The 144,179-nt window shown below is 40.4% G+C and overlaps 1 protein-coding gene across 1 annotated transcript; it reads left to right on the top strand.

The window, feature by feature from the left end:
* Nucleotides 1–49,909: 49,909 nt before the first annotated feature.
* Nucleotides 49,910–107,593, top strand: LOC111229063 (vertebrate ancient opsin-like). The gene is made up of 4 exons (XM_022755224.1): nucleotides 49,910–50,282; nucleotides 58,562–58,890; nucleotides 88,984–89,217; nucleotides 107,312–107,593. The coding sequence occupies exons 1-4, from the start codon at nucleotides 49,910–49,912 to the stop codon at nucleotides 107,591–107,593; spliced, it is 1,218 nt and encodes a 405-aa protein (XP_022610945.1).
* Nucleotides 107,594–144,179: the final 36,586 nt, after the last annotated feature.

Genomic DNA, 144,179 nt, shown 5'->3' with positions numbered 1-144,179 from the left:
GTATCTTGTCCCGCTAAACCACGGTGACTTCAGGCTGAATCAGAAACACGTTTGGCTAGCGGGCTTGACTCCGGCACAGAAACCGCTAGCGTAGCGTTGTAAACCTCCACTCTCCTCAGTCAACAAGAGGGATGAATCAGAAGAAGACTGACTCTTGCCAAACAAATCTGAGTTATAAAATGAAAGAGATGAAAAACAACAAATTGTTGCTCAGATAACTTTTTAATGTTAGTATTAATCAGCTCATTCCTCCCTATTGACTTTTGTGTAATTGCACCAAGTGTGATACTGATACTTTGATACTGTTCAAAAAGTAAACTACAAGAATCACGTATTGTAAAATGTACAATTCATGCATATAAAAGTGATTAAGTGCATGTTATCTTATTTTGATTTCATACTGCATGATACTGGAAACGGTTCACGTAGCCGTCTAACTGTACGTTCAGACTGAAAGCGTCGAGAACATCAAAGAGACCGCAAGTCATTCTTTTTGTATATGAGCCAGCATATCTTGGGGGCAATATTATGGTAATGAGCTGTGATGCAGTTTGACGGCAACCAATCAGAAGTGGTCCGCTCTGGAGAACAGCAAAACTGTTGCTTGACAACAACGAATCAGTCGGTAACGTTTAACGGCGCTAATTTAAAAGATTTCCCGCAGTTAACTTTTACCCTATTTGTGGTCAGTTGGCACAAAGGTAGCGGCTGACATGTCTGTTTGCTTTGAATACAGTTTCACCAAGCTTTCCAAACAGACGCTGTAGCCGTCTGTTTCATCTACGTCACACATACAAACTTCAACAGTGTCCTTGCCAGCCGCTTTCGTTCTGGGCATACAGTAAGAGATTTTATATTCTTGATGTGGGAATTTTTACCCACGCTTCCTGCAGAAGACTTCAGGTTCGGAGGTACTGAGGCTGTCTTGCACACACAGCATGTTCAAGATCGACACATTAACTGTATGAAAGTGGTAATGGTCCTGTTTAATAAACATAGATATCAAAAGATTTGATTGGGAATAAAGATTCTATTACTAGATAATTGGACAATATTCTCCAATCACAAGCCTTACCAGAGCCGAGCCCACTAACCAAAGGTCACAGTGCTGTCAGGGACATTTTCTCTTTATTATTGACTTTTTTATTGACTTTTCTGAGATTGCATAACAGCGAGCATAACACAGTGAAAATAAACCAAGGGGAGCTCATCATCAAAACCATTAATGTAAGCCCTCGAAAAAGCGAACGTTGATCCCTGAAGGCCATCATAAGATTGTCTCATCAATTCACTGCTTTCAATTCCTCTGAGCATCTCTGACAGAAGCTCAAAGAATGAAGTTTAGTTATTGTGACCCCCAGACTGTTAATATGGTCTGATTACTTGGAAGATGCCTGCACAATGGGCTGCCATAAGGGACATTGGCTCAGGTACTGTATGTGCAGAAGTGTTCCTTGGTGGCTCAGCTGAAGTCTGTGTTTAATGCACAGCTCCCATGATAAACCATTATTGTGTCTGCTGTTAAGACACAGCTCCCACCCTGGGGAGAGCTGCAACCAATTAAAAGACACCTTGAATGGGAGCTGCTCTTGGGGAGGAGTACCCAGCAGCCTGTGACAGGTGGACATGGGTGCTGTGTTGGGTTTTAGCACATATGTGTGTATTTCCTGAAGAGAGCTTTAAAGAGAGATTATTGTGTCAGAGTGTGTGCACATGGGATCTTTTGCTACATCTGTGCCAGCTGTTCAGAGAAAAGCAGCGTGATCAGGGTGGGGGCAGAGAGAGGGGCGGCGGGGGGGGCACACATCAACATCAAGCTCTTTTTTATAAATAGCTCGCTGTGTGCATTTTCAGGGCTGATGTACCTGTCGCTTGCTGTGTGACAGTGAGTAATGAGCTCCACTCACCTCTGCATTTCATTTATTGAACAGACCCTCGCTCCCATTTGAAGTTTCATGGTTGGTTTGTGTTGGTTTTGTTAATGCTAATGTTTCTACACAGCATTAGTGACCACAGGTCTTAGCCACATTTGTGCACATTCCTTTTTGACTAGAGACTGGCTTTCTCCACATGCTGAAGTGGTGTGCTTGGGGCTGTGGTAAGAATGACACTCAGCATTTAAAGACTTTAAAGGGTCATATCTTTTCTTTCCAAAACCAAAAACACCAGGGCAATATTGTAAAGAATGGATTAAATGGTGTGTTTATCTATCTTTATGTAAGTAACTATTTAGTAATTTAGGGTTAAAGGTTATGGAAAATAAAAGAAACATTCATGACAACACATCCACTGTTTGCCAAACACATTGTTCGTCCTCACCCTAAAAGCCTTTTCTCTTGCAAACGTTAACAGTGAAGTGTTTTAAATACTAACTACTATGTAAAAAATCTTACATTTTCCTTGTAGTGTTAACTAGAACTACACTGAACTACACAAGAACAATGCTCGTTTATCATCAACTGGCGATGAACCTGTCAGATTTAGCCTCAGTGTTTTAGCACAGTGTCACATTCGTAGCCATCAAGTGCATATTACAGATCCCCTTTACAGAGTTCTTGTTTTAAAATGAGACAGCTAGAAACTTGAAATCACCTGAAGACAGCATTTTAAACCAACTCATTGAGCTAGAGGTTAATTCAGTAGCTGGGTAAAGCTGGATTCTGAAACTCAACCTTTGTCCACTAGAAATTGTAAACCTGCTTTTTCCTGCCTTTTTTGTTTTAAACCAAGAGCCGATTGTTTCAAAAATAACCACAGATTCTGAGTTGTAACTCTGCCCCCATTTGCAGTGTAAACTGTATGTGTTCAGAGCAAGAATGGAAAGATTGACAGGCGTTGCAACAGTAACTAAGTAAGGTGGAGAATGGTCAATTCTATACTTATTCTAAATCTAAGCAGGGTTTGAGTTTGTAATGTATTCACAGTGGAAAAGTGACTAAGCTATATTCAAAGATGTTAATATGCTAATCAGTGCAGCTGATTCTTGAGCTTGGTGTTGATGGACAATTATGTCCCATAATGCTATGCATTTATGAGAAATAGAGAAGCTACCAGCACCTGGGAAAATTAATAATTTTATAAAACTGGCATCAGTGAAGAGAGAGCTCCAGTAATTCATCTATTTTTAAAAAAAAAATTATAAACAAATTCATAAATAGGACACTATGAAGAATAGTGCAGATTTTGTAGTTTTAGCTGTATTAGTATATAATGTGAAAATGGGACACAGCTACAATCTGTGCAGTACAAAGTGCTCCTGATTCCCAGCATGCACATGGTCACCATGTCAGAATAAAGGTAGGGCGGAGTGGACTAAATCAGTTGGTCCCCCTGGAGGCTGCTATCAGCACAAGCATACATCTGAAATATATTATCTGACTTCTCATTCCCTGCAGCACACATGCACCACACATCAAATCCCCTCATGAACATCAGCAACTGCTCCCTTTAAGTGAAACATTTGATTTTTTTTTCTTATCCAGATGGCTTGTATTGGTGGATTGCTGGGAGGTGATCAATATCAGCTGATATCAATATACTGTATGGACAGCAACATTAGCAACAAAATGAAAAACATGCACACTCTGATGATTCATTGGTTTATGTTGCCTGGTGATGGCATGATGGTATTGTAGGGTCATGCTTCTGTTCATTTATCAAAACAAAAACAAAACATCCATATTGACATACTCTCGAGTCAGATGATCAATTTCATTCTAAAGGCCTAACATGTTGCAGGTTTTCTAATATGCCACATGCAAAACCTATTGATTTCAACCTAGTAGGTTTTCTTAATCTTTAGCATTAGGCTCATGATAAAGTAACAGTTATCATGTTGGTGATACAGTTAAAAAGATATGGTAGCTCCGTAAAGCACATGTCATGAATACCTGGTATGTTTTATTCTGAGGGACGAATATGAACCAGAAAATAAACAAGAAAGAAAAATATTTTTGATATTTGATCATTGATATTTGTAAAACTCCAAAACTAATATCTTATTTGAAATGGAAAAAAAAGTTCTATCATCTCAAATTACCAGACACACTACTTATACACTGACAGCCTGATGGATGCATTGTCTGGGGTCAACCAAAAAAATATCAGCGTACAAGTCTCAAATAATATCCTAGCTATTCAATGTCTTTCTAGTAATGGGTTTAATTGCTTTCACAAGCAGGGAATATTCTGAGAGACGCATTACTCCAGCAAGGACAACCTCCACTTGCAACTAAGCGACCATATACACTCAATCTTAAACATCCAATAACATGCCAATCAGCAAATCATGTGTCAGCAGTACATCGGACAGAATCATGCTATTACAGGTGAGAAGCCTCAGTTAATGTTCACATCAAACAACAGAATGGGGAAAAATGTGATCTCAGTGACACTACAGCATGACTGATGGTGTAAGACGAGCTGCTTTGAGTATTTCTGAAACTGCTGATCTCCTGAGATTTTCACGCGCAACAGTCTCTCAAGTTTACACAGAACAAAAAACATCCGGTGAGCAGCAGTTCAGCAGAGGGGAATGCGTTGTTAATAGGAGAGGTCAGAGGGGAATGGCCAGACTGGTTGGAGATGACAGAAAGGTTACGGTAACCGAACCTTGAGGCGGATGTGCTACAGCAGCAGAAGGCTTCCACTCTTGTCACCGAGAACAGAAACCCGAGGCGGCCGTGAGCACAGAATCAGCAAAACTGGAAACACAACCGGGTCTGATGAATCTGGATTTCGTTCAGAATTTGGCATCGACAGCATGAATCCATCGACCCAACTTACTTTGTGTCAGCAGTGCAGGGGATTATTTTCTTGACACACTTTGGGCCCCTTAATACAATCAGTCATGGTTTGAATGTCACAGACTACCTGAGTATTGTTGCTGACCATGTGCATCCCTTTAAGGCCACAGTTTACCTTCTTCTAATGGAGCAGAATCTCAAAGGAGGATTTTCGACATACTGTGGAATCCATGCCACAAAGAATCGAGGCTGTTTTGAGAGCAAAGGAAGGCCCTGCCCAGTATTCGTATAGTGTTCCTAATCAAGTTCTCTATGAGGGTTATTGCTGGTATATTGCAGTGTAAAGAAGTAAAGAAGTATCTTTTGTACCCCTGTGAAGAGAAGTGCAGACTTTATAGTTTTAGCTGTATTAGTACATAGTGTGAAAATGGGACACAGCTACAATCTGTGCAGTACAAAGTGCTCCTGATTCCCAGCATGCACATGGTCACCATGTCAGAATAAAGGTAGGGCGGAGTGGACTAAATCAGTTGGTCCCCCTGGAGGCTGCTATCAGCACAAGCATACATCTGAAATATATTATCTGACTTCTCATTCCCTGCAGCACACATGCACCACACATCAAATCCCCTCATGAACATCAGTAACTGCTCCCTTTAAGTGAAACATGGAGGTGATCAATATCAGTTGATATCAATACACTGTAGATGGATGGTCAGCAACATGAAACACATAGCCTACATTTACACACTTTGATGATTCATTTGGGTTATGTTGCCTGTACCAAAACATGGATGTGTATCCAGTGATATCAAACACTGCTCTGGAGATGAAGAGAGGCTGGTCTGATGAGACAAAGAGTAGCACCTCACCCCTGCCAGTTCTCCAGCTCTGCACAAGAGGAGACTCAAGAGACCAGATTCATGAAGACTGTGGGTGTATTGTTTGGAACAAGCTGCCTGTGACCCAAAAACAGGAAAGTACTATAAAGATCATCTGTCTGTCTGTACTCTCCTCTTTGTCTGTGTCCCTCTCACAACTATTTCTGTTACAGACCATCGATTTCCCAAATCCACTTGAAACTGGGTCAAAAAAGCATCTATCTATCTGTCTATCTATCTATCTATCTATCTATCTATCTATCTATCTATCTATCTATCTATTGATCAATCCACAGTCTGGTTGCCTTCTTCTAATCTTTCAGGTCATTATCTTGCTGTGGGATGAACGCCTGTCTTCCTTTGTTACTTGCCTTTTTTCTCACCATTCTCAGCAAGAGCAATATACAGACTGAAGAACAGTATTGTCCTAATAATGCATCAGAGAGTGTAGTAACACTGCCTTTGTACAGACAGAGGGTTTTGGAGGTAATCGACAGAACCTGTAGGAATTGTTTGAATTCACTTTCAAGGCTTCATTTACTCCCATTGCTGCAGGGAAGCTGCGGTTTTTCAGTTTTGGGTGACCTAACTTTTTTGTTTTCTTTTTTTTTTTACTTTGACCTTACCCACTGCATGTCCACGAACACACACATATATACAGTATTTCTATGTTAATCACACAGAAGTACAACATACCTGGATTCTCTAGTAAACATGAGCACAACAAACTGAAGGTACATAGATTCATACTCTGCTGCAGAGTATTAACTGTTCAGTAGTGGTGTCTTTTGTGGAAATCCTGCCTCGCCCCTGGAGAATACTTAGATCTGACTGACCAGAGGGCACAAATTATTTTCAGATACAGCTCAGTTTTGACAGACATACATACTTTACCTCATCGCTGTACAAACAACTTCGACAACTTGTTTCTATCTATCATATTGTATAAGTTGATTTGGCTATGGCATGGTGTAATACACCCTGAGCTGTGTGTTTACTGTAAAATAATTAAGTTATTCAAGTTTTCAACATTTGACTGATAAAACAACACTGCATTTTAAAGGCTACCTCTCTTGGTTGTTTGCTTCTATTCTGATGTGTGAACTTGTTCTATTACACATTAGAAGGAATGAAAAAAATGCTTATTCCTTTAGTTTTGTTATCTGCGAGGCGCACAAGAGCCATCCATCAATGTAGTGTGTCAGTGTGTGATGACTGTTATGTGGAACCGACTTGTCCGGTTGTGAACTTGTATACATGCAGTTTATTCTCAGGTCTGTCCAACAACATCAACAACACCTCACTGAGACTTGAGCACTTGTTTCTTTTGTGGTTTTGCAGCTTAAAATGACAGAATTTAAAGGGCTGTTTATTAGAACTGTGACTTAAATGATTTAAATAATATTATTAATTGCCAGAAAACTGTATTATTATTATTATTATCGTTATTATTATTATTATTATACGTAGTAGGCAGGCAATCTGTAAGGAACAGGTGATATCTAGCTCCATAAACCAAATGGTTTATTTTAAGATCTTAAATTAGAGATGATGTAACCATCCAAACATCGTCCAACACAAAGTCTGGAGGCAAGTGTCGCCTATGAAAAAGGATTTCTGTGAAATTATCAAGTAATCTTCTAGTCTGACCATTTTTTATTTATTTTTTTTTAACTTGAGGATTTGAAAAACTGTGATTGGTTAAACATGCACTTGTTGATATCTCATGGCTGCAAATTCCTGCAGGAAGGACTTAAGCGGTGGGGAAGAGTTCTGTGAAGAAGTGAACTCTAATCAGGACAATGTATACAAAGTACAACTGCAAAATGGAAACAGGTGACACCCTCATTTCACAGATGAAAGAACAGAAGAACAGAGTGTTTAAATCCTGGTGTTCGGTAAGGTGACTGACACAAACTTTTTTCTCACATTCAAAGTAATGGAGAAAAACACAACAATAAATTGGAAAGGATGACAAGTGAGCACCCCTCAGACGAAGCTCGATTGTGGCGCACTCATAACTCTGATGCAAACTTTCAATTTAAAAATCTGTGAATCAATCAACTCAATCAATCAATCACATCTATGAATCATCAGCATGTTAATTTGCCTAACAGTGTTTCCTCGAGTCAGCCGCTCCCTATCCATTTCTGACTTAAACACACACACACACGCACACGCGCACACGCACGCACACACACACACACACACACACACACGCACACACGCACACACGCAGAGCCACACACAGTCAGGCACTTGAAGAACCCCATTTACATTATTGCCTTCCGGAGCTGGTGGTAGGCAGCTTTTAATTTACATGAAAATGTACGGAAATGTGTGGAGCAGACAGCAGCCATCCCCTCAGCCTGCCTCTCATTCAAAACGACAGCGAGTGTGCACAGGAAGTGTGTTTTTTTTCACGCTGAATGTCATCATCCCCCAATCTCTAGAGTATGTCACCTCTTCACACACAATGATGCCACCGTGAATCCGGCTGAGGAATGTCAAGTATTAATATTTCAGCAATCTATGTGATTTTTCAAGGTATACCGTCTCCGCTGAGCTTCCCAAACGTCTCCAAGTGTTTTTCTCTCTCTTTTCTCAGAATAATATACAGGTGGAAAAAGGTGATTATCTCTCCCGCTTTCCTTTCCTCTTCCCTGTTTCTGCCCTCTTTTCCTATCAACCTTCCCTTCACTTCCCATGATGCTGGCCATTCAAGTGACATGTTTATCATTGCAAATGGTTTTCCTTGATTGATGGCGCTTTTGACTGGAGGAAGATGACGTCGCTTGGCATTGACAGGCTTTGTTGTTTTTGTATAAATTACAGTGACAAATGTCTCAAAAAACAAAGAAGAAATTATAATAATCAATAATAATAATCATAATCAATATGTGTGCACAAAAAAGCCAAAAATAGAGCATTTTTCTTGTCCTTTCTAAGGCATTAATAATCACACATTTACTCAGACTTGATGGTAAAGTTTTGTTTGTTGAAAATCCTACTTGGGTGGGACTTAGCCTCGACGCGGCCACACCCGAACTCATAAGAGGCCTGGATCAGGCCCTGATTAGTCTCCTTTTGTTTGCTTAGAAACAAAGCAAGGTTTATGGCACAACTCCACCTACTTCCAAGGTGCATGGAGAGAGTCCAAAGAGGTCAAAACAGAACTTTATTAGACTTTCGTTTTGTGGCCTTCGTCAGAGGCATCCAAGGACACATAAAGGGGCACAAGCCGAAACGCATTAGTCTAACAAAGTTCTTCTGTTTACTGCAAATGTTGTAGGAGTTTTGATCCCTTTGTTTGCTTCACACATGGATGCATTACCTGAATAAGTTATTGATATAGTATTAGTATATATTTATAGTTATTGCAATATGCTTAAATTTATCAGAGATGTATCGTCTGTAAACAGCCAACTGCCTAAGTGGAAATCCTTTGGACAAGACGATAAAGTGCTGAACGTCTCTCTTCTGGCGTTCATGCTTTGTCTGGTGTGCCAGTGCAGCTCTTTGAACAACCCAATTTTGTACAGAGTTGCAAAGCATTCAGAAAGCTTTTAAGTCAGCAAGGTAGTAATAGTTGTTATTATCTAGCCAGTTTGTATAAAAAAATGAATAGGCTACATAACAAATTACAGTTTTATATCAAGTTACATTTCAATGTTCTTCCTTTGTTCCTGTATTACAGAGTTTACCCCAGGGTTCTATACTCAGAACATTTATATTTCCATATATCTAAATAATCGTTCTGATAACTCATCAAATGTTTTGTATTTTTATGCTGATGCTGTTTTCTATTTTCCTGGAGTCTGATGTTGTTCAGTCCAGTTTAACACAGTATTCTACAAATGTTGGTACCAATGTATGGAAAAGACAACAACTTTGAAATATGCTGCCACTTCTTCCTGGAGCAATGTACAGAATACTTTTTCTATAGTCATTTATTGAATCTTAACTGTATATTGTTGATACTTTGTTATGTTGTTTGTATTTATCATTGTAACAATATCTATTTACTAATACCAACAGGACTTTAAATAAATGAAAATGAAATAAATAATTGCGCCAGGACATGATTTTTAAAAACACATTTCAATACAAGTTAATTTTTAGATCGTGTAAGAGGTGAAAATATGAGGAAAGACAGAGAGATGGAAGAAGAGAGTGAGACAGGTTAAGAGATGGAAATGGAGAGGAAGTCTGTGTGTGTGTGTGGACTAAGCTCTGCTGAATTTCTCTTCATTTCTCTTCTTTGACTTTGTCGTCTTTTTAAGTTTTGTCCCAGAATGGGGTAGGACAAACATTGTTAAGCATACCAATTTTCTGCTGAGGAGTTATAATTTTTTTTTCTCCAAAGCACATCTGAAATCTCGATCCAAGTACTTACAGAGATGCCAAATCCAATAAGTTAAGCACCTTTGCTCTGGCAAATTCACATTCTCATTAATATACCAGGATTACTGTGTAGGTGACTATTCATCTTCTCTCTCTGGGATTCTTTCCACCAAAACACCTCACTATCAGTGTGGATTGCCTCTTACCCTGCAAACAACCCTGTATTCATACTGGGACAGAATATACTTTATCCATCCTGGGTTTTTTTTGTAAGAACATCCCACTTACAGAAGGGCGCAGTCTAACTATGGAATGAAATTAAGCATGGTGTCATTATGCGGTCATGGTTAAAATGAGTAATTCTATTCCTCGAAATAGATAAATAAATAAAAGGTACATCTACATCGATTCATAACTGATTTGATGCACCACCCGGTGACCACTGCAATTGTCCCAAATCAAACACACCTGCCATGTTGTGTGACCGGGTTAACAGGTTAAATGCTAAGTACTAAAACATTGATAGCAGATCCTTCACCTGTGACTTCCACATTCACTAGCTTTTCAGGGGCCTTAAGCTAAATCTTGGTCTAGCACCTGATCCCTGCATCATATTCCATATACATAGAAATGACACCAAATGCTACTTTTTGCATGTAAAAAATATGAAAAAATATGTCCTTGATGGTTTGGATGAATTATTTTTAAAGCATTTTTCTTCAAACTCTAAGGGAGTAAATATTACATCACGAATTATTTTTGTAAATACACTGCTTCAAAATTGATTGAAGCCCATTAAGACCCGTGTGATCTGCTCCACATAAACATATTTAACATGTTCTTTTCTCTGCCATTAATAATCAAGTTTGTTTCTGCAGCTTATGGCTACAGAATTTACACAAGCCTCCACACAACTTCTGATGCAGTTGTCTTGTACTGTGCATGTCTGCATGTAGGAGCTCCTATCGGACTCTGAAGCCCAGCTTCACAGGAGGGAGGATCCAAACAGATAAAACAACTCAAAGCTGTAATACTGTAAGAAACACTTAAGAGCCAGACTTTGAACATTGTAAACCCACTATTATACATACACCTCACACAGTAACCCTCCCGCCCGTTTCGTTACCACAAACCATGTACTGTATGTACAAACCAAACCTCTCTCTCTGTCACTCTCTCACACACTCTCTCTCTCTCTCTCACACACACACACACACACACACACACAAGCCCCCTGGGATGATACGTTAGCTACATCCGGACTAGGCATTGAAGGACACATGTGTCAGCTTCCATAATCACCAATTTCATTTTCTCTGCTGCTTCAGCCTGTGAGGAAAGCGGTGTGATGGACTGAGGGCAGGTTATTATCCTGCCCCCCCACCCCCACCCCCCACGCCCCCACCCTTGTGCGCTTATGATTGTGATGAGTGGTATTCGGCGAGGAATTGTGTGTATGTGTGTGTGGTAGTCCCTGCATGTAGGTGGTCTTGTTAGATGTAGGGAAAGGTAATCCATAAAGTCTATCTCTCTCCAGGTTACACTTTTCTCATCCTTTGTTTTTCCAGCCCTCCTCCACCTCATCTTCTTCTCTGTCTGCGGTTTTCTTTGGTTACTGGTGAAATGGCCTATCTGAGAGTGTGTTCTGGCCTAGTGGACCAAACATTCAGTCCAAGAACATGGAGGAGAGCCAGGCAGAGTGCAATGAGGCTTGAACCATGTTTCCATTCTACTGTATACAGCACAAGTCCCTATAGCTGGTTACAATCGACTATCGATCCACACCCACCCACAAACACTGAGATATACTGTAAAAGCTGTGTGCTGGATACACAGAAACGCTGGCCATGTTTTTCTGTCAGAAGTGAAACAAATGAAATCTGCTTTGATCACTTATGAAGAATGTCTTCTGCGGCAGCACGATGAACGTTAAGGTCAAACAGAAGACAGGAAAATAAAATGCTATTACCCTCTCATTCCGTTTTTCATACGCTGCGTCATCCCTCAACTGTTTGCACATCTTTGAAAATCGCCTTTAAAGTCCTAACTCCTAACTATGCTATTCAACCTGTCCGACCCGTGCACCTGACCGATCTCGCACCTTTTTGCCTCTCTACTTTCGAGCGGGGGCTATTGATCTCTTTTGTCCTGCTCGTGTGTAACCCTGCCATTAGCAGAATAATTTTGGATCTTGTTTTGACAGGCGTGCTAAAAACAATCCAGGGCTAAAGAGTGCTGACCAGCTGAATGATTGCTGCAGAATGCAGACCGCCCCATCCTCACCAAAGGCCAATCAATGATACCACACACGTCATGAACAAACAGGAGGAGGAGAAAAATCAACTAATCGCTGAAATATATATTTATATATATAATTTTTTTATTGAGTTCCACAACAAACCAAAGAGAGAAGAAGAGACACCATGTGGAGTGGATAAGGGTTTATAGATCGAACCTCACCTCTGTGCCCTTTGCCCAAACTGTTTATACATATTTGTCAGCCATGATGATAGATGGTTGTGAAATACCTTTCTCCCATCCTTATCAGTTCTGTCACCAAACGGACAAGTCTGAACAGCCCATTAAACCAAATAATACTAATAATACTAATAGTACTACTACTAATAATAAAAATAACCTAATAATAATGACTTAATTTTATAGCACTTTCCAATATCAGAAACAAAGTGCTTCACATGACTCAAATATAAAACATCCAAACAAATCAAAGTAAAATGTAAATGATATTAAAAAGACATCACACCACAAAAGCTTGTGTCTTCAGAAGTGAGTAGTAGAGGCACTGACAGCAAAGGCCCCGTCTCCTTTGGCTTTCAAGCTAGATCCTGGAATGACCAACAATGTGCTACCAGCAGATCTCAGACTGCGTTCCGGCTCACAGGGGGATAAAATCTCAGAAATATAGGGAGGGACCAGCCCAAGCCTGGTCTTAAAAGTGATTAAAAGAATATCAAAATCAATCCTAAAATAAATAGGCAGCCAGTGCAGAGATACTAAGACCGGGGTGATATGAACGCATCTTTTGGACTGAGGTAGAAAGCCGAGCTTCAGCAGCTCCAACAGTCAACTCCTCCTTTCTTCTCATTGTTTTTCTCTGTCACTCCCACACCCCCTCTGTCCAGGTGAATTTCCATAATATGGTAAAAAGAGGGGAGTTTGATGAATGGCCGTGTGCGTCTACAATGACCTAAGGAAATGTCTACACCACCCACACCAACCCTATTATATTCAGACCGGAGCAGTTTGCTGACACGTCTGGCCTTATGCTCTCCGAGGGAGCGCAGTTGAAGCGTCCTCTCCCAGTCACCTGCCTCTATCATACACAAGCGTTTCTATTCGAACTAAAGCTGTGTTGTTAATTAAATATGTGCCAGGGCACTTCCTGGTTAATGTAACCGCACTTCCTGGTAAATATGTAACATGATCGCTGCAGCCACTGTTCACCTTGTGATCATTGCGACAACAGATAATATGAAATGTATCAGTGCATTCATGGGTATGTAGCCCCCTTACTGTTGTAGCAGGTCAAGGTGGAACTAGTTTAAACTACTATATATACAGTTTGGAATTTGAGTCCAGTCCCAATACAGGGGTTGGGCCTCCAAAGGGTCACACAATCAATCTCAGGGGTCGCGAGAAAAAGCAGGAACACAAATCTGTATTCTTTTTATGTTTTCGGGTCGTCCGTCCGTCCCATTCCCGTAAAAGCGATATCTCAGTAATGCCTTCAGGGAATTTCTTCAAATTTGGCACAAACATTCACTTGGACTCAAAGACAAACTGATGAGATTTTGGTGGTCAAAGGTCAAAGACTAAGGTCACAGTGATGTCACATGACTTCATATGACCAAACACGTTTTTGGCAACATGTTAATCTGATAATTTTGATCAAATCTGCATAAATGTCTAATAGGCTAAAAATTATGAAGTGATGACATTTTATATCCAAACGGTCAAAGGTCAACTTTACTGTGACATCATAATGTTCTGCAAAAACACGTCTGGCCATTATTCAAAGCTCTAGAAAGGGCAGACTGTGATCTTATTTCCTGCAACATGGCAGGTTGGTGGAGGCACACCACCTTTGCTTTTATTGTGAAATATCGCTGTCAGATAAATGTACAGTAAAAAGTACAATATTTGCCTCTGAAATGTAGAGAATAAGTAGTATCAAGTGGCATAAAATGGAAATACCAAAGTAAAATACAAGTACCGCAAAACTGTACTTCAGTGTAGTTACTTCTCACCACTGATCGCTGAGTAGTGTCACCATGCAGTGATAAATTTAAAAATAGGATCCAGCTTCTGCTCACAGTTGAAACACTGTTTGACATTTGTTCTTCTGCTATGGTCACCATATAATTTCCTCATGGCTGCTCAAGCTCTCTAGCACCCATGGGCAATTGGGAAAAAAAATTCAGGCACTCGAATGTGCACCTGCGCTTGAAACATAGTCCACTGCATTTTTAATCAAAGCAACGCTGTTTGGGGTCTGAACACCCAGTAACTGGAGATACACTGATGAAATACTTGCTTCTTTTTGCCAAATATTAAGTTTCACTGGAGCAAGACTAAATATAAAGAAAGCATTCTCCCTCTGTTTCCACAACAGTTATGTTTTCTGGTAAACAGCTTCCGTACCACAGGATCAACTATCCAAGAAGAACAGATTCACCGTCATGGTGGGTTTTACACCTTCCCATGATGCCCAGTAATACCCACTCCTTGAATCACCATGGCCACAGTTCCCAGTCCTCAGCCCTGACAATATCTAAGTGAAATTGAATTGTCTTTTCTTTTCCCGCCTGTCAAGAGAAAATGCCACTGACTTTGATATTGTCAGGAAGGCCGCCACATTGGTAATGTTGCAAATTTGTTCAATATCAGAGTTAATGAGGAAAAAGAGGAAACAGATCTGAGAGGAAAGAGGAGACAGGCCCCCCAGTGAGATGCAAACTAATTTCACAGTGACGGCTGTCGTTCAGAGAGGCACGCAGTGTCCACACAGGCTGTGGGAGAGACTGTCGCAGTCGCACATTAGCTGCTGCAGCCTGGAGAAACATTTCTATTATTATATGAAATTCATGTTGTTTTTTGAGAAAGTACATTCAAAGTTTCTATTAAGTTAAAAATACTGGTGTTGGTGATACTCTCCACAGCAGTATTTGGTGTCAAACACTGGATAAGAAATAAAAACGGTGGCATGTGGATAATCATAGTGGACTATGCTTTATCACTAATGACAAATATTATACTCGTCATCATTCTCTGTATCATTCAGTGGGTTGGACCAGTCGGGAAGAAGATGTTATTCACGTCTAAAGATCGACTGCTGAAGCTTCCATACCACAACTCTTCTCTCATTTAATTCTAGTATCTACAGCAAATGATCCAGTAGCTATTTAATCTTAGATGTCCCTGATGTACACACTAATGTTGGCAGATCTGGTTTCAGGTGCTTTGCAACATTCAAATGAAACAAACTGCAAATTGTCCCCAAACTAGAGTCTTACATTTCCCTTTGAGATTTTAAAGCTTTATTATGTAATGTTTTCTTCACGATTCTTAACTGTTTTTCTTAATTCTTTGTCTAATTTTGCTCTTTTTGTTTTGTTGATAATGTTGTTGTGATTGTTTATTTTTCTCAGGTCTCTCTTGGAAAAGAGAGTTTATTTTCAATGAGACTGCTTCATTAAATAAAGATTAAATAAAGAAATTAAATTAAAAATTAATCAATTTATTTTCAAAAGAAAAGACACTGTAGAAATAAACAATTATATAAGTAATTACACTTGTACTTTTATTACAAAGTTGTAAAACTGTTTCTCACTGTCAGTGTCTGCTTATTGTTTTTCTCTGCTGACGTCTCACCGGCGTGTGAATGCATCACAAAGGCAGATATTTCAAATCAATCTGCACATTCACAGGCAAAGCACACAACAAGGTGAGTTTGACAGAAATAAGTCCAGACATGACGCTCGCTTAATTAGCTCTAAAGCACTATTTCATCGTGAGAGACGTTATAACACCTGAGTGATGCTGGAACCTTCATTTGAAAAGTTTTTAGTTGTTAGTATATAACAATATGAGATTTGATTCTTCTGTATATTTATGTCTACACAGCAGGTGAATGGGAGGAACATGGAGGAGATCGAGAGCTCTTATAACATACAGTTTTCTTTAACAATGGCTGTGCTCTACTTGATCAGCCCATCTAGTCTATTTATGAATCTTTAAGTATATTATATATAGTACAGCGTTTTGCTGTTGGCTGCTGTTAATATATCACCCTGCCACCAAATGGCTATTTTTAGACGTACTTCATTCTCTCTTCGCCATTTCTTATCGGCTACTATGGGAAATCATTTCTCAGCCTAAAAGGCATCATGATTTCATACACAACAATCATATATGTGTAAAGCACCTATCGAACCCTGATGGAAGGCCCAGAGCTTTTTAACCTGTAATAACCTCAGTGACCCTCATTGTTGTGGTGCTGCTTGGTCGTCTAGCTGGTCAGGGTGAAACCACGAGGGCGTCCACCCCGAGTCCAGCCTTTCACCTGATGGTGACTACAGAGAAACCACTTGTCTCGTTGTGTTCAGCTCTCAGTACTGTTGTAGTGTGTAACTGAATCTGTGTGTTAGCAGTTTAGTTTCACTCCCACGTTCATGGTGGTAACAGATGAACCTCACTGTTCTGGAGCAACATCACAGACGTACTTTCTATCTATCAAGTTACTGTGCAGCACACATTACAGCTTTCCACTGACGTCGATGACAGTACACTTACGTACTTACATTGCAGGCGCTCACGCTTTCAATTCATACACTTTCATCAAGGCCAAAAGTATAAAAATACAGAAAATTAATTCAGCAGAAAGAACAAATGTGAACCGCGGTCCCCTCCATGACGCATTACTGCCACATAAAATCACATAAATTATTGGAATTAACGCTGGATTTCTGACACCTTCAGCGTGCAGAAATCAAGATTATAGGCCTTTCAAATAATTGCTTCCTGACATGCCCTGCAGATGTCCTGCTATGTCGCACTTTGACAAGTAATCTATATATCGAGGCAAAATAGTGCTGCAAGCTGGGTAAAGGCCATCCACTTTTAGCAGGTCAGGTGAGATCCATACGCAGGGCAGGAAAACTTCACCAGCCTGCATGTGAAAGACAACCTGCTATGAAGCTCATCAACCAGAGATCCATTGATGTCGAATGGTCCATAAGGTCACATCAAGGTCACACGATGCGATGTCAGTGGTGTCAACATGAGAACAAGGGTCACGATATTTGTGTGAATATTTAACAACTTAGGAGGTTTTTTCCCACAGATACAGGGGAGAACTTTCATTCTGAAATATGGACATAACCTTATTCTTTTAAAAGGAGGTCTCCATCTCTGTAGGCAGGTAGGAGGAAGTGTAGAAACAAATACATTTTATAGGAAACATAACTGCAAAAGGATTACGTTTTCTACTATCGTGATGTTTGCCGTACAATATCCACTTGTAGCAACTACAGAAAAAGTTCACACACGTGTTTATTTACATTTACCCGCAACCACCATCTCTGCCTCAGCCTGACCACAGATGGGCCCTCAGATGTGACTGTTTTTCTCTGCTGACGTCTCACCGGCGTGTGAATGCATCACAAAGGCAGATATTTCAAATCAATCTGCACATTCACAGGCAAAGCACACAACAAGGTGAGTTTGACAGAAATAAATCCAGACATGATGCTCGCTTAATTAGCTCTAAAGTACTATTTCATCTTGAGAGACGTTTTAACTGAACCGGAGAGATGCTGGAGCTTCTGCTGCCAAACGCATGAGTCAATGCTGACGATGTGAGGTACATCTGAATAACTGTCATTTAAAGATAACGATTCATTTTAAAAATTGGCAGCTCAACTAATGACGGTTATTAGTATATAATAATATAACAGATTTAAAATGACATTAGATTCTTCTGTATGTTTATGTCTTCAAAGTAGGTGGTTGCCAGACAGCAGGTAAATGGGAGACGCAATATTGGCTGTGGTGTACCGTATCAACCTATCTGTTCTATCTATAAGTGTATTTTTAGTATATTAAGTTTATCTTCAGGTATATTAAGTGATGCAGATCCTGGCCTGTGATATGACATGTTGTCCATGTTGTGTTTGCAGCTTGTTCCCGCTGCTCCCAAGTGAATAACAGGATACCTCTGTCCAACGACACCGTCCAGCGGCACATGATGTTTATGACTGAAAATGCTGAAGATCAACTGGTGATACGTTTATGTCAAAGCCTATTTTTCTCACAGACGATGTCACCGACATGGGGAATGAGGCAAATGTGCTGTGTTAATCTGTCAGGTTAATTTATGCTGGCGGAGCGCATGATGACTTTCTTTTTTGTCGTTGCTGCCGACCAGCACCACAGGAGAAGCATTTTTTGACTCACTCAATGATTTCCTTGTCCAGAGTAACCTCGACTGGACAAGATGTGTTGGCATTTGCACAGATGGTGCAATAGCATGGAAGTCTTGCGCAGTGGCACCGTTCGCAACAACAGCACACTGTTGCATTCACAGAGAAACACTGGCTGTCAAAAATATGCCCCAGTGCCTCAGAACAGTACTAGATGAGTCTGTGAAAACAGTCGATAGAATCAAAGAAAAAGCACTGAATGTGTGTCTTTTTAAAGCTCAGGGAAGTGAAAACACAAAACTTCTTTTTCACACCTAAGTTCACTGGCTGTCATGTGGGAGAGTTCTCACCCATCTATTTGAAGTGTGCAGTGAGGTGAAGTTATTCCTGCATCACAGTGATGAGCTGTAAGACACAATACATGATTTCCAGCAGCTCACAAAATTGGCCTAGCTGATGTTTTCAATACTCTGAAAGCTTTGAATTACACACTGCAAGGAAAAACTATCACCGTCTTCACTGTCCAACAAAAGCTGCACGCCTAAAGATGGAAATGTGGTGTGCCGGTCTCAACCACGAAGAAGTAGATTGTTTCCCCAACGCTCGTGGATTTTCTCCTCACTGCCAGAGAGGAGCTGGATGACGATACAGTCGACGCCTTCAAGGAACACCTGCAAGGCCTTCACTCGCAGCTGGGAAGATATTTCCCAGAATTAGATGCAGGCTTTGAGTGGATCAGAAATCCATTCGGGGACAAAACACACATCCAAGAACTCAGTTTGGAGCTTCCACCGAGACAAGTTGACAGCTGTGTGGACATGGCTGAGGACGGCTTTCAGGGAGAAATTGACAGAGTTTTGGGTTCGCATCCAACCCGAGCATCCTGAGCTGGCTAACTAACTCTGCTCTGAAAGTGTTGATGCCGTTTCCAACCACCTACAACTGTGGGGTTGGTTTTTCCACACTTGTTGCTCTGAAAACGAAGCAGCGCACCAGAATCAAGTGATGAGATCGGATTAGTTTGAATGCAGACATTGTTTTGCTGATGTCTCAGAAGAAACCGCACCATTCTTTGTATTAAGATGACAACAGAGACAGTAATGAGTTTCTTTGAGGCTGTAATATTTTATACACTGTAGCAACTGGATTGGACAGTTCTGCACTGTGTGGTGCAAAGGGTCAGAGCATTATTAGGTATAAGTATTAAGTTTGACCTGTAATGTAGTCACAACAACTGAGACTTGTAGTGACACTTGCTGCTGTGCAGTGTGTGAGGGCAGTGACTGGTGAGGATTAAAACTGTGTCCCAGCTGACATTCTTCAGCGCAAGTCGCCTCAATACTATTAACGTAGCAGGCTCTATTGGTTTTGGGGATGTTTGGGGAGTTCTCTAGTCTGTAAGTTTTATTTTAATGGTTAAGTGGTCCTTGGTCTGAAAAAGTTTGAGAAACACTGCCCTAAGGGAATAATTCAATATTTAATTAGCTATGCTCCTTTACTTTATTTCTGACGATGCAACTGTAACTGGTTTGTGTGAAGTGCGGTGCTACAGTGAAGACTTGGTCAGCTTAGCATAAATACTGGAAACAGGGAATCAAAAATACCACTAAAGCTGACTAATTAACATCTTTTATCTCATTTGTTAATACTTTATATGCCTTTTCTGTATCTCCCAGCTCTACATGTTAGAAATAAGTATTAAAGAAGCTAATACTTGTCCCTAGTCATCAGAAGCTTTTCCCTGCAGTAACAGGCTTACATATTACAGTATGACGGGTGGGCACGGTCAGGTAGGAATAAATTAAGTGTTCTAAATATAAGGTCATTGTTCATGTTATACCCATATTTGTTCTGCCCTACTGCCACTGCTGCAGGTAGACCACATTACTGTAACGAAGCCACCCCCACCCCCCACCACTTGTACTGGTTACCAGTCTCACCGCTGGCATTCAAGAGATTCTCAACTATTTCCTTCCTAATCCACATTCCACACAGACTTCCATCTCATTGCAAATGCTGAACATCGTTCTGCCTGGCTGACATAAATACACAATTGCCCGGGCACACACACACACACACACACACACACACACACACACACACACACACACACACAGGCAAACCATTGTACAGACACTCCACTCTGCACCCACCGAAAAATCACCGACAAAAATATGGAAGTCATTACTGTAACCTCACTTTATGTTGCAGTGCATTAATCAGCAGTTGGCAGAATAATATAATGTGACTTCATTTGAATATTTTTAGAAGCACTTTAAGCACAACTTATGCTTTGAGAAATTTTGGTGAAAAGACGTAGAGACACTTGTACAAGGTTATTGTTGTTACTGTTTCTGCAGCAGTTGAGGAAGATGTTGTTTTCACCCGCAGTTCATTTTTCTATTGTAGTGAGAGAATATAATTTTCTCATCTAGACTCAGGTCCTTTTTTTTTTTTTACATAATAGAAACAAATCTCATCTGCAGTAATCACCCACCAGCAGTACTCCTGAGGAGGTGAACAAGCAAGTCACTATGGCAACCTTCAGGCCCTGCAGGGGTGCTTAGTGTAATGGTCTTACATTTGATAATTCAAAATTTGTTTCAAACTGACAGATCCTTGAAAAGCACCAACTTTAACAAAAGAAGCAGGTCTTTATTTGCTGAGGGGTGAGGGAGCACTGAATAATCTGCTGACTGCGTAGAAATTAAACAATCAAGCTTTCTTTTATCCTGTTGCAGCTCAACTGGTGGATTGCCAATTTCATCATCTGAATTTTAAGTTTTTGTCTGCCTGCACCTGTTTGATAATTTCGTGGCCCAGAATTAATCTGCCTGACCCAGGTTTGTGTTGAGGCAGATTTGGTGGCACAGTGCAAACCCACTTTCCATTTTGGCATGAAACACATAATGTATAAAGATCTATTCAAAATCACATCCCAGTCAGCCAACTCACATGGAACAGATTACAATGTGAATGCAGAGTCCGTACAAAGTTGATATTTGGCACCTGGGCTCTCACCTTGTTGCTGCCCACAAGGATAAAAAAAAAAGCTAAGTGCAGCAGAGATTGGGGCGGTGACGATAAAAGCCCACACCTCCACACACTTCTGTGTACTGTCTAGAAAGGGTTTATTAATGGTTCGGGCTAGGTGACTTAGTTCCACTTAAAGGATACAGAAATACTGTAACACAAGATAAGATTTTAATGAATTATAGGCTTCTTTATTTGCACCAACAGTCTGGGGAAGTCCCTTTCTTTATCAACATGATAATGCTCCATGCACAAAATATCATTCATAAGTGGTTGTCCAAGTTTAGGGAGACTTTTGGAATGAATCTGAACAAACATACTTCTGGTGCCCGCATATGGACATCAGCCGCTATGTGACCATTTACCCTGCCATAGGGATCTCATACAACAAGCGTAATTTGCTAGCAACTGAATTGAGATGGAAACCACATGATACGAAGTCATAGAGTAAGACAGCGTCGAATAATGGCCGGAAGTGTTTTTTCAGAACATTATGATGTCACAGTGAAGTTGACCATCAGTTTATCATTTTATCCTAATAGACATTTGTGTTAAATTGTGTTATAATTCATGTATGAATTCTTGAGTTATGGCCAAAAACATGTTTTGTGAGGTCACAGTGACCTTTGACCTTTGAAAACCAAATTCTAATCAGTTCATCCTTGAATCCAAATTAAAGTTTGTGCCGGATGTAATGAAATGAATGAAGTGACGTACAGACGTACAGATAACCTGAAACATAACCTGGCTGTTGCTGGTGCAGAGGCATAAAAATTCATGGCTTGGAGCAAACAGTCTCCTGTTATGAATGGTTGTGTAGCATGACAACCAGATGACCATCAGTACATGTACGTATGTGAGATTAGCAGCAGCGAACACCATCAAACAGGCTCAACAATTTCATTACAGCTGATATAAAAAATTCTAGAAGAATACAGCAAACTGCTCCCTGAAGCTTAGCTGAGTATGAGTTACAGCATGTGGAGAAATTGTGGTTGTGTGTGTGTCAGAAGCCCATTTGTGTTCCCCATGAAGCCAGAATTACAGGTAAATATCTCCAGGTACAATAAGACACTCATCTCTACAGCCTTAAAGCAAATTAACAATATAAGCTTCTATCTGATTTTGCCCTGAGCCGCAAAGGAAACCACAGAAGTAACAGCGACAATTACTATTTATATATTACTGGTACATAAATCAACTGCATCATAACACACTACAAGAAAATAATAGCAGCCACTACAACAAAGTGAAATATTACACATAGCAAAGCAGATAGCAGCAGCACAAGAGCAGAAACTAGCATTCAGCAAACACCGCCACGCAGTCTACTGTACAAGCACATCTGCAGGACAGCAATTAAACAGTCAGCAGTGTTGGCAGACTCATACAGCAGCTCGCTGCGGGGACTAAACACAGCCACAGCATCATTTGCGTGTTTATGGCACAAACAGCTTTTTCTTACCTCGGTGAAGTGGAGCAGGCCCCTGAGGAGTAACGGCGGTTCATAACTCCTTGGAGCTGAGCAACCTCCAGAAGACTCCAGAGTCACAGAAGGCCCGACCAGAGCAGCAGCCAGGACTGAGGCACTGGTGGTTCCTCCATAGCGCTGTCTGAAGCAGCAGCAGCAGCAGCAGCAGCAGCAGCAGCAGCAGCAGCAGCAGCAGCAGCAGGTGTTTTCAGGTAAGCAGGGCAACACCTGGTGCGGTAAAATGAGCAGTGACAGGTTAAATACACTGCCCTGCTGTTCATTTCATATGTTATCATCCCTGCAGTTTGACGTTTGTAAATGAGGGCACTCCAGGTTTAGTCTATAATATATATATATATATACTGTATATATTTAAATTTTGTATGTATATTTAAACTATTACACTTACATACAAACAATAAAAAGTAGAAGTAAAAAGAATTATGTAAGATATGTATATAATTTAGATAGAACACTGTCCTAATGTGATGGTAATGTACCTTTCACAGAAAAAGACAAGCGTGATGTTCCTTTCTCATACAGTATATATGGAAGTTGATTTTCATACTGACCAGAAATAAGCCATGTGGCTGCCTGGAAGGTGGGACATCAACTTAAAAATGTCTGGTCAGCAGCGATGCAGAGTAAATGCAATTTGTAGTTAATGGGCTAAAACATGCAAAATTACTGACATGGTCCATTTTCGTACCATTTTATAGACATGTATATTTCATAATGTCACCCAGCCAACAGTTTCAGCTGAATGCCTATGTTTTAGAATTGGACTCTACTTGCACACCGATAGTTTTAGATGCTTTGCTTTGCCTTTTAGAGCCACACAAAAAGACAGGCCTGTCAGTTTTAAAAATTCCTTCAATCTTCTGAATGAGCAGAATATTTACACAGTCAGTGTGAGAAAGACCCCTGCAGTCACAAAGTTTATCCAGCTCCTCACCTCTCCTCGGTCTCTCCCCATCAGTCATCAGAGCTGTCAGCGCCACATCCAGATACATAATGAATGCGGGATCCGTTCTGCCACCTGTCCGTCCACCTCGCCACCCGCCATCTCTTAATCAGGGAGGAACCTGTGGGGGGAGTAAATGTAGACATAAGTCTTTTTCTAAACGCGGCACGCAGGTTGACAGGGGAGGTCGCCTCTCCCTTCAATCAAGGGAAGTCGACACACATGAGGGACACACTCACACATGTGCATGGAAACGCGGACATTTGCTGGCGCCTGCCTCCCTCCACAGCAGCTTATATTTATGTAAATGGGAAATACATGAGAGCGCACACATTTAACTCCTCATGCTTCTGTGTCATCTGTCATGGCACAGCTGATTGGTAAAGTTAATTAAAATTGCACCAGTATTTCTTTAAATATCTTAAATTTAAATATTGCTCAGCTGCGCCTTTCCAGTTTGCAGCTCAGTAACCCCTCAGACAGAGAAACCAACACTTTGGGTAACAGCGGGAATTTGCAGAGGTGATACTGAGGTTTCTTCTTCTGCATTCACTTCATGTATATATTGCATCCATGCAGTATATCCAACACTGTGTGATGGGGAATTATGTCCGACAGCAAGATTGCCCTAGTTTTCAACCAAGTTTGAACACATGTGATAAATCTGACCCCACATGCAGCCATTATATATTTTACTATGTGTGAAAGTGCTAAAATTAGAAGAGAATAAAACACCAACTCAGACGCCAAAACTGTGGAAGTCCCACTTGTGACGTTATTACACTTCCTGCATGCCCGACTACTGCGCCCACTTAATTCACCAGAGTGATATCTAACTCTATTAGGGGCTGTGTCTTTGCCTGTTTACCTAATGGGCTTCTTCTTCTTTTTCACCACCTGTCTATTATTCTTCACCCTATCCCTCTGTCTCCTTGTGTCCCTGAGGATGTGATTAGAAGTGTCTGCGAGCCTGGTGGGAAATCACTCGTGTTGCCGCTGGTATGTCTGTAGTGACAGATTTGGCCCAGCACTCACGAGCTGCTAAATTACTCCGCAGAGCTGACCGGGTCCAAGGAAAAGGGGAGATGAACAAAGAGGAGGGAAGGGAGATAGATAAGAAGCAGGAGTAAATGGAGAAGGAACAGGAGGCTGATGTGTAGAAAGGTGTCCACTCAGGAGGGATGGATGACTAGATGAATGTGGAAATGAAAAAGCAGAGGGAAGGGAAAAGCAAAAAGGAGCAAAGGCAGAGGGATAACAAAAGAAGAGAGGGAGACCAAGAAGGAGGGAAAGATGGGGATAATTAAATGCTGAGAGCCGGAGGGGAAAAGTGGAGGAATTGTAAAAAAAAAAACAAAAAAAACTGAAAGAACTGAAAAGAGGAACGGGAGAAGGGCAAATTGGGATGGGAGAGGAGAAGAGGAGAAGTGAGAGGAGGAGTTCGTCATTAATCAACCTCTGGACGTGGTGAAAGATAATCATGTTGATTCTGGAGAGAATCTGTCACCAGGTAATATTAAGGTATATTTTGTACAAGGATTAATTGTGTACAGTTAAAATGGAGTCAGACTCATAACCTCTGAGTTATAGTCATTTACATTCCTCATGTTGCTGTAGTGCCATCTATAAGTAAAAGGTCACGGAGTAGATTCATTTACACGTCACTTGTGGCGAGAGAATGTCTCATACTTAATAGATTTTAAGCAGAATATCCCTTTAACTCTCGACCTTTAAGGATTTCCTTCAGTGTAAGAATATGCTCTCTCCACATTGCAGTGAGTGGGCTCCAACAGCATGTAATTAATAGAAACATGCAGCTTTTCTTGCCATCTGGTTGAAGAACATGAGCATTAGTTCCAGAGACAGCTTTACGAACGCACATACTGTACTCGCTGAGGTCGAAATTATACTGAAGGTATTTGAGTCAATAAATGTGTCGTGGTCTCGCCCTCTTTTATTATTGATGTGGCGTGGGACGGAAGATGGATTGGTCTCCATTCTGTTTTATATTCATTTGTTCTTATCTCCAAAAGCAATTTAAAATGCACAGCAGACAATGTGGACGGGAGGAAAACTCCCCGACTGACTGGGAAAGTCTGGTCACGGAAAATAAGATGACGGTCTCAGAGGCTCTTCACCCCCAGCCGCTCCAGAGGTTAAATGCTCAGCGACCAGCACTGAAGACTGAGACTAAGCACAACCCAGATGTTAAAATGTGCTGCGCTCACCCACATGTACGGTGGCCCAGACAGCTCAGTGCACTGCAACCTAAGAAAACACAAGCAAACTAGGAAACATCTTCAACAGTTTAACGACACATGTTCAGCATTTAGAAAAAAAAATGTTGCAGCAAAGTGAGACAAAAATAGAAAATACTTTCACCTTAAATGTGTCTCCTCGAGTGGCAGTGTGTTGAGCCCCAGGGTGACCGTACAGATAGCTGTTTGTATTACCCGAGTCTGTTGTGTTTGTGAGTGTGTGGTGGGGTGTGTGTGCGTCTGTAGTCAAACACTGAACAGTTGCAGTTGTAAAATGCATTGAATCTTCTGTTAGGCATTGCAAGACTGAAATGGGGAGCTTGTTTGCTAAGCCCCAGTGTGCTTATTACTGTGACACCTGTCTGAGCGTCTGTTCACAGCATATATTCAGTTTTACAGTGATAACAGGAGCAGATTTGCTGCTTAAATTCTCGGTCATTTTCAGTCAAAGGGAGACTAAAGCAGGTTTCACGTTTCTGGCCAGTGACTGATTTTGTGAAATGACACCTGTTGCAGATTTGATCAGCCGCAGCTTGCTAGTTAATTAAGCTAAAGCTAGGTCAGTTGGTTGAAAAGCTGGTTCAAAATGAGAATCTTATAAAAGGGGTCGTCTATGTGGGCTTGATGACTACTTACATCATACTGTGCTAAAAGACTGAGGCCAAAGCTGCATGTTCTAGTTAAAAAAAAGTCTCAGCTGTTGTTAGGGAAAATTCCTATCATCGGTGGTGAAGAGAGAGCGCTGGAGTCCAGGGTGTCTTATGAGAGATGACTATAGATAGCTTACACTCCATAATTGGTCAAATATCTATAAGAGGAAGAAGAGGAATGTGTGAATACACTATTGGTTCATTAACCATAAACAAGGAACATGACTATATACGCCCCAGTGCTGATTCTTAGGACACCCAGGCACTTGTTACTGACCATCCAAGGTCTTCTGTTATCACCAGCAGTATCAGCAGCAAACCACAGCTGTGTCAGGAGGAGCCGCCTGAGCGTCTCAAGGCCTGTAAGATTTAATTCATAGAGACCTAGGGCCTCACACTGACCTTTCACCCTGAGTCAGTCATTCATTAGGTGGACATGAGAAAATTCCCTCACAGCTGTTGATGTAGAAGACATGGAAATAAAGGAGCAGCATTGCTCATGTATTACAAGGTAGAGCTAGTTAGTCCTATACTTAAAAGCTTGATAAGAAAAAAATGTAAAATCAGTTTTGGACAAGCAACACAGAGGTTAGATTTATGATCTATGCTTTGCTGATACTTTCAAATTTTAATATTAACTTAAACATCACAAGAGAAAAGGCTTTCAGGATGAGGCCTGATGTATTTGGTAAATGTAACACTGTCTATCGATAACGATTATGTCTGCTGTTGCCAGAGCGCACACCTCGTCGTATCCACTAAAGAGCAATGTTAAACTAATGCTAATGTTAAACTCTGATACAGATTACACACTGGGTAAATACTACACAGTGGAACAGGGCTTTTTAAAAACATCACCTAATATTGCCCCTTAAAATACAGTTAGCAAATGAAATCCCCCGGCCTTGTAAGTGCGCTAAATAGCCGGACATGCAGACGTTTGCAGCCCTTCATGGATAGCATCGCTCTTATTAACATGTGGAGAAAGCCAAAGCTCGGCAGGCTTGCAGTGCCTAGTTACAGTTGCTAAGCTATGACTGGACAATCGTGGAATCGATCGGGGGAGGAGTTCACAAAACGGTCAGTTGGGTACCTGCGGCCCAAGAGACAGAACATGTAGCTGTGACATCCTGGTTCCAGTCTGGCTGTTGACCTTTGTCACTTGTCAGCCTCCTCCCTGCCATCACATATTTCCTGTTATTTCACTTTCAAACTAACAGATAAGAGCTAAAATGAAATAGCTGTTCACAAACTAAGTGATTAATGTGGTATCGAAACCAGACAACTAAAACTATCTGAGAGGAAACAAATGAATCCTGCCAAATCAATGCTAAAAATATAAAGAGGATGCATTTTGAACAAACATGTTTTCGACTGAGACTTAAAAAGGAGACATTCAGTCATTCTTGTTCATATTTTAGATGCTAATTTGTCTCCTGGTTTAGGGGTGTTTTTTAATGTGGGTACACTGTGCACAGCGCCGCTCACTGCGCTTTGGTTCATTAAAACGACTGCCTTGACTTTGTTTCTGGCTCTTAACAACAAAGCTGCGCGTACTACTCTGTTATCTTATCACATGACTATTAATCTCAACACCCAGGCGGATTCAGCCTCCCCTGACGAATCACTTTGTTTCTTCACTGCCAAACAACAGAAGGGCGCTCTCTGAAATTTCACACTCCCCTGTAACCGTCGTGTTTATTAAATGGTAAAGAAGCTCCCTCAGGTAAAATGATGAATAATTGCATCTCATTGATACATTGTAGATTTCTGCTTCCTCAGCTTGTCACTTTGAAAATAGCTGTTGATCTGTGATGTTTAAGGGGAACACGCTGAGGGAGAGGCCTCGACAACACGCGTTCATTTTTATCAATCACTTCGCTTCTCATATTGCCAGTGACAAAGAATAATGATGCTTCAGGAGGGACGTCACTCCCGTGATGGTGTAACTGAAACATGTGCTCCTGCATGCGGCGCACGCACGCACACAAACACACACACCCCGATGAGAAAAATTGAGGGCTGTGCAGCATTTTCATCGATTCACTGCTTCCATAAAAGCAACATTTCATTCAAATTGAAAGTATAATTGTCTTGTGTAATTGTGCTGTATGTAAGTGCTGACTTAGCACAGAAGACAAGAAGTATGTCCTGTTATGTCATATGAATCTGGTTTTAACTTTTCTGTGTCTGCTCCCTGGTAGTTTTAGATTTAACTGTAAACCATTATTTATTGTTGAGTGAAATTTGTGTTTTAAAAAAAGTTCGCCGTCTTCTGCCTCCACCTGCTTTCTAATTGCAGCCCTTTACCTGTGCATTCTCCACAACTCAACAATGGACAAAGCAACCAGAGAGCAACCAGGACCACAAGGCCTTTCATCCTAAAGCAATAAAAGCAAATGACAAAGCAGTATTATTGTACAGTGTACCAGTACTCAGAAGGATCATAAATCACCTCTCCCATCTTTTATGTCTTTAAATCTCTACTGTAATCATCAAAGAGCTTACTCTGCTTTATTGTGAAAAAGTGAACCATCATGTTCATATCATCACTGTCTGCTTTTCATTAAACGTTCACCATCCAGTTTTTAAACCAGGGTCACTGGGGGCAGGAGCCTAGGGCAGCATGTGCAACATACTCATAATTTTTGCTTGTTTGTCATAGAAGAATCGTCTGTATCTATCAAAATGTAATACAACCTAAATTTCCATTATCACATTATCACATTAACAGGAACTACCTCTGCATACATCATTATTATCTCAGTGAATTATGTTAAATCAGATGGACTGATAATGTAATAAACTATAAGATGATAACAGATGTAGTAAATCAAGTTGCTCCATCGTTAGTCGGCTGTGTGGCAGTCGGGAAACTGGCACAGCAAGTCCTACATTCAGTTATCTGCTTTTACAGATTGGAACAGTGGATCCCTTTCTAGAGGTCATCACTATAATGGATCAGGTGTTCATCATGGTTAATTTTTTACACCTGAAATCCCACATGACAAACCTTCCTTCAACAGCCAACACTCATCAGCAGTGAACATCTAAAGGCCTTGTCCATAACATCCCGAGGCACTTGCTTCCACATCTCCAGCTGTGCAGAAATACTATAGCTGCTGCAGAATTAAAAAAAAAGAAAAAATGGGGGAGATGCCAAAATTATTGATAAAAAAAAAGTTGCCAAAGAATTTTATGATTCTCAAAGTGCCACTTTATTTCATCCTTGGGCGCTTTTATATACAAATATGTCTTGATGGGAGTTGCAGCTCTTGGATTCTGGTTAAAATGCCAGACAGTTTCAAACAATGATTCTTTTACAGAAAGTTAGACAGCATGAACTGTCTTCCTATGAACTCAACATGACACGTTGTTGGATAATTATGGGTCTGAGGAGCATGCATGAACAATTAAAAGAAAGACTGGGATTTAGAAAGAACTATAGGCTGCAAGAAATCAATGACAATTAGTGGCTCTTACTCCAGTTCTTGCAAGCTTTGTTTTACTATCACAATGTGGACAAAGAATCTAATACAGACTGTTTGTTCTGCAGAGAACAGATCAATCATCAAACTCCTTCCCATTGAGTTAATTGTCAGTTTAATGGCTCATAGACGGAGCAAGAATAGCACTGGAAAAGAGTGAGTCGGAGAAAACGAAATCTTACCCTGATTTTATTCAATAAGACAGACAAGCTTCATTCTTCCTTCTGGGATACAACAAAGCATGCGCTCGAGACTTAACTAAAACTTGATTAGATGACAGGTTCATGACTCTGAAATGGCTTTACACACAGTGACAGACTGTAACCTGGTAATTACAGGCAAATCACAATGTAAAGCAAGGTAGGTTGGTTACGGCAAAGACTCTGGACCCCCCAGTGTAGAATTATTGACTAAATCATTGCTGACATTATATTTTGTACCTCCCCAGAGAGACTCCCATCTCTTAAAGACAACAATAAGTGGATCCACAAAGAGTGACTGATGAGGCTGTGCAAAGAATGTAAGGGTGCTTTGAAAACACTGATGAGGCAAAAAATGAAATTATGCAAACCCTACTCAATTTGCACAGACACAACAGGAGTGGAGAATGCTTCTTTAACACTACTCAGTTTTATCTATAAATATCCAGGACTGGGTAAAACACATGCCCTCCTACTATTTGACATTTCCTCAGTATTATTATGACCTACTTTGATGTAGATTGTAAAGCAAGACTATGTAACTTTTAAGCAGAGAAATTAGGCCTTTCCTCCTCTTCCAAACGAAAAGTTGAATTCATAAGCAATAAAACACACCATTGCTCAATTCAATATATCTTAGGTTAGCTTCTTACCTATATGCTAAATAGTAATTTAGTATTTAACTATTTAGGCCAGTGTCTGGTTCCAAATTAGTTTAGCTGACTTTGCAAACTTTCAGCACCAGAGATGAGTGCAACAGTTGCGCTGCCCTCAGTTTCAATCATCCTTCTTTATTTCTATTAAAGTTAGCTTTGAAGCTATGTAAGAGTTAGCCTGCCATGCTGTTACCTTGTATTGCTGTATTTACAATGACACAGCTTAAGCACAAGTGCAGTAGCTGGACAGACAAAAAGAGATCTGACTCAGAGGCTTCTTAACTGCTGATTCAAATCATTAACATTTATGGGGCAGCCCTACTTTGGACCCCCAAAAGTATTTAGTATTTTAGTATTTAGTATTTGCTAAAATGAAACTGTTTAGCATTGAAGGGGCTATTTGTAAATTTTCCCTGCCATTGAACGTGGTTTCTTGCCGGCCATCATTGCATTTGCACTGCAAGATTTTATAATAAGCCCTCTGAGCGGCGCTCTTCAGAGCAGATTGGAGGCTACAGTGCGTCGCTATCGGAAAGTGATGAGATGGGCTGGGGCTAGCTAGTTAGCATAGTAACTGTAGGAGAATAAAAGATGTGAAAGAGACAAGAGTTAACATTGGTGTTACTTTCCACTGCTGGAGACAGCTCTTGGTGACTAAAGGAATGAAGCTTGATGCTGAACTTGCATGGTCCTTTAAGCAGTTATAGTTATTGAACACGTATTTAAACAGGTCATCCAAGTATTTAAGTGATAATGATAATAAATGATAATTGGCCAGTAATGCCGTATTGTTCTTTTTAGACAAAATTAGTAAGGCAGAGAACATCAGAAAGTTTGGCTCAACTACTGTCCAAAAAACATTGGGTTATAATTATAGTGTGAGATGGGAAGTGGATGTTCTTCACTTTTATTTTTTCTGTACTGTTCTCATGGTGTCATGTAACAGTTAAAGTTTTTGCCATTGTTCTCTGACTATAAATTGCACTGCAATTATCCCACAGTGCACCATTAAGGGCTCTTCATGTTAAAGAATAATTCTGACTTGGACTGTTATTTCTACATCGAGTGCACTATAGATAGATGCATAGATGTATCTACCATGGTTTGGCAGTGTTTATGTGAAAACTCCTGATGCCAAAAAGTGGTGTTAAAAAAGGTGGTGCAGCAGTCTAAATATGTCTTTGGAACAAAATGTGACTCCATTGAAGAATGCTGCCGACATCTAACTAGTAGTTGCACATAGATTAAAAAAAAAAAGTGTTTGGTTTGGACATGGTGCCATATTGTAATCTGATGGCAGCTCTTGAAAAATGCACTGAAATTTTTTTTTTCTGATGAAGCATGAAAAGAGACTTCCCTACAATTACCAACCAAAGAGGCACTTATCAGTGTTTAGTGCTTTTAGCACCCGGTTCCTCTCAGACTGTACAATGACCAGCCTTCCTTCATTTGTTTGTTACTGACCTGAAAAAAAGGGTTCAGCTGACAGAGATTTATGAGACACTTCTCAAGGGTGATCTCTAAAAAGGTTTTAATGATCAGTGGACTAACAGAAAACATAATGTGCTGGTTCTGGGGTAAACGATGACAGGGCTATAATCAAGACACCTAAAAGCACAGATTTCCTGAACTGAAAGAAAACCAAACTATGCTTTTTTCATTTACAACCTCAAACTTGCTTTGACTGCTGAAAAGCATAATGTATGATATTTAAGAACTCAAAACACATTTCCACATTATGCATGACAGTGGACTGAATCTGAATGTCTAGTATGTCTGAAGTAGTTTGGGAAAAAAAGATGAGCAAATTAATTTTCTTAAAATAATACATCTTAGCTTCCCTTGGACTTGGGTTAAAGAAAATAAAAATGTTTTTTCACTTGCATAGTCACTGGAGCCTTTCCAAAGGTTTATGTCTGGGTGGCTACAATGGAAGGAAAATGGAAATGGAAAAGGGCCTGAAGTTATGTTCACAATCGCAAAAAGCAAACAGGCTAAGACACTGAACTAAGGGAACTAAGTGACATGTTTTGTCTGTTTGTATATCGATCTCCACTGCTCAGTTTTCATTCACATTTACAGTTTAAGTACTAATACAGCGCAGCACCTGTACACAACAAACAGAGCTGTCCGTGGTTCTGAAACAACAGCTAAGCAATAGTCACGATTATCTTGGCCAATAATTTTGTTGTTTTTGCTATTTTGACTTGAGTGATTGACATCTCTCTCTCTCTCTCTCTCTCTCTGTCTCTTTAATCAGATTTAAACTGAATCCAAAATAGACAAACAAGCAATTTATGAGTAACTTCAATGGAGAAATAGAAGATTGACAGGACAGATTACATTACATTAATGTTTTTTCATAGCAACAAAGCAGGTGCTGGATTTAATCAAATAGGTCCCAATCTGGGAGCTCCCTGATCCTGTTCCAGCAGGATCTGGCACAAATTAAGCCCTGCTCATGTCCCTGTGACACCTCCAGCCTGCTAGGACATAACACAGTAGTGATGAATAGTGTTTCTTTGAGTTTCTTTTTTCTCAATACTCCAACCTCTAACCGCTTTGTGAAGAGAGACACACACAAAAGACCAATTAATAACATGTCACTTCACAAACAATGTTCAAACCAACACTTTTATTCCAGCACCAGGTGGATGCACTTTATAGCTGATAATATGGCCCCTCATAAGTGTACCTCTAATGATCTGGCTAATTAACCTGCTAAGTCTGTTCTTAAAGTAAATTACAGATGTATGTTTATCTCTAAAGCCACTCTGGCCTTGCTTGCTTGTGTCCTTTCATCTGCAGGAATAATGGTGAGAATAACTATCAAAGTGCCTGTTTCTATATTATGAGGAGGTCTTTGTGAAGCCTTTTGTATCCCTCTGTCCCTGAGGTTTCATTAGGCATAAAGACTCACATGCTGCTCTCCCTTCTCCTTCAGTCAAGCACTGATTGATTTAAAATTGAAAAAGCTTGTCATTTTCAATGAGAAACTGGCTACAGTATGCTTTGTTTTGCCAAGAACCATTTACCCTGTCCTGAATCCACTGGACTGGTAATGGAATAATACCCTACCCTACTATGCTGTAGCAACTGCTAATGTTACAAATTAAAATGGTGTCATAACTTATTGAAATATGATATAATTTCTTTTAAATGGCCAGGAAATGAAGTCAAGCCCACTCATATTCAATATTCATTTGGTGTGAAAGGTCCTGCTCTTCGCTGGTTTCCTCCTACCTTAATGTTAGGACAGTCAACATTTCCATCTGTGGTTTTTAATCTACTGAAAATAAAGATTTTCTCTGGGATTCCACAAGGGTCGATTCTTAGACCTTTGCTTTTTGATTTGAGCAGTTAACTGACAAGCTCTGTGTGCTGTAAAAAAAATCCACATATAGTTGCCTTCTACAGGTAAGAACAATAGTATGGTGCCCAGATGGCTCACCTGGTAGAGCAAGTTTTAGTCCTAATCGTGGCGGCCAGGGTTCGAGTCCAACTCTTTGCCCTTTGAATATAACTGTATAGCCATTTATTTAATTAATATTGCCAACTGTAGCCTATATTATAGTCTAAGTTAGCATATATTAGGTAACAAGGCAATAATCAGCAAATTGATCATGCTAATATTCCATCCATTCACTTAGATTTGGGGCTGAGGGTTAAGATAGTTATTTATTTCATAATTCGTATATATGATTGATAGCTTACATTATTAATATGACAACGCACAATTTAAAACATCTACATAAATAACCATATCAATCTATAATTCGTCAACATAAGGCCTACACGTTTAAAGTTTTTCTAGCTGTGTGTGTGTGTGGGGGGGGGTGGGGGGATTACTGTATATCAAGAAATTTTTTACAGCTAAATAAAGACAAGACGAGGAGTTTTTCTGGTTCTGATCTAAACTGTAAAAGTCTTTAAAAGTCACATCAGTAAGTAACAATTTTATAACAAAAGTTTATAACAAATGTTAGAGGACAGTATATCTCAGGCTGACTCTGAGAACCTGGCTCAGGCATCCAACTCAACTATGTCAGATTACAGTAAACTCTTTGTAGGATCACCCAGAAAACAGGAATGCTCCAGCTCATTCAAATTGTTTCACTGGCTCTCAGTACAATACAGAATCAAAAGCATTTAATCAGGTGGTGATTTTCTAACTGTAGCTCCAATGACAACCAGATCCGGTAAAGATGCGTTTAGCTTAGATCTGTACAAGATATCAAGCACGGTCCTTCTGAAACCACATTTTCCTCTCTCTTCACGACTTTCACTCCTCTGTCGATGCACAAAAAAAAAAAAGTGTCAGTGTGATAATGATCAGTGAACAGCTCAAAGAGTGAGGGGAACCAATTCACAGTGGAGGATCTCTAAATATATCTTTTGGTCTGTTTCAGTGAGGTTTGAAAAAGAAACAACACAGTCACAACAGCATTGAAAAAAACAACTTAAAGCTAAGGGAGGCGGCTACACCTGTTCTCACAAAGGATGACACCTTTACTCTGCTGGTCATCCAAAGGACACATTCAAACACCAAAGAGAGACTCACTTATCAAACCTCACTGACGGTCCCGTGTCAACAGATCAGTAAAAATGTTAAAACAGCTTTATTAAAATGTCTATATCACAAAACAATGACATTTTTTTAATTCTGTAACTTTATACAATAAAAACACTGCAGTGGCATTAATGGAGCACTGTGTTTGTTCAGACCAAGCACTAATTGTTATACTTAAATTGACATCAGTTGTTTCATTAATGCTCTCAGTATCATCAGCTCTGTCATCTGTTTTTCTTCATTTTTTTTTTCAAGATTAATTTGGGATATTTTCAACTTTAATAGGCAACTGACAGTTTAGAGAGGGACAGGAAATTAGCTGAGAGAAAGTAAAATGATCCCTGGCCAAAATCAACTGTGTGTTATGCGCTTTAATTATTCAGCAAAATGTTTGCGGGCTCTTTAAAGAGCAGAGTCTTTTCCGAAAATGTAACTGTACAACCGTTTCCAACAGATAGCTCCTTGATGTGTCTCTACCTGACATGCTTGTATAGTGTATCATCAATAAATATAGCAAGGTGTCTGTACCTGGAGACAATCTGATCCATTTTCCCCTGGTCTGCATATCTGCCCATGCTGACAGCTGAAGTCATTTGTATTCTAAATTGGAGAAAGTGCAAACCCTGTGGGCAGCAAATATGCTGATTTTACTCTTAACTTTCACCCATTGAGATCTATTACGATCAGAAAAGTAAAAAGACATAGACGCTGATTTAATCAAGACTCCAGTCACTCTTATGTGATCTGGGCAATTATGATAATGAACCACCTGTATAAAACTTTTTCACTTCACTTTCACTTCATAAAACTATAAAATTAAAACACGTAGCCAAGGGAAACAAGACTAGGTATAAAGCTAGTATATGGCTGGACCATGTATGGGTGATACCCTCACCCCACTCCAAACTACTGCAGTTTAGACTGTTCAATAGTTGGACTGGTAACTGGGAGCCACATCAGTTGACTGGTCAAAAATCCCATAAAGTTTTTACCAGCCCTCTCTGTGCCTGTCATTCATCCATTGAGAGCGTGCTGTGTGCATGTTTCTGGACTGGGCTCACATATATAATCAACCCTCACCAGCACGACCTGAGCGGGGAGGATAAATTCTGTCCCCACTGGGGATAAAAATAATTAAGCAGAGGCAGGAATATATAGACGAGAGAGGGATAAACTCCCAGTGACTGTCAGAAATGTATATTATGCTTAACAGGCATGCACACTATATACCACTTTAATTTAATAAATTCAACATATAATACAATACACTGAGTCTCACCTCCATTACAGCAAATAAACTAAATTTATTACATGCAGCATTATCGCTAAAGTAGGCAGAGGAATTACTAAACAGAATACACACCGAGCAGAGAGAGCAGGAGAGTGGGAGGAAGTGAGTTGAGTTTGTACTAACGTGATATGTTGTAACAGGGCAATTGGGAGCGGATCAAAATGACCAATTATATATATCAAACAGAGGGAATTAGAAATGAAGGCCTGCCACAAACAAAGGCCTGTTACCTGCTACAGTTGAGGTAAATAAAGTCCCCGGTCACTATTTGAGGAAACACTGTGGTTAATGATGTAATAAAACTGTTCGTGCAAAATCATTTTGAGTGAGCAACAGCCAATAGAAAAAGTCCAACATTAGGCTGACCAATGATCTAACTTCATAACTCACTCAACTCTCAGTCAGTCAGTCAGTCAGTCAGTCAGTCAGTCGGTCAAGGACATTTGCAGAAAAATACTGCAGCCTATAAAATGTGCTAAAAATGTCTGCTGTGGCACTCCTCTCTACCTTGACACTTTTAAGCCTGTTGCACTGACCCAACCTCAGTCTGCAGCACCGCAGCAGGAGTGACTCTGAACGGTTGGCATACACACCTACTTTGACTATGGGGTCTTACATAGTCAAAGGTTTCAAAAAAAAACTGAGTGCAGTGCAGTATTTGTTACGATGATTTATTGTATTCACAGACAACAACATGTCACGATTGTCAAGCCAAGCAGTCACAGCAGTTCATATTTCAACCATGTCAAAAAGACACAGGAGCAGAGCTGTATTGCTTGAGGTACACTCTGCCTCCCACAGCGCACTCCATAAATATCTATACAATTGATAATGGCTTTGGTAGGAAGTGTTGATATAAAATTTGGGATGTTTTCTGTCAGAGTATACAGAGTCAGAGCCACTTGTTTGCACTGTCTGAACAACAGCCTGTAAGCTGCACCTCAGGGGTTTAAGCTTCTGGCAAGTGTGACCATGCCCGGAAAGTTTTCACACCAGGAAGTGAGATACATTTTAACGTCAGGAGGAAAGGGTCAACATTCTGTTTAACTTCTATTTTCCCACATTTATATGTCACATGTTCCCTTGTGCCTTTCCTTGTGCTCTGTGGAGTGGGTTGAGCAACCGTGTTGAAAAATCTATGAATCAGTAAAGAAGACCAATAAAGTGGAGGCTTATGTGCTGTATGTCCATGTCTTCTTTAACTGACACATGAGGTTGTAAGGAAGGAGAGGCTATTAATTGCTATTGATTTAAACAAATATCTATTGATCTGCAGAGATGCAAAGTAACGTTTCATTGTGAGTTTGCTTGTCAACAAATAATTGTGTTTGTCCTTAAAGCTGCACTAATCAATATCTTATAACAACAACAAGGATAACAGAGGATCAAATGATTACTGTATGTGTAATGTGAAAGGGGTCAATGTGAGGAACCCACAGAGAATCATCACCAGGTTCTTCAATTCTCCTCAGTTTTATGGCGCACTTTACAGTCTTTCAGTCTTTTACTCTCATCACCCTCATTGTCATCCATAGCAGGCGGCTGCTTTCACCAAAATAAAATGCTTATGCTCCTAAAATGGACACAAACACAACTTCAACAATGACTATGTTGCTTTATATGTGCAGGATGTATAAATGAGCAACAGTTCGCTAACAACTTTATCTCATGAACTTAAATGTTAATAGTATATCAGTGTGTTTCTGATGTGCCCAGGTGGCCAAAAACATTATTACAGGTTTAAGGACCAACCAACATGTTAAATGGATTTCCTGTCTCATACAACATCTGGTATGTTTTTATTCTTTTATGTAACATTTACATTAGCAATTGTTGATATAAGGGAATGCTTAAAACAGAGGCATCACATAGCTGTTCTGGTCCCCTTCATTTAGCAGACACAGTCATTGAGATGTGCCTAGGGCTATACGTAGGGCTGGGTGATATGACTTCAAATCAACATCATGATTATTTCTTTGACCTCTATTACAATTAATAAACGATTACTTCGGGAAGTGAGTTAACAAATTTGTGGTGTAACCTTTGGTTGATATCCATGTTGCATTCACTACTGTCTGGTAATTGTGACGATAAGAACCAATCAGGATGTGAGGCGGGTGTCTGCATCACTGTTTCCAAAAGTCTCAGTTTCTCCTCGTCCAGACTACAGCGCATGTGGGCCAGAGTTTTCAAACTACCAGCAGCGTTTACCAAAGTGTACATTTTAGAGGCTCCAAATCTCTGTGGAGTAGTGGAAGCCATGCATAAAACTAGCAAAAGTCATGTGTTTTAACACTAAAACGTATTAGTGTGGATGTAGCCTGAGGCTCAGTGTTTGTGCCCGTGTCATCCATCGCCAGCTTCGCTTAGAGTGAACGCAGACTAATGTTATTTGGACGGGGTGGATGCATGTAGTATTTTTTTAAGGGGACAGTTAATTAATGCACGCATTGTGGAAAGTATTAACTGAATTAACCAACATGAGTGCGAGAGGTTCTAAATGTTGGTTTTGATACATTTTCGGTTAACTGCCCGGCCCAACCTAAACACCAGTTTTATTAACCAACACATCAGGCAATTTGACAAGAGGGAGCTAAATTAGCCTTATTAGCTAAACTGATAAATACATTTATGATAAAAAAAATAAAAACTGAGTATTGACAATGGGTCAGATAGTTGTAACTATGAAGACACATCACATCATAACAGAATGTTAGATAATTTTTTTTTTAATCCATTCTGTCGGCATCTAGTGTAACACACGTTACCGAAATCTGCAGACGTTTATCATTTCACCCGCTACTTGGATGTGTGCATTCATGTCTAAAAGCAAATACTGGCAGGTTCCAAGACAAACACAAAACTATCAAAACATAGTATTTGACTAAAAGAAGAAATCTTTTTCATCAGAACTCAACAACCACGAACGAGTTTTATGGAGCATCTCTCACAGCAGATGGAGCTCAGGTTTCTTTTTGTTTTTCTTTGTCAAACCACTGTTTCCAATGAAAACAATGTACTTTCACACACAATTGTTAAATCATTGCTCTAATGTGAAACTAGTGGCAACAAACACCTCTCAGTATTGCTTTAAATACATACATGTATATTCCCCCGCTGTCTGAACAGGTGAATGTTTCAAACCTGGAGTTGGGGACAGACATGCAGGGACATGCACCTGATTTGACACCTGTCACTCGATGCTGTGCTGCATCATGAATTGCCTCTCACCGGCCTTTCACAGTGTATTCTCACGACAGATTTTCCGCGCCACCCCTCCCCACCCGTCACCCAGGATATATTCTCCTCACCTGTATCATGCCATGACAGGCTGTGTGTCAAGCATTTAAAGTATGGGGCTCGAGTGACACACGTGTCCAGATAAACTAAGGGCTGTGGCAGACCCACGTATTCGACAATAAATCTGTACGATCCATGGGAGTGCCCCTCATCTTTCCTTAAAGCTGTGGGCATATTAAGTTGCAGAGCAGTAGCGGCCACTCTCCCAAGGTCAGTGTCAGAGGGGAGGGCAGCGGTGATGGAGGAGGAGTGGGACGGAGGAGGGGGAGGCTGGAGGGAGTAAGAAGGTGAGAGCGAAGGAGAGGTAGAACAAAATGGCAATGTGATGGGGTCTTACAAAAATATTTGTGTACCTGCTGCAGCACACACTTTGACAGCAGTAAACCCCTCATGTTTGTTGACCTTTCGCTCCCCTCCCCACACACACACACACACACACACACACACACACACACACACACACACACACACACACACACACCTGCTCTCCCAGGCACTTGTTTTGTTCTCTGCCCATTTCCTGTCCTTGACTCTGTGAGATGTCATCGTGTTTCCTGTCTCCGACAATATGGCAGTGGCCTCTTGCATACAAAAATCTACTGTACATACCCAATTTATGGATTATTTGAATGCAGGGCGGTGATACCAGGTGACACTGTTACCTTGAGTTTAGCACCTTTGGGGCCGGCATAATGTCGACATAAACAAAACACCAAGGCTTCTGTAATCTTCCTGTGAGGCTGGAACAACATATCAAATCTACTGATTCCAGGCCTGATAGTGAAACAGTGACAGCTGGAGAAGAGGAAGTTCAAAGGTTTAGAGAATCACAGAAAGATGTGAAACCAAATTAAAGTCCATTTCCACAACACTTAACAACCGTCAAAAACAAGAAAACAAACATTACCTTAACTTGCCTCAATGTTTCTTAATACTTAAGTCAGGAATGGTTATGGTAGCTTTCTTCTTATTTACCATCCCCGCTCTACTCCTGCTCACTTACGTAATCAACAGTATCAAGGAATATATGTTATAGATTTTAGGATGTATATAGGAATATATGATCTTATATTACATTTTGTATATGAAGATGAGCTGTGATGTACATTTAGTCTCTAGAAAAACAGTCTGTTATTCCAAATGTACTGTGCACAAAAGCTGGTCTGACCTAAGTTCAGGTATGGTTGTTGTATACTGACTTTCAGGACTAACTAACTATATTGATATTGGTAGATCTGTTGATTCTGTGGAGTTCTACTCAATATGGGTACCCTCGATTCATATTTTGGATAAGGGTGACATTGACAGGATGACATTGATTAAGTCAGATAAAGCATGAAGAGGAGGTGCTGAGGTGGAGGCGGGTTGCAAGGCAGGTTGCAGAGGAAACAGGATGGGTAGGTTGGATAAAGCAGCTTAAGTAGAGAACCCTTTATGAGATTTGCCAATTGAACACATAGAAGGAAATCATCTGAGCCGTCAGCTGATGTGGGCTGGCACAGAGATCTGCTGCGATCAGCTGATATACTGTGGGCAGAGCTCGACTTTGTGGTCTACCTCAACTAATGCTATGCTGAATTATTTTCTGTGCTGAGACTGGTAAGGGACAGATTGAACATGTAGTAGTAGAATGGCATCTTTTAACTTTGCATTTCATCCTAACAACACAAATCACAAACATGTAGCCTGCTGCAAATTCTCAAGGTGGAGGTTCTCGGGTAGAGCCGCTATAGCTGGGCTACAACTTTTTATAATATTGCTCAAGTCATTAAAGTAAAAAACTTTATTTTCTCTCCAGACACAACAAACATTTGAGACAAGCTAAAGGCTGGGGCAATGGATAACGTGTAATAAACTCAGCAGAAAAAAAAAACATTCTGGCCATCCGAGCAGTAGTTATAGGAGTGTCAATGTCAATAAGTCAGTTGGTTCAGTCCTCCACTTCGGTCCACAATTAAATATCCCAACAACTGTTGGATGGCTTGCTATGAAATTTAGTACAGACATTCAACGGCGCCCAGAGGATGAATCCTACTGATTTAAGGTGATCCTCTGGCTTTTCTAACCACCAGGAGGAAGTTTTCACTCATCCAGTGACATGTCTTGGCACAAAGTGTTATACAGATACTCAGATGTGTCTGAGGTGATAAATCCTACCGACTTTAGTGATCCCCCGACTTTGCCTCTAGTGCCACAATGAGGTTGACATTTGTGGTCTTGATCAATTGTCTCTATAATTATGAGTTTGTAAAGTAAAGAAATACTTAAAAATCCTTTTTTTCCCCAGACTTTAGCCCAAACACTATATTTTTCATTTATTGCCATTTATTTACTATTAATTATGTTCATTTCAAAGTGTTTTTTGTCAAGTTTTGTCTCTTCTTATAAAAATATTTTCTGGTACGTTTTCAATGTTTTGTTTGACACTAAAGTTTGGTAACACTGACTTTTCATATCGCTCCAACATCCGGTCAAATATTCAGTTTGTCAAATACAATAGTTTGTGACTAAACACCTGCTAAAGTAACAACATTCCCATCAGCCTCACCTGCACTTTGATTTTTAGTGATAATCAGCTAATTCCATCACGCTAACAAGCTAAGCTAAGATGGTGAACATGGTTAACATTATATCTACTTAACATCATCATGGTAGCATAGTCATTTTGGGCCTGTTAGCCTGCTGACATTAGCATTTACCTGCAGCGTCACAGAGCATGGCTGTAAACTCTTAGTCTTGTTTTAATGTTGATCAAGTCAGAAAAGGCACACGAGTATAAAACTGTTCCTCAGCCCTGCTGTGACACAACAAATCTGAGAGACGAGGCAAAGTTCGGAGCAAAAAGAAAACTTGTGACATCCCCAACAGAGAAACAATGAGCTACATGCCCTTGGTTTTTTTGTTTGGTTTTTTTTATGAGGGGTGGGGGGTGGTGGTTAATGAAATTTAATTGGATGCTGGATCCATGGCTGTCCTCTAACTCAATTTTGGGTGCAAATCTTGATCTATAATTTCATATCTAGCTGCAGGAAGGTGCAGGAGACTATATAATCACAGCACACTGGGTAAGAAATGCAGAGACATAATGCACTTTATTGACATGATTGACTGACCAGCAAATTGTTGTATGATAAAGAGATATAAGACTGATGTTACACTGACATACAGCGTGTGTGAACATACAGCCCTAGAGGTGAATAAACCCCCTCCGCTTAATAATCTTCCTGGTTATTACTAAATGTTATTACTAAATCCATAGGGAACAGATGGGATAAGAACCATAAAGCAGAATTCTGGTGGCACAGTTTCTCTAATTTACACAAAACATAGATTTCCTGTGATGACCTTCTAGCCCGATTTGCACTTCATCTTCCCGGACACCTCCCCAGAGTGTAGCCACTAAGTTGACCTAAAAATCCAACTAAACACCAACTGCCCAGTCCCACTGCAATGATTAAATGGGGATGGTATTCACGATACAACCCAAGTGTCTTAATTCAACCCAATTAGGACTGTATAAGGGGAAGATGTTGTCAGAGTAAATGTCGCTGTACAGTTTTCACGGGTAATTACCTTGCTCCTATGTGACAAGGGGGTTATTTGCTGAGAAGGGATTAGAAAAGACCATGAAGGGGAAGAGTAAGTTTCCCCATCTGATTCTCTAAGTTTTCATCGTGGTGCAAAGTCAAGTGTAGCAGAGGACACTTTTTTACCCGGCCACTCATAATTATGAACACTGCATTAACATGAAATGCCAGCGTTTAACCACAAGGATTTCCCTTTAATTACCAAGTAACTGCTGACATTTTGAACCCATGCTTGACTTTTTTTTTTGTTGTATTGTGGGTGTCTCTGTTGTCTTGTACAAGTATGGCAGCAGCATACACTTACACAGAAAGCAACCAAGAGACTTCTGCTTTACTTGCTGCCAGATGCAAACTGCTCTCTCAGGAAGTCATTAGAGCACCTTTGTATTCAGTCGTTCTGCTTACTCTTACTTTAACTTTAAAAACTGAACACCGTATTCTTAATTTGAAAGTGCCTAATTAAAATCAGAACGTGCTGTTCCTTCCCCCAAAATAAAAAATAAAAAGGCCTCTGTATTAGATAGTGCTTTACCTGCCAGCCATGTAAATTAGGTAACAGACGAGAGGTTTAGCACTGCAGTGGACAAGGTTGGGCCACATTATGCTTGTTTGACTCAGAGGGAAGCCAAGGTTCAGTAGCACAGGGGGTGCTTTCTACAAACAAGGCTTGCAGCTCCTTTCAGTCTGTGGTGGAATATACGGACACCATGAGGGGAGATGCCTGACACACATCTAGTTTTAGCATTTCGCTGCTCCTCATTACTCCAGTCTGAACCTGCCATCCTGAGAGTGTGTTTTCAGAGCTGACAGAAAAAAAAAAAGATGATTAAATTTCAAAGATAGGATCAACCGAAACAGACAAGAGGAAGCCATTGGACAAAGAAAAATCTAGTTAAATTCTTTTTCCTCTGTGGGGAAAAAGCAACTTACATGCCAAATGTCCAAACATCTGGATATCAATGACAGCCCAGATTCACGCCGACTTTACTTCTGGCTACACTAAGTGTTACACAGTGCCTCCAAAGTGACCTCTTCACCATCTTCTTATCCAAAGTGACACCAAATTGAGTTGCCTGGAAATTTCATCTTTAACATGGGGGTGACTCAGCCTTTTGTGTGGGTGTGTGTGTGTGTGTGTGTGTGTGTGTGTGTGTGTGTGTGTGGCTAAATCTAGACCATGAATCAGTGCCTCACTGTCTTGTGCCCAACTTAGAAATATAGAACATTGTGTGATGTGAAATGTCCCTCTGTGCCAAATAATGACCAAAGTATAAAAATATAGTATATATAAGTATAAAACATAAGTTTGACCTGTGAGCATCATTAACTCATCTAGTGCATTACATTCATTATACCTAGTTGGCATTTGTATAGTAAATAATCCTGAGTTTGTATTTATGACTTGATGGTGGAAATTAATGCTCACAGCTTTGTACTCTTAAATCATTTTTAATTATTTTAAAACTGCAATTAAAATGCATGACACGCCAGAATAAAGAGTTGCTCAGTGGAGCTGTGAGTGATTTGCTCCTCAGAGACTGCGTTCAGTAACTCGAACGGCACCGTGCATCAATACGAGCTCATTGGACGTTACACGAGGTGTGCAATCTGATTTGTGTCAATACAATCAAACTGGACTTCTTAGATATCAAACAGAAATATGAATTTGAGAGAAGAAAACTCACTGAAGTAAAACCGATGTCATCTCAAACGTAAAACTTACACAAATTATTTGTGTAATCCTGTAAACTTTTGTCATGTTTACAGTTCTCTCTGCTTCTTTCTCGCTGATCTTTATTCCCACACGCTACACACACTGGTTTTCAGTATCAGATTTTAGCTCTCCTCCTTTTCAATTCCAATTAGACTCTAAAAAATGTTAAATTTAAGGGTTGTCCATCCGTCTGTCTGTTTGTCCCATTCTCGTGAACACATTAGGGCTGTCTGCGTTTGCAGGAGCACATACGAGAAGAGGATTCAAGCAACATTCAGCTTGATTGTCAGAAATGAAAGGCGAGATGTGGATTAGCTCCTGGACCTCGCTCAACGAGAGCTTTCCTTGGCAACAATGGCTTCATGTCACCTAAACATCCCACTGGAACTCATTAACCGTCTCCAGGAGTCGATCCACACCCTTGCCTATTCAATCGGCCGAGGAAGAATCGGTTAATGTGTCAGATATTGTGACCGCCACCGCCGGCCAAGTGTGGCAAAGACTCAACGAAGACTCAACAAGCCGATGAAAGCACACGGCCTCTCCGTTCGTGGACGCAATTCCAAAATATGTGATGATAAATGTGATCATGTTGTGAGGTTCATGAATGCCCCTTGCTGGGTGTAGACTGGTGAAAGGTGAGCTGTTAGCCGGAGGCTGCCGTGTGCCGTGGCATAGGGTGAAGGCTGCTATGCACCGTGTGGATGGAGCCGCAGTTTTGCTCAGGATGACACAATTTGTATTTGTAGCTCGCAGAAGCTGCTGCGTTTCTGTACCTTTGTCCTTGGTCCGTGACACCAACCGTAAATTAATTAGGTGAGTGTTTCTTTGTTGTGCTCTCTCTCTTTTTCTCATAAACACACGCACACTTGCCTCTGCCCTCACTAAACTGAACTTACGCTTTAGTCTTCTAACTCTTAGTTATAAGAATCTACAAACAATCAGTGAAACCAGCTCTTTAGACAAGACAAAAAGAAAGTATCTATGGTAGTATCACTTAGCGAGAGTTCCCACTCACAATTAAACGATGACACATTTATTATTCAAATTTCAACTGAGGGCGGAAAACATCAAACTGAGGGTGCAATGCATGTTTTTGCATCCCTGCAGAAGAGGGTTGAAAAATTAACCAACAAGGTGTTGAACAGCTTCACTGCTCCTTGGCAAAGATTCTACGAGTAACTCTGAACTCTGCTGGGAGGCATGAACTTCTTCCAAAACATATTCCCTCATTTGGTGTTTTGATGACGGGGACAACGGCCCAAGATCTCCCATAGGTGTTCAGTTGGGTTGAGATCTGGTGACTGAACGACATTGCATATGATTTACATCATTTTCATCCTCATCAAACCTTTCAGTGAATCCTGGTGCCATTTGTCAACCCTTTGCATATTTTCTTGTGCCAAGGGTTGACCGTGCCAATCACATGTCTGAAACATTTTGTATGTACTTTCTTCTCCTAAGATTTAACATCCTGATATTCTGTGCTACGTCAAAGTCCTGTCTTGACAAAAGAAACTAAAAATGAATGTGTGACAGTGACGAGACTTCTGAGATTCTGTCTTCCGAATCCTTTTCACATAGATCCTGGAGACTGATCAGCCACAACTTTAACACCAGTTACAGGTTTTACTCTTGTGGCTGAGCAGTGCATACTTTGCATTAGGGCTGAACGATATACAGAAAAATGATTATTCTGGCAGACATTGCAATTGCGAAGTGGGCCACAATTTTAGTTGGAATAGTCGTTTTCGAATTTCTATTTCACTGGAAAAAAAAAATATATAAAAATGATGATGTGTCTTTTGTTAGATCTTGTACCAAAAAAGCATGTTCTCATCCAGACAGGACTGCAAAAAATATATTGAATGTGAATAGTGCCCCGTCTAAATCTGTCCCAATCAAACAACTTACACTTCCTTCTCAGAAGAGAGGACCTCAGTTATCTAAATACAGATAAGGAAGTTACATATTGAATAAGTTACTTGTCGTCCATGTTTTTAGAGAGCAGTTACTCACAAGCCACTATTTTTTTTTTTACCTGTGGGTCAGAATCTGCAAGTGTGTCACATTGTGGGCCATTACATCGTTTTACATGGAGAGGAAGAAGCTTGCAGGAGCATAACTATAAAGCAATTCTTGCAATTCAGCCTTTGGCAAGAGGGAAAACTCCTGGGCATCATAGGGAAGAGGTGCTAAATCAAATTCTTCCTGTAAGGGAATAATGTGCCGCCTCGTTTCCCCCCTCCAGAGGCACTTCTGATCATATCCCTCTGATTCAGGGGGTGCTACAGATAAATGCCGTCTTTCATTTCCGCCTGCTGAAAAATTACAAAAGTTATCAGAAGTATTTCGCAGCAGGCTCAAACTATAATTCCATTACAACATGCATATGAGTTTCTTTTTTCTTTATTTCTTTAACCGGCTGCTTTGTACAGAAGCCATCCTCCAGTGATATGCACTTTTAAACAAGCTGCAGACCTAAAATGTAAGTCTGTATTATGAATTTTTAATAGTTTCTTTAATTCAGTGTGATAGACAAAGACAGTTGCTTGATCAGAGTCCGTGCCAGAGAAAGAAAGATACACCACCTCTGCATGAGTCATGTCTTCAAACATGGAAAGAGTTCTCTTCCCCCGTACCCGCCTGCATGTGCTGAAGATCCTGAACTGGTGAGGGGGTTGTGTCACAATTTTTGTGAAGTAGAAAAACCGTCAAATTAAATGGCTCCCACTGTTTGGCTACCTTTGCCAGTTTATTAAAGCTTATTGAACTTTGCTTTGCCCCTCACCAAAAAGAAAATCCACGGAAAGACCTGCAAATAAGGTTTTCCAGTAAACAAACAGAACTGCTCAGGATGGTCCAATAATGAAAAACTGTTATAGAAAATAAGAAGGGATTTTTCTGAGAGCTATTACAATAATATAATGTTATACTGTGGATTCATTGGTGTTACATATATAGTGTTTATCAATCATGATTTAAAGTGTTAGACCGGGCCAGTTCTCGATCCATGCTCAGACACTGCCCTGCACTCTGTCCTTGCCTCTCATCTGTCACACTGCATCTTATGTGTCGACCTCTGTAGACAGTAGACTTTATATTCGCTGCTTCTAAACTTCACAAATTCACCAGTGCCCTTACAACGCAGTGTGTATCATCACATCAACGGTATAATATTTACTGCTATATATTCCTGAAAGTTGTTTGTCAATGGTATAATGCACACCCACTGAAGTGCAGCTGATGTTGGTGAGACAGGTGTCAAGAAACTGTTATTTACTGCTGCAACTGAAAACTATTTTAAATAACGCTACAATGCGGTGGCTGGGACAAATCAACCACACACACACACACACACACACACACACACACCAGAGAGCAGGTCAAGCATTTGTATTGGTTGCTTTTGCTCAAGGTCTCGACTCACATCATAGAACAAACTTAAAAGCGTTAGTGACATTGTGACGTATTAGCTGGATCATAATCTGCTCTAACAGTCAATACACTGCGTGTAACGTTCAGGTCCTGCTCAGGTCCCACAGTGTTACATTGCCTTACACACAGAGAGACAGTGAAGACACCAAATGGGACCCGTCACTCATAAGAAGTTTTGTTCGATTGTATTGACACAGATGTGATTCCAAAGAAAGAGAAAGACAAGAGGGCAGCTCCTGAAACTTTAAGGTGGACTTTTTTGTTTAAAGCAGCTTTGAGACCAGGGTGGGGGAGTGGGGTGGGGTGGCTTTTATACTCCTGAGCCACATTGATGATCGTCTGATTGGTCTGCTGCTGGATTTCCATGCCCATCTCTTCCCTCACTGAACCACCAGCATGTGCACCCCCACCTCCCCCACCCCACCCTCCCTGCTCTCCCTCCCCCTGCACAGACGTCAGCTGCTGGAGAGCGGGCTACAGTGATTTAAATACAGACAGAGAGGGAAGGTGCGAGAGACAGGAGAGTGTGCATTGTAGACTGCCACACGGTGGAGCAAAGCCTGACCAAACTTTTTTTTTTTTTTTTTTTTAATTTTCTAACTCCCCCCCCCCCTGAACTGAGACACAAAGTTTTGACATCCCCAACAAACAAACTATTTATTATCCAACTTTCCTGCTTGGCTTTACTTCTTCCTCTTGGTCCTATTTCTTCTAAAGCAACAAGTGTTGCAGCTTGAAGCGACACTTGTCTGTAAATTTCAACACACACACTCTTAAAAAAAAAAAGAAGAGAAAAAAAAGAAATGCCAACGACATATTAGCTGCTGTTCAGAGCACTGTGGCCGCCCAGTGTGCCACCGCCGTGACACCGGACTGCGATGATCGTGTCCAACGTGAGCCTGAGCGGCTGCGCGGGGGTCAACAGCGCTCAGTGCGCCGGAGCCGGGGAAGGGCACCTGGGGGGCGGCTCATACCGGACCACCCTCACCCCGACAGGGAACCTGGTGGTGGCTGTGTGCCTGGGCTTCATCGGCACTTTTGGACTTCTGAACAACCTGCTGGTGCTCGTGCTCTTCTGCCGCTACAAGATGCTGCGGTCGCCCATCAACCTGCTCCTGATTAACATTTCCATCAGCGACCTGCTGGTGTGCGTACTGGGGACTCCGTTCAGCTTCGCGGCCAGCACGCAGGGACGGTGGCTCATAGGAGAAGGAGGATGCGTGTGGTACGGCTTCGCCAACTCCCTGTTTGGTGAGTAGAGATGCGGGATGTGTGAAGCGGTCTTCATGTGGACGTTATGTTTGTGTGTTTGTGGCACATCTGTAGTACACTGTATTATTTTCTATTTCTGATACGGGTGTGAGGGGTGGTGCGCCGTGAATGTGGATCATTCGGAGCACTGCGTTTGTTACTGTACATGAAGTTAAGCTTCATTCCTCTGGTCGATCAGAGCATTTTAAAACATAAGAGAAATATTTGAATGTCTTTGTTTATAACGTCCGTTGTGATGAGCACCGTGCGTCTTTATGGTCACATCAAACTTTCATAGAAACGCCTTAAAATGCGCCCTGCCCACATGAAAATGATAAAATGCACCAAAACCGATTATTATTATTAATTGGCCAGCTGATTAGTTTTGTATGTCTCCACATGTGTGAACAATATCTTTTCTTTCTCTCTTTCTTTTTCTTAATGTTGGGTGTGATCATGCATGCTGCAGCCTGCCGTCATGACACAGAGCGTTCAGGTCCTGCTTAAAGTGCAGATCATCTTATTTAGTAGCTGTTGTTATAGAAGGCACAAGATAATTCAAGAGCGCTGGTGTGATGTTGCGGATCATAGACTTTGACGGAGCACATCCTCCATCACGGTCCAGGAGATGCCTGTAAGTGCACACGCAGATGCATTTTCTAGTTGATGAGTTGTGGAAACCAGTTCAGTGGAGTTCTTCGTGGTGAGAGATTGGTCATAATCTCATGCTGGGGCTGCATGACAGACTGGTGAACCACTTCCAGTCACTTCCAAAGATGCATGTGCTGCATTTTCATGACATTAGACCGCTCCGGGTATTTAGAGAAGCAGGGTATAGTGTGTTTACGGTTCCCAGTCGTCTGTTCAAATGTCATTAGTAACTCTGAGAACATGTCACCGTGGTGATTTGGGTGCTGCACATATTGTATGTATGTAAAGCAGTGTGCAGCATGCTATGAAATGACCGTCAAATGCTTGTTATCATACAGTTTGAGTGTCTGCGCCTGAGGCAAAGGAAGCCTCATCACTGTTCATCTCGCTGCAGGTCTGTCGGTCTCGGTCCGTGATCAGGCTGTGGCAGATGCATCAGCAGCATTTGTAGCAGAGTAAAATCACCCAGGGGAAATTAGTAATGAGGGAGGAGAGGCTGCTCTACCTTTGCTCAGGAGTGCTGATATCGATGCAAATGTGCCTGAATGATGCAACTGAGAATGAGGCATTCACTCACTCACTCTCCTCGCTCACCTGGAGTCGGGCCAGGCTGGGATGCTGAGGCAAAAAGAAAAAATAAAAGAAAAGAAGCTTAGTGTTCATCTTTGGATGTGCCAGGGCTGCTGCACAGAAGTTGCAAATAAGGAGTTTTTTTTTATTAAACTAACGGAGCATTGTATCAGTCAAAACTTTGTGTTTCAGTAATTTGCATGAAATTTGTCTGATAGTGAATTTGAGAGAAGACTGGTTAATGCATTAAACATGAAAATTCTTCCATCATCACGAGTCTTTGGCCTGATGCCTGATTCAAGGTTCCTTTAATGAACAGCCTCTCCTGCTATCAGTCCCAGTAATTGCTTTAAAAGCTTTCCAAGCCATCCGAACAACCTTTGAAGACCGGGCGGTCTGAGATATTGGCTTCTGAAAACACTAATTTCTCAACTCTTTTGACATCAACACAATGTTATAACATTTGCACTGCTGCATATCATACACGTTTCTCTTCTTCCTGTCCAATCAAAGTCAAAGGACATTTCACAGTTTATGATTTCAAAACGAGCTCTTACACTTATAGTTGCAGATGTTTGGAAGAGAAACAGACAGGACGAAGGATGCAGTTGGCATGAAAGTAGCTTCAGACGTTAAAATACTGTATCTCTGTGTTTGCTGTCAGACTGATGGAGCCCTCAGAGTTCGTTTTCGTCTCTCACTGAAGACCATGCTGGACTGAGTGTGTCTAAAATCAGATGTCAGAAATTTCAATCTATATGCATCTCATACAAAATTCACTGCATTCGATATATATGTATAGATCTTCAAACTATAACTGACAACTGTCACTCCATTAGTCTCGTTTGAATAATTGATCATGTTTTCATTACTTTGCCACTTTGTTTCCAGCAATACAGCCCACATCCATTAATCATAGCCACGGAATTTCACGGTCAGCTTCTTCTAAAAATGAGTTCCTAAAGTTCATTGGCCACTGGAATAAAAAAAACATGTCAGCTTTGTGAATGGCTTTTCACAGGATTTCAAAAAAAAAAAAAAAAAATTAAATAATAACATTTGATGAAATTTTTAGAGCTTTTCAGAAACAGAGACGTCCAGCTCCCTTTACCACTGCACATTGACTGCACATTGCATTCTGAACGTCTGCAGTCAGCGGCCGTAACTTTCCTCTGATGAAGTTTGTATAAAAGGGCTCATAAATCTTGCACAAAGGGTTCCCTCTCACTCACTTCAGTGCGTCCAATCTCCTGATGTTTAAACCCTCGGTAACCACCCGTAATCTCAGCAACACAAGCGCCCAACATCAGGACCTGTGATACCTGTTGTAACTAACGATTTCAGGCATTTCTCCTTATTTAGAGTGTCACCTGCTCTGCCAGCTGCTTCAGAGTCCGGCTGTCATGAAGCATCTTTGTCTGTTTGTGTTCTTTTGGGTTTGGTTGAGGTTGCTTTGTGTCTTTCTGCAGTTGTTTTGAGTGTCTTTGTGCCAAATTTGCATCTTTTAGTAGTTTTACATCTCTTTGGAGTCATTTGTCTCTTGGTGTTCTTTTGGGTTTTGTGGTTGTTTTCCGTCTCTTTGCAGCTGTTTTGAGACTCTTTGTGGTTGTTTTGCATCTTTTGTAGTTAGGTTTGTCTCTTTGTAGTCATTTGTTACTCTTTTTTGTCTCTATAGTCTTTTTACATTCTTTTGTGGAACCTCTGAATCTCTTTATGGCCATTTTGTGTCTCTGCAGTAGTTTTGCATCTCTCTCTAGTCATTTGTCTCTTTGTGATTGTGATGGTATCTATTTCAGTGACATTTGCAGGTGAAGCCCCAGCCCCAGCCCCCAGCCTCCCCCCTCCGACCCATCGGGCCCCTGGCTGTTAAATCTATCTGTACATCAGAGGAGGGAACTAAAGATTTACACACATTACACTCACTGATTAAGATTCATGCTGCAGGCGAGTCTCGCAGGCTTTCCCTTCCTGGCTTTCGTCACTGGGCCACCCTGTTGCTTTCCGTGGTCTACTAAAAATTTTCACACAGTACATTCAACTTAACTAAATTGAATTTCCCGTTGCCTAACAGCCTCTTGAATCTGTCAAACTTTTAAATTGAAAACAGACTCTTCAGTGCTACTTTAACTTCCTCTGGGATAAGTTGGCAATTTCCAAAACAGAATTACTTCATTTCAGTCATATTGTGGAGAATGAAGTGAGCCTCTGATGTGTCTCAGTATCTCCATGTACTCCGATTGTTCCCTCTGCCTCACTAACTTGAGTTTTACGCTGAGATTAAGCACCATCTGAAGATGTGTAACTGTGACGTCCACAAGGAGCCAATTTATTAAAACCTGTCTAACAGGACTTTAGCGTCTTCCAGCTAAAACATCGCAGGAAGAGAGAGAGAGCGTGTGTGTGTGTGTGTGTGTGTGCATGTGAGAGAGACATGGCTTGCAGACATCATTAGAGCGCCAATTGGTTATGGATGAGTAATTCCTCAATGAGCTCATAAAACCCGTGTGAAAGACAGAGTGAAGGAGGGTCAGGGAAAGGAAAAGTGAAATTGATTGTTTAGATGAATAATGCCGGCTGCATCTTTTGACAAAGCGACTGTGTCTGTCTTCACCAAATCTCTATAAAGCTCTTCTGAATGATCGATGTTCCTTCAAATTAGAGGGCATCACTGTCAGTGACAAAAGACATTGCCGCTGAGGTGTTAGGACATCGCATTACCGCTTCCTCTCCAAATTGATTTCTACTTTTTGCTCGCAGTCTCCTGCTTTTAGCCTCTAACGTCTTGGATTTTTGACAGATTGAACGACTGAAGATCCGCCTCTTTGACTTAAGGCCAAGAGAACAAACTGAAGACAATTTGTGGAGACGAGCATGCATGTGTGTATTTGTGTGCTCACGTCCTCACACTCACATCTTGTACTTTTTCTTCTGCCATCAACCTCCTGCCACCCATTTATCTGCTTCACCTCTCCTGCCCACCTCTTTGCATTTCCCTCTCGTTCTCTCACTGAACTTTTATTGTCTTCCATTATACTGTGGAGGAACAGGACAGACTCTTTATTCTGTCTTTATTTGACACCAGGTCTGCGTGTCCCTGCATACCGCCAGCTGCCTCCTTCTGCCTCAAGTGATCTCTGCACACAGTCACTGGATTAACCTTGCACTGCTGGGCCCACTCGCTGCATACTGAAGTTAGATTGCCCTCCTGCATGCACGCACGCACGCACACACGCACACACAAACGAGCGCAGATATGTATGAAGATGTACAAGGTAGAGGAAATGCATATATATGTGCATCACGCAGGCACAGACGGCACCTGGCCTGAGTGATTTTAATTTGTTGCGACGGTGGGAAAAAGTCTCAGCAGGGAGAAAGAAAGCAGAACAACGCTGCTCCGCCATAAAGGTCAGAGAGAGTGAGCCAGCTAATGACCGGCGTAATAAATAGTGAACCAAAGGTCTCTATAAAAAAATAAAATAAAATAAAATAAAAACAGAGACAAAAATATGTTTTGTGGATGACAGGAGCCTGGTTTGAGTCATGCAGTCATTTGCACAGACTTGCCAGCCAAAGCAGTCATCCTTAATGTTAGCCAGACGTTTGCTACCTAATGAAAGCCTTCTCTCTTTTTTTGAGACTTAGTGGCATCACAATATCACAATACATCCGTACACCTGCGGTGACTGAGGAGAAAGACACGGCGAGCGGATTTATAGACACACAACACAGCTTTATTCGATCCTGTGTTTTTCATTCAAACTGCCTTTTCCTGGATATACAGTATCAGACGGACGATACAGAGCCATATACTTTTTAAAGAGACAAAACAGAGGCAGTGGTGGAGCATCACAGCGACAGCAGAACAAATACGCTCCTTTTTCTCTTCTTGATTTCAGATGTTATTAGATCATAAGATGTTTCATTTTGGAATATTAGATTCAACTGCTGCCTTTGATCCTGCCTGAAGACGACTGGAAGATGGAAGGAGGGGGGAATGTTTGATTTCAGCTGCTCAGAAGTTACATCTAGAGTTGTGCGGGTGTCTTTCATGATGACATTACGTCGGCTCGAATAAAGATTTCCTTGTCAGTCAAATAGAGTGAGTAACCAGAGAAAGAGCAGTGTGCATGTGATGGGATCAGTGAGCGTAATCTAGTTTTTAAAAAGTGATAAAACATAATCAAGTACAACAGTTTTGAAGAGCCTGAGGCCAGAGGACTGCTGTCAGCTGTTTCAGCAACATGATGATTGCCAGTATTACATTTTCCTCTATATGGGAGTCATGGAGCACAGCTGCTAATTAGCAAATTTGGGAAAGTGTGATTCGATTTGGCTCCTTGTTCAAAGCTGGACGTGGACATGGTAGACATTTATAGATATTATCGGTCTGTCATGTCAACGATGTGCCACACCACATGCGCCACACCTGGGTTTTGGGATGGAAGTCCGCATACAGTATAATTCATATAGTTATTCATGTTCTAGCATTATTTGCCTCTGTTTTGCCTGTCTGTTATTTTACATATCAGGAAATCTGGGAGTGCATTATTTTGCGCATACCATTAGGAAAGCAGAGATCCAATTCCCTGGATCGGTATTGGTGCCAATATTGACCTTATTGGGCATTTCAGGTATTGATCAGATGTGGCTGATCCACATTAAATACAGTTTCATTGTTGATGTAACTTCCGATTCAGTTTTTGTCATCAGTTGCATTCATACACCGACTCCCTAGCCTCATGCTACCTCACATTAAAATGATCCCAGCGAGGTATAAAGATTTTAAATGAAGGAAATAGGCAGACTTGTACTGGACTGGCACCTTGGTATCAGCAGGATGCACCAGGTTCAGGAACCAGAATTGGGACTGGAAGAGAAAACACTATCCTTGCAAAACTACACGGTGCATCCCGGCAAAGAGAGAATTTAACTCAGCTCCATCAAACGACAGAATGTGTCATTGCCTTAAAAAACAACACATTTTTTTCATTTTATCATGTTCAGTTTTTTTATTGGATCTCTCAGAAAACAGTCAGCCAATCATAAGAGCCTCCTCTCTTTTGATTGGCTCATTGACCGATTGTTACTAGAGAGAAGTCTGAGAGAGGAGATGTAAAACTCCATCGAGATGGTTTTTGGTTCTTGAAACCACAAATACATCTTCTTATGGGTCAACACTTTGAATAAAACACCAGTAAAAGTATAAAATGTGGGAGGTTTAAAGTCAAGTGCTTTCTCGACACATTTACACACACATTGACACATTTATCCCCGCTGACTTGCAGTCACATTAAACTTTTCACTACTTCCGCTTTTATGCCCGACAAATAATAGTCACAGTTCACAAAAGTCTTTGTTTGATTCTTGTGAAAATAGTTTCTTTTTTAAAAAAAAATGTGTTTGCTGTCACTTTACCGCACGATTAGATTCATTTTACCACTAAACTTTTCGGCAGGCAGCAATCGAAGTACTGCTGCTAATGGATCCATGTGTTGACCTACTGACAGGAACCAGGGTAGCTGTCAGAAAAGATTATTTTAAGTCACTGCTATTCATCAACCAATCAGAAATAATCACAATTTGAAACAGTTGTAGTCTACCTTTCAGTCTCTGCTCTAAAACACAGTGGGATAAAGGCTATTTCTAGCAGTTGTAGTTTTGTCGGTGCTTTGGCACTACACCATTGTTTACTGATGACACCCAGCTAGAAACGCTATCACAAAGGCTTGAGCTTTAATGTAACACCAGCCAGTACACCTGTTGTGTGAAGACAGTCCTCCTGCTGTTTCCTTTTAAACTTCAGAGTGTAGCCAGAGAATGACATGGGAGGAGTGGCAGGCTGGAGGAGATGGAGTGATGATGTGCTGAGATGAAAACATCTTTTGTCAAAAAATATGTGGGAAATATGTTTGGGGTTGGTTGCTATGAGTAAGTCAGCCCACATCAAACAGAAGCACAAGTGGGTTGTTGTAAAACTTGTGTTGACTTTGTAATATTGCAGTAACAGAGCTAATAAAAGAACGGAGCTAAGCAGTCTGTGCAGGAAAAACAACATGACCGCAATACCTGGGGGCAACAGACAAGCATAATACGCTGTGCCAAAGAGACTGCAGGCAGCGCTAATGCAGGTGCACACAGACGGACACAAAAACCTTCACAGAGCTGGAATCAGTTTCAGTCTGCTGCCTCATTTTTCTAACTCCCTCCCCCCTCCTACATTCCCCTCCTCAATGTTTTACCTCTATTCATTCCTTGTGCTGAGTAGTCATGTCTTTGGCACCTTAAAGAAAGGTCTGAACCATTTTCCTAAAGGAGCATCCACTTTAGGTCCACTTCATTGCAAACTGAAAATCAATGGGCATGAAGGACGGCCTTGCAGATCATAATGGCTTCAAAACAAATAGCTAACAGGATAAAAAGGCTGAGGGGTCAGCATGAACACTGAGCTCCAGGCTCCTGCTGCTCTGCCTCTGAAATACTGAGAAAGAAAAACACTGAGATATCAAGAAAAAAAGAATCTTCTTGAAGTCTTTTGTGTTGTATTCCACTGCACTGCTTCAAGCAGAGACACTACAGGTAGCGCCACTGTCTATGATATACAGCTGCGTGTATCTGCTGCAAACCCCGGCATGTGAACTGAAATATTAGATGATTACACCACTGTGTTTGCTATAGTTTCATTACGCTGCACATTTCACTCAAGCAATTATTTTTTAAAGTCATAACCCGGCCTCCTTTTGAAGCAATAAACCATAAAGCTCATTTCAGCTGTACTTGTGATTTCACAGAGAGCTATGTGGCTCTATATCACACTAACAGCGTGTTTTCCTCACTAGAGTAGATAAACATTTGGACAGACAGCACATTTTGCCTGCATCTGATGGCCTCATTAAATGTGATGTACAGTTGTCAGGGTGTAAAAAGGGAGAACAAACCTGCTCGTGATGTCCTCAGTGTTATATCTTGCTCATGTACTTTGTTTTTAACTCCTTCTGTAGACTGCTGGCTATGTAGTGCTTACATACGTATGTGTGTGCCTGTCTTTCCCGCTGTAGGCATCGTGTCCCTCATCTCCCTGGCTGTCCTCTCCTATGAGCGCTACAGCACCATGATGGCCCCCACTGAGGCAGACCCCTCCAACTACCGTAAGATCTCCCTGGGCATCGCCCTGTCCTGGGTCTACTCCCTCATCTGGACTTTGCCGCCGCTCTTAGGTTGGAGCCACTATGGCCCCGAAGGTCCAGGGACCACATGCTCTGTCGACTGGACGGCCAAGACAGCGAATAACATCTCTTACATCATCTGCCTGTTTGTGTTCTGCCTCATCGTGCCGTTCCTGGTGATCGTGTTCTGTTATGGGAAGCTGCTGTGCGCCATCAGACAGGTGAGTTAAAGTGGGAGTGGGGAAAACTTCCACGTTTGCACAAGGAAGCCTGGGTTCACCCTCAACACTGTCTGCTGTGTTAAAGATGCTTCTTGGGTCTAAAAATGTAAAATCACATTGTTCATAAACCTCAGACAGACACTGGCACTCGGGACACACTGCCTGCGTTGCATGTTCGTGATAGCTACCTCGCTGAACTGATGCGGTTCGCACTCGTGCATGTCCACACTGCTGCTGCCAGCTTTGTCTTCTACATTGAGTTTGTCTTGGATAATGGCCATCAATAATCAGATGTTTGATTTCTTTTCATTATAAACCTTATTAACCTCATTTAACTTCATTCAGAGCAGAGACAGAGACAGAGAGAGAGAGAGACAGACAGAGAGAGCACACTGGAAAAACGCCGCCCTTCACCTATTAAATTATTGACATAATGTAATTATAGCCTACATTAGTTTCTGCTACAACTAAATTGTTCACATGTGGCCTCCACTGTCCACATTCAGTTGCTAAAATGGTTACAAAATGTTTTATATATATATATGTATGTATGTGTATATATATATATATATATATTTACTCCAAATGTGACGAAATCAAATACACAGACAAGCCCCCGCGGTTAATGCAGGTTTAATAAATGGTTATGATAATATATCAAGCTCATAGGATGGTATCTTTACTTCAATGCCAGCTGATTCAGCAGATGTTGGGGAATCTCACTGTGACAACTTTACATATGGAAGTAAAACTAAATTATATGAAAGCTGTTGGATGTGGCTTTAAATTAAATAACCAAATAAAAAACAATTCAAAACTCCAATATTGACCCCTGCAATTTAAACATTAGAAGATGCAGTTTTGTTGTCTGTTTTAGAGACTGCCTCAGAAACGATGTTTGCTTGTACAGTGCAGAAGTTGTGTCCTGGGTTATGAAACATTTTCATTTGATTCAAGCAGATGTTGAAAGAAAGTGACAAAGAGAAGACAGTTGTGTACCCAGTAGATTAAAAATGTAATAAAACAGAAGACTTAGATACTGTTCAGCTAACTTAGTATCAGGTAATAACACTGTGCTGATGATTGAATTCCTCAGTGTGAGTGTGTCATATTTGTTGGGAATTACAGCTCATGCCTTTAATATAATGTCAAGAGCTGAATGTACATTAAAACTCTATTTTGTTGTTGAGTAAATTTATCCTCTGAAAAACTACGGTTCTCTGTCCACTCTGTTATTCCGCTGCCGTCTGGATATTACAGCATCATTTGTTCAGTTCAAACCAGTGAACTGAAACCTGCAGCTGCTTTATGAACACTTATGCAGCTCATATTGGACCAAATTATATGCTGGTTTGTTTGTTTGTTTGTTTGTTTTTTACAATCTTCCATTCAAACTGCTGTTAGCAGAGCTAATGAGGGTTATGAACCATAAACTGTGGCTGTATCACACTGAAATGACCATCGCTGCTGTCACTGCAGGTCCACAAAGTCCGTCCCTGGGTCGTGGGCAATGGAGCTGCATTTAGATGGACCACACTACACACACTATTTACTTTACACATATATTATTAGAGTGGACTCATGTGTTCAATTCAGAATGAGCTCAGCCAGAACATGTGTTTATGAAGCATCTCAGAGTGGGAAACAGGTTTTAACTGGACAGACTCAGAAAATCAAACCCCCTGAAAATCAGGTGTTTGCCGACCCCCAGCGGTTTTATCTTGTCACCTTGCTGCAGTGATGGACAGGTGTCCCCCAGGACCTTGTGACTTTACTGTTGGGTGTGGTCACAGGTGAAACAGAGCACATCTCTGAACACATCCACGACTGATGCTGGACGTGATCAGAGATGTAAGAGGCTTGAAACTTTCAAGGGCAGCAAAATGCTCGGAGACATTTGATACATGTATAATAAACGAGAGGGAACTGACTACACATTTCTGTCAACAGAAACAGAGCACTATGAACTTTGTAAAGGTACAATTTATGGCAGAACTAGAGTATTCAAGTGAACCAAAAAAGTGGCCTCTGAGTGTATGTTACAGTGTATTTCCCTACCCTGGGTAACATTAGTGAACTAAATACTTCCCCCTAACCTGTAAGGATACAGAAGTTAAGAGAAGCTGTAGTAGAAAAGGCGAGTTGGACAGTGAAAGAGAAGAGCCCAGGTTGCAGCATCATGGCTGCATGTGCAGTGTTGCACACAAGCTGCCCCACACTGACTGACTGAAAGAATATGAGGGCAGACAGTGTTCACTCTCTCCAGGGAAGCTACACACTCTCAGGCAGGCTTGGCAGGCAAACCCACACACACACACACACACACACACACACACACAGCTGCGCAGTTGCAGCAAAAACAGGTCCCTGAGCAATTTTTCCAGGATTACAACTCTGTGAGCATCATGTCCTCTCAGACAAACAATGAGTTGTGTTTGTGTGTGTGTGTGTGTTTGTGTGTGTGTGTGTGTGTGTGTGTGTGTGTGTGTGTGTGTGTGTACAAGCCTGCCTGGGCTCCGTCTTCCCTGATGAATTGCTCAGCAGCCTGGTGTATGACACTGACACAACTGCGAGCAAAGACGAGTAACAATTAATCTAATAACAACAATGTGGTCTTCTTTTCTTTCATGACCTGTTGTGTAAGGTTTTTGCTCTCTCTTTGTAGATTTGCATCAGTTTCTCTCACTTTGTTCTTTCTCTTTTTCCCCCCTTTCCACACTTTATCTGTTTGCTTTTTCTATTTGTCTTCATTCATCAGAAAACTTTGCACAGAGAAAGGAGGAGGTGAGGGAAAGTAACGGTGTTTAGTTCTTTCTCTCTTTGTCTTTGTCAGCCTTTTTCTACTTCTCTTTCTCTTACGTATCTATTAAATGTCAGCTGCAGCTTCTTTGTCCCTTTTTCTCATCCTTTGTGCAGGATTACATGTGCATTCTTTATCTTTATTTTTGTTTCAATGGCTGGCTGTGCTGCTCAGGGTTGTTCTCCCACTGACAGTCCTATGTAAAGTAAAGGTTATTGTTCAGAAGTAAAGTCAGGTCAGGATGGATAACCCGGGCTGGGACAGATAAAAGTAGGCCAGCAACTTGTCCACGAAAATTTAAGAGTGGAACTCCCTTATCTAATAATGTGACGATCAGCGGAGCAGTCAACACGGGGGAAGACTTGAATCTAGTTTGGGTTCGGTCCAAGGTGGTTTGCATTGAACTCGCTCCCAACTCGTTGTGAAACCAACTATCAGAGAAAACCGTTTCCATGATGTGAAAATCTGCTCCTCACTCAGTTAGATTATACCTCATCCTGTCCATCAAATGCTTTTGCTGGGAGAAGAAAAGACACAGTCAGGCAGGCAGACACTCAGGCAGAGCACGTCTCTGCTTGCTTGTAAGTGTCTGTCAGTGTTGTCATCTCTTTTTATTGCTCCTTCTCTGTGATGGCAAATTGAGGTCTCTATCAGCGCAGAGGACAGACGCTGTGAGAGAGTCGAGTTTGTCCCTTCGCAGGCTCTTCAGTCAGACAACATGGAACAGGTGCGCGCTTCAAAGGCCTGCTTTTGATTATTGTTAATCAGAATCTTTGGCCGTATGTGTTCTCTGTCTAAACCATGATGACAGGTTGATGTGATACTGAACGATCAGACGTATCGACTCACAGCAATCAAGATCCAGATATCTAGAATGATCATATTAGTAGATGTAGTATGAGTATGCACGAGTGTGTCCTGCTATTTGGTTCACACACAGATACAGATACAGTGTCCAAGTTACTCAAAATCAGTCTGTGCAACTGGCCAACATATTGACTCAAACAATATGAGCCAGTGTGACTGTGCCCAGGCCTCATCTGAGACATGGTGTTGGACAGAACATCCCCCCTCCTCTCGGCATAAACAAAAGAGATATCAACTATCAAGTTATTACTAATAACAGCTTGAGTGAGCTCACATGATCTGCTCCTGTGTGCAATAGCAATTTGTTTCCCTCTTACAGGAGCTGCTGGGCTCCTTCGACCTAAAGCAGAAAGATTTCTCCAAACAGCTCAGGCTCATACTGAGGCTGTGTGAGCTCACCCAGGAACAATAAACCAAAACATCAACATATAACTCCTGATGTTCCTGCACTGATATTGAAGTTACAGAATCAAATGGACATTTACTAGTGTGCAAATTGTGTTAACTGTATTGTTATTGTGGCTTTTGTCAACATTAAAGCGACACAGGCTGATTTTAATGGTGTAAAACTGCATCTTAGTTTGTCTAAATATAGTCCTGGTGTCAGGCGTGGACACTGCTGGGACATTTTCTTGGCCCTTAAACTGCAATATACAAATGTAATGACTAACACATTACACTGAATGTTATTCTCATCCCAAACAATCACAAACACAACAAACTTTGGACTGTGGAGGCGGCTGGTGCATCTTTTATCTGGTTAATTAACAATGACTAAATTAAACAAAATTCGTGTTGTCTCCTGTGACTTGTTCAGAACACGTAACACTGGCTAAACCTTGAACGCTTTCTGTCTAGTATTCTGCAACTGAGCACTAACGGTGTTGTGACAGACTTTTATTTTGTATTCTGGTAGAGTGTAAGGGACAGCAAGTAGTGGAGTAGTTGATAATGGCCTGGGTTTGGATTGGGAGGAAGAAATTGGAGCTTTCTGCAGCACGACCAGGGCGAGAGCTGAACTTTTTAATTTAACATTTAATTAGACAACTCACTGCCAACACACTCACATAATGCTGAGACATAAATCTGGAATTCTCTCCACCAAACCTGCTGTTCTGCACATTAAAGTGTAAAGTCAAAATCTCCACATACTGCACATGACTCACTCCTCAAACATGCTTTCAGATTGATGTAAGAGAACATCACCTCATCACTGGTGTGATTCTGTAGAGGCATATTCAGGTGCAACATCACCAGTTTAAGCTACACAAACTGCATCAAATGCACGTACTGTACCTGTCACTACGGTTTTGTTGAACTGGTCTTTGCAGGTGGGTGGCTACCGAATGTGCCTCTCTTCCTGCTCTGACGCATTACAAATTACCAAAATAACCTAAAAGGCAAGGATGAGGTGAAAACATCATTGGACACCAAAATAACAGGAAAATAGCAGCAGTTTTTCACAGCGAAGGCACATCGTGAGCTGAGCACTTGCATGAGAATAGGCCCCTTTATGTAAACTATGACAAAAAAAAAAGAGATATAATATGTAGTTTTGCAGAGTGATTACTCTTGACTTACATAATTTAACATAATTTGTTGTCTGCCTTGATATTTCACATGGAACCAAGATAACAATCATCAGACTGGACACATATTATTTGGATTTGGTTAACTGCTAATTCATTGCTTTGTTGCCGGAGGACAGTGGGGGACACGGTTGAAGTGATGAGCCTTGGCTCTGATGATTCATGGTTCAAACCAACGCAGTTCATCAAAGCTATTAGATTTCCTGATCCAAACACCCATCGCCCAGTAGATCTTCCCTTCAGTTTCTATTAGCAACAAAGACGTCATTACAATAACAACGGAAAGCAGCATTTCATGAATTAATGCTTCAGCAGAGTGACATGGATCCAGGACACTTGAAATGGTTTGGATGAAAACAAGAGGATAAAATATGCACATGCACACATACAAACACATGAAGGAATCTTTGGTTAGATAACAAGCAGTTCCCTCCCTTGTCTCAACATCTTTACCCTTGGTCTGAATTCATTATGTGACTCATATGTCCCTGTGGATATCTAGCAATACTCTCAAGTGCTACAATATTTCTCCAATATCCTGTGAGCTATGTGGCACAGATGTAGAGATGGAGAGGAGGAGGGAGATGGAGATAGCAAAACGAAGTGAAGGAGTTAGAGAGATGAAAGGGAGAAAAGGAGGGTGGGGTGAGGAGGAGGGTGACTGCTGGGGTCCTAATTTGTGGTGGCCCACATCAGATGTAGTGACCTTGCACTGGTTACAAGCTGATTTTTTTTTTCCGCCTATGCCCATTTGGTAATTTCGTGACCTGCTATCATGTTCCACAAGAGCACTAGAGGGGAATCTCAATGCAAATTAAGTGGTGAAGTTTAGATTATGAAATTATACTTCTACCTCCACCTACGTTGCTGGCATGTACAAAGGCACTATAAAAAAAATTCCTATTCATATTTAATAGGAGAAGCGGTGGCTCTACTGCAGCCCATCAAACACAGCGGGCGAAGTACGTTGGGGGCAAAGCCAGTGAGGGGTCATGTCTATGTTGCTGCACTATTGATTCTTCGAGTGCTTCTATTCTTGCTTTTAGCAATGCACTTTTGGGGACAAGTGGCTGTGATGCAAGTGGTATTGTTCACATATATTTCATATTTTTCAAGCTAAATGCAAAACATTCTCTGGTCCCAGGCTTTTGAATGTGAGGCCCTTTTGTTTTTCTTTGTTTTACATCATTATAAGCAGAATTTCCGACTTAATCTTGCTCCTGTTGTTTAATTCTGTTAAAACACTTCCAAATGCATGTGTTCACCAACTGTCCCTTTTAAAAAACACTACCTTGTGTTCAGTCATGTGTCTCCGCCCTGTCCAACTAACTATAGTCCGTCCGTCGTTACGGGCACATTACGGCTTCAGTGAAGACGACGCTGAACAAAAAGAAATCCAATACAAACACTGCGGAAAAACTACGAAAAACTCAGTGATAAAAAGATAACATCACCAATTTGTTTAAGTAATAAGTAATGTGTGCTTTGATTTCAGTTGTTAATATTCAAATAGGCATAATGCCCCTATAGCAAAGAACTATAGGGTATAAATGTAAAGAAAAAAGCACATAATTGTTCATTAATCATAATCGAGGTAAATATTTTTCATATTCAGTCATATCTAAAGCTGAAATCTCTTCACTACTTTTTGACATTTTAGAGAATAAACATTTAATTAACTGAGAAAACAATCAGCAGATTATAAGATCATGAAAAAATTTGTTGCAGTCCTAAAATGGCTAATAATATCAAAAAAGTGACAGTGATGAGAAACATTGTATAAGTGCAGAAAAAATAAAAAAAAAAATAAAGAAAATTTGTTGGGTTGCCATGGCGGCATATGCGGACACAGTGCTCAGTGCTTTTGTTGTTTTACATGTCCTTTGTGGAGCGAAACTCAGTTACAGCCTCCAGGATTTCTGGAGATTGGCAGGGTGAGTATGATGGACTACCCAGTGTGAAATGAAGAACAGCTGCATCATGCAAATTTAAAAACTGTTTTTCTAAATTTCATCAACATGTAAAGTTTGCTCCAAGCGGAGGAAAAGCACTGGACCTTGTTTACATCCAAGTTGTTGCTGCTAATGTAAGACTGCTCACTCTTACCCTTATGGTCTGTGCGGGACGACATTTAGTTTCCTTGTAAGACAAAAAAACTGAAGCTGAATAATTGCAAACAATTATTTCCATTTTGCAGAGGCAGAGCTTTCTTTTCTGATACACACACTAACAAGCCCTCTGTAGGAACACTTATGCTAAAACAGTCACAGCAAATATACACTGAGTAGGGATTAGTTTATTAGGTACACCCAGCTACATTTAACCAGGAGTGTGTGTTTTTATTTCCTTCCTATCTTGTTAATCATATCACACTCCCTGAGGTTGGGAACCACTGGTCTACACTGTCCGCAGGGCAACAACAGGGGCTAGAGGTGTTCATAATACAACACCAAATTTGGAAAAAAGAAAGTAAAAAAATAAAATAAAATAACAAAATTTGCATAAATTAGTTGGTATTAATGAAACTCCAGTGAAACTCTAATTGTGTGTCTGATCGCAAATTCCTAAAAATCTGCTGGTAACGTCCAAGTCTGCTCCTTCTAAAAACCGTCTGTGCTTATTTCTTTGTTCACATTATGGACCCTAATGTTCCACATCACAAAAACAGCAGTAACTAAAAACGCACCCCACACACACACACACACACACACACACACACAAACACACAACACACAACACACACACTCTTGACAGAAAACAGAGATTCAGCGACAAGGAGACACAGCTGTGAAAGTACTTATTGGCAACCCTCGGAATGAAAATTGCCAGCACTTCTGCTTGATGCGAGCAGTGGGGGAGTGGCGAGATGCTGGAGTGCACGGCTGCTGCGCTGCAGAGTAGGCCCCATGCTTAAAACCAAAATTAGTTCTCAATCAGTCTGGCTCCATGATAAAGTTCTTACTCTCTTTGTGTTGTGGGCTGCAAGTGTCCTTGCTCATTGTCTCACTGGTTACTTTTTTACTTGCCTTTTTCATCTCTGTATTCCTTTGTCCTTCGAGCGTCTACCTCCAACTCTGTTTCACTCTTTTGACCTGAGTTCAGGCTGGTATGCTTATCGTGTGTGTGTGTGTGTGTGTTCGTCTGTGTGTTCTTCATTCTCACTCATCTCCATACATTCGCAGTGATTGTCCCCGTCAGTGGTTTACTTTTCTGAGTCTGTGCGCACGCAGGCAGGCACACACACACACACAGTACAACAGCTCATTTCATTCTCTGCAGTGACTGCTTCAATCCCTGCTTTCTCACTTGCTCCTTCACTCTTTTCAAAGCTCTCTTTCCTCATCTCCCAGCTCTCCGTGTGCCCTCGTTGCATATTCTTTCCCTTTCACCGTGCCATTATCATCTGTCTTCTTCACCTTGGTTGTCTCGGTTGCCATTATCCCCTCCATCCTATCTCCGCCCCTCATCACCTCTCCAGAAAGCAACACGATACGTGCCGTTTTTGTATAAGAATAAGACAGATGTTGACATATGATAACAAGTAGTTACTTGCGCACTTGTACAAAACAAGCAAAACAAAGTCAGATGGGATGCCGATTTTTTGAATAATGTGCATATGCTTTAATGCTCTCTTTGGTCACGTGTTCCCACCAGATAGAAACAGAGAAAAGTCTGTTATAGTTAACTTTTATAGTCTTTGGTGCAAAGAAAACAAAGAAAGAAAGAAAGGGTGGTTGATTTCTTTTGGAGAATGTTTTATGTTGGAAAGAAACAGGTCATTTATCCCCCCAGGTGTCAGACTGTCCTCTCTGCTCAGTGGCTGTGTAACCTGCTGTCAAGAAGTCTTGAACATTTCATGAAGTGATTTGTCCTGTTAACAATTACCAGAGAGACAGAGCAGTTTTATGGATTGTTTTTATGGATGGAAAGCAGAGGAGTGATAGAGTGGCTGGTGAAAGGACCGTTTCTGGTGATTAGACATGATATCCCTGTCCTGAAGTCTGACAAAACATAGTAAGAGTTACAGTAGACATAATGGTCACAGAAGAGCAGGTTCACTAAAGTAGTTCCACCTTACACTTTCTGGAAGATAAAAAAAAAAAACTAAATTTGGCTTTTTAGGAAGACTTAAAGCTTGGACACACCAGGATCTGAAATGGTGAAATTTTGCTGCAGTTTCAGTTCTTTCAAATGAAATCAGAATAAATTGATCAATGGTTTTCAAACTGTTATTAGACAAGAGTTGACCGTACAAAAGTGTATTTCAATATACTGTGTTAAATTATTGTCCAGTTAGCAAGCAGTGACTTGCAATGAAGCTCACACTGGTCTGGACCTCTCTGTGTGCACACAATCGAAAAGCTAGAAATTGATTAGATTAAATAAGAAGCACAACATGAATACTAAACCATGAAATGCAAAACACTTTAGTCTAATAACAAACTAGTAAAAAGCAAGAGCAGTGCAGTCTTCAAATGCTGTGATGCAGAGGCAGGGACTGCAGACTTTTTACCTTTTACTTCAGCTTTGGGTTCCCTGACATCTGCTAACTCCTTAATACCAATCCGTGGACATATGGAGAAAACATTCAGCTCGCACTTAAAACCAAGCTGGGAGACAACATCAACTAGATCCTGCTGAGACTTTAATTGATAATCAACATCCAACATCCATCAGGAAAACAGAGAAAGATTCAATCTGTTGGACATTTGTGTTACATTTTGTCATAATTACCACATGGATTCTTGAGTAATGGCCAAAAATGTGTTTTGTGCGGTGACAGTGACTTTGACCTATGACCACCAAATTCCAAGTCCAAATGAATGTTTGTGCCAGATGTAATGAAATTCCCTCCAGGCGTTCATGATATATCATTATTCACAAGAACGTGAGCCTTGTAGTATTATATTTTGTGTCATCTACCAATCTCCTTACTATTCAGTATAGAAGGTTATATCTCAGTGTTAAAGGGTTAGTTTACAGATTCATGTATGGTACCAACCTAATAGACATGGTGATGAGTTTAGACATCCTGCAATCTAGCCTTTTAATTTCATCCACAAGGCGAGTAGAAAACCATCAATCAGGTCTCAGGCCGCGGCCTCTAATCCGTTTCCCTTTTTAAATGCATCACTGTGTTTTCACCTCCCATCCACACTGTTGAAAGTGGAGACTTTTGGAAACACTGCTGACCCCGTCTTAGTTTGAAAACTCAGGGTTGTGTTGGACTCTGGACGGGCGAAAACGGAGACTTTCGAAAACTATGACATAGATACCCACAGCCTCGACCACCAGCTAGCAGCTGTTGTTCAGGTAAATTCAGCATTTTAACACTGCTGCTTGCTGTCTTTGCTGTTCCTCTTTCAGAGTATTTTTGTAACTAATCAAGCGCAGAGTGGACAATCTGCTTCCTGTTTACACCGGCTTGCACATGCCCAGTGTACACGATTGCTCAGGTATGTATGCGTTTTCAGGTGTGGCAGTATGGACGGAGATTGTTTCTGATACGGAACTAAAACGCTCGTCTGGACAGAGATCGTTTTCGTTTTAAAATGAAACGTAGTACTGTGGACGTAGTCTAAACTAGAAATGCACTGAGCAATGATGTCATTAATTTGTCGTTTTCGAATCACCAGCTTCAGATACATTTTTGTTCAATATAAGTATATGTCTCATACACATGAATGATGAATAATAAAAGCAGGAGTTTGATCTGATTTAGGCAGGTACCAATGATTACCACTGCATCTTTTATTGAGGAGCACATGCTTCCAAACTTAACCATTCAACAAAGTCAGTTCCAGAGAGTATGTTCTTAATGACACTCTCCTCCCAATGTACATGCACGTGCACACACACACACACACACACACACACACACAGCTGACTGCTCACTTTTTTTGTTAAAGGAATAGTTCGACATTTTGTTAAACACAGTTGTGCTTTCTAGGCGAGAGTTACAGTAGATGGGAAGACAGATGCCACTGTCGTTTCTATACGGTAAATATGATGTTCTCCCCAGCAGCTGGTAAGACTGTCATTTTCACACTTCAGTTGTTATGCAGATTAAACAAACATGCAGAACATGTTAATTAGTGAGCTTCAAAGGTAAATTTTGTTGCCTTCGGACAGAGGCAGACGAGCTGTTTCCCCGTTTAATGTCTGTGCTAAGATAAGCTAAGCATCTCCTGGATGTAGCTTCACATTTAGCTCACACGCATGAGAGTGCTATTGATCTTTTCATCTGACTCTTGGCAAGAGAGAGAGTAAGCGTATTACCCAAAATATCAAACTACTCCTCTCAGTTTTAGCTTCAGTCTATTAAAGATGAAAAAAGTGAGTGACGCGGTCCCATCCAAACTTAACTGCAGCTTCTATAGGAAACTCATCTACATGCAAAGGAAACTTGCTTGCATACACAGTATTACACACTCTACATTCTTGCACAGGTGAGTTGCTACTTTTACTTATAAATTTGACATTAATGTATAACTGCATGCGTCTCTCGGCCGCATGCTAAGACTGTTTGAATAAACTGCGTCTACATTGCACATTGATTCTATGAAACCCCTTTTAAAGCCGCCAGGAGGATGTATCATTAGTTTAATTCATTACTGAGATGTGCTCATGTGATGGCAACCCCTGAGCCATTTATTTTACTACAGTTATTAAAGCTGATTATGATGCACTTGGAAGAGCTAATTTTTTTTTTTTTATGGCTGTCAGAGAGATAGCTGTTGAGACAGAGGGTTGATTGAGGTGGGTGGTATTAATGTACAAAAATAGTATGTCACAAGTCTTCTTCATGTCAGCTCTGATGTGAAGAGTCCTCATTAATTTTAACTAACCGTCTAATGAAGCCGACAGTACTGTGTGCACCGTTATCAGTCACACAGGTAACATCGTGAACATTGCATTGGTATAATTTAAGCCACATTTTATATTGACTGTACAGACAAAATGTGAGTCACAGCACCACATATTTACTACACGATCCACTGTAAGTTTGATCACTAACTTGCCCACATGGTTAAAGTTCTGACAGAGAGAGGAAGTTATTTTACTGACCCACAAATATCAAATGGCCATATAATCTCAATAGAAACAAAGGCGTTCTGTATTACTGACCCAGTAACTCATCCCCCACATGCAGAGCAAAAATGAGTAAATTATTCACTATTTCTATATTAATTATTGACACTTGAACCATCCGACTGCTAGGAGACAAAGTTTTGATAGCCATCATCTAAATGCCATGTGCAGCCAATGTGCTTCCAGTAATTCCCATCTCATTTGCCTCCAAAGCAAACTGGGACAGGCGGATCTGAAAATATCAACCCCAGTTTTTCACTTATACGCTTTCATGTTGGCTTCCCAAAGAGAAAAAGTGCAAGCATCAAAGTCGCCACAAAGTAGGAAACCACAGGGCAAAAATAGTCACTTTCCTGTTGCGTCACGCCAGTTCTTTTGTTTTTTTTGGTGCAACACAGCTGGTTGTCACAAAATCAATGTGGAATCTGGCTGGACCTAAATAGAGCTCTAACGAATTTTAGTTCCTTCAAAAAACCACCACGGTGTCGGCGCAGTTTTCTTGGTTAAAAAGCTATCGGACAATTCTGCAGGACACACAGTATAAGACATACAGTCGACATTCAGAGACAGTGCTCACCGAGCATCACCACAGCTACCTGTGATCTTCACTGGAGAGCGGCGACTCATTAAGAAGCTGGACTCATTTGTTCATTAAAATACTGTTGTTTGTCTGATCTTAGTTGGAGAGGAGAAACTAAAACACTGGATAACATGAGATGCCACATTTTCTTAACCTTAATCAAGAATTTTAGTTGCCCAACCTTAATTTCTATAACCATGATAGAAAAACATTGGTAATCAATGTTTTGTTTTTTCAAAAAACAGTGTTACGTGTTCAGAGTATAATTCAATATCAGTGTTCTTGTCAGATGATGGAGTTGGGATTCCCTGGTTGTGTGAGCATTTGGGAGGAGCTTTAAGATGGGACAGCCTTGCCTACCCATTACAGAATATCCAGTCACGAGATCTGGACTTTTAAGGAGTAAGGCCCAAATTGGCTCAACCCTGTCTTATCACAGCTATGTCCAAAAATGACACGATGAATACATGATGTCATTTTCCTGAGCGGCTCACCGCTCTGTTACTCTTTCTGGAAACTCTTTAAGACGGAGTGTCGTGTCTCTTTGAGGAGTCGTCCTTGGCTGAATCTAAATGGTGCTGACATTTTAAACAACAACCTGCAGTTTAATTTGGCCAACTCAAGGATTCAGGGTACAGGAAAAATTACCAATAGTTGGCTTGTGAATGAGTCTTTTCTTTTGTGTGTATTTGTGCAGCTCTGTCTGCATGTCGGCTGTAGTTTCACTCTTTACTCATATCCTGGGCTCTTCCCTCTGTCCTGACCCATTAAGCTATGACCTAATTGGAGAAATTGAATGCGAGGCAGTCTCTCGTCTGGCACTGCCAGCCTCTACAGCCGTGTGTCTGTAGGATGCAGCAGCATTTCATTGTCTGCTGTGACACACACACACACACACACACACACACACACACACACACACACACACACACACACACACACACACACACACACACACACACACTGATGCTCACTCATTCAGCAAAGCAGTGATGAACAGTGATGCATTCCTTCAAATTATAGCAGTTGTTCGTTGCCATATTTTACAGGCCACAGGTTTATTGAGGATGGCTGCCTGCTGTTATGACAGGGTGTGCTTGCCCAAGCTCCGCCCCTCCTGTCTTTCTCCTAAGGATATAAATCTAACACACCTCTTGAGAATTCTGCATTGGAAATGGAGCAGCGGCCACAGATATATTATCACTTTGATTAGGTTCTTCCTGACCTATTTTCACGTGTTCACTTCTTCCCTGCTCCTCCCTAATAAATGCCGTGTGCAAATGGAAAAGTTGACTTTTGCTGGAGATTCCCTTTCCTAACAAATTCTATTTCTTTTTGAAATCAAAAGGTTTGCAATTAGAAGCTCCATAATTTGCTTCTGCTTTTGAAGTTTCTTGTAACCAGTCTTTCTTCCTCTGCGTGACATTTTAGCCCGCTATTTGTAACTATCTCCCTCAGAATATCTTTATCTTCTTCCAAGTTGGTCCTGCGAGATCTGGGTCACATCCTGCCTGTTAACAAAGTTTCACATCTGAATGCTGGGCAGGAAAGAGGGGCTCTAAACACGTTGACTTAAGCCTCAGGGTGGGATTACTGCACAGAAACCTGCATCATCATGGATCTCACTGGACTTCAGCTGACTCCTGAGTCCAAAATTTATGTCTCAGTTAAGGGACCAGAAGGTAATCTGTAATCAATCTCTGACAAACTTTATGTCACCTACACTGACACAGCCAGGTCACCTTTCCACCAATCACAGACTTCATTCATTCATGAAACATGTCATTCATAAGAACAGGGTCTAGCCCTCCACTTCTCTGAGCTCTGGAGTTCTTCCAGTTGAATGAGGAAAAGTTGCCCTTGAGGATCTTTGTGTTAAGTCTTAAAAGGAGACTCTTGGTTAGGAACTTTTAACTCCATTTAGGAGGACCCCTGGTGTAAGATAATTAGTGAGTACCACCCCCTGATATTCAGTAACACCTTGCTGTGATGTAATGGTCTGGTACCAAACAGCAGGTTTATACATGAGTCAACTTTGTCAAGGTTTACCACAGTTTTTTTCACTGTTTCCAAGATATACTACATGACTAATTAAAGAATGATACAAGAGCATAGGTGAGCAAAATATTCATTAACATACAGAATCCTGTTTGCAGTAAAGAGGGCGTAAATTAAAATACACCATTGGAAACTACCAACACTGACAATCGTTCATAAGCCTGAGGTCGGAGAAAATGTAAATCTTCACATCTGTATTGTTGCAGCTTGGCTAATTGCTTTGTCTTACACTATATCAAATTAACTATTCATGTGGATAATTAATTTACTATTGGAATTTAATGTCCCCCTGATGTACTGGAGCCATACTGGGACCATCAATAATATTTATACTGAAAGTGTTTAAAGCCATACGGAGGGGCATCCTCCTGTGTGTGTGTGTGTGTGTGTGTGTGTGTGTGTGTGTGTGTGTGTTTTAGGCAGTTCCAGGACACATTGAGCGATGAGCTGTTAGTCCCCTGCCGCTGACTGATGAAACATAGGAACATAACAAACAGTCCAACTCTGTGACCGTGTGTGTATGAGCTTGTATACACGTGAGTGAGCACGTGTGTGGGTGTAACATTTTACAGCACAACTGTGCATGGAAGTCAGTATGAGTTTCACTGAACACATTGGTTAAAGGGGCCAATTTTATACATGAAGTTCAATTTGCTTGTCAGGTCTCCACCCCTGCTGTTTGTTTTTGTTTTATCTCTGCCCCTCAATGTAAAGACGATGCGAACTTGCCCGTTTAACAGCCTGCTGTGTTGGTGTATATTTAGCATTTAAGTAAAATCCTAATTGTAGAAGTGCCCTTCTGCTACTTAGTGTTTTAAGTGTCAAGACAGCAAAACCTGTGATAATTGGGCGCTAAGGGGCGTGACCATTCAACTGAAAGCTCCATCTCAAAAACTCACCAAGTCTCATTAAGTCTCCTCTGTTTGCTTAATGCTGCCAAACTTCTCTGTATTGTGTGTCTTTGGCGGTTCATGTGCCAGTACAGATGTAACAAATTATAGCGAGACGCCTCTGCAGCGTCAGAACGAGCCTGGACTTGGACAGAAATCCTACCTTATTAATTCCTCACAGATGCCAGTTTTCTCATTTACACATTTCATGCCACTGATGTATCATAAATGTCCACATTCAGGTTGCAGATAAGGGTGCTCAGCACAACAAAAGGTTTGAGCTGTTGAGCAGTTTCTGTAGTTTAGTCAGGTAAGCAGTGAAGCTCTGAGTGAGTGAGTGTGTCCATGACCAAATGCATGTCTTTGTTAGAGTTTATATGTCTGTGTCACTATGTCTGTCGCTGGGTTTGACTGAGCCAGCCAGCAATCAACTCTAACTCAGGACAAACCCGTCAAATGAGTTGGAATAAATCGCTCTCTCTTTCAACAAAGCCTGTCACACAAATATAAGCCTTCAAGGGCTCAATTTAGTTCAGTGAAGTGACAATTTCCCAGTAAATTTCCACCTTATATTCAATTTAATTTCTTGTGGAGTTCTTTTCTTCAATTTAACGGAGGTAGAGGCTCGTGCAGAATATTTTAGGAACCGGATATGAGGCAGTCTTGATGTCAAAGATGTCACTTGTGTTTGCCAAAAGCAGGCATGCTGAAGGGCTGCTACGAACTCATATTTGACACCTCGCTCACAGCTGGCGGATACGACTCATTTTGTTCCTGGTATTTGGTGAACTCTATAGAGACTTCTGACACTGGAGAGAACATCAGTCCCCTGATTGAGTCCTTTTAGAACTTGCAGGAGGCAGGACAAGAGGCAGGATCTCCGGACCAAAAAGCAATCTAACAGTTAAAAAAAGCCCTTGAGCTCTACAATTCAACAAGTCAATTCCACACCACTTGCACAGTTCCCCCCTCTCACTTTAGTCCTCTGAGTGCTGTTATTCCAAATGAAAATGAATGTCCCGGCACTTCATCTCCAGCGTGCACACACATGTGCATGCACCAACCCTCCATTCATTCCATCCGCCCATGAATTCCCCCAGCAGCCCGACGGAGCCTCACCCTCAATTTGATTCCTGAGTCCCTCCTTTACAAGTTGTTTGTCTGTAGAAAGCAGCCGGGGATGCTTATTCCCCTGCAGCGCTCAACAGATTTACTTGACTCTCCCTCATTCAATAAAAGTTACAATCATGGCCCTTTTTTTTTTTTGCATGACCTTGCAGACACCTCGATGTGACGGCGAAGGGGGGAGAGATGGAGCAGGTGGAGGGGAGGCACATGGGGATACAGAAAAGCTAGGCGAGGAAGGAGGAGGGGGACAGTGAGTGTTAGTAAAGCGACTCAACGGAGCGTTGAGGATTCTTGCTGAGAGAGGCCCTTTGATGGGAGACAGACTGGCGTAGTCTTTGGCACGCCACGTGAAGCTGGTGGTGTACAGGACAAATGCAGCAGACACAAATCTTGCGATCAATCATGTTTAACAGCCAACAACTGCGCTGGCAGAACCCCCGGGCCGACTCAGGAGCTGGAATGCTGAGGCAAAGCAAGCCAGTCAAAAGTGCTGCGCCTGTGTCTTTTCCCCTTCTGGGCAGGTGTGTGTGTGTGTGTGTGTGTGTGTGTGTACTGTGGGACTCTTTGTCTGGGTTGATGGAAGGGCGAAAAGTGCAATCAGACTGGTGAGGATGTAGCTTTCTGAGACGTTCAAGTTACGGTGCTTCAACTTAGCTTTGATATAGAGTTTCAGCTACTAAAGCCCTGCCAGCGGGGGAAATAAAAAAATCATATAGAGGAATTTTCCAAATGAACAACAACAAGGTTGTAACTTAACTTTTTCAGCGATTACAGCAACGCCTGAAACAAAATGAGCCACTTTTATTACAATTACAGTCCCATACCGTAGGTCTGGTAAAGTCCTGGCTTTCAGTCAGAAGCTGGGGATGTTTTGATCGCGACACATGATGTACTCGTGTTTAATAAATGATCAGATGAAGAACTATCTGTCAGTCATGAGGAATCACAGTTTTTATGAGAGTCGAGCGCTGTGGCATTAGTAGTTCAGAAGTTTCCGCCTCATTAACTGAACTTTACCGGAGTTGCCTGCAACTATCATATATCTCTTTATTTTGTTCTTCTCCACATCATTTAAGTCACATTCAACAGTGACAAGATAAGTTTTTGGCTCTCAGCATTTCAAAGTTTGATGCAGCTGACTCACAGACTTGAAAATGGGAAAAGTGTTTCTGTTTCTGAGATAGAAGGAGATGTGCAGGCAGAATTTACAGTAAAGGCTCTCAGAAAATAACTTCTAATCTTTCTTTCCTGGTTGAGCTGGTATAGTGTTGCAAAGTTGTTCCAGCTCACCTCTCCCAGGAGTTTCAAGAGTGTTGACAGTGCATTCTCGCAAAAAAAATACTCCCGGCGTGGCAAATACTAATTACTTCAAATGATTTGGCTTAGCTCTCCATTTTCTGAAGGGTTTTATAAGGGCGCGTGCGTTTGAAGGCGACAGCAAGAGACGGTTATTTGTGGCGGCTTGCTTAGAAAAGTGCACTTACACGACAGCCCTCTCTCTTAAGGTTGAGCGCATGTTTGTGTAACTGGCGAGGCAAACATGGCTGCAGCCGCCACACTTTACTCTGTCTGCCCAAGCTAGAAGCCTCCCTTGCTGAATACAATGTGGGACAAACTCCCACAGCAACTGTCCATAATGACGATACAAAGAAACAGGAGAGGGGGAACTTATCAAATTACATACAACAGGACTTCTGCTGCTCTAATCCCAGTCCTCCCTCCGTACGCTTTTACCTCTCAAACACCCTGTCTCCGCTGTATCTCACTCTCTGCACTGCCCCTCCGTCTTCCCCTGTCTGCTCTCAACCCCCGTGTCTAGCTCATACCACCTGCTTTCTGTCGCATCGCCGCCGCCACCACCAATCTCACAGTCTAATAGCCAGTGTCTGGTGCTGCTGCGGGCGGAGGGGAGGGCAGGCAGCAGCTGGGGAAGGAGCGGGAGGTACACTGAGTGCCCCCCAGCCTCCCAGGGCTGAGGTGATTTTCGGCAGCCAGTCTGGCAGCCTCCCACTCCATCAGTGGAATCCAGTTAGCTGCCCTGAAGACTCCAAATTAACTGATTATGTGGATTCATTATGAACACTTAGAGTGCACTAATATGGTTGTATGTGCATGTGTGTGTGTCTGTGTGTGTTGGTGGGGGAAGAAGGTGGGGCCAGCTGGTGTGATTGTGGTATAATTCTGCATCACCAACGGTTATTATCAATAAGTTTGTTTTTCTGTTAGGTGTGTAACTAGACTTCCCTCCAGGTGTTTGTGATTTATGAATGTAAGCTTACTTGTGTTGAATGTTATTATTGTTTTGCTTCAATCTGTTTTTCATGATAGAATTATACAGTAGATATTAGTGAATGAAAACAGCAACATTTGAACGGAGGCTAATGGAGAGAGAGAAGACAAAAAGGTGGAAATCATTTGGTGAGGCGAAAAAGAGAAAAGGGGAAACAGGAGAGACAAGGAAACTATGAAGATGAAACTGAAAGAGTGGAGGGCTGATAACCAGGCAGTAATACAGAGGGTATGATACAGTGTGTGCAGTTTAGCATGTTACGGCTCTACACTTCCTGTCAGAGCTGTTTCTCAAATTGGACACGCTGTCAGAGTTGTATGTTGATTTAATTCAGCCCTGTCTGAGCACTATGTCAACATGGCTGTCTCCAGCATCCACCTGCGTGTGTGTGTGTGTGTGTGTGTGTGGAACATGCTGGAAGTGACTTATCCTCCACACTGGGGACCTCTCGAATGCCTGCTGGCCTGGTATCAGACACAGATTGATGGTCTGCCCTGATCCATCTCCAAATCCACCAAAAACACTCAACTTTCGCTAATAGCGTTGTCCACCACATGGTACCACCAACTCGACACGACTCTACTCACTTTTGGTAGCAGGTCCTTCTTTTTCCACTGCAGACGGACAATGCACAAAGTTATCCTAACATCATTACATGACACACACATGAACAATGGAGGATATAGAAGGGATACCAAACAGAGAAACGCTTGCATCTCCTGAACTGGCCACGCTTTGGTTTCGGGTGTTGCCACACAACAAGTATACCGCAATAACTAACGTAACGGACTACAGTGAGCGGTTACGGTCGCTTGGCTATTCAAAAGTGGCGAACTGACGATTCTCTCTGACCAATCAGTCATCATAATCCATGAATACACTGACCTGATGCGAAGAACATAAGGTTAGCATGACCTTGACCTTTAACCACAAAAATCAAATCAGTTCATCCTTGAGTCCAAGTTAACATTTGTGCCAAATTTGAAGAAAATACCATCAAAGCGTTACTGAGATTTTCGCTCACGAGAATGGGACACACAACCAGAAAACATTATTCCTCTGGACACGGCTGTTGCCGGCGCAGAGGCATAAAAAGCAGATGATCCCACCAGCGTGTCTTAAGGCTTCAGAGATGACAAGCACAGGAAAACACAAATGCATACTGGGCCTGAAGTTCCACACTGCTTATTACATCCAAGCCCGTCATTTGAGTTTTTCATGCGTGCTTTGAAATAAACTGCTGTTTTTTTTCCCTCTCTGCTTCCAAACAAGGATTATCTGGTGCTGAAACCTGAAAAAAAAAATTTGAACCATAACATATTTGGAAGTTAGTTTGGCATAATGTAAGACTTTGTTTCTTAAACTTTTTAATTGAACTTTGCGTATGATTTTGATGCATTTTATTCTGAAAGAAATGTGTGTGCCTGATGCAGAAATTTTGCAGTTGGAACATCTGGAATAGCTGAAATACTCTAAGCTGGCGCTGAAGTCAGTAGTTGAAGGCAGTCAAAATACTACACTGAAAGATGGCAAAATGGCAGTTACAATGAAAAAGTGCTGAAAGGTGTTCAAGTTTTAGATTAAGTGTAAATTCAAGAAATCAAAGCACTTGAAGCTCAACTAACAGGCAGTGTTGGGGACTATATGTAATGAAATTAGTAGTCTAACTACATGCTGTAGCAGGTTGCTGGCACAGGAGTTCAATACATTCATATTTGCATAGTGATTGATTCAAGCTAACTGCTGAAACTACAAACAATTTTGGACCATAACAGAGAGGAATGATTATTTATTTTATCACTGCCCGCTACTTTCTTTCATCCTGGCTGTGAAGGAATGCCCTGACAATGCATCCGTCAGGCAGCCTCAGCCTCATACTTGACCTTTTTGTAGTGCATGTGCAAAAAGCCAGGCAGGTGTTGCTCAGTGCTCACACAGCAGCAACGTCATCACAGATTAAAAACCTCAGCCTGAGGAGGAATCACCATGGCCATACTTAAACAGTTATTGTATACAAAATCAAATCTTATAATCCAGCACTTTTCCATGAATAGTGGGTGTAATAGTAATAATTTTCCATATTTCTTTTTCCTGGATTATATATCATTTATGTATGACCTGTAGTTCGACTCTTTCCAGTGTGAAGTAATTGTTAACTTGCACAGCCATGTTTTCAAAGTAGTATCCCAAACACTGGAAATAGGATGTACAAAGTACAATGGTGAAGACTGGTTTAAGGTTTGAATGATGTGTGAGTGAAACTATAAATAAGTATGAAAAGAACTGAAGGGGAACTAGATTCTTTAGGATATGGAAGTAAGCTTCTGTGTCAGTTTTTGTAGACTTCTTATGATATAAGCTGCAGAAGCCATATTTTCCAATAAACATAGCTTTCCCAGTGACCCAGCCTGTCCTCACAGCAGGTAAAAATAAACAATATTTTATGGCTGACTCTACAGGGCAAGCAATCCAATTGAGTCAACATGTTCCTTCTTGCTAGTTTTCTGTCATTGACTTAACTTGTCTGGCAAATTAGAACCAATATAAATGTGAATTTCAGTAAATTTGTCTTCGGGTGTCACCTCAGCTTGAACTCGGGAAATGAAAATACTTTTAAAATGAAGATAACTGTTTGCCATTCAGACACATACAAATGAAGCAAGAGCCAGGGTTTAATTTCTGGCTGCAAAGTATTCATAATATTTAATTTCTCTTTTTCATCTTTCAGGTGTGTAATACAATATATATGAGCTGCAGAATATGCCAACAATGGGCTGTGAACTACTCTCCTTGAAAACTAACAGTACTAAAAAATTGATAGGATGGGTGTTAGGACTCTGTAGCACTTCCTCCCCTCCACTAGACCTTTCCATCATCACTGACAGGACTATAATGACTTCTGCCTGAAACCTGCAGGAGACCTGACTTGATTCTAGACAAGGAACTGTCATACAAAGCCCACAGTGCAGCCACAACCTCAGTATGGGGGTTCACTCTCCCAGAAATCCATCAAATCTGATCTTCTCTCACCAAGGACTCAGGGCAGCTGAAATATTCCTTTAAACTGAAACTCATCCATGATTCTTGTCCTTTGAATAAGTCCTCCTTGAACAAGGCTAATAAGTTGAGCTGCAGCCTGCATCAGGCATCATTCCCCTCCATGAGACGACCTGGTCTTCATATTTGGCTCAGTATCCGTCTGCCTCTCTAGTGAGGAAATTACCTTCTCTCTCCTTTTGGCATCGCAAAATAAAATATTTTCTGAACGCTACTTGAAATGTACATTATGTAGCTCACTAAGTGCACATTTTATGCCTGTCAAGTGCCTAACTATTAAAAGCTTGTATAAGAACAGATCCTCCCATTCACTCACTGTAAGAGCCTCTTTTCAACATCAAATATGAACAGCTACATGGCTACAGTAAAGAATACCAGTCAAATATTTCAAGTGACACAGTGCACAATCCTGTTTATCTGTCTCTCTTGCTTCACACACCATTATTCATCCTCTTGCATGTGACATGTTGTGATTAGAATAGATGGCTTTGCCTACAGACAGGAAATTCCTACAGCAGATGTCAGTGTGACAGCACAGTGACTATCTTTTACCACAGAGGGAAAACATGGATGACACATATTGAACGCAGGTTCTTACTCTCAACTTCAGTGTCATCTGGAAGAGCAAAACGCCTGTGTGGCAGAAAGCGCACACACGTGCCAGGATTGAGACAGGCAGAAAGAAGTACAACCCACAAGCCACACAATCATTGTCATTCACATCTTTCCTGTTCAGCCAGGCACAGAGTATTGCAACATTTTTTGTCCCCCTGATCTGATGTTTAGGAGATTTGTGTCTTTTTCAGTAGAAATATGATTTAACAAAGACATGAACCGGCTGCAGCAGTTTTTTCCAAACACACTTCATTGCTGGCAGCTGGCGTTGTAGTACAGCACGCTGCTGTTTTCTTGATGATCTGTCCTTCATAGTCTGTCAACATGCAACATCCTCTCTATACAGTGGTTTGCATAGGTCCGAAAGTTTATTTTACTGGTGTCTGTGTGTGTCTGTGCCAATACCTTCTAACAAGAACACCCACAAAACATCAGGAAGAATTCAAAGCCAGCCCCGATTTGACGCACTGGACGTCAGTACAAGAGAAACAGATGTAAAAGCCTCTTTAACGTTATCAGTTTGAACCATACAAGGTATTTTCATGTCAGTTATGTGATGGAAAATTTACACCCTGAGTGAGCAGCTGTCATTAGAAGGAATGGGCTTATATCTATATATATTGACTATAATTGACTTTGTTTCTTTGTTTTTCGTTTTTCTCGTACATTTACGAATGTAATATGCCGTCGTAGACAACACTCCAGTTAACTGTCATGTATAACAAAGCATCAGAAATCCAAAGTGAGAAATAGCATTGTAATTGTGGTGTTACAGTCACCCTAAAAACAGAATATAAGAATGTAAGATTAAAAAAGTAGAAGTTAGAAGTTTAAAAGTTAGATCATTTGAAAGCATAGAGAGTAATAATAAGTAGTAAAATAAAGAGGACCCAATTATTCTACATTGCTAGTTACTATTTAAAACATGTAGCAAATAGATATATAAAACAAGATATACAAAGTAATGAAATGGGGAATATTAATATTAAAAACATGCAAAGCAGAAGCATAGATATAAAAACAACACAGTCCACCAAATACATAAATCACCCTGAAACAATAAACCCTGGACAGATTGGAAACTACAAGACAGCGACCAGTGACAGCAGGCAGTACAGTTCACAGCACAGACAGACTGAGGACAGCAAGGTGTGATTGATCTTTAGTGCTGACAGAGCTGAGTGCTTTACACATTTTCGGAAATCTACTCTGTGCAGCTGTACCAGAGGATGCAGACTGACTGACTGAAATTAGCAGGGTGAATGGACTTTTGTTTTGCTACATATTTGTAAAAGTTTTGCTACCAAGTGAAACCACATGCAAAACAAACAGTACATATCTAATATAAAATTTGCCAGATTAAATGTATTGGTGTTAATACTGGATCTTATTTTGATGTAACTATCAGCAGTGATGCCATTCTGCCAACAGTTTGATCACATGTCTGTAGTTCTTTTAACCAAGTGGCAGTTATAGTCATGTAAGAAAAAACGATGACAGATATTTCTGACTGACATTGCTGAAGTTTAAATTATATTACATGAATATGGCATAGGCTAAATACATTTTGTGTGTGTGTGTGTGTGTGTGTGTGTGTGTGTACACTTCTAGCTAACATTTCTACAGTCAGTATTATGACTAAGGCCAGGAACACACCTGCAACGCAGCTGCGGAACGTCTTGGTTTTCATTTTGTTGCCCATGTTAATGGGATAGAGTGGATACACTGCCTATTTTTCGCATGTGACGAATGGGTTTCCCAGCACTAATAGACTGAGGAGAAACCTGTTGATAGTCATACAGACATCACACCAGCAACATTTCATAAAACTGACACCTTTCACTATAGTTTCATTATCTAGGCTGAATCTAAGTATGACATGGACATTAAGAAATATAAATATTATATTTTTTAACCATTTTAGTAAAATTTTAAGTCAGACGTAAACCAGAAATAAATATATAATGAAAAGAACTCCAATATTCGTGTACATTACTGATGGCCATTATCCAAGGCAAACTCAGCGGTGCAACAGATATGAACGCATGCGAGCCGCAGCAGTCCAGCGACGCAGCCACCATGCACACACAGCGCAGGAAGTGTGTTACTGGTGTAACACCCAAAGCAGAGTCAACTACACTTCAAATTTTACAAGCATAATTTGTTCATTATTTCTAATGAAGCATTTATTAACTTTAAAGATTAATTTTCCAGACAAATTCTTTATCTTATGAGCCGACTTAGTATGACTTCTTAGAATCGGCCAAAAGATCTCACTTTACGGGAAAACATTTACATAGGTCATTTTAGGTGATGGAGCAAATGATTTTCCGGTGAGGACAGTCTTACATCCACATGCAATTTCCACATGTACCTGTATGTGTGAAAGGGACAGTACAACCGTACAACAAATATGGACAGACAGTAGAAGCACACACAGAAACACATGATGAAAACGTCAAGATATTTTACGTACTGACACCCTAAACTTATTCTATTTCCAGGCAGTTCCTGTTAGTTTAATTCCAAACTAATTTTATCATTGCAGCACGCTGGACAGACGATGTCTGAATAACAGACAGCCCGCCAGGGACTCAAGTAGAGACAATGCTCCTTCTGTCGTCGCAGAAAAAAATTAGCCACTGCATATCTAATTAAGCCAGTGAAGGGAGTGAAGATATTCTCCCTTGACAAATATTTCACGTCAGATAGTTCCTGACAAATTTTGTTTTGTGCCGTCACACAGACGCAACATATTCATATTAATTATGCAGCTTTGGGGATTGCTGTTTAGCATATGAAACAGTTTCTCTGTAAGGGCAGTCAATTAGTAAGCGAGCTCCTTTCAACAGCCACCCAGCCTTTGATTGCAATCATTCAGCACTTACTCTCGATTTCCTCAATTTGTCTGTGATCTCCGCCACTTCATTTATTTAATCAGAGCCAACATTGAAGCTATTAGCCACCTATTCTCCAGAGCTGACAAAGTGAGAAAGTCTACAGGATGGGAATAGAACCAAAGTAGAAGTAAAACCCAAACTTTTATGAGCCAAAATAATACCTGACCTTTTCAGTTAAATAAGGATTCATTCTAAAAACTTTTGACTAAACATGAGGTGGTAAAAAAAAAAGACAAACATGGGTGTACTTCTGCATAGCTTCGCCAATTTGTCACGAGAGCTATATACAGATGGCACTGTCAGTCGGGTCTTGGCAGGATACATAGCAGTTCATGGACATACTGGAATCTAAAGTTATTTTTGAGTTTTTGCCGGCCTCTTTCAAGCAAGCAAGACAAACATGTATTTCTTTTCTGAAGAACTTGTTTGTTGGACTTTTTGTCCTGTTATTCTGCCAAGTCACAGAGCTGATGGCAGAGGGAGTGAAAACTATATTCAGTTAGCCCCAGTGGCGTCAGTGTAATGGACTCGTCTTTGCTCTTTGTCTTTCTGTCTCTGTCTTTTTACTTTTTACTAAACCCCTTCCCTGTACAGCAATTATGCAATCTTAGCTTAGCAACTGTGACTTTACATTTTGAGGCTTCATGTATCGGGGTAAAAGCAATACTCTTTTGGTATTTGCAAAAACAAAAACACAAGAGCTAAGGTGTAAGGAATGGATTAAACAGTGTGTTTTCTGGCTCTAACATTAGCTGCAAAGGTTAGTATTACCACTGTGGCTCATAAGCTAGTTAGAAAGACATGCTAATGTAGTGTTATTTTCAAGGCCAAGATTCTACATTCTAGCTCTGCTGTAGTTAGAAGACAGATTCTACATTATTTTGTGGGTTGGCGTGTTTAAAAAAAGTCCCATTCATGACTAGCACATCCACTGTGTAATATTTTCCCATTGTGTGGAAGCTGGGCCTGGACGCTGTTGCGTCAAGAGTTTAAGCTAATGTTAGCGGCTCTGTCCTTGTCTCTATTCGATTTGGGGACAGTTACACTCCAGCAACCTCACCCAAACATGATACCCAAAATACTATTACATATGTCAAAGACATTGGTTAGTCCTCATAGTAAACGTCATCTTTACATCAGTCTCCTTCAGGATATCCTTCATAAGATGCACCATGTGCAACAATGATCAGACTGTCACGTGATTGTCACCTAATAAAATATCAGTAAATTCCATGACAGGCTTCAACCCATCCCTGACAGCCTCAAGTACAGCAATGTCCTGCCAAGTCAAGTTTGGGAGTTTTTCCAGGATTTTTGCCGTCATGGCATATGGTGATTTGATTATTTCTAGCAGTCCATCACAGACATTGATTCTTCTCATTTTTTAGTAACATTACTGTTTAGGCTACAAGACAGTTATTAAGCCAGTGAATTGAGTTGAAATACAGTTATCAACATGCGTTAAGGTAGATTCAGCTGCTCCTGCGCCTTACGGAGCTCTCATCGTTTCTGCCAGCGAGAGAATGTGCCATTAATGAAGCGGCAGACACCTACAGCCTGGTCAGTTTTTGCTTTCTCCTTCTGCAGTGAATACTTTACTGCCACATTCAAGCTGTGGCCAAAACAGTTTTGCCATGGCCAGTTGAGCTCCTATACGGACGCAACAACTAGAGCTGCCTCAGCAGGATGGTGGACAGCGCGTGTCTGTTGGTGGTTAGAGACTCCTTCACTGGTGCAACTGTTGTGCACAGTTTGCAAATGGCCTGTGTAACATCCACAGGTTCGCCTTTAGCATTTGGTTTTAAACCAACATATTGCCAAATAGGTGAGGTGACATTTTTTTTTGGCACCTACTCTGTCTTAATGGATGACGGTTGTCCTATCCTGTGATAATAATAATGAAAATAATAATATTAATTAATTAATTAATTAATTAATAATAATGATAATGTTAAAAATAGCAACCACATAATAGACTATAAATAGACATATTTATTATCCAATTCCCCACCCCCTCATACGATGTACTGGATATTTCACAGGATGATGAGAATACGATTTGACTATGGAGAAGATCGCCCAACCACAGCTAGAAAACAACAGCTAGAAATGTTCTCTGTAAATCAAGGACCCATTGCTTCAAAAATTACAAAGCCAGCTGCACCTGACAACCCATGGCACAGTTTGCCTGAAAGAAACTAAACTAAGACAGCAAACACTTTGTTTAGGATGGTCTAAAAACACTCTGCCTGAACACACCTTAAATTATTAATTGCAGAGATGTGGAAGCCACACGGGGGTAAATGAGCTAAATGTAAAGAGGCTGTCAATCACTGGTATGTCTTGATTAGTCTGCAACAATGGAAAAGTAAAGTCAACCTGTGGCAGTAACACAAACACTCTGCCTGTCTGGTGAAAGCTGAGCGCGATATTAAATGTGTATATTTATGCAAATGGCGCAGTGTGAGTGACAGCAGGAATGTGTCAGTACAGGGATGTCTCAGTGTACAGCCTGGTCAGGTGTCATGTGAACTGAATAATGCACAAGAAGAACCACCTAATTATACTGTACCATTTTTTTTTTTTTTTTAAATCCTTACAGCATGTATGGTGCATTTGGTAGATTGAAAATACCTATTAAAGGTAGACTTGATTGGCTTGATTAAGAGGTAGTAGAGAGATAATGTCAAGAACATTTTCTGCATGATTAACTGTCATGCGAGTTATCATGACTGATCACTGGGGCCCATGATTGTTTTTTTCTTAATTCCCAAATCTTTCTTCTTTGAGTCTTATCCTTGTGTATGTGCAACTATATGCACAGCCACCACCTCTCTTCACCCCCCATTCCAAACCCTCCCCAAAAAACCCACAAACTTGCCACAGCTTGAGCCCTTCTTGAAACTGGCTCCCTGTCAGTATTAGGGATGGGTATCGTTAAGATTTTAACGGTACTTTCACGGTACTCTTACCGATACTTTTTGAGGAAGAAAAAAAAACTTGAACAAACAAATTTGTCATACTTGTGACAACGGGCTGTGTTTGGATCCACCCTTCTAAAGTAGAGCCACAATTTGGACCATTTGGTTCTCTCCGCCATTATTATCTAAACTCTAAAGTTAAACAGACCCGCCCCCCCTTCCTCCGCTCACACAAACAGCAGGCAGGCAGAGAGAGAGAGATCTCAATAAGAAAAATATACATACATAGACGGATGTCTGACGGAGTTGGTGAAATAAATGTTCAAGATAACATTTATCTAGCAGAGAAAAAAAAAAACAAAAAAAGGATTGCTCCAGTGCCAATAGCAGAACCATTAAGGTTGGAGCTTATTGATACTGCGGTCTTAAATAATATATCCCCAGGGCCCGTTCAATACCGGGGCTCGGTACCCATCTCTAGTCAGTATGTGTCTCCATAGCGATGAAATTGAGTGACAGCAGCTGACATGGGGCCATCAGGCAGAGAAACAAATGGAGACAGCTCAAGTGTGTGAGAGTGAAGGTGTTTGTCAGCGTGCAGGAGTGTCCATGTGCAGGTGAATGCATGTGTTAGCCTTTTACTGTCCATGCTGGTACAATGAGATTCATGAGTGAGCACATTCATGCAAATTCAATATATACACATATATATGTATGTAGCTTATCTAAGCATATTCAATTGTTGCCTTTCCACTATGGTTTTGTACAGACAAAACAAACAAGAACTGACAAGCTCCAAATATAAGACCCAAGCTGTAATTATCCAGAATGATCTTTTAGTGTATGGAAACAAGACTGTGTGTGTGTGTTTGTCCATTTTTATATAACAAAAGGACTGTGTGTATTTGTCTATGTTTGTACCACTTCAGGTTTATGTTTGAGATCAAGACTTCCAGGAATCCAATGATAAATGACAGCAAAACACTCCCTGTCATTTTCTTCCCCTACCTGTCTCTGATTAGACTCCTTCTGTAGATACAGAGATGAGTCGCTCTGCCTCCCCCTCAGTCTGTTTCCTGCTCTCTCCACCTCTCTGAACGCCTTTCAATCTCTCACTTCAACCCACCTGACCTCCACTCTATTCTGTCACTCCTGCGTTTTATTTCCAAGACTCCTCTCCTCCTAACAACTCTCTCCCATAGGGGAAAGGTCAGATGCTTTGTGACTGCAAAATGTCTGAACGCATTGAGTCATCACAGGAGATTGCTACCTCATTAAAGTCCCATTTATCTCTCGTTGTGTCCAGGTGAGCGGGATCAATGCATCGATGAGCAGGAAACGTGAGCAGCGCGTGTTATTCATGGTGGTGGTTATGGTGATCTGCTACCTCTTATGCTGGCTGCCTTACGGTATCATGGCCCTGCTGGCCACCTTCGGGCCACCGGGCCTGGTCACGCCCGAGGCGAGTATCATCCCCTCAGTCCTGGCCAAGACGAGCACGGTCATCAACCCGGTCATCTATGTCTTCATGAATAAACAGGTGAGAGGGAGGGAGCGCTGTATCTGGGGTTGGTGCCTGTTGTCTTTCACTGTCATGAAGCTGTGGGCGGAGGTCATCTCACCTACTGAGACCAGTCATCTTGACTGTTTTCAAGGTGGGTGGATGTAATAGAAATTAGTCATTGTTTTATATTCCTATCAGATGATATCACTGTGCCTTATTGACACTGAATAATTATATTATGTACTTGTGTGTGGCTGACAAATAGAAGGTGTTTTTCCACATCTAATTCTAGCAGTTTGTTACATATTCAAGCTGTCCAACTTCAAACTGAAAATATATATTGTACTTTTGGATATTTGAGTGATGGATTTCTGCCTTTGTAAATATGTTAAGTTTATCAAAAAAGCATCGGAGACACAAGTAGCTCTCTACTTGCTTTCGGTGCATCTCAGGCCACGTTGAACAAATCTAATATATTTTGTAATTGACTAACCAAGCCTTTCATGTGAGTCTAAACAATCCCTGCTACTTTCTAACTACTTGTCAAACCAGAACAGGTATTTGCAGTGTCACAAAGGCAACCATCATCTGAAGTGTTGATAATTAAACTCACAGTAGGTCTCAATTAACTGTGGCCCACGCCCACTTTAGACAATATGATGAATACCTTCAGGAGTTATCTTTAATTGTGTGCTGTTTTTTCAGGCAGCTGTTATAAGTGGCGAGGGATTATTACTGTTTTATTTGCTCTTCTTCTTCTTCATTAAAATTTAAGTTGCTGAGAGATGAATCAAAACTGACACAATGACCCCATGACTTAATTATATATTACTACCATTATCAGCAACTGCTGAACTCAAACTTTTTGTTTCTGTGTGATGACATTAGGGTTGCACGGTATACCGGTAACAGTACAGTACCGCGATACTAGAGTTTTGAAAACGGTACTATACCAGTATTTAAAAACAAACGGTACTTTTATTTTATTTCATTGAATGCAAATGAATTGGTAAATTGGAGCCTGTCTCTTTAAGCACAGAGAGGCCAGCAAGTGTGACGTAGTTGCCCGAGCGGATGTAAGCGGCCTCCCACGCGCACTCGCATGTTTAGACTGAGGAGGAGAGAGAAACGACAAGTCGCGTCTTAGACAGACGGAGCGGGATTAAGAAAATACAGTAAATAGAGATGGCAGCTGCAGAAAAGCCCGTACTTGTGGACAAAATGGGGGCCCGAAGTACGGTGTGGAAATATTTCGGGTTCAAACCGAACAATAAAGGCGAGCCACTGAACCCAGAGGCACCGCAGTGCAAGCAGTGCTACAAAGTGTGTCTCGCAAAAGGAGGCAACACTTCAAACCTGTCGAAACATTTAAAGGACAACCATGCGGACTTGTTCCGAGACTTCAGTCAAGAACGACAGGTGATAATGTTGTTCACCAGTTCACTGCACTGTAATGTCAGTGAAAGAAGTACAAAGCCCCTCCCAGCCCAGTAGTAAACCTACAGTAGCCTGCATACAGAGAGCTAAAACATGCCCATGGTTAATAGATACATTAAAAAATATATTTTTAAAAATTAAATTACATTCTTTAAATATTTAAATAACCCATTAAAGGCAATACATAATATAATGAAATATTTTTTACAAAAAGTATCGAAAAGTATCGAAATACATATTGGTATCGGTATCGAAACAGATATTTGGTATCGTGACAACCCTAGATGACATCTGAATGACCTTCACATCTGATAACGTGGCTTCAAGTCGGTCATCAATCATTTCAAGTATTTCTTTATAACATTTAAAAAACAGTTTGACATTTTGGAAAATACGCTTATTCGCTGTCCAGAAGTTAGATGACAAGATCAATGCCACTTTCATATCTGTCAAATATAGGACAGTATTTCCCTTATGTACATTTTGGAGCGGCGCGCCACTGCTGCAAGATTATTGCCACCACTGCAATGTCTTGAAGTTGCAACTACACAACTCTACAGAGGGCTTTTAATTTGAAACGACACCCAGCTGAGGTGCGCGAGAGAGAGACAAAGAGGGAGGAAAGTAGATTTAACTAGCTTACATTAAGCTATACAGATTTTTATTACCTAATGATATTCACTCTGACCGCTGGGGTACTAGTGTTAGTTTTTAGTGTTTGCCACACACAGACTTTACTTGGTCAGGCTGCCCAGATATAATAACTGCCACCAAATTATATTCTGTTTTTTCATCCATCCGAGAGAATGACGCCATCGACAAGCTCCCCTCGCTCTACTCCTCCTCACCCTTCGACAAAGGAAACTGACATTTACATTGTGTGAAAGTGTGAAATACAAACAACACGAGCGTACATAAACAGAGGAACTTTGATTTTGCTGTTAGAAATACACATATACAGATAATTAAAAAATAACTTAGAATAAAATAGAAAATTGTATATGTAAATATAAATACAAAATATAAATACAAATGAGAACAGTGAGAACTATATTAACCTTGCAACAATTTGTTCTTGTGTTTATATTTGTTCTGAATGTATGTACAGTAAGTTTCTATGTGTGTATGTACAGAGATCAGCACAGTGCAAATGGTCAGTGCAGGAATACGCATACATTAAAAAATATTAAATAATAGATAAAGATCAATCATGAGCAGTTAATTAAACTGACTGCTTGTTTATTTTACTGTTCTAGTGACAAATACATGCATCTTTATCCTTTATTTGACTAGTCAAGAATCAACAAACACCTCATCCAGAGGTCATTTAACAGTTAAAACAAGCTAATGTAAAAGATGTTATTCTCTTGAATCAAGACATTTCAAGGAGGAAAATAAAGCTCTGGAAAATATGCAAGGAAAAAAATCAGTGCTGGCCAAGAATCACACAGTTAAATTGTAATCAGAAGTAAATCCACTCCAGCAAGAAAATATGAGTGTTTATTCTGAAGTGGCGCTGATGAAGCCACCATTGTGGCAGCAAAGCGCGAGTTCAGCCTTCAGAACAAAATTAAACCAGCCATGTGAAGTTGTTTGTCCGAGGCAAAGACGCAAAACCAGGCAGCGAGCTCTCCTGATGAATGCACCCAGTTTAAATCCACAGTCCTTGTCTCTGTTCATCTTTTCTCTCCATGCTCTGATAAATGCATAATCTGAATTGTGTTTGAAAATTAAATGCTATCAAATAGGATATGTATCATTATCACTAAAAATGATGAGTTAAAATAACGTGACAGAATTTTTACAACCCTGTCCGGACAACAAGAAAGTCTACAGCAACCTCTGAGAGAGTCGTTCTCTGGTATCACGTTAGAAGACTCAGACACAGACCAGGTAAAGCAACTTTTTCTCTCCTTATTGTGCAATTGTTCTCAGACTTTCGTAGTAGCTTCAAATATTATGAGACAAAGCAGAAACTACACAGTGGTGTCAGCCACAAGACTCAGGAGTGTATTCAGCAGATGTAACCTCACCTCTGTCTTCTAACTACAGCAGAGCTGGTCATCCCCGTCCCCAGAGTAAACAGAGAGATTTTTCGACAGATTTTTCAATGAACAGGGTAAGTGAAGTTTATCTTTCAGCATTAAATTTATTTTGCATATAATTTCTGTGTAGTTCGTGTAAAGCTAAGTGTCTTTCATCTGTTTTTCAGGTCAAAGCTGATTTGAGAAACAGACTGAAAGGGGAGCAGCGATAAATGGACCAGCACCAGAGGCGTTCCCATGTGCCCCAGTAGAGCTCTTCTTTGAAAAACCCAGAAAGACGAAGCCCTCTGACAAACAGAGCCACCTTTGTACACACTAAAGAGTGTTTTATTCTTAATTGTTTTTACGTTGTCTTACTCTTCCCATGTGGGTGGATGGAGGGGAGGGTTGGCGGGGTAGTGTTGAATCTGTGATATATATTATGTAAAATAAATAAAAATGTTCAATAAATCAAAATATTGTGTTAAAGGTCAAATATATTTGTTGTTTGTCACATGTCGTAGACCAGCAGGTAATTAGTGTAGTATATTAAAGACCTGTGGGAAACATTAGCTTTTGTACCAGTTAAACAAATGAGATAATATGTGTAAATGAATTAGCTTTAGAGTTGCTGGTAGACAGATTATGTTTCCTTCAGACAGTCAGGACAGCTGTTTCCCCTGTGTGCCAAGCTAAGATAACCAGGCTTTAACTCATCACATCCATCGTTGAAAGCGAATAAACATATCTTGAAATATTCATCACTAAAGGCAACAATCAAAGAAGAAAGAAAGAAAGAAAGAAAGAAAACTTTATATAGTGTAACACTCAAAAAACTCTAACTGCTTCAATATGACAGTGTGAGTTTAATCACATTTCACTGACAGTGACCAAATAACCCACGAACTGTCACCTTGTTCTAACAGAGTCCCGCCCACTTCAAATCTGAAATGTGACATAATCAAAATTGTATTTTCATTTAAATTTTTTATATTTAAAAATGCCTATGGCAGAAAATATTAAAGAAAGCTCTTTTTCCTCAACGAAATCTTTATTCCAAGAAGAAATTATAGTCCAACAACAATCCTCTTAAACAAGGCAGTTAAAGTTTAATTGTTTAACTGTTAAACAGAACAAAAAAGATACGCGACACTCCTAATGGCAGCGGAGCCCGAGGCTCTGAGCCAAACCTCTACACAAATAACAAGCCAAAGCTACGGCACTTATCCACGGCATTGCAATGTTTACAATGAGCTTGGTTATTTTTTAGCTCGAAATGTTCCCACACCAAACTTCCTCTTGCTCTCTTCATGTTTACCTGCGATGATTACCTGCGTGTTCATTTTTTTGTTGAAAATTTAAATTGCACCCCGGCTGCCACGTAGTGAAATTCATTGCATTGCTTCAAGACACACAACACAACACAACACAACACAACACAACACAACACAACACAACACAACACAACCTCGTTGGTACACACGTTAGATCAATCAGATCCCACGCGATCGACACATTTCTTAATGATCAATTATCGATCATCGATTAATCATGCCCACCCCTAGTTCTAACTATGGGGAATACAGTGTGTTTATGTAGGATCCAGGTATTTATAGTAAGGAACTTATAGTAAGGTATTTATAGTAAGGAACTGATTGAGAAAACAAGTTCTCAGGGTCTTTAAATTTGTCTTTTAAATCACATATGCCTCAACCTTCAGTTCAGCAGTGGAGGAAATACTGTAAACACATCAGTCACAAACTGAAAGGAAAAGACAAAAACTTTTTGGGCCAAACTCAACTCGTCAGGTTCAGTGCTGCTAGTGCTTTTCAGGCCAGAGAGACAAGAGACAGCATGAAAGCACACAGGCAGCAAGGGTTGGGAAGTCAACACCAGCATCACCTTCATGTTGCGCCTCTAGTGGCCAACATGTGGAGAGCCACTTCTGATTATAGCTGTACACACATACTAGATTATTGATTAAGGAGTAGGGGACACAAAGCCTTTGTATCCAAATAATTAATCACAGCAGATCTTAAAAGTAGTGTCACATTTATCATGCAACTCTTGCTTGTTTGTGTTATTTAATTCAGTCCACAGACTGATGAAAACAAGCGTGTTTTTGTTGAATCATTCAGTTGGAGCCTATCTATTTAGCAGTTTCAGGTTCAGCCAAAACAGAGCCTCAAATCCAGAACAATGTTTGAAATGGATCCGAGATTCTCCTTCCTGGAAATTAGATCAGGCTATTTCCAGCAAAGGTCTTTGGTGAATTTAAATCAGATTTAATGAGACACATTGCTTAACCAGTGGGAGTGCTGGTGCAGTTTTGCCCCAGAAGGATATGATATGATAAGATACTTTTAACAAGCTCTTAATTTCTGGTGTTTTCTAACATTACGTATGACTGTGTTGAAATCACTTGCTTCACTGTATAGCTTTATAGCAGGTAACAGTTGAGGTCTGAAACTGACTGATATCTTAAATAATATATGTCAGTACACTGATTGATTATTAATCATAACATTCCAGCTTTAATTACTACTTAATGCCTTATTATCATTGCTTACAATGGCTGGATTAGCAACCAGGCAAAGCAGGGAACTGCCCCAGGGCCCCAGACCATTACCTAGGTTCTGAGCCTGGGGTTGAGATAAATCATAAATAAACTAATTTTATGTAATATTTTTATTACATGGAATAACTTTTTGTTCTTTGATACTGGACATTTTTTGTTGTGGGGGAACTCACTATTTGGTTTAACTGTTGTCAACTGGAATTTAGTTTCTAATAATTTGATCAAAAAACAAATGTCAAATATAAACTGAAACAATACGTTGGCACCTGTATTAATGTGCAATGTGTAAATGGGAGATCAATAGGGCCCTCAGCTCATTTTTGCCCCGGACCTCCCCTTACAAGTTAATCCAACCCTGTTGTTTACATTCCTCTTCATTTACTTTGCTCGCTGCCTTGGGATTACATTACATGTACGCTTTTGCTTCAGATTTAATCCATTTAAAACACGTTACTCAGTGGAACATCCACACAAACACAAATTCACTACAGCACTTATTTATGTTATGACTTGTCAACATTAGTGAATACAAAGCTGCTATGTAACACATAGTGCATAGTAACACAGACACATTTACAGATGTGATAACAGCAGCTGCAGGTAGTTGACATGAACAGTTTTTCCGAATTGTATTTACAGAACATCCTATATAATGTCAACGTAGCATCAGAATAGTTACATGGTCTACAGTGCTTGTCCGCTACCTTCTGCTGCAGCATGCACATGTTTTAAACAGTGCATAATCAGAAATTGGATTCTGGGTTGGACTGCTGGAGCTTGTCCTGGTTTTCTTGGTGTTTTGGAGAGCACCACTGCCGGTGAATGACAGGTACTGTGCATGAAGCTGTGAGTGAGGAAAGTCAAGTTTGACCAGAATCCATCAACATAATGGAAAAACTGGGAAAAAAAGGGGGTCTGGTTGAAAATATCCAGAATTAAACTTTTCTTTTTAGTGAGTTAGTTGACAGACAACAACACTACTTTTGCAGACTGAACACCCAACCAAGCTCTTCTCTCAACTAAAACTCTTGTTACAAAACAAAACATTTAAACTTAAGATTTAAGATGTTTTGTTCCTCTCTGAAACACAGTTCATCATGGTGAGAAAAGAGTAGCAGAAGATTGTCCTTCACTCCCACTGGGGCCGACCGATAAAACTTTTTTTCCTCAATGTAATCTTTATCATCTCACTCGGGCCTATTTAAGTAAAGCACAAAATGCTGTGTAAGGTTTTAGAAAATATTCCCCTCAGACTCAGTCAGAGGGATCTCACTGTACAGAGAATTATATACAGTCCTGCATATTTGAGAATAAATCTTATCAGTTTCCAAAGCCAGTCAAATGTTATACTTTGCTCTGAAGTTTAACTTTGCTCACACGGTTACTATTAAAAGTTATTTTATTGTGAAGTTGGAGATCTACACAAAATGACATCCTGTTCGAGATGTTGCCATGTCATCTGGAGGTGTGAGAGCCTGTCTGTTCCATCTAACACTCCCCTCATGCTCCCGCCGCCGCCACTGCAGCTAACTGACTTTACAGGGACATTTTAGCCCCACACATCATCGACCTCATGACAGCGGGAGAGAGCGAAAGTGGGGGAGAGGGACACCAAATGTCCTGTATGTCATTTTCAGTCTTCAATTCCTCCCAGCCCGTTACTATGGAAACTGTGAGTTGAGGCGAGTTGAAGACTAAAAATGCTGTACAGATACAAGTAGCAGCTGGTGTGCATTTGTCCCATCTACAATCAGCAGCGATCACAGCCAAGAGGCCTGGCGATGGGTGAGTTTACTCTGAATGGTCTTTTCTTCTCATGTGAAAACACGGGTTGTTCTGTAAGACCGCTGTCAGTGCACGAGAGCTTCGCTGCAAAAACTGATACAAAAGTGGAGCCATTATTGTTGCCCCATAAACTGTGAGTCCATTTCCAATTTCTCAGGTAACTACAAACTAAAGTTCACTGCTTCTTATTTCCACACACACACACACACACACACACACACACACACACACACACACACACACACACACACACACACACCTCAGTGTTAGGAAATAGACAGCCAAATATTTTGGATGGATCATGAGGTTAATGGAGCAGCGCTTTCATTGCTTTCGAGCTGCACACAGCAGTATAAAAACATTGTGCATACATAAACTCACGTAAATGGGAGAGGACTTAAACACTAAAGGAGCAGTTCAACATTTTGGGAAATACTATCATTTGTTTTGTTGCCGAGTGATGAGAAAATCACAACCACTCTCAGTATGAAGCTATAGCTAGGATGGTTAGCTTAGCTTAGGGTGGGAAAGAGAGGAAAACATCTCTGTCCAAAGATAACAAAATCTATCTACCAGCACATCTTAAGCTCACTGATTAACACATTATATTCTGTTTGTTAAATCTGTTCCAAAACTAAGTGTAAAAGCGACAACTTGTGACTTTATGGGAGCGCTATGTGTCTATTTCTTGGCCTGATATAGAGACGTTCCTGTGTCTCTGCTGGTGGCCTGAAAAGTTTCTAGTGTTTTGTTAAGTTGCTGCTTTATGCTAAGCCAAGCTAACAGGAAAGAGGACAGATGTGAAATGGTATCTATCTTTTCAAGTAACTCTTGCTAACAAATGAATAAGCGTATATTTCCCAAAATGTCAAACTATTCCTATAAGGTAACTTAACGATAATTACAAACACTGCTGCAAAGTGAGTCACATTTCACCAAGCACCACTCAGAAGTAATTGTTTGCTATGAGACAACATGAGCCACCCAGCAGTGCCTCAAAAGAGCAACTCATCTGTTAATAAACTGCAGGAGCATCATTCCAAAAGTCTCTGTAATTACTTTCTGTCAAGAGGAACAGATTCAAGCAGTGAAAGTATGGTACACGAGCTGACAGGTGGTGTCATTTCAGCATCTTCCCATTTCAGTGTTGAGAACTGATTCATCATGACTGACAGTTTGACATTGCCTGTGATTTCCTGAGTGATCTACTCCAAATAACTGGCTTGGTTAAAGTCTATTTCTTATGTGCATTTTTACTTCTTTCAAACATACTCTTTTCACTCAGGCTGATTCCAAGATTTGAGAACTACACTTCCTCATTTATGAGGGCCCCAAAGCAAAACTGGGGTCTGTCTCCAGGTATGGTCAGCTACTGATCGATACTTGAAGTTTTACTTGAATGTTTGTTTAGCAGGAAACGACAAACTGCCACACTCTACATTATCTCTCAGTTCTCTCAATGTACATGTGCTGAATGGTAAATCATATGATACAACTGTAAGCTGATGCAATGGTTCAAAACACTGTAGTAAGGATTGTGCACAGTACAAGTTGTGTTATGTTGCTTGGCCTCTTTACAGTTGGGCCTGCTGTTTATGCAGGAGCCAGTTTTGTGTTTTGCATTTAAATATTAATTTACTAATGGCCCTTACATAACTAAAATAATTAAAACAGAAATTTTAGCTGATTGGGGGGAATCTCCAGCTCCAGTCTGTGCTGGAATGGTGGATGTACTTGTAAAAATTTATTTGTTTTGGCAAGCAGGACATATTGTATCTGGTTCTGGAGGATGGCTGTTACGTTGTTATAACAACTCTTTTAAAAATGTTGTTTTGTTGTGTGGTGGTATTGTTTTTTGACATTCTGATAATATTAGAGTAAAACAAGAAGTATTAAAAAAGGGTTGAGGGTTTCAAAATGAGATGAAATCTACCGTATTTGCCAGTAGTCTTACAGATCATGATGAAGGTATTTTCCACAGGAAGCCAAACTATTTCAATTCCCTATTACTGTTCTTAAGGGTGATCAACATTTTTCACTTTATGGTAATTATAATCATGTTTGTCTTCATACTCACGTGACAGTCTGGCCAGTTTATAAACTAGTTTTCAGAACTTAAATCACAGTTTGACCTAAATGGGAAATGCATTTGTGACATGATTTTAGGAGCCTTTAGGCTGACTTACCTCATAGTTGCACAGCCTTATATTGTCTTTATATGATCATCTTTTTAATTGGAAAATTTAAATAGCACCATACTTTGATTTACCCCTTTGGCAGTACACATAATACTGCGTATGTGCTATTGTCTGTGTTGTTACACTACTTTCATGTCCTACTTATAAAAACTCTCAGAAGAGATGCATATGTTTTTAGTGAGCTTCAAAGAAACACAGGGTTGAATGAGTGGACTCTAATTGAAACAACAGGCTGACCTGTAATGTTGTGGCTGTAAGAGTACCACTTGTCTTAATGTCACTGTGTTTGAGTCAGTCTAGCATCATCCGTTTTAAGTCATAATAAAGTTCTGGCACCGGTCACTGCAGATGGAGAGATCACCAATATTAAGCAAATTGTTTTTCTCCCTATTGCTTCATTTCTGCCTCCCAAGTGACCCTGTTAGATACTTCACTTTATTTTTATTTTATTACCTGAGAAATTTAACACAGTTTCAAGCCAGAATTGGCTCTTAAAGGGCCAGTATATAGGATTTAGTGGTATTTAGTAGTGAGATTGCAGATTGCAGCCGACTGAATGAACCTCCCCTCCCCTTCCGTAGCTATAGGAGAACCTAAGGAAGCCTTCAGGTAAAGTAAAAAAATAATTTAAAAAAAAGAGAAAAGCCCTCTTTAGAGCCAGCAATTCATTTGTCCGTTCTAGGCTAAAGTAGAAACATGGCGGTGCAACATGGCAGGTTCTACGGAATAGGATCCGGTCCCTATGTCCATGTGAAGGGTTCATTCTACAATAACAAAAACAAAACAATTCTTAGTGTCAGGTAATTACACACTAATGAAAATATAGTTCATATTTAAGGTCCGCCAACAGATTCCCCTAAACCCTACACTCTGGTCCTTTAATCAAGCACAGATATATTAAATGCAAGAACACGGGGCAATTTTGGCTTGAAACTTTCAGTGCTGTGAGTCCTTGGCAGGCAGAAATGACACTTATAGTCTTCTGGGCTTTATGAAATGAACAACTGCTTAATTCTCTGCTGTAGCCTACAGGTATTGTGGCTCACTACTGTGGCTGCATGTAGGCATGATCAGGGTCTGCACATCTTCTTGGCCCAATTCCCTCGCATTCAAAGACCCAACACGGCATTGTTTGAGACACAGATCAGGGACAGTTACTCCCACAACACTAAGAATTGTTCAAATGAGAACTAACAGGCTTGGCAGAAGCTCATAGACAACAGTTAAAGAGAGACGTCTCAATTGTTCAGTGTTACAGTGACAGCATACGATATGGTCTCCTGAACATGCATACAGCAACACTCAGCCTATGTACTAATGTTAAGTAAAAAAAAAAAAAAAAAGTTAACAAAAACTTTAAGTTCTACAGTTTGCACAGAATAGCACTTTCCATGACACAGATCTATTTTCTAAAAACTTTAAAGGATATCAAGGACCGTGGGAATCTTGCATGATGTGACAGGAAAGAGAATCATTTGCAACTTTAAACATAAATCTGGAATAGATGTGTTTGCTGAAGAACGGACTGTTTGAGGCGACTCATCTGTGAGGAAGCATCTGATCTGTTATGTCAATGGTTCACGGGAATGAGCTGTTGCAGAAAATCCAAACCGTGGAACTTGAAAGTTCCAGCGACTGATCGCGGTGTGAGGAAATGATTGATACACACAATATAAACACAGCGCAGCCTTTTGCTGAATTGAGAATGTGCCAGGAAATCCTGAGAGGAAATCAGATGATTGTCATTCTGTTGGCATGTTTCTGTGTGACAGTCATTATTTTTCTGACTCGAGCTCTCAGATCTATTACTTTTTTCTTTTTTTTTTTATTATGCTCTGTGGTCTGCAGGATGCTTCACAACCCTGGGGAGTTTACTAGATCAAATTAAATCACAATTGTCAAATGAAGTAGTTGGTTATCTGCTGATGCCTATAAAAGAAGCTGAATGCTTCCTGCCATTGGCTTATTTCATTTAGATCCCTTAAAGTGCATTAAGTATAATGTACTGAAGTGACTGACTGTCTGCAATTGTTCTCAGGCTGTGGTGAGACCACTGCAAAGTTTTCATTATTAGTATCACAAAGACCTCAATTAAAGGAGTAGGGTCTATTCATTTTTTGCATCCAGCTCTGTAGTCTGGATATTGAATATGAAAAATTGACGACCTCATATTTTTCAGATTATGTTGAACTTCTATACAACAAATAAAACTGATGTCTCCTCTTGCAAAGCCAATGTCAGTGAACTGCTGATGAAATTCTCTGTCTGCTCAGTCATGCAAACACAAAAACTCCTGGATTCAAGCAGGCGTCCCCCGCTTAAAAAAAATAACATAAATAAGTGAATGAAGGCTGTATTGTCTGAGATGATGCCTGACATTCGACCCTCTTGTTGTCATCCTCTACCCGTACAGCATCAGCCCAGATCATAGAAAGCATCACCCAAACCCAATGTGACCAGTATGAGATGACCCCGTGTGAGTCACCTCCAACCTTCTCGCTCCAAAATACTATCAGTGCATCTCACTCCTTCCATCTCCCTGTCATGCTTTATCTATTTATCTGTCATTGCCTTCACCTTTCCCTTGACCTTAGCCTTGATGCCTCTGTCTTAACTAACTTCATCCTCTACCACTTGCCTGTTGTCTCCATCTCCCTCTCTTCCATCTTTCGAGTGCTCTTCAGTGTGCTGTTTGGACAGCTGAGGGGAGCGGGGAGTGTGCATCAGCACCACAGAGAGGTGCTGATCGTCTCATTCCCTTACATCTCGTCGCTAGCCTTCACTCTTAGATGACCTATAGGTTACAGACACACTGAGAAAAGGGGACGAATATATTGCTCATAGTTACATCGTGAGGAAAATTTTTAGTTATGTCCTGAGGCATCTCTCACTCTCCCTCTCCACATCTCTTCATACCCAGCAAGCCTTTGACGGACAGTGATGGGCAGGAGAATATCAATGTCGAATCAATGGATACGAAATTCTATGAGATGAGTTTGTGATGTGATGTGGTAAAAAATTCATATTTGAGAGATTAAACTGAGAAATACTTAGGTCCACAGTTTAAGAGTACAGCTGGCAATGTACTTTATTTTTGTGACTGTTTACAAATCTCATGAGAGGACTAAAGCCAACAATGTGTAAGTCCATCTATCAATACTCTTCGACTTCCTCAGCCTGTAAATGGGCTCAGTCCCAAGCCAATTTATTCTTATGAAAGATATAAATCTTAAACCAATAAAAAAACCAATAGAGAAAATAATTTCTCAAAACTGCAGAGCCTAAAAAAGGAGTAAATGGTGCATTTGATGGGGACTATTTTCATCTGTGGATTTCGTGCACTAGCATGTCTTCACAGGAGCAGGTTGGAGAATGTGGAACTGACTCAAAATAAACCACAGTGCCCACGGTCATTCTAATGAAGGAACATGGTTCATTTATGGTTCTTTTCAATAGTTTTTGGATAACAGTGGAACTCTATGGCACAGAGAAATAAGATACATCAGGCTTTGGCTTAGTGGGATCATTTCATTATCGCTCTTTTATAGGGTTTGTTGACAGTAAGAAAAATACAGGCCTGACTTATTCTTTAACAAGAGGATGCTAGGAGCTGTTACATTAGATTTATTATTGTTATTGGTATTATATTGGTAGTGTTTTTCAGCACTCCCACACATCAACATCACATCTCTTTATTGCTACAGTTTTCAGGGCACCTTCATGTTAAGATGCATAAACTTAATTCAATTCATGGCTTTTAATTGTATCAGATATAAATGTATCTGTATCTCTAATGTATGTACATATTTTTTGTCGCTTTTTCCCTTTTATAGTATGTCAACATATGATATTGTTAAGTATATAATATATATATTGTATAGTTGTAGTAGTTACTTTCAATGTGTGTATTTGACTTCACTCTAACCAGACGCTGTGAAAGAGATTCATCATATTTTGCACCCTGTGAGAAAATGTAGTAGACTATAAGTATACATGACATTCAAAGTATACTAAGTATACTACGTTTACTCAAGAGTGGCATCAGACCACATTAACAGGAGTCCCAGAAGAAGACTTGAAAATGGTCTAAATTATGGTCTAGTGCCTCTGTGTTGTGAATATATCTTGGATGTGGCTGGAAATGCCTGGAATTTAAAGTATAGCCAAATACCCTGAATGCATTGTTATGCTTTCAACCTGCTGCTGGGGTCCTCAATTATTCAGAATCCTCCTATCTGTCCATCAGCAGCTGTGGCTCTGTGTTGGTGTAGAGGTTGGTGTAATACAGGACGATCTGCATGAAATCATAATCCCGAGACTTCTATCCTGGTTCTCGGATTGAAAAATGTATCCAGGTGTCCATTCACTATTTATTAGACCCTGACAGATGGTGTATAGATTTCAGTGCCTTTCCTCTGTAGCTTGGAGACAGCCCGCCCTTTCTTTGCACAAAATATTTTTTTCCGGTTAGAATACAGTATGTGTAGTATTTGTGGAGGTGTAGACTCATAATGGTTTATGTGGAATCACTGAGACAATGTTATCAGTTTGAGGAAATGTGTTTATGGTAATATCTCTGGCCATCTGGTCTAGGGCTGAACAATTAATCGAAAGGTTATCAAAATGCTGCGATATAAAAATCTCATGAGCTACAATTTTTTGATAAAAAAGGTAATATGTGTCACAACATACCATTATAAATGAATGCATTGTGGTGCTACAGAGATGCTCCGGCCAACAATTCAATTCTCCAGACATAAGGGAACAAGCTTGTTTGGTACAGACCCCAGATGATGTATGTAGCCAGACCTTTATATTGTTACACACAGCAGCTATCATCACACTAAACTAATACGCCAGGGTGAACAAGGGTACGTATTCAAAGTTACTCTGAACTCTGTAGCCAAGACTTCAGCCAGAGAAGAATGTTGAATATTAACTTAGGAATGTTCAGAGCCACTGTTTTAAAATTTATCTCTTTCTGGTATTGTGAAGTTTAGGTAAGGATGACTTTGACTTTGTCAAAGAGAACTGTAGTTAAGTTTAGGCTAATAAAACACTTGCTTAGGTAGAAATCATTTAAGTTATTAGAGGGGCAAATGTTACTTGCAGCTCTGTGAGACAAGCTGCAGTCTCCTGCATTAAAGGACTTATTTGTAAGTTTTGATATTGTGAGTTCAGCATCAAATTGCATTCTTTTAGTGCACCAGTGGTGGAAAGCAACGGCACCGTTAACTCTTGTCTCCATCACGACTTTTCGTCTACTGAAGTTAGCACGCTAACCAGCTAGCCCCGGCCCGTCTCATCACTTTCTGATAGCGACTCACTGTAGACTCAAATCTGCCCTGAAGACGTAGCGTTGCTCAGAGGGCATATAATAACCGCTTGTCTTGTAAACGGTCGAATGATGGCCGAAGCTCTTGTTCAGCACCACCCACTCCCAGCAAGAAACCACGTTTGGCGGCAGAGAAAACTTCCAAAGTCCCCCTTTAAAGTTAGTTGCGCTGTATGTCCAACCACAACCTGGGATATTAGGCTGCTGTAACAGGCATAGTGGGCTTCACCACTTTCCTCTGCACGTTCAACACACTGGGCACAAAAGTTTGCTTCTAACTGCAGTCACATCAAGTACCAGGGCATTTCTGATAATAGGTTACGAGTAATTCAGTCAATAGACTCTTATAAGAGGGCACTGAGAACGACTGGAACATTGTGGGGCAAAGTGCTGACTGCCTTTTTATGATTGTGGCTGACCACATTTTTCTCACAGAAAAATTGCTGACACAAACAAGTTACAACAATGTGAAAGGCCAAAACAGAAGTTGGTCATAAGAAAGCAGTGATTCTAATAAGCAGGTCAATGGGTTTAAACCTCACATCCCCACCGAAAGGCAAAGGTTTTTATGAGATGGGCTGAGCACATGTGCTACACACCACAATGTTTCATATCATCAGTGGAACCATTAATGGCATTCTCCCCTGACAGAGCTGCACAAAAGTAATGGTGCAACTCTCTGCTCCATCATGTCTCACCAGAAACTGGTGTAGTAGCCAACAAGGGGCCCACTTTGATTGGCAGAGGAACAGCATCAGGACCTCTATCTTTGTTTTCTGTTTTTCCTTTGGATTGAAACAACACAAATGCTGAGTGACACAGTAGGACTCTTCTTCTTTCCCATTAAAGCATCTTATGTGACACAGACATAGAGAGACATCTAACAGGTCCTCACTGTCTCATCTCCAAAGGGTCATTATGTCTCGGCACAGATGCTTCATAGCAACATGAAGAACCGACGAGACACTGATAGCTGCTGCCACTTCACCACCAACCACTGGGTACTTACTATGCAGACACAGCACAAGAGCTCCTGTTTCACTGGTGGTGAAGGGTGCCTCACTTTCAATATTCAGCCTGTCATTGTAAGGCTTCACTGGGGTTCATCTATGTGGACAACTGAACAGGAAGTAGCGAGGTTAGAGGCTTCACTGACATCATGTGAAAGATCCATAAAGCCCCCCTCTCTCTTCTGTCTGCAGGCATAGCATAGCAGGGTAAAGGCACAGTGTTGTGCAGTTGAAGTTGTATGGTTGAAACAAACGTTTGCAGGAAACACCTATGTTAGCTCAGTGGGCAAAAATAAAAAAATCATACCTCATCCACTTTGTACATTGCTGGCAATGTAGATTACAGTGCAGTATTCCACACAGAATATTGGTCAACTCTGTGGGGCAGGATAGATGGTATTAGGCTACTCATATCACACACTATTGAGGGATAAGGCCAGAGCTGGGGTAGCAGTGGCATAAAGGTTAAAGAAGCTAGCTTGTGACTGGAAAGTCGCCAGTTTAGTTCCTGGTCCTGGAGTGGTGGAGCGGAAAAAGCAGCACCCTCCACTTTCCTCTTACCAACTTGACCAAGGTCCTTAACCTGCAAACGGCTCCAATGGAGGAGCCTGTGGTGGAAACTGTGTGAGCGTGAAGCTGAAAAAGAGAGCTTTACTCTCAGCAACACTTCCATGATTGAAGCGCGGAGAAAAAGACTTCATTGTAGTCAAAAAACAAATAAATAAATAAATACTTGAATGATTTCCTCTACTGAGTTTAAAGAGACAGGGGTCTGGATTCACAGTTGAGTGTGATGGCCTTTGGTCTTTCTGAGAGCTTTGATATTTCTTTCCCCTCTTTTTGCTTCCTCTTTTAGAGGATCTTAGTAAAGCAGCATAACTTTTGGTAGTGGTGGTGCTGCTTTTCCAATGGTTCAACTTCAGCATGCAGCCTACCTCCTGTTTTGACTGACACCCTGTTAATGCATTGTTGGCGTGAAACAACACAAATGGAAATCTTAACACGGGAGATTTAAAATCACCAAATTGCTCATCATGTGCTGACATATGAAATGACCCTATTTTCTGTGCCCTAAATTTTCAACAGCCAGTATACATTTAACTTTTATATTACTACAAGTAACAGCCAAACTCTTAAATTTTAAACAAGCCTAACAAAAGAGCCCTCTCACAGAAAATTGCACTTTAAAATGATCAAGCAAATCATGGTGGTTAGTTTACCCAAGAGAAAATAACAGATTGGGTGAAAAAAATGTTGTTCTGTTCTTAGTCTCTTTCTCTCTCACCCTCAACTTGCCACTCTTTATATGCAGACATTAACAAAATCCCTTATCCAAATGAAAATGCAGTAATAGCTTGCACTCATGATTGAGAATGTAATTAGTTAAATATATAATGGCATAATAATATAATTTAGAAACCTTACAAATAATTAGTGTCACTTGGCATATTGTTCCTCAGGAAAAGGAAGGCAACACAATAGCCTCAGTGACAGGGTAGTACTGTGGGAGGCAGAGAAGGGCAGATAGAGAGAGAAAAATAAATTAACTTCCTATAGAAGGAGCAACTTGAATCAAATAAATTTTTGGGCAAAATGTTATATAATAATATAAATGTTACATTTACATTTATTATATTCAGCCAAGCTCTCGCAACATATTACAGCATTACTCCTCTTGTCTTTACAGTTTCATCCTTCGCGGTCTCCCGTCTAGTTCTGCAGTACATTTCTGATCATGTGTTTGTGTTGTATGCTCGCCCCAGTTTTACAGATGCTTCCAAGCCCTTCTGCGTTGTGACACTCCTCAACGAGGCTCCAGCTTAAAGAGCTCCTCCAAGGTCGTCACCAAGGCCATGAGAGGTCAAGCACTCAACGGTCCCCGACGGACCAATGACTTCCTATTTATGGTAGCATCCCTTGGTCAACCGGCCACCACACTGCCCCAGCTGGGCGCCTCCTGTGAACCCACCATCGACATCACTAAAGCCCCTTCTTCAGAGATCAAACCTGTCGTAGTATCACTGGTGGCCCACTTTGATGGCTGATGATCGAGGGATTTTTTATGGTTATATCCAATGTCCCCAGACAGGAAGTCATGAATAATAAGAGAGGTGGTGTTACTGAAGCTTAGAGAGCAGCAGTCCAAGTGGACTGCCAGCACAAGTGGATTTAACACGGCTGTTAACATCAACTCTGCACCGACGAGTAAAGATGATGGACCTGTTACAAAGGGATATCTTAAGACTGCCTCTGGACAATATGAGCTGAAATCTGAGGCGGTCAACCTGCAGCTGCTGGGAGTGTTTCTCTGCAGAAAAAGAAAGAATACATCTGTCTTGCTAAGAGTGAGCATTTGAAGGATGCTCTTGTCAGGATTTTTGGAGGGAGCACTGTCAGACTGTTATGGTAATAGAAGAGGAATTGTAGGGATCATTTATTTTGTGCAATATCTAATATTCAGTAAGGTATTCACTCATAAAATGTCATAGCAGAAATATGTTCACAGTGCGGGAAGAGAAACAAAATGTATTGATTGGTTACTGAATGTGGTTACAAAGTGAGGTTGAGGAACACAAGTTGTTTATAACCCCATTCATTTTGAAGTCTTTCCTAGAGTAGACAAGATTGAAAAAAAAAAAAAAAAGAAAAAACTGAGTAGGCAGAGTAATGAGAATGTACTGGTAATGATTTTAAACTATCAGTGTTTTTGCTTTGATTCCCTGCCACTAAATTGCATTTCAATAATCACTTTGAAATGCATAAGTGGTTTTTAATTAAGTGGTTTAATAAGTGGTTTGTTGTACATGTAGCATTGCTAGCATGCTAGCGACAGTCACATATATTTTTCGGGGATAGTGACTTTATGGTCAAAGAAATAGGTGCATGTTGAAGAGTTACTGTATAGTTCCTTCAATAATGACTCTGCATGCAAACTGTTGCAGTTTAATGTGCAAATGAGGTCAAAGAAATGCAATGTCTGGTAATGTTCAGTGGATAGGCAAAGGCACAAATCTTGGCAATGGGTGCCCCCCTGAGCCGATTTCTTCATGGTTTTCAATTACATATTTCCACATGTACATACAGCTGTGAAATCTTTTGTTGTTGTTGTTGTTGTTATGCTGGATTTGGTCAAACCCAAAGTGCAGGGTGTCCCGTGTATTTAAAAGTGATTGAGGTCACAGGCCCTTTGATGTGACAGAGTGAACCTCAAACATCCTTGAAATTGTCAACAGTTCAGTGCCTTGCTCATGAGCACAGTGCATGTGGACAGGTACCAGCCTCTTCTCATAATATTCAAACTACTTGCTTTCATAAAAGTCACTCTATTGTGTTTAACACTCTCAATAATTCAACTCAATAATTGTCATCATCTCTGAAAATACAAAAGTACCAACAACTGAAAGAACAATTCTTCTACAGTTTCCCAGAACATAACAAAGGACTTTATCTGAGGCAACAACATCTGTTAGATGGAATAAGTTTGTTGTGTATATTTTTTTCAATGTGCTCGTCTGCATCTTGTTAAATTTTTTGATAACTGATTTCATACTTTTTCCCTCTTGCAATACAAAGATAAAAGTTTCTGAGAGCAGTGCATCAGTGCTGTGTTGTCAGTGAATGTCTAAACTATAAGTGGTGTGGTACTTTTCTCTACTGCATACAATCAGTGTGTGCAATTTTTTTGTAATTCACGTTAAGCACACAAACTGTTTTCTATGTGCTGTCAAGATCTTGGATAGATTAATGTACATGAGTTGATACCAAAGCTAAAGAAATTTTAATATTTTTTGAGAAGTGCTGTTCAATAAAGGTTTTTTTTTTTTTTTAAATCTAAATTGCTGTGCTGTGCTTTCTTTTGATGACGACTTGCTTGAAATAGAGAGTGATCAAAATTAAGGAGGCTTAAGGTGTATTATGCAGGATATGGAAGATGGTCAACCGTAAAGGTATGCAATATGTCAAGTAGCAGGATAGTCATATGTAACTGACCGTTTGTTAAGCTATGATTTGTCAGTTGCTGTTTGGGGGAGGGGCTTAGCAGGCCGTGTGCATGGGACTGTAGTAAAAGCGATGCTCCATATATAAAGACTTTGGGGGGTGGCATCTTTTTTTGATAAATTTTCCAAAACTAAAATTACAGAAGGAAAAGGTGATGAATTGATTAAATGGTGTATTGGTTTGCTCTAAGTTAAGGTGAAAATATTAGCATGTCCACCTAACTAGCCTATTACCTACACTTGTAACATACGTCCAAGACTAAGTAGCATTTTATACTACATTAATTTTGTGTTACAGCTTACAAAAAAAAAACAGTTCATCCACTATTTTCCGACTGTTAATCATAGATGCTACTATAACAGAGTTTAGGGTAACGTTAGCTTGTTTTGGCCTCGTCTTGCTCTTTGTCAGATTTTGGGAACACTCCAGCATCCCCAGCCAAACCCAATACTAACACAGCAAAAACATCAGCAAGTCCTCATTCTTCAAGCCATTTCCTTTGTGCAGTTAGAAGTTAAATAGACTGATGAAAAATAAAGCATAAATCTAACTTCTGTCTTGCTTGTCTGACCATAGCTAAGAAGCCAAAAAGAGGGTTATGCTACGTTGATATACGAGTCTGACTCTGACTCTTTTCCTCTCGATACTTAAAACATCAGGTTCAACGGTATACTCTGATACAAGAACAATGCTGTTTCTAGATTTCCATCAACTGGTGAAAATACTGTGTTTTTGCTTGAAATACAGCTTCAGCCTCAGATTTTTAGCGTAATGAAGGCATCAAGTGCATATTTAAAGTGAGTCAGCAGGAAACACTACAAAGTCAGAAGTAGAGGGTGTTCTCAACCAACCGAGTTAACATTAGCTAAATGAGGCAGCTGCCTACAGCTGATAAACTCTGCTAGCAACAGATGTCATTTCAACCCACTTTGGTCTTTTTGTGTCTGAGAATATTGGGTGGTAAACCTGCCACCATTAGAACTGTAAATTGCGTTATGTGCCGTGCGAGGAAGGAGCTTGACAAGCTTGACAGGCGGAGAAACAGTATTTGGGAGGGTGGATCAGTGTTCCCACAGAATTAGATTCTATTTGTAGCAGTGGGGGAGGAAGGGTGGGTCAATCAGGGTTGATCTAATGTTGTGTTTTGCATGACACCAGTCCTGGTACACACACACACAGCACGCTTTCATCGCGCACACAAAGGGGGGGCAGTAAAGCAACAGATAAGCATTGTAAAAAAATGTTTTGGCCAGTCTGACTATAACTAGACAGACGGGAGGGAGGGAGAGAGAGGGGGGGGGGGGGGGGGGGAGGGAGGGAGGGAGAGAGAGAGAGAGAGAGAGAGAGAGGGGCTGAGCAAATGCTCTAAAATGAATCAACAGGACAAACACTGCACTAGAGATCTTTTATGTTATTATGAGAAGTGCAAAAATACACACAAATTAGACTGCGGTGGCAAAAGAACAGATTCTGGAGAGGTAGAACCAGGAGAGACGGTCCACTAGTCATTTGATCATGGATGGCATTGTTTTCTATCAGATGAATAAAAAAGAAAAAAGAAAAATGCTAAAAATGGGTCGTTAATATACCAGGGCGGCACACCCAAGTAAAGTCTATGTGTGGGAAACACTGGTGGAGGCAGAATGCAGTGTAATGTTTAAAAAATGTAAATAGTGAACACTTCCATTGGAAAAATAAGGAGAGTTAAATAAAGGGTACCCGGGGTGAACCTAGCAAGCTGCAAATGAAGTTACTGTCTATAATCTAATAGACAGATTTTCCAGGGGGAATATTACATTTCAGGCTACGTCTTACATCACGATTTTTTTTTTCTCCTCACTGAAGACCTTCTGTCGAGATGGAACTACCTCTGAGGACTTAAGCCACCCACGTTTTAGATTCACACTCAGAATCAAAACAGATGTCTTATGACTAACTACCAAAACTGTCCAATACAACTGTACCAACTTTCTAATATCAAGAAGATCCATTTTTATCTTCAATCTTTGTACGAAATCTTTTCACCCTGGTTACCTAAAGTACATTCAGTTATGTAAATATTTCATCTTGATACAGCCTGGATAAGAGAAGGTTACACAGAGACGAGAGCAGCCGAGCTCATGTACAGTTTGGTTTTTTTAACCACTGAGTGACAGCAGCTGGAGATTAAAGGTCACCTGGCAAACAGTAGTTACTGAATCATGTGTGATGGATGTCCTGAAATTAAATTATGTGTACTAGAATCACAGGAAATAGTAAATTGCTTCAATATGTAATTACAGAATTGTCAACAAATTGAGGTAATTAAGTATCACTAAAACTGTTGTGACATGAAGTTAAAGTAATAAAACACTGGCATTTTGGCAGCCAGTCACTGACCCAGTCATATTTTATTCATGGATACACTATTGGAATAATTAGATCTAATACAATATGGACTGTGAGAGAAGTTGCCCTTAAGTAACCTTTGTGTTAGTAGATAACAACCAAAAGATTTACAAGAGCTGCACAAACTAACCCATAAGCCTGTTCACTGGAGACTGAACTTAAATTGGCAGTGGGACTTCGAATTTTGAACAAATCTCTTCTCAACGCTGATTCTAAATCTTTTCCAGGCTTCAGTGCACCTTTAGGGATGTTCTGCTAATTGTTTTTGTGTAATGCTTGGTCTTCGGTCTCCGCTGTTTACTATAAAGCCCCTGGTGAGCAGCGATAAGAGACTACCCAATATCAATGCGGCTGTAAGACGGCATTGTGGTGATGGACTCCATTAACCAGAGGCTCAGGGCGTAATGTCTGATTAACTAGTTGAATAGCCTCAAGGCTGGACTGAGGCTGGGATGAGTAGAATCAAAATGACCTTTCGTTAACAACCTTTTGTCAAAAATAAGAGCCAGTCAGTTGTGTTGATAAACAGTTACCCACTAAAGGCCTGCATCCACATTGATTTCCCTCTCTCTTTCAACACCTCTCTCTGTCTCTCTGCACATGCGTGTGTGTGTGTGTGTGTGTGTGTGTGTGTGTGTGTGTGTGTGTGTGTGTGTGTGTGTGTGTGTGTGTGTGTGTGTGTGTGTGTGTGTGTTATTTAGGTACGGAAAATGTCAAGGGCTTCTTTATTTGGTCGGCAGAGTGAAAACATGAAATGAGATGAAAAGTTGAAAAGAATATGTATTTTTTCACTGATTTACTTTCAGAAATATACCTTGTTTGCCTGCATAGGCATTTAATCTTTTTTACTATGAGAGATTAGAAGGATACAGGCAGTTTTAGATAGCTTTACCCTCTCTCTCTCTCTCTCTCTCTCTCTCTCTCTCTCTCTCTCCAGGCACTTCAGAAACATGTCACACCTCACAACACCCATTAATCTGTAGACTACTGATTTAAACATGGTGCAACAAAAACTGGTTAACCCTTCATTTCCTCTCGCCCCTCTGCCACTGAGTGCACAGGAACAACTTTTTATTGTCTTTATTCTGTTTCCCAGTTACGATGGAGTCTGTGATTGAATTATTAACAGCTCTGCAGGGTGATTAGGAACAGCTAGATCATGTTGATCATGTTGTTGGAGACATTATCTATTGTGGAGTAAAGCTAAAGTTTCCCTGAAAATAAAGCGATGCAGGACTTAACTTTGGCCATCAAAAAAACTACAGCTGCAACTTTATTTAAGTGCTCCAAAAAATATAAAAAAGTATAAATATCTAGTTCTGTTTAAAATTATATAAAATAGAATAAAGTTATGAATTCTGAAATTTAAAAAGCTGAAGCGATTTATATTATAAAAAATAATATTTTGAAATTGGCCAACTAATCAATTGATTGACTACTCATTTATTTCTAGATTACAGTTCAATGAAGATAATAAAATGCAAGTAATCTTATCTGCTCATGGAAAACTGGACCTTAGAGCCACAACAATATCATTCCGTCATGAAGCAAATTCCAAAAGGTGAAGATGTTCATTGACAGAGTTCATTTGGACTCTACACTTCACAGTGCAATTTAGGTAGTAGAACATCTTCAGATTTTCATTGCTACCAGAATAAACTACACATCACATGATCCTATTGGTAAAATATTGCAATTTCATCATATCTGTCAAATAATTGCCTCATCTAAACTGTACATGACAACCTTTCCCTTCATACTACAATTCATATGTGAAAATACTTAGAAACACACCCAAGACATGGTAACATTTCTCTTACCATCATAGCAACAAACTGAACAAATAATTTGCTGAATTATCTTTATTCAGTGAGTTACTGATTAGGAAATCTGTTGCACTGACACTAACTGTCATGGGTCCTGCAGCACAGGTGGTATAGTGTTTGTCTTTGACTGCTGCCAAACAAGCCAGACTGAAGCGATTGTAATATCTGGCGGGCTGCCCGGTGACTGGTGGGGCCAGCCAGCCTCTGATGATAAAAAACACATTGGAAATGAGTGCAGACAACACAGGGGATTCCACAGTTAATTGATTAATGTAGTCCACTCCCACCTGAAACTTCCCACTACAACTTTCTGCTGGGACTTTTCAATTCATACATTTCACTTTTTTGTGCAATGGCAATATTAAAAAATGTTAGCAGATTTAAATTAGCATTTGCTAATAGATGATTATAAGTTTCCAAAGTGGAAAAGGTTCACTTTCTATAAATCATCAATGTCGTCAGTAAATTCTGTGGCAATGTGCCTGTTTTCTTTGAAACTTATGCTGGTCCACAGAAGAGGCCAGGGAGACGGCAAAATCAATAGGGTTGATTTAAAGATGCCACCTTGGTTTTTATGATATTTTGATTGACATTTTCAGTATTGTATTGTTAGACACTGATCTATAGTCATGTATGAAGATACATCTCCAGATGTACTTTCTGCTGACAGCTGGTGTCTTTCCTTCCTGCCTGAGCTGTCACACTAAACTTCCACATGTCATATCCTCGTTTTCCTGCATTAATGTTAAGTTCTTCCCTCCGTACCAACTTATCTATCAGGTCTTCTTAATGGTAAGCTCTACAAAATAAATAAACAGTCATTACCTTATATCTGTTGCCTCACTTAGCTTCTCAAACATCTGTCTTTTACTTGAATTGTTCAACTTAACACGCAACAATTATTATTTGAGTTCTCATTCTAAAAATGAAAATAAATATACATTTCATGTACTAAATCCATAGTGGCGGCTGCCTTACACTTGGTTATGCTACAGAGTGTATCGTCCTTGGGATACCAATTTTGTATTCTGCAAGGATGTGCTCAGGCCATGCTGCTTCTGGACACTGCACAGGTCTAGTATTCAACAAGCCACAGAGTGAGGTTGGAAGGTGACTGAGAAAAAAAAAAATCTCACTGTTTCTATAAATAATTATCTCACACCTCCTTTTCCAAAGTTCCTCTCCAACAAAGTGCCACTCCGAACCTCCACAGGTTCCCAATTAATATTTGTCAATAGCCCAAGGCCAGTCCAGTTTAAGTCTGATGATCTTTTCCTTTTGGTCCCTGACTTCTCTGCCCTCCAGATGTAAAGTTCATTGCTAATGCCTAGTTACTTTGTGGCAGGGTTTTGGTGAATTGATTTTGTATATAGAACAACAGGTTTTGCATGTAAACTGATTCTATCTGATCCTATCAAGAACATCTTTCCTTGTTTGTTTTTTTGTTTATTTTTTTCATCTGACGATCTTGAATTGCTTAAAAAACATTTTTCTCCTCTCAGGTACAAATACTATGGCTGACACTGATAAGGTCCAAGACCACATGAATCATTTTGTGGAGGTTTCATACCTTTCAGTATGTACATTTGTTAGCCTGCTTGCCCCGTTTTTAATTAAAAATTATAACAATAAAAGTGTTTCAAATTACTGCTTATGTGGTCTGATATAACAACACGTTCTGATATGACATTTCATTAAGAAGATGGATGCTGCACTCTGCTTGGGGACACTTTTTGAACGGCGTTGTCAAGGTTAATCACTGTATCCAACTTTGAAACTCAGGTGACAGTTTGGTCTGAATGAGATTCATTAATACAATAAAATATTAACTGAGTGGGAATTTCTCTGCCAAGGCAGCTCACAGCGATCACTTGCTGCAGGAAATGTTGGCTTGCTAGATCTGAATGAAGGGTCGGTGCTGATTTGGGGGAAATGGGAGCTGCAGTTACTGTAGGTGAATGATGGTTAAATACTTGCATTACTGTTGCAGTGGGCAGTGAGAAACACATCTGCAAAGCATTAAAAGGTGTCATCAAAAGGAAACAACAACCATCCCACAGATGATGCCTTATGGTTATTCATGGTTAATACCTTATTCTGCGAGTTGCACAAGCAGATCTGGTTTCCTTCTTTCTACTGCTCCCCTACCTTCTGAAGTGTTCTTAATGCAATACCAAAGTCTGTTGCTATATCATTTATCTTTGAGACATTTTCCACCACATCTCTTGCACACTGATGGGATAATTTTTCTCTCATGTCAGTCGTGCGTAGCCAGAGCCAGTTTTTGTTATTGTTACAATTGATAAGAACCTATTCCCTCGCCAGAGACGCCTGTTCAAACTGTCACATGAACTTCTCCTTGTTGCCAAAAGCTTCATTCAGACACATTAAGATTACAGCTTTTTGGAGCCTCTTTGTGTTTCAAAGCACCTGTCTGAGGGCCAAGAGTAACCATCATCTGTTTGCATTTGTTGAGTTCAGCTTGTCTGAGCAACACTAAGTGGTGGTTTTATGAAAACAGACACACATTTTATCAGACGGGGCTACAATACAGGCCTAAAGCTTGTGACATGCCACAGATACACTGTTTGCCCAAATGAAATTCTAGTTGTGGCTACACTGTGTTCGCTCTTCTGCCCACAGAAAGTAATGAAATGAAGGGTGAAATACAAATTGTCTACTGAACAGGCACCCATCCCAGAAAAAGTTGAACTCACAACATCTCATATTAACCTTCTCATCCCCTTGATATCTGTTGGTATAACAAATCACAGAAAAGTGTGTAGATGGTCGGTCATGATTTTTACTGCAGTATCAGAGGACTCTCCTTGTTTCGACGTGCATAATGACGTCTCAGTGTTTAATCCTTCTTAAAGCTCTAATCCTTTAAATTGTAATGAAATCAAACTCCTATTTTTGATACTATTTATGGCTTGCATCTTTTCAGCACCAGCCATTTAATTCATCTCATTATCTATATACTGTCACGGCTACGGATGCAGGCAACAGGATAGAGAACCCAAAAGCAGGGGAACCAGACTGGCAGGAGCAATTCAGTCACTTTAATGGCAACAAATGGAGACAAAGGCCTACAGGCAGATAAGCAGGCAGGCACCTATACTTCTAAATGAATTGCCCCATATCAACTTGCACATAGTCTGAGGTCCCCAGACAGGAACTTGTTGGTAGTTCCTATGTCAAGATGGAAGACTAAAGCGGACAGAGCTTTTAATATTAAGAAACCACATCTGCGGAACAACCTGCCTGATGAACTTCAACTTGCAAAGTTAGTATCTTCTTTTAAATCGCTTCTAAAAAACACATTTCTTTCACAAGGCTTTTGAATATTTCACATATTTTTACATAATTTCTCATTTGTATCATTATTATTATTATTATATTAGTCACCAGTAACACCCTCTCTCGCATCTACACTGTGCGCTGCGTAGGGATGGGAATCAAGAACCGGTTCCAGTTGAGAACCGTTCCCAACTGGTTCAATCCATCAACATCATTTGCCTTTAAAATAAACGATTCCCTTATCGATGCCTTCCATATGAGTAATAATTATATTTTCATTATCTCTCCAGCCACTGTGGGGCAAAGCCACTCAACTCTATGCTTTTCAGAACATCCGGGAAGGTTAGAAGTAACGTGAATTAACTTTTTTTTCCCATACTAGAAGAACTAATGATGTCTGCACTCTGCACTGTTTCACCTGGTCGCCGCTTCCTTCTGCAGGCAGAAAATCCAGCGAGTTCGTATTCTTCTTCTTTGCAATTCCGGATGGCTCTGCCTGATGCATGGATAACGATACAGCACCAATTGCAGTTACAAACGTCAAATCCAAAGAGTACCAACAAAACAAGTACTAGAATTTTGTCAGGAGGCAGAGGCGGCACGAAATTTGACGGCAGCGGCTGCATTGCAATTCTCTATGCAGGAAGATATGCCAAAGCTAGCTGGTTAGCAGGTTAACTTCAGTAGAAGAAATGACAAGATAGTGGGGGTGATCCGATAATCTTATATCATGGACAATCTTACTTATTAGATAAATCGTACAGATTGCATCACAAAAAAAACCCCAAAATTTAGATATTGAATTTTAAAAGTTCAGTCGCTGCTAACCAGCCCGCTAACTGCAGCTGGCGACAGCAGTCCTTGTTCTGCTCTGCAGCCTCGGCTAGCTTGGTGTAGTGGCACATGTACCAGTTCCTGACCTGAGCAGAACAGGCAAGCATACAAAACGACTGATATCAGTTGTTCCACAACAGTTTTAAAAGACAACTAGGTCCTCAGTGTCACACATTGCACATACACAGTCCAGCCACGTACTAGGCTTTGACCTAGTCATGTTGACATTGATGGTAAGCATGGGACCATTACTGTTTCTGCTTTGATCACATTAATTGACTGTAGAGACCCATTTACTGTAAAAGTGCAAGCTACTGAAATGACAGAGCACATTTAGCTCACACCTTTTAGCCCACACCTAACTTTTGACAAATCATCTGTCACTGAAGTGCCACTGTGTGCTGTAGTTAGTTTGATAAGCTCACGGCACACTTAGGCCCAATCATAAGGCTTTAATTGGAGCCATGGGATTCAGTAAGGAGGCCAAGTGGACAGTATCAGGTCATCTTTCCTGTGAAGTCAGGAAGGACTATCTGCAAATAGATCCTATTCTGAGGTCTGCTCTGTGACAGGAAGTTCTCTGAATCAATCTTCTTATCATCTGATTCAATCTTTGTATTACAGAAAAAAAACAAACGCCCTCTATCAAAGCTGATAAAGAGAGTTTCAATCAATTCAAATTAACATATGTAAATAAACACTAGCACAACAGTTCACATTGGGATAACATTCAAATTTAAGCACATTAGTTCTATTCTTAGCAACACAGTCGGATACAAGAATAGGTCTGGCATTTGAAGACAGAGGAAACGTTAGAAACAAAATCCATTTAAAACGGAAAAGGAAAGAAAAAATGAGTCAGCTCCTTTTGTGTGAGTGTCAGTGATTTATGTTGAGGTTGCACCGTCTCTGTAATCATCCACAAGCACGGGCCAAGCTCAGTTATAGAATTTAATTACTCAGACAGCGGCTGATGGGGATTAACTGAGGAAAAGTGACAAAAATGGAAGGTTATTACGCCTGGCCATGTTAATTGTCCCATCTGGTATTATAGAAATCCACGAGTAAATCCAAGACTAAGGAGGGAAATTAAATTCCAATTAAAGTTAGGAGAAATATGCCTTCCCCCTCCAAACTCTCCCCTGTCCCCTGATGAAGTGGGTGGGTGGATGAATAAATGTAAAAGAGGTGAGCAGATGGATGGATGTGAATAGACAGGGTAAATGGGGACATCTACCATATTCCAGGTACTCAAATAATGTATTAGAGGAGGCCAAGAAATCAAAGAGAGTGAGAATAGAACATCACATCAATAGAAGGGGATGTTTTCCCCCTTGTCCACCCAAGTTCCTCTCAAGATTAAATGAGTTTAACCTTGGAGTGAAACTTCACAGTATTTTATAGCAGTTATTTGACTTTATGTTTATGAATTCCTATTGCTCACATCGGCATACTATAAACTTGCATTAAAAAAAAACTGTTGTTGAAAGGACTGTTCATAACATTTGGTGGATTAAAATATCTTATAATTTGAAGACAAAACATGACTAAATGGTTGTGAGTGCATGCGTTGATGTTTGCCCATGGTTTGTGTGTTGATTAAAACAACATGCTGTAATACTACTGACAGCTTAAGATGAGAGTTGAGATACAAGCCTTCACGTACGTCAGCAAACTTCAACAATCAGAACCCAAAAAATTTCAAGGTTTATGAAATTCAATTTCAAACTTTACAGTTTGACTATTTGACAACACATAAAACTTTTTTTCACATAAAAAGTTTTCTGTATCATGAAACTAAAGACTCTTCAGGGGAATCATGTAGATTAGTAATAAAAATATCAAGCTTTGGTGTCAGCTCCACAGTTCATACATTTCAAGTACCAAAAGGGAAAAGGTCAATAGAAATTAAGCTTTTCTTATATAAACAGCGAAAGGTCAGATTCAAGCCATATCACATTACTCTAAGAAGTGGGCTGATAGAACTTTCCTTGAAAACTTAAATGAGTTGGTACAAAGACAGAAGAGGTTCCAGACTCTTATGTGTGCATAAAAAATGGCATTGGAAAATGGATTCTCATTTTCTCTTAAACTGCAAACTGCACAATCATTTGCCATTCACAGGATTCATAACTGCCTTCAGCTAACCTACGTTTCATATCTACAATGAGTGAAATGATGCATGGGTCCATCTCAGTTTAATTAATTGCATCCACGTTTCCCTATCTGGCGTCTTTTCATAACATCTTAATCCTTCCCATTGAAGACGTGAGGAGAGATGCAAGGAAAAGATACAAGGAGAGAGGAAACAAGGAAACATGTTTTTAGAGAAATGACATGTCTCTTCTTCCAAGCCATCATCTGAGGCGACGTCCATTTCTCATGACAGTGGCACAAGTTGATCAGCTGTCAGAGGACTTTCGAACTCTGTGGCGAGTTTGTATTTTCCCATAATACGCACTGTCCAAATAATAACTGGTCACATACTTAACACGGGGCGCACAGCAGTGTTTTTGTATGTTTGAGTCCGTTTAAACTGTTTGACCAACATAAGTTATTAAAAACCTGCACTTTCTATTTATCCTGAGCTCAGATCAGTCAAATCACAGTGTGGAAATGGACTTCACTGCTCAAACACTGAATGCACATGAAACATTTCTACTGGCAGAGCCGCCACTGAGTTCAACTACAGCTGTGATGACTCGTATCATGGATTGCGATTCTACCCAAAAAGATTGTCATATGATCTTCTGGCCAGATCACCTACCCCTATATCAGACTCTCCTCCTCTAACTTAATATATTATGCACAGACTGAAAGAAAGGTGAAATAATAGAACACGCTGCATCCCATTTAACTGTTTTAACAAACAAGCTCAGACAAACCAAGGGTAGCTACTCACCCAACACCAAACACAGCGCAGATGTTACCTAGCAGCTGATGAAGAAAATCAAGCATCTCGTAAACTAAGGTGACACACTGAAAGTTACAGGAGTTATTGGACATGGTGGGTGCCTTTGAGTATAAGCCACACATTACACAGCATTACACAGCTAATTCTCTGACACAACTGCCTTGAATTAATTTTACACGCCTATTAAGCAGAAAGGATTGGCCCACACCTTCGGGAGCTCCTCTCTCAGGAGCTTTGGTATCCACTCCTGACAGACTTTTTTATCACAGTGATACAGCTCAAGGTTATAAGGTAAGCCAACTGTTGTCTTTCATGCATCTACAATCAGCTTCTCTGTGGGAGTTTTATGAAGGGGTGTATCAGGGCAAATCTGGTGTTTTAGCTCTGAAGCAGCTTGGAGTTGCCAATTAGTCAATTAGTGCCAAAATGTTTCACAAACTATAAGGAAAAGCCCAGATGGCAGTGATTCATTGTTTACTTACAGACAAGAGATGAAGGTTTGTATCAGTTCATGCATTCTTCTTCATCACTAACTCTTGTCATTTCAGACCCTGCCATATCCTGCAGTTACCCTTGTCATTCATCTGACTTCTCCCTGCCCAACTACTCACCTGTTCCTCATTCCCCAATGACTCCCTGGTAAATATAAATAAATATATAGAGTGTAAGTGGAGTATATATATATATGTGTGTGTGTGTGTGTGTGTGTGTGTGTGTGTGTGTGTGTGTGTGTGTGAGTGAGACTAAATGCATGAGCTAAAGCTAAACACTGCTAGTGGAATATCATTATTACCCCATCAATACCAGCCCCAATGTGAAGTTTAGCATTAAAACGTGGTGCGGGAGCTTTAACTGCTAACTGTGCCAGTTTGCTGCCATCAAACTAGAGGCTGCTGAGTTTTCCCTGGTGCATGAAATGTGCTATATAAATAAAAGGCTGCCCTGCCTTTTCTTAATTGCCTTGTCTTGCATGTTGTGCAGCCACACCTCCAGAGGAATGAGACTGCACACCAGATGGTGGTCCCTGCCCTCACTGCCACAGGCCATGCAATGCTCCTACAAACAAGAAAGTTGCTGTTTAAACCCCTCGCTGGGTTTGCAAAGCGCACAAACTGCAGGTCACTTTGACATTGGGGTTTCTTTCTTTTCTTTCCTTATAAATGTGCAATGCCCTCACTGGAAGTTTTAAGCCGTTACTGCACAATAGAAATGTGTTAAACTGTTATCATCCACGGAAACCTCAGGGTGCAATAAAACAACAGTACCAGCTTTACCTAAGTATATACAGGAGGGATGAAGTGAAAGTTCACTTAGTTCAGTGACATGCTCATCTGATATGAGAGCAAGCAATAGAGTAGTAATTTATCCCCATCGTGGTGGCTCTAACGGAACATTGCACAGCGCCTCCAGCAACAGCCACACATCCCAAGATTGAACTTGATGGACTAGTCTGGTGGAGGTTTGCCACATTATTGGCCCAAACTGTGATGCCATAATAGTCTATGAGGTAAAATGAAAAAGCAGAAAAATTTGCCTCCAAGGCTGAATAAACCTTGACCTGGTCAAGCAATTAAGTCCTGCAGGAATGTAAAAATATCTACAGGGGGGCACTTAAAAGAAATGAAGTCTTTCACTCAATACCGAGCATCTGATGTGTTTCACATAAGAGCATGAACTGAACTAGTTTATAAAATTCTTGCTTCCATACATAGTCCAGATTGCAGGGTAACAGCATGAACCTATGTTCCATTTATAGAAGACGGGTTCCACAAATTTTCTCCGGGTCCCTGTACTGTGGGAGTGAGATTATATCTGAGTGCTGCCCCTGCAGTAAACGAGGAACTATCAAAATCAAGGAAAGCTGCTCTCCTTTCATTCTCTCCTACATGATTTAATGAGATGGGATGGAAATAAAAACTCACCAGGAAGGACATTTGGTTGATGGAGTGTATTTTGTTTGGATGAAAAGATAGTGTTGGCAACCCTGCGTGACCAACAAGGCTAAACCTTTTAATGCTTATTGTGAGAGAGCCCCCATACGCACACACACTGGCTCTGCATGAGGTGAAAGAAGCATCAAGGCTGGAAACAATGTATACCGTCGTACCAAATAATTTCTGTGGGACTGGATCTGCATGGCTGCCCACATACTGTTCATTTTGCTGGAGCTCTGATGGAACCACTAACAGGATAAAAAGGCGTAGGAGGAAGGGTGAGCATTTGAACCCACCACTAGATAAATGGGCCACTGTAGTTTTTGTCCAATACAATGAGTTAGACTGTGCAAGTATTCTACACAAGCACTTACCTTCTGGTGGGAAGTGCTGCCCAGGATGTGATTATATTTCCTTTTATTTGCCAAACAGTGATTACATTCAGCAGCAATAACTGATGCAAGGGTTTGAGGGAGTCCTGTTGTAAATATCTACACAGGTAGGCATAGGTTTGGACCTATAGTTCAGCATCTGGAAAAACTGAAATATCACATTCTCATAAGTATTCAGACCTTCTGGAAGCTTCTCTCATCTCCACACAGGATATCTGGAGCTCAGCCAGAGTCTTACCAAGACCCCTCTACCCCGATTGCTCAGTTTGTCCAGGCAGCCAGCTACAGGAAGGGTCCTGGTTGTTCCACACTTCCTCCATATAAAACTTACAGAGGCCACTGTGCTCTTTAGAGCCTTCAATGCATCAGAAATGTTTTCGTGGCCTTCACCGGAGCTGTGTCTCAATACAATACTGTGTTTTGTTAATTATTATTGATCAAGGTGTAGAAACATCTCAAAAGTCTCGAATCAACACAAAACAGCTTCAGCTGCAGGCTGTTAAACATGGTGGTTGAAATAAAATGTAGCGAGTACTTGACCAATCAGAAATGTTCAGCACTGCAGACCACACCCCCCAAAGTTCCTGAACCTTGGGAAAGTAGTACCCCTCGACCAAGGACTTTTTTGGGGGTCCATAAATTACCCTGGAACAAAATTTAGACCCTGGTTCCTGTGGTTGAAATGCGCATATTTCCTCAAAAGGTTCATGCAGTGGAAACGCACCTAAAGATGGTCAAGAGAAATGGGAGGAACCTAAGCTAAATTAAAGTGTCATAGTAAAGGGTCTGAATATTAACGTCAATGTGATATTTCAGTTTTTCCTTTTTAATAAATTTGCAAAGATTTCTAAAATTCTGTTTCTGTCTATGTATTGAGTGTTGATCAATGAGGGAGAAATTTTTTTTTTATTATTATTTTAGCATGAGGCTGCAACCTAACAAAATGTGAAAAAACTGAATGCACTGTATTATGCTTTAACTTTATTCCTAGCAGTAACTGTGTTTACGGTCTTTCATCCACTTCGTGACAGTGGTCAGGTTTGTTTTCTCTCATTACTGAATTGGAAGCTATTCCACAAGATTACTGTAGTTAAGTTCTTCATTCACTATTAGATGTAATTGCGGTGAGCAGGTAGTGGAGCCCACTTTGCTAGTTGCTTGTCAGTGAAAAGAGGAAAATTATTGCGCCTTTTATCAACTTTCTCAATGTTGTCTTCACTCTGAACAATCTCTACGGTCAGACACTTGTAGGTGGGAACACAAGCAACCCTTGCTGACAAATCAGAGTTCTTGTTGTCACTGTGAGGTACGTCTAAAGCCCTGATGTGCACTTACATATTTGTGGAGGCGCAAATCAGCCACTGGGCCCACTCACTTCTCAGCAACCAAGATCCAACTTGAGTCCTCGGGTCCTTTTGGATCAGATTTGTTTTTGTCTTTTTAATTCATGCACAATGGTTCTGGCAGGTTTTCCAAGAGTCTGTTTTGAACACATGAACACCTGTAGTGCTAATGCAGGAGGTACAAGTCATACTACATTAAAATAAGGTTAGGGGGTTGAGGAGATGGATAAAGTTTTGTGTCCTGTCTGATTCTGTTTGTCAGTATAAACATTTGTTATTTAATTGTGAGTATGATATTTGAACCCTTCCCTGACCACACTGTAATTACCCCTATAAAAATAAAATGTATCTGTCAATCTTCCTAAATGGTCTGCTTGTTAACAGAAGTTGCTACTTGCAATAAAGATGTCCAGAACACGCCCTTCAGGCTCTGACCTTTAAGTTTACCTGGAACACTTTCAACCAATACAACCAGCAGTTACAGCAAACAGAATCAAGCCAACATGGGCAACTTAATTGTCAACTGACTAACTGACTTGGCTGACTTTAAGTCTAAAATGCAGCCATGAATACTGTGTTTGTTTTTGGAGTTATCTTCTCTATAGGAAGAAGAGGTTTGCTTTCCAGACAACAAGATAAATTCCCCAAATGGTCTTTACATAAAAAAAAAAAAAAGACTGTTTTCATATTGTTCATCACACTCCACCGCTCCACTAACCCCCCTGGACTGCAATGGCAGTAATGTTTACAACAGATAGCAATCTTTCCAGCTTCTCCCTGGTGCCCTGTGGTCCTCAACCCTGTGTGATAACATTTTATCAACTATCCCTCTTTCCCTCAGTACCTTCTCCAGTCTTGTCCCACATCCCTCCACTGTTTCCTCTCCATCTGCCAACTACCTCCTATTTCTCATGAACCATCACGGTTGTACTCCAGTATCAGCGGTAAATTTGGCTTCCCCAAATTATGGTAGCTGCCTGGCAAGGCACAGTGGGAGTGGGAACACAGATTCAGAGGGAGTATCAACCAGGAACAATCTCTGAGCCCAGAGAGGAGAAATTCCAAGGGAAAACAGATGGCATTCTATACTTCATTAATCACCAGCCAGGATGACAGCTAGACTAAATTGGAAAGGCAGGGACCCTGATTCGGGCTCCATCAGCCTCCCTTCTCCTTTTTTTCCTCTCTTTCTTTTATATACCTTCCTCTGTCTTCATCAGTTGTACCTACCCCCACCTCAGTCCCACTTCTCTCCATTTTCTTTGTTCCCTTCCACGCCCACTCTGTCATTGCTCGTCTTCACACTACCTTTAACGACAACACCCTGTCCACTACAGACCTACTATATGGAGTTTTTCTGTTCCCAAATGGCAACTGGCAGTATTGTGTTCATGTAACTTTAGAATTTTTAGTAATAAGCTCTCATTCGTGAACTACTCTTCCCAGACAACATGTGGCAATCAGTGTGGTGAGCTGGGTAGGAAAAGTGCTGTCCTGTATTATCCACTACCAAACTTTTTCTCTAGCAGATAAATCAGTGAGGGTCACCTTGTCCCTGCTGACTGCTCTATTGTGAATGTTTCATGTGTATCAAAGACGTAAGTTCAATCCAGGACAGTTATACTCCCTATCACAGTCCAGTCAGTGAGTAAAGACAACAACCTGCACTATCTCTGGTTTCACTGTAAAAGGTCAGTATTGACTTAAACGGAAAACAATCTTCTTGGTGAAAGTAAATAATGTTTTTGATGCCTGACATAATTTGCTAGGAAGATATCCTACTGTCTGCTCAGTTTGTATTTACCACATTCTTTCTGTTACAGGTTTTAGGAGCTGCTATCAAAGCTCAGTTGACAAAAATGGACAATTACAGTATTTTATAGCTATATAAAAATATACTGGATTTTTGGGACTGCGATGGTTCAAGCTTCCAGGAAATGGGCCTCAGGATCATGTCACAATATGTCCGTGTGTGTGTGTGTGTGTGTGTGTGTGTGTGTGTGTGTGTGTGTGTGTGTGTGTGTGTGTGTGTGTGTGTGTGTGTGTTTTGTGTAAAGTTTTGTGTAAAGTCTTGGATCTTTTATTTGAACTCATTAAAAATGGGAGTAAAGACAAAAGTGTTCCATTTATGTTATTGTTCAGTATTTATGCTAAAATGTCATTTATGAGTATAATGTTACAAGTTGGAGAGAAGAATGTATTTTGCTTTTTTTCCAGCCTGCATGTGGAAAACAGCCATCCCACATTCTCAGTCTAACTTTAACCTGAACAACACACCTGTCTTCCCTGCTCTCTTCCGCCATGTTTTATATCCCCTTTTAACCCTCCCCTCTAACAAAGATGCGCAGATCTCCAGCACACAAAAGTTGCAGCTGTTTGATGGATTAAGTCGGGGCTTTTGGGAGACCCTTGAACCTGAGCTCCTTCATCATTCGGAGATAACGACTCTTGAAGAGACTCAAGAACCTGCATGACCCAAGTCTCGTTAGTGATGCTCATGATACTGCTGATGATGACAGTTGAGATCATATGTTTTAATGCTGCACTGACACCAACTACAACCACTGTATATCAGGTCAAAAAATATTACAGTAGGTTACATCAGCATGTTCTGTACTGTATGTATATCAGCATTATGGTATACAGAAATTCCCATACAGAAATTTCATTCATTAGCTCTGTCCCAGTTCCTGCATCCTTCGGAGGACGATGTCCACTAAGGTGTGGCCCTTCGTAACCATTGTAGACAGAAACAAAAAACTTGATGTTTTACCATTTGCTGCTGAACTGAGCTGAAAGACAATACTTACATTTAAAAGTGGCTCTCTGTCGGTGGTGTTTGCCTTTATTACCGGCGCGCAATGAATCTTGCGATAGGTTGCACCACAAGGGATCCACCCATTGGATCTTTCATTGCCCAGGAAAAGAAGGCTTCATTTGTCGCCCGCATTTGAAGGAACCTTTGAAATGGGACAGCCTAGTCGTGCTGCTATAATAAAATCAGTCTTCCAATCCTGCCTCCGAAGGATGTGGCCCCTGAATTGGGACACAGCTATTATTTGCACAGGCGGAGCAGTACTCAACAAATGAATTCAACATCATATGAGTAAGAGAGGGGGAACATGATATTACGCTCTACAAAAATGTAAAAAGGTAGATGGCCTCTTCAAGTGCATGCTGTGCAGATAAGAAAAGCTTCATTTTGCATCCCCATATTGTTTCAAATTGTTTGGATTCAGCCAGTTCAAGGGCACATTATGTCTCTCTGCTAGTTTTCTTTTCTGCCTTGATTTGAAAAACCAGTGTGTCGAGAAACCATACATATTCATGCGTCTTCTGTTCTCACCTCCCACGCTACACACGGTACGTTACACATGATGGGACTGTGCATGAGCGACGCAGAAGGTTTCCCCTCACACTCAAAATGCCACTCAGCAGAAGACGAGAGCTCAGAACACAGGGTCACAGATTTCCTAATGATCCCTTAATGTATCAATTACACACAACATGTTCTCGCCAACCTGACGACTGATGACGGAAGCATTCCTATTCCTTGCCATTATTGCAAAGGCTTCTTGGGGTCGCTGTGAGTTAATTAAGAAAACAAATGGTTAATTATATGGTCTGTTTACCCCTGAAATGGCGATATGATGATGCACAGCTGTGGCAAGTTATTTTTAATATTGTTTTTGATGAACATGTCATTTTGATTTCAGTGTGAAAGGATCAAAATGTCACAAAATAGCAAATTAATTTCAAATAAATTAAATTAGTTTAAACTGAAAAATGGGTGTGTGCCTGTGTGTGTGTGTGTGTGTGTGTGTGTGTGTGTGTGTGTGTGTTTATCAATTAATAGATTGAATATCTTTCAGATTAACATTTGAGTTGATAAAATGTCAGAAGACAGCAATAAATTCACATCACACACTTCCTGAGACCACGTGATGTCATTGTTGACTTTGTTCAACCAAAGATATTCAACTTAAATATAAATTATATAAAACAGAGACAATTATCAAATCCCCACATTAAAGAAGCTGGAACCAACTTTTCATCTGCATTTTTGTTTTCTGTTCTTTCAAACAGCTAACTGATTAATCAACAATGTACAGCAATGTTTGCAATGTTTCAGCTTCCTGTGTATTCTCTCAGTCTAAATTTGATTTGTTTCCACTAGACAGAAATGCTCAAGAAACATAAAACTTTAGTGCATCTCAGCTGGGCACTTTGCCAGGGTGTGTATGTGTATTTGAATGTGTGTGTGTGTGTGTGTGTGTGTGTGTGTGCGTGTGTGCGTGTGTGCGTGTGTGCGTGTGTGCGTGTGTATTTTTGCAAAAGTCTTTCTCAGTCATACTCAGATGCAATGCCTCACTGAGTCTGTTCATCTGTCTGTTCACTTCAGTCCGCAGACGAATGTGTCAGTCGGTCGTTAACAAGCATCAGACCATTAGATAACAATTTGGCCTAGTGAACAGATTCTTGAAGTGAAAGTGGTATATTCTCAGTGAGCAGTGAACCACTCACACTCCGAGATAGATTTAAAAAAACATATATACAGAATAAGTAGTATGATTACCTGCCTCTGCAGTCTGGAATCTTTTCTGCCTCTAAACAACTGTATGACATCTGAACTCATTCATCAACATTTCTTTAAAGCTCCACAGTGAATTCTTTCCATTTCACTACAGGCTAAATCTTCTTAAATTCACACAGATCTGCCAAGTATTCAGCGCTGTGATTGCAAGCACTCAAGTCAGGTTCATTTACAGAGAAAGAGTCATCAGCTGTTGTGAGTGAAGATAGAGTTGTGATTTCTTTTGGAAAAGAAAGGCAGCTTGTTCAGAGGCCAACCCTCTCCCTCCTTTTCTCTGTGTGATCTCTATTACAGCATCAACTGTATAAGAACGGACGACAATCAAACTTCATAAAATTATAAAGCGGTAATTATTACTGCATTTGACAGAATCGGTCGGGATAAAAAAATAAAGACTTCGTGTCGCATGGGTACAACAAGCAGGGTTGTGATAACAATAACAAGATGAGGGTTGTGCCGATGGACGATCATCAGAGCAATCACTGATAGCTTAAGCCTTTGCCAACGCAAGACGATATTTGGCTTGCGTTCCCACGACTGTATTAACTTAATATTAGCAAAAGTAGTATGAAATTAATATCAAATTTAATTTGATCTGCCAAAGTTTCACACTGGCACCAAAAAATTAAAGTTGCTCCATTCCCTAACCTTAACCAAGGGTTTTAATTGTCTAAGCTTTTAATCATACTATAACATTGTGGAGATACCTTTTAAAAAGGAAGTTGTGGTTTTGCAGAATTATCCAGTATTGGAGGCGGTCTGGTGATTGGATGTAATGGAGGGTGCAACAAACATCCCATTTCATATTCATATGTTGGTTCAGTATGTTTGTAGTACTGCACATCATTTTCCAAATGTTTACAACTGAAATTAGACATTAGAGCTGTTTGATGAAGATGAATAACTGATTACAGTAGTTGACAGAAATTTTTCAATTTTTAAGTCGTTTTTGTAAAGCCCAACATTTGCTGGTCCCATTTTCTCAAATGTTCTTTAAGGCTCCAGGGTCTTCTATGATTTGGACAGATGACAAAACAAGAAATTTGACAGGAAATGACATGGAAACTAGCAAACTGTAGTAGCTGTTTTTGTTTTTTTTTTCATTTTCTGATCTTTAACAGTACAAATTATTAACTGATAATAATAATACTCAGTGATTGCATCTCTACTTGGCATATCAAAACAAATGTACTTCTAAGTAATGAATTTCGATGGTTTTATAACACATTTGATGCACATCAGTAAAGCACATAGTGAAAGTGTCCTACATTAGAAGGAATAGTCAAGATACAGTAGTAGGAATGTAATAAATGATGAAGTTGCTGCTTGTCTAGAAAGTTGACACACATCAGTGCAGGAAACTAGGTCAGCTGCACACACTGTCCCAATGGGTCAACACATGTCAATAGGGGTTGATGTGCATCAACATGCTGCTGGTGTGTGGTTTGGGTGCTTTGATGTTGATGTTTGATGTTTTTGAAAAGCTGACAGATTTTTGACCAGACCACGACAAACTCTTTGACATCAGCGTCTCCAGTTCGCTGGACACAGAATAAGAGAAAAGTTTTTTAAATTTCAAATTTGATTTTCATTCATTTTATTTGTAAAGTTTCATGTTCAATTGATATATTGTGTTGTATACATCTAAATGATAGAATGCAGAAACACACAAAAAATGAGACATTAACTCAGGTCGGAGACTCTGTATGCTCAATGATAATGACAAATTTTGTCTGAGATTCATCAGAATGAAGTCTCGTCATTTCACATGTAAATACTAAATTTTTTTCTACTTCTCCCTAAATTAAATATATATATTATAAGATTTATAATCATTATTAATCTGTATAATTATTTATTCATCTCTTATTAATACATTTCTTTAACTATTTATGTAATTCACTGACTATTAATATAATTTGTCACATGTAGTTTTCGTTTTATGCTTGGTATCTCAGAAGGACAGCAAAACTAGTCAAAACAGCATGAATGTATGCTAATGAGGTCTCTGTAGGATGCCTCTCTCCACTGAGTGACCTTCCTCTCTGAACTGGACACATTCAACACAACACAGAACAGGAAGGGGAGGCGACGCCATGGGAACAGAGCAGAAAGTTAATGAACAGCCTTCACAACTGACAGGGACTGTTTGCAGAAGCAAATACATGCACATACTGTAAATAGATGGATGCACAAGCACGGCTGTGGTAGCTGACAGATCCACCAACTTTCCATGCGGATGCACCACACACACACACAAACACACACACACACACACACACACACACACACACACACACACACACACACACACACACACACACACACAACCGGTATTTCTGTAGCCCCTCGTGCCATCTCATCTCATTCATTTTTCCACTTTCTCCTCCCCAGTTCAACAAAAAAACAAAAATCCAAGGAAGACATGGGTTGAGAGAATCAGACAGTGGGGAAATCAATGTGCTGTCTCAGAGCTCCAGAGGAAAAGGAGGTCACAAGTGGGAGAAAGACAGCTTGTCATTTACGTTTAATTAATTTCCCAAGTCCCCAAGGCTGAAGGCTGCAGGATTCAGAGAAAGGGCAGTGGTAAAGGAGGGAGGCAACGAAGGTGAGCAAGTGCCCAGGTGAGCTTTGCATGGTTCCTCACGTCTATCAGATCTAGCAGAGCATCTGCAGGGATGGGATATATTATGAAAGAGCTGCAAACAGTGTTCCATTTATTAACAGTTGCTCACCCAAGTGGAGCTGCAAATAACAATTACTTTCATTATTGATTAATCTGTTCATTATTTCCTTGACTTATTCTTTTGAGCCCATATGATGTCATCAAATGCCTTATTTTGTCCAATTCTCCAATCTTAGCAGCCATACCTGTCATATGTTTGACATTTTTCCCTGAAAAATTACTTTAAACGATTAATTAAATCAATATCAAAAAGGGCGGCCAATTAATTTTCTGTCAAACAACTACTGGTCAAAAAAAGTGAAACGTCTGCATTTCAGCTGCTTGAGCTGATGTTCGCTTCAGAGGCAGATGAGAAACATCACATTCATGAATCCTGGAGTTTTCAATTCAGAGCATTTAAACTGAAAAGATCTACACAATGATCTGATGTGCTGAAAAGTTTAACTGGGCTGTTCACACCTGTTGGTCAGTTATACTTGATTATTAATGAACTAGCTGCTAGTTACCAGAACATGACATGAAGCCATCAGCTACAGAAAGATTCACCAGTCTTTTTGAAACAGAAAGACACAGTCCACTCTCCATTCTTTCAAACATCAAATTGAGAACCAAAATCATGTTTGGACAACCACAAATACAACTAACTGACATGGAGAGGGAAAACAACAAACTAGACAGCAGCAAAGTGCCCTATTTTTCAATCTGGCAATTTGAGAAATTACATTAACTAGATTCAGTTGGCTGAATTTACCACTGTTGACAAACTAAATTTCACAAAACTGTTTTACAGCTCAAGGTAGGACTGAACAATTAATCTAAATATTATCGAAATCACAATATGGCCAATATCCAAATCACAGGACCTGCAATACTTTTGATACAGGTAAAATGTGTCACAACATACCATAAATGAAGCACTGACATGCTACAGAGATGTCTCAAACTATACATCATATTCTCCATATGTAAAAGAACTTGTTTGTTTGGTAAAAGCATCAACAAAAATCTAATCATCATCATCCTTATATATTCTTAGTGAAAATGAAATGACAATTCCACCTGAAATTGTGACTAGTATTGCAATATCTGCCAAAAATAATTGCAGTATGACTTTTTTTTGCATATCATTTAGTCCAAGCTTAAGGTATATAATATTTTCATTAGAACACTTCTGCTAATTGTACTCTTACCGATACCTACCTAAACCTATTTCTGGGACCTTTATCTCTCTCTCTCTTCCTTTCTTCCTGGAATTATTCTAAAATTTCTAAATATCTATAATAATAATAATAATAATAATAATAATAATAAAAGCAATCAGCTCTAAAAGGCACTTTGGACAGGTCTACTATTACATATGCTATACATGTATACTACATATACTACACACACAGGACCTTTTCCTGCTTTCAGAAAGATCAAGATCAAAAATCTTTCTTGAATATGAAATATGAGGTTGCTCACACTTGTACCTTGTCTGACAAATTCTTCAACTCTTCAATGTAACCTCCTGATGTAGGTACAAGGACTTCAAATTAATTAGAAACCATTACTTTCACCTCTCATTATGTCTCACATAATGACGCAACTGAAGCTCCTGTCCAATTATTCTTTTTGATTAGACATTGAGTAAGCAAGTGTGCTAATTGAGTATGTGGTGGTCTGAAGGAAACACCTAAAATACAGCTACACTGTGTGACCATGGATCAATAAGCCATCTACATACAGATCAATGTATAGCAATAAACACAGCCATATTTTTCCCTTCCACATCGCCGTAAATCGTTTCCGCCTCATAAGGACCCATAATTATGCTGCCACAGCAAGGCTGTATAATCTTGTTAGTATATAACACTCCCTTGCTACCTTTATATAAAGGGTACTTCACACATATCATTAAGTGCTATAAAACAGCCGTTATATAATTTAAAATTTGGTTGGTATAACGAGGCATTAACATTAATTTTTAGTATGATTAGGTCATGCATGTTTTGTTTTACACGTTTAATCTCTGTTGCAGGACATATGGTAGGTTAATTGTTTTACTGTTATCCGTCTATCTAATCCGGCTTTATGGAGTGCTCCCCTGTTCTCCTCTGGGATGCTGAATGACTGGCACTGTGAGTGTTATGAATGGACTGAGAAATTTGAAGTAAATAAAAGCTGTGTGCATGCCATTCCTCTGTTCTGTAACCCTGCAGAGTGGAGGGTGGGTGCCTGTGGAGCTGAAATATGGAGCTGTCAGGGAGAGGCACATAGCAGCAGAGAGAGGACACTGTGACCCAGCCAGGGAGTGTGGTGGAGAAGTGACTGGATTGGTTTAGACTGCCTTATGGCAAATATGCCTGTGCTATTATCCCAGTCAGTATAAAACAGTACCTTGATCACTTTTTGGAATCAACTGACACCATGGATGAACAAACAAAGATAAGAAAGCCACTATAGACACTCCATTGACAGGAGACTCAAGAAAAGATGTCTCAGTACTCTTTAATTGAAAAGGGAATTCTGGGAAGTGCAGTCTCAAACAAGTGACTCCACTCCCTACACAAAGTGATGACTTCTTCAAAGTTAAGATAATAAGCTGTACACCTATGGACCTTTAGTTGGAACTGTCAATTATGTACTGTCAATTGTGTCCCTGTGTGCTGGCACTCACAATGGAAAATGTTTGAAAAACAGGGAGTAGGGATGGGCATTTTCAGTAATTTCAATATTCAAGTACTCTCGTTACCTTATGAGCGAGTACTCCATTACTCGCAAATTATATCTATATATATACCCCCCCCCCCCCCCGCAAAAAAAGAAATAGGGGAGGTCCATGTCCGACCTGGAAACACAAGCGGAATCAATGTTAAGACCTCCCTGACCAAGCCTATTGTTTGGCTGTCTGAGAACATTACTGTCAAATACTTTCATAATTATGTAAATAAATAGTCAACAATGGAAATCAAGTGCAATTTTAAATGCATTTGTTGAACAACAGGCACTTTATGGACCTCTGTGCTGTTGCTTAACACGTAACTCTCAATCAACAGCCTAAATCATAAATTCACTTTTCCTGGTCATGGCTGCCATGGTGCACGTAACGACAACTGAGTTGAACTATTGTAGCCAGGAAAGATTTTCTGGAGGTTATGTGATACAAAAACACTTCCTGGAGTCACTTCAGTTTTTGTATAAATTACACAATCAAGGCACAACATGTAATTAGCAAACTGAAAGGTGTTGGCAGGTGCATACAGCTAGTAGTATCCCCGTTTCCAGTCTTTACGCTAAACTAAGCTAACCAGCTGGCTGTAGCTTCATGTTTACCATAATGACATGACAGTGGTATCCATCTTCTCATCTAACGCTCAGCAATAATAATGCCACTACGAATAATAATATCCAATGATAAAATGAAACCCAAAATGTTGAATTATAACTGTAATTCAACATGATGATATACAGTAGTTAATTGAAGATTTGAATGAATGGTCTTAAAAAAAAAAAGTTACATTACCAAATTAAAATGGAAAGAATTGCATAGAATTCAAATTGTTTTTTAAAAAAGTATTATGTAAATTAGTGTGTTCATGTGTGCATAAATCAAATTCAGTTTTCATGTTCTCTGCCTCAGTCACCTACAGATTACACTCATCAAAAGATGTAGGTTGGATAAGGAGAAAAAGGATGGTTATAAATGTCAAAAACCAAAGAAAACTGTGTTAGGCCTCATCTAGACTACAATATATAATATATAACATGACTACAGAAGAACATACTATAGATGAGTCACAGCCAAAACTTTCACTTAGTTGGCTGATTAGACAGCAGACAAAGGATTTTTGTCTACAGAGTTTGCTGGTCCACTGCCATTTCGGAGCAACAACCAGAAGGAATGCAGCGCCAATGGTCATTACAACAATTCACTTAAAAAATTGATGCCATTTTAGCTTTAATTAGAGTGTCAACACATGCTTTGCACACATAATGAAGCCCATTTTCAAATTTAGCACGCACAGAGCCAATGGTTTATAACACAAGCTAGTGCCCTAGAAGGGATTTTAATGGATGCTGAGAGTGAGCACCTGAAGTGTGCTTAATTCATCTCCTAATCACAGTAATGTCTTAATCAATATATCAAACCACTGAAATCCAGTAATGGAACACCTCTCTTCAGTGCAACCCGCTCAGAGATTAATCAACACCGAGATCCAATGAGTCACTCATAGCACCAGTACGTGTGTTTGTGTGTATATGTGGTTTACCTGACGAACTCCATGATGGAATGTGAATATCCATATGCTTCACTGCCAACAAACCCATGAGTGTTTGCAACCTGAATAATTACTCTTAGGAGGGAATGCAGAGGATGTCGACATTCAAAAAGAGGAATTAGAGGAAGGAAGACTTATAGAGCAGGTGGAGGTATCAGCAGTGCTGAATGGACAATGATGAAACAAAGGCGTAATCATGTGTCCGTGTACATTTCTCAAAGCGTGGATGTGTACAGCACATAATTGTGTCAGCTGCGTGAATGTCTAAAAAACACAAGCATGTGTGAGTGTGTGTGTGTGAGGAGTAGGTAGCAGAGGGGCACGTTGTGGCCAGGCGATAACAGCGATGAATGGCCCCGCCAAGTATCTAATGAAGCATTAGTGACAGACTGAGGGAGGACACTCTTCGCCTCCTCTGCAGCCGATGCACTCTCTCCCATTTTTCATCCCGCATGCGGAGGGACTGGACTGAAGATAAAGGGATAAACAGAGGTGTATAGAGCGTCGTGGAGGAAACACTTACAATGAGCGCTCACCTTAAGGCGGCGGAATGTCAGCTCAGCGAAAGCATGAAAAGGCGGCAAAAACCCAGCATCTCATTTATTACGTTTGTTAACAAAGGCGCATTCGCTGGTTATGCAAAATCCAGGGTGTGTCTATGTATCAGGAGTGACATTATTGGGTGTCGCCTGTAGGTAAGAATGGAGGTTATTGAAAATGCATGTGAGGATGTCACCAGCTGGTACTGCAGTAATGAATTACTGAAGATAGGTCCAGTCAGACTTTTGAGAGGGAAGGTGGGAGAGGAGCACTGAGATTCTCCATTCATTCTCCTCCTCAAAGCAAACAATTGCTTGCTTTGATGGAGGAGGAAAAGCTGAAGGTCTTACCTGCCCACTAAATCTACACTCTGGTAACATAGTACTGAAGAAAGATTTTCTTCATTCTAAGACAGCTGAAAAAAGTTTTCCAGATAATATGAAGGTATGATGCAATTGCTAGTATCGGGGGTATCCTGACCTTTGGAGTAACTGTGTGGTACAGTGCAGCAACATCTCAACACAAGACACAAAACATTTGGACAAAGTGCATCAAAATCATAGATCAAGAGCAGCTGAAACTAGGGACACAACATTTTATGAGACTATAACCTGAGACTGAAAAGTATTAGAAGTCTGACAGCCAGGTACTGCAAGGTTTAATTGTTGATGGTGGTTGTTTTATGTTTTGACCACTTGTCTTATGTCTCTTTGGAGTTACTATACTGTTAATGATATCCTAAGGTTTCTATTTTGTTTTTGTTTTATGTGGCCTCAAAGCAAATTTCTATATCATCTATGATCAAATGGCATTTAAATAATTACTATCAGAACCAATCCATGCATGTATCAAATACATGACTTATACAAACATTATCTATGAGATACCAAAGTATTGTATGAACAGTGTCAAGTCACCAACCTAATTACTCATAAAAAAGCATCCAACAAGCAACAAAAAACAAATTACTTGTTGACTTTAGGTTACTAACAACTTGAAACTTGAGCAAATTCCAAATATCTAAGCTCCTGGCGAGTCCACTTCTTGTTGGTGACTGTTTAGTATAAACAACAAGCGATTCTGAATCAAAAACAAATAGCTTAATCCAGGCAATCATGGCAGATTTAGAGCAATATCACACAACAGCACTTGCACAACAATCATACACACAGCCACCGCAGGCAACAGTGCCACCAGTAAAACCACAATTTAACTACTGAATCTTGAATCCTGCATAGAGTACAGGAAAACAAAAAAGCCCAATATGAAAGTTGAAATGCAACTGCATTTGTGAAGAGCTCTTAAATAAAAGTACAGAGGATCACCCACAGTTTCAGTTTCAGCCTCAACCCCCACACTCAGACAAAGGTAGGGCAGAATAGTTCATTAGCTTGTTCTGGGTCAGTGCACTATACAGGTGCAAAATGGTACTCTTCTTATAAACCAGTAACTGCAGCCTTCCACTTGTACATTCAAAAGTATAACTATATGTTTGAGCGAAACAAATGGGCAAAACATATGTTTAAACACAATCTAATCATTAGATAATGTTAAAAGCTTAGCATCAGCTCTGAAACTCACACAGGTGATTTTAATGACTCTGGCTGATTAGCCCTCCTCTCAGGACAGAGTGGGTGTAAAAACTGAGCTTAATTGGCAAAGGTCATGCACCTGTTGTGCTACTTTTATAATTTGTGTTGATTTCTCCAAATGTGGAACACCCCATTGCTGTTGTACAGCTGCTTGTGACTGGCACACCTCTGCACACGGGGCAAACAGAAGCAGGCAATGTAAATTTGCTAAACAGTAGGAGGAAGGAGGCAAGCAAATGTGGCTGGAGAAAAGTTTTTTTAAGTGCTGAAATTTTAGGTGCATTTTGCCATCTTGGAATACAACAAACCAGGATTGTATTTATTTTTTTTTACCATCAGATGACATTTACAACATAATTATGTTAGGTACATACTGTATAGGTCACACATGTTCTTGATTAAAAATACATTGCAAAGTTCACTAGCTATTTGGATATTGACTCAGTGTCAGTATATTTGGAGCCACACCACATTCAGTCATAGAACACATTTTTGTATTCACGTCAAAACCAATCGATGCATATGTCAAATACATGGCTTACACACACGCACACCATCTATGGGACCCAAAAATATCTATGTACAGTATTCCACATGAAGTCACCAACATAATTAATCATAAAAACGCATCATAAAAGCAAAGCAAATTCCAAACTATTCCAAAGCTACAAACAGACAATTACACTTAACTCTCAGTTACTTGACAACTTTTTAAGGTCCTGGCAGGTCAACTCCATGTTGGTGGCTGTTTTGTTTAGACAACAAGCAATTCTGAATCAAACACAAGCAGCGTAATCCAGGAAAACATGGCAGATTTCGAGGAATATTACAGAACAGCACCTGCATAACAATCATACACACAGCCACGGCGGGGCAACGGTGTACACCAGTAAAACGACAGAGCCAGCAAAGAGAGTAGGAGAAAGGTGTATTTGAGTCACCACCTACCGGTTTCTGAAGAGGAAGACCCATGGCTACAGGCAACGTCGTTCATGGCGGCAAAGTGTCCAATAACCACGTCATAGAAATTCCCTCTGGATGTCGTGTCCTCCACAAAATAATCCGTTGATATATTGTCCAAGTCGTCTCACCTCTACACTTCACTGAATGCCAGATGGCGTCCCGTTGATTTCCAAACCAAATTTGGCGAATTAGTTTTTCACCAAACTTCACATATCCATCCTACATTACAGCTAGCTAGGTGGTCTAACAGAATAACATTAGCAACACTGTTAGCAACATGTAGCTAACTGTGTCGCTCCATTTGAAGGAGGTTGCTAATTGTCTGTTCAAACGGTTGGCTTTTTTTTTTTTCTTTTTTTTTAAGTAAAAAGCTGCGGCTGGCGTCACTCCATGGTTTGTTTTCCCAGAGTCCTGGCCACTGACAGTAGCAGTGCGCTTTGACATGGACACACGTAATTGTTTACTGTTGTTTATCAACCGACTCATCACTTCACCTGGCGTCCCTTCTGTAGGCCTGACGTGGCTGCCCATACGTTAGGTGCAATATCCCAACGGACTGTAGGGGGCGGTGTTTCACCAAGTGATAGAGCTCAATAAAAATAGGGACGAAATGGTTGTGGCGGCGCACTACAGAACGCATCACAAAGAAAATTATAACAAAATTACGATATATGAAAATTATAGTAATAATGTGTAATTCCTGCAAAACACCACTAGGAGTCACTAGTTCTATGAGGAAGATACTATCCCCACGGAAAAGAGACAGAAGTTCTGGGAAACTGTCAGAGGGCCCTAGGCCAGAGTCTCAGTGTGAAAGTTTTAGCGTGAAGGGGCTCAGTCCAAAGTCAGTCTGAAAAACACATTTACTTTGAAGGTATCATAACAGAGCGGCCCCAATTACACAATTATGCGCTTGGGAGGGAGGCTGCCTGTCCATGATTGAACCCAGGCCTCTGCTGTTTAGTCTCAATTCATTTTACCTTATTTCACATGGGGCAATCCACTTCTTTGCAGAGAGTCCTGAGATCACATTGAAAGCAAAAACAATAACATTGTGTGGTTTTTTTTTTTTGTTTGTTTTTTTTGTGTGTCTGAGTCATTTTATTACTTTAATTTTAGTACTTAAGCAACTTTCTTTTAGGCTGAATTGGTAAATATTTGTATATTATCAGAACATGCAGAACCCAAATAATGGATTAAAAGTACTCATCTCTTCCATTGAGGACCCATTATGTGCCTGTAGTGGTACATTGGTGAAGAATCTAGTAGTTAGAATAAAACTGTTTTTCAGTGTGTACGAGTCATTTTTGGGCATCGTTTCACATAAGTAGCTTTTTTACTAATGCACTACTGCGCAGATTTATAACCAAGCAAGTGAGAAATAACTTGATCTGAACTTTTGCTTTGCTTTTTTTTTTTTTAAACAAATACTATCGCCAGAAATATTAAGAATTCATAGGATGTCTGGTCTATAAGTGCAGTGTTGCTCAGTCTGATGCACACAGTATGGAAACTTAAATGTTGCCTAGCAGTATGAGATAAAAAGCAAAAAGACACATAGACTAGAAAAGGTCTTGGACTATAACAGGCAGAATGATATGTATGTATTGCTGACAGAAAGCCAGAGCGAAATGATTGCCACTTTTGAAAATGTCACCTATCAAGAGCTCAAGGTGTCAGTTGCGCTTTGGAGACGCTCCTCCCCTCACAATTCAATCCAAATTAGTCTCAAAGATGTGAATGTGCTGCTCAGCTCAAATGACCTTTGGATTCATCAAAGAAGTCAGAGGAAAGAGCAGACTTTGATGGTGCAGGTGAAGGTTTTTGCTGAGGGGCAGGTTGGAAGGAATATCAGATTCGAGGGATTCTGCTCAGCTCTTTGATAAACAACACAGACAGACTTGTTTCTGCTGACATAATCTACATGTAATTGATGATGCCTGGCTAATTGTTTCCAGTGTTAACCCCTGACCTGATATGATCAATCCCAGATCATGAACTTGGGGTTTGCAGTACTCACCACCTAAGCATTTCGCTCCCTTCCTCATCAGTCAAATCTCCATCCCATTGATTTCTTTCCAAGCCTGCCTCTGTTGCTGTAGATAGATTCATTGGGGAGTGAATGGAAAAAATGGATGGACCGTGCTTTGTCACCTTTTCCAGCAACCTTCTCTTGCTCTGCCTGCTCCTCCCTCTCCCGCTCCTGCTTCACCTCCTTAGATTCTCCTGCAGAATGCAGACTAGTCAGTTGAAATGAGTAACGGCTGGCCATTGCTGCTAGATCGACATACGTTACCGAGCCATCCATCATGCCGGTGACAGCTCTCCAATGCTTTCTCCAGAGGAAGAGCCCCACTCACCCATATGTACCAAACACATTCACATACACACACACACACTCAAACTCCCACAAAACCTCTTAAAATCTCCCATCAGCCATTTTGATATTCCTTACCCAGCATTAAGCTGGCAGGACCGGGACTGAGGGAGGGAGTGAGCTGGATATGAGGCAAACTGTAAAAACGCAGGGATGGCCAAAGCTGAAGTTCCTGTGAATTCTCTGTTGATGTTTTCATGCCAAGGAATCAAATAGGAGCTGTATTGTTTCCTCCATCTGTGATGATCAAAAATAAATCTCAATGTCTGCCTCTCGGTTGGCTCAGAAGGTTCAGCTTAGATGACAGGAGAACTGCCAGGCGTCAGCACACTGCGACCCTCCACTCGCCTCGTCGAAATCCTGAGTGACTGCCGAGCTGCTATGTCAAGTTTTTTATTTGCTCTCATCCTTGCCAACATCTCAGCAATGTTTAGCAAGAGAGGAATTTCATGCTTACTGACTCTGATTTCTCACTTTCTTCCACTTAATCAATGATCTGCGGATCTCCTGCAGGCTTTCCTTTCTTTGTTCTTTCAGTTTCTCCCTCAAGCTCTTCCACCAATTGTAGGCCACGACAAAGTGTGACAAGGTAGAATTATTTTAGTTTAATAATAGTCAACAAATGTGTGCTTTTTCTGACTCAATTCATTTCTCTGTTTTTCGCTAATCTAATACCTCAAATATTTAATTGCCCAGGGTCCCAAAGCAAATGTTACTATCAGATCACACTGCACCTACTTAAACAAAAGACAGTAAATATGAGAATTTAGACAATCACTGTAAATTTGACAAAATGAGTCTAACTCAAGGTCCACTTACTAGCTTTTTATGGAGCTTTTGAACTTCATCAGCTGATGGTATTTGCTCGGTTGTCGTGGTGCAACCCTGTCTTCCAGATGTTTCATATATATGAAATACTCTTATTTCTTTTGGCAAATACATCATTAAATGTGAATGTGATTATCATTATTTCCAAAGCAAGGAGGTACTATGTGTTTGTAACACATGCAAGTTGTATGAAGGTGGTCGGAGTGACTGGTGGCCCTACAGAGCACAACATTTCATCTCAGACATTTCCAAGGTCAAGAATGAACCAATTAAAGACTCTCTGGTTATCTACTGTACAACCCTCCAATATGAGTGTCTATAAACAGTACATATTCTTGGCTGACACTGGCATATAATGAAGATTTAATGCTAATTGAGCTGCAGGTTCAACTAGAAAAATAGGAAAAAAAAACATTTTGTACACAAGAGTTTGTATCAAAACTTTACTGGACCTTTCACCTCCTAACCTTAAGAGAGGCAGTGAGGGCGAGACATCATCAACTAATTACAAATGAATTCCTAGTTCTAGTGATTAACATATTTCTTCATAGATTCCACATTTAACACACACTGCAGGTCACATGGAAAATGCCAAAAAGCCACGGCAACAAAGAAAGAAGAGTCTCTGAAATCTGTCATCTTATTTGACAACAACATAAATAAGAAATAAGAAATCAAATAGTTTATTTTTCACCAGCTGAACGCGTAGGTAAAATGATGTTGGCTGGTTTCTTCATTTTTCCCCTGCAGTGTTCCAACACAAAATCATAATCACTCTTTATATGAAACACTCAACTCTGGCGCCATTAAATAACAATAAAACAGAGGGGAGTGAAATGTTTTGATTGATGCTATTGTAAAACTTGCATCACGTTGACAAAAATTAATTTAGGATTCACGTTGAGATGAATTATGTAGCTCCAGATATTTTCAAATCTGTGTTGAAATTGCTTTTCATTGCTGTAAAACATGAATGGAAGAGAACACCTTCCTCTTGCTGTCTTGTTTCTGTCAGCCTGTTGAAAGGTTTTGAAGACACCTGCTGGGACACAGCTGTCATGTGAAATGTTGGATGTAAAACAAGTATCTCAGAAATCATCAGTTGCATGTGTGTTGATCCATAGTTGTCTTCAAGTAGCTGACTGTATTGTTAATTATAGTTTTTATTCCAGTCTTTCTTGAGTGACTGAGTTGATGTACTATTCATGCTGGTGGTGAATGATGGTAATAAATGTCTTCTCTGCTGCCGTTCTATCAATTGTCTCCTGTTTTTCTTTGTTTATTCAGCTCCTTAGTTTTGTGTTTTCTATTCTTCTAGTTTGTCTGTTCAAGCCAGATGGGTGTCTTTCTATTCACATTCAGCATCCATCTCCTCAATGTTTTCTTTTGTGTAAATCTGTGTGGTTTGTCTCCTCTCTCAATTTGTTTAGAGAGGCGAGTTGCTTGGGTACAGGCTTTTCACCTGTGACGTCCTCTCACTGAATGCTCTGGTTAAAGAGCATAGGGAGATGTTATGTCTGTTTGCTATTGAGTGGCAGTGTATTCACAAAGTATTCAGACCCCTTCACATTTTGTTCCCTCATCAATCTACGCTCAATACCCCATAATGACAAAGCGAAAACAGAATTTTAGAAATTTGAAATGAAGACTCAAGGCTGTAATTGCTGCCAAAAGTGCTTAAAAAATAAAATGAATTCGCAAAAATGTCTAAAATTGAGTTCACTCTGGCTACGGTGATTAGGGCTAGGCTAATGCTCTACCAGGTGAGCCACCCCATGTTTCTTTTGAAACTTTTGAAACTGATTTGATTGAAAAGTATTTGTATGTTTTGTCACTCATAATGTAACGGAGAACTTCTT

The sequence above is a fragment of the Seriola dumerili genome, unplaced genomic scaffold, assembly GCF_002260705.1.
Source record: "Seriola dumerili isolate Sdu_G_001 unplaced genomic scaffold, Sdu_1.0 BDQW01000226.1, whole genome shotgun sequence".
NCBI lineage: Eukaryota > Metazoa > Chordata > Actinopteri > Carangiformes > Carangidae > Seriola > Seriola dumerili.
Note: the sequence above shows the minus strand (reverse complement) of the source record. Positions and strands in the feature narration are given on the sequence as shown.

What these genes read in the sequence shown, in the direction of transcription:
- LOC111229063 (XM_022755224.1), top strand. Translation starts at nt 49,910, where the DNA reads ATGATCGTGTCCAACGTGAGCCTGAGCGGCTGCGCGGGGGTCAACAGC. An exon ending in CTTCGCCAACTCCCTGTTTG is followed by an intron (nt 50,283 to 58,561) that starts GTGAGTAGAGAT and finishes TTCCCGCTGTAG; the next exon opens with GCATCGTGTCCCTCATCTCC. An exon ending in ATGTCTTCATGAATAAACAG is followed by an intron (nt 89,218 to 107,311) that starts GTGAGAGGGAGG and finishes TGCTCGCCCCAG; the next exon opens with TTTTACAGATGCTTCCAAGC.